This window comes from Aedes albopictus, chromosome 1, assembly GCF_035046485.1.
Source record: "Aedes albopictus strain Foshan chromosome 1, AalbF5, whole genome shotgun sequence".
In the NCBI taxonomy this organism is placed as follows: domain Eukaryota; kingdom Metazoa; phylum Arthropoda; class Insecta; order Diptera; family Culicidae; genus Aedes; species Aedes albopictus.
The window spans coordinates 98,379,302-98,501,847 of NC_085136.1; the positions used below are offsets into that span (position 1 = coordinate 98,379,302).

The 122,546-nt window shown below is 42.5% G+C and overlaps 3 protein-coding genes across 5 annotated transcripts; 1 reads left to right on the forward strand and 2 right to left on the reverse strand.

The window, feature by feature from the left end:
• Positions 1-1,571: 1,571 nt before the first annotated feature.
• LOC109404901 (non-homologous end-joining factor 1-like) lies at positions 1,572-3,108 on the reverse strand. The gene is made up of 5 exons (XM_019677855.3): positions 2,833-3,108; positions 2,487-2,681; positions 2,262-2,400; positions 1,908-2,184; positions 1,572-1,840 (listed from the first exon to the last, which is right to left on the reverse strand). Exons 1-5 carry the CDS (start codon positions 3,010-3,012, stop codon positions 1,660-1,662), a joined length of 972 nt encoding a protein of 323 aa, XP_019533400.3. The 5' UTR covers positions 3,013-3,108; the 3' UTR covers positions 1,572-1,659.
• A 7,095-nt stretch (positions 3,109-10,203) lies between these two features.
• Positions 10,204-32,646, forward strand: LOC109398409 (BTB/POZ domain-containing protein 17). The gene is made up of 5 exons (XM_019670762.3): positions 10,204-10,573; positions 10,636-11,219; positions 31,201-31,619; positions 31,690-31,865; positions 31,948-32,646. The coding sequence occupies exons 1-5, from the start codon at positions 10,535-10,537 to the stop codon at positions 32,209-32,211; spliced, it is 1,482 nt and encodes a 493-aa protein (XP_019526307.3). The 5' UTR covers positions 10,204-10,534; the 3' UTR covers positions 32,212-32,646.
• A 9,720-nt stretch (positions 32,647-42,366) lies between these two features.
• Positions 42,367-112,688, reverse strand: LOC109398406 (synaptic vesicle glycoprotein 2A). Of its 3 annotated transcripts, none has more exons than XM_029855391.2 (8): positions 112,102-112,688; positions 91,420-91,879; positions 90,998-91,361; positions 90,633-90,931; positions 90,249-90,391; positions 72,269-72,425; positions 52,254-52,381; positions 42,367-43,468 (listed from the first exon to the last, which is right to left on the reverse strand). In XM_029855391.2, exons 1-8 carry the CDS (start codon positions 112,187-112,189, stop codon positions 43,431-43,433), a joined length of 1,677 nt encoding a protein of 558 aa, XP_029711251.1. In that variant the 5' UTR covers positions 112,190-112,688; the 3' UTR covers positions 42,367-43,430. The 3 variants fall into 3 exon arrangements, with proteins under 3 accessions (XP_029711251.1, XP_029711252.1, XP_062701050.1); XM_029855392.2 differs by having other exon boundaries at positions 112,178-112,685; XM_062845066.1 differs by having other exon boundaries at positions 112,116-112,137.
• Between the last annotated feature and the right edge of the window lie 9,858 nt (positions 112,689-122,546).

Consider the following 122,546-nt stretch of genomic DNA (forward strand, 5'->3'; position numbering starts at 1 on the left):
CTTCTGGCGGGACACCCGGAGCCGGTTCCGGAATGCTACCGGTTCAGTGAGGCTATTTTTCTGTTTACCGTTCATCAGGTCATAGGAAAAGCGGCGATTTGATGTGTCGCATGCATGAGTTTGGTTCACTTTTATATTTGGCCACTTCCGGCGGGACACCCGGAACCGGTTCCGGAACACTACCGGTTCAGATATAGTCTGCGACTATTTTCCTGCTTACCGATCATCAGATAATCGAAACTGCCGTGGTTTGATGGGTCGCATGCATTGGTTTGTTGCATTTTCATATCTAACCCCTTCCTGGGGAACACCTAAATGGCCATAACTCCGGAACGGCTGGACCGATCTGAACCATTTTCAATAGGAAACAATGGGACAATATGCCGCGTCGAATGAACCATCGGTCGTTGAAATCGGATCATATTTACTATCTAAAAATGAGGTGACCTTTTTGTACACATACACACACACATACATACACACAGACATCATCTCAACTAGTCGAGCTGAGTCAATTGGTATATAAGACTTGACCTCTCCGGGGGCTCTATCCAATTTTGGTTTTTGGAGTGAACATATAGCCTTTCGGTACACCTTGGTGCACGAGGAAGGCAAAAAGACATGAAACAAAGGGGATGAGTGTTATACTTATGACACACATGTGATACAAGAATCACTGTACAATTGCACTTGAAATGAGTGCCATACTGAAAATTCTCTCAGTTCAAGTCAGTCTTGTTAGAATTTTCTTGACACTGCGTACCGTTGTACAGGAATCACACTCGTATCACATGTCTGTCTGGGGTATTAAATAGCCATATTCTAATGAAAGGCGCCTAAGCTTAGGGTGGCCATCTTGCCCCACAAACCCCTACATCGTCAGCGGATGACCGAAGGAAGAAGAATCAGTGATTGAATGTGTGAAGCTTTTTTTTTGCGTTCTGGTCTGAGTTGGTCGTCCAAAAAGGCGTGATTTTAAGGGGAAGTCGCACAGTAGTACCACGTGAAAACCGTGCAGGGATCCTGAAGCTTCTTCGTTATAGCCAAATTGACTTGAAGCACATCGAAATCATTATCAATTAATCCAAAACTTTGACCAGAAGTTCATTTTAGCATGAGAATTATGAAACTGACTTGACAAGTGGGATTCGAGACTATTCTAAAATATGAACATGTCTACTGCCCAAGTGTCTCACAGCCTCGAGCCGAACATATGGCATAGGCGATATGCCCCCTCCAAATGTTCTGTATGACAATAGGCGTTATGTCAAACGATCTAAATCACTGAGTATGACTTTATGCCAAATGACACATACCCTACTGGGCTGTGGATGGGATCTGTTGTCCATTGTATTACGTCCGACAATAGGTTCGACGAATGAATTTGGAGAAAAATCGATTATGAGCGTCAGAAAATTACCCGGGTACCAACAGCGCTCAAAATACCTATTTTCTCCTTTGCCCAATCACATCTTTTTCTTGTACATATCCCTAATGTTATTCCTAATATATGTTCTGAGTATTGATTGTGAAATTATCATGAAAAACAATTTTAGACAATTTAATAAGCGTAAAATTTACAACGGCTATTGCCAATATATTAATTGGATACAAAATGCTAAATCAAACATACAAACTGTAAAATACATAAACAGTCTTCTATAATTTTGTAATTTTCCTTATTTTTACCAATCCTGAAGTATTGTTCAAATCATTTCTGTTTATGGTGGATTGACTAGTGCTCAGTACCTCTGCCTTATCGTCATCATCTTCCTCATCGTATTGACTAGCCTGAAGCCTTTTCAGAGACATCGATGACGCCGAAATTGATTTCGGCAATCTAAAAAAGTTAAGTTTAAACTACCTATAATGACCAAGATTGAGATAAACGGCAGCACGCAACCAACCTTTGTTTAGCGAATATCGCTTCCAACCCTTTGGCACGGCCTCCGGGACTTTTCCGGGTCGGTGTCAGTATGGTCTTGCTCAGCTTGGGCGAGTTTTTGATAGGACTGCCTCCGGGTTCGGTAGGATCTTTGGATTTTATTTTCAAATGCTTCATCAGATTGAGCCGACGTTCTCTGGTTTTTATTAGATCTCGCATTTTTAGGCCCTCCGACGAAGTCGACAGTGGAAATGTTTCGGAGAACTTGCGTTCGTCGAATTTGTCTGTCGCTACTAGATCTGAAAAGAAGATAATGGTTAACATCCATGATTCCATCAATCCTGCATTGTCAAGATATTATTTAAAAAAAACCTACTTCTTTTGAGGACTGCTCCCTCGACCTTGTATTGTTCGATTTCGATATCCTTTTTGAGAATTATGTCCTTCAAGGCACAGTTTTCCTCATACAGCATAAGAATCGTTCGCCATGTGGGCAAAATTATGTTTTCTGCAAGCTGCAAGGAATTTGAAATCAGTATATGTGATATACATTTTGCTAATTGATCCTGGACCGCATCGATCAGTAATCGTCAATACAAACCTCATCGCTGGTGGCCACTTTAAGCCGCAATGTAAACGTCACCGGAATGCCTTGCACGTAGTACTTCAACCGGAGCGATAGGTCCCCGCCGATGGAGTCTTCGCATCCTTGACTAATGCTAAAATCGTCAGCTTTGCGGGCGAGAAGCGTTTCGGTAACGACCGCCGCAGTGTACTGTATGATGCAATCATTGGTCTGGAACAAGATTGGAACGGTTAAGCTTAAATCTCCACTGATCCGCACATCACCGCTTGGGAGCCACTGCAGCACCAAAACAGTTGAGTGCCCGAGCAGAGCCCTTTAAATTTGAGTGCCGTCCCTTTTATTGCCCTTTAACAGCACCTACCTTTTCACGTTCGATCAGGTCTTCCACGGTAATCGTTTCGCACCAGAGCTGATTCAAATCGAACAGATTGCACTGCAGAACAAGCTTCCTTTCGTGTTCTTCCACTGTGGTTTGCTCTCCCGCAACTTTCCGCACTTCCACCACATAATGCTTATCGTTTATTTTTAGGAATTCTAACATTTTAGGCCGACACAGTACGAGAACAAATTATTGCACAAAAATTAAAAACACGATAACGGCGCACTTTGTTTTGAGAGATGAGTGACTTGTCACGAATGGAAGAGCAAAGCAAAATTCAAAAAGTTGGACAAAGCTGTCAGGGGAGCTTTCACCACATCGAAGCGAAAAAGCTGCTAGCAGTGGTGAATAAAAAGGGGAATACTGCCAGTGATGCCATATTCGCGGAAAATATTTTATTCTGCCTCTCGAGAAAAACTCGAAGGAAAAACCAGAATATGGCGATTACCTGCACTCAGAAATAAAAGTATACATGGAATTACTATTATTTATGCATTTTGTATCCGCATCTCTCTCACTCTCTTTCTGTTTTCATACTATCTGGTGCTTCACCTGGGTTGACGAAACACTTCTCTTCAACCCAGGCTAAACGGCAGATAGCATGAAAACAGAAGGAGAGTGAGAGAGATGCGGATACAAAATGCATAAATAATAGTAATTCCGTGTATACTTTCATTTCTGAGTGTGCCTCTCACTTCCGAAATATGCGAGGCATGCACTTCAATCGGAATCGCTCAAGTAATTTTCGTTCAGTGCATTATTTTTCCGTGACCGAAATCAAAGAATAAGAATATCAAGAATGCTCACTCCGCTGATGCTCGGGGGGACACTACCGCAGCGCTTTCTGCGGATGAAAGTTCAACCTTCATGCAGTAGTGTGTGTTACTGATTGTATGCTGATACCAAAACACACGCACACCACCTTCTCTTATGACAAATCACGAACACTTTTTTAAAGAGTTTCCACCTTCATACGCTTAGAGAGCGCCACTTGTCTTGTCGCTTGACGTTTATATAGAAAAAGCCAAGAGATCCCTCATAAACCAAAACCGTAATAGAACCACATGCACAATAGTTTATATTCCACCAAAAACAGTAACGGATATGGTTTGATAAACCATAGATGGACTGTACTGGGATAAAGTTTCGACCTCAATGGCTACTGTTTTTAGAGACTCGACCATATGAGAAACGGGTCGTTAAGAATGTTTACCGTTCCAAAATCGCAATTTTCCCATAGAAATTTTGTTCGTCAACTGTACTGAGAACATAGCCAGTTTGGTTCCCCTAATAGAAAAATATGATACAACGTGCTTAACAACCCTTTCGGGCTATCATCTTGATGATACAGGGAATGTTTCAATCATTCCCCCTATCAGTAGTGTATAATACATTTTTATTAGGGTCATGTCCCAACTAACAATCGCAAGCCACAAACAAGCATGCATGCTGAATTGTTGCTTTATAATAGTAATGATAGCTGAACTAAAATAATGCTGTGCAAATTACTGTACAAATGTTTTTTCAATTGAAAAAGTAACCAATGTTCAACCTTTCGTATCGGTGTCAACAATTATAAATTTAAACACTTTTCAAGCGTTTAATAATATTTTTATTCGATTTGCAGTTATTTCTTTACAAAATAGTTTAACAAGACCTTTTTCTGCCACTTGTCAAGTACATGCAAAAATTAGAACATGTATCTGTATAACAAGGGGGAGTCGCTGAGCACATCTTTACTTGTGCCAATTATTTTCAGTGTGCCAACGGGTATTGAATTGTGCCTCAGTGTGCCCCGAAGTGCCACTGCTTGATGATTCAGATTTTGCTTGGCAACTACCAAGACAACCAACTGTTTGTTTTCATTTTGCAGGTCAAATGCGCATGGTTGCCTAGTTTTTTCACCCAATCTCAAGTGTCAAAATTGTGCCTCAGAGTGCCTCGGTGTGCCACACAGCGTATAAGACGGTGTGCTTGGCACCTCTTGGCACAATGTTCCAAGCGACTAGCCCCTTGCTGTATAATGTGTTTTTCACAAGTCAAATAAGCGCTTTCGTTTTATCATACTTCGACTCAGTGTACAGGATGAAAAACACGTGTTTTTTTACTGAACAGCAGCTGAATTAACGTGTTCTTCAGTTGTTAACCATAAACAGAACATTATTCACCACTGCTGAATAGGAGTCAAAGTGTAATCATTATACAACCACGGGAAGTTTATGTTTTGATTTGAGCGCTTCAATTCATCATCTCTAGGATGGCGCAGATAGGAAGGCAAGCGGCTGGCAATCGATGGGTCTCGAGTTCGAATCTAGATTTAGGTAAATTTATGTGTAGTTATTATTTCACAATATTTGTTCACAGCATTGAGTTCCAATCATAAACTCTCGTGGAAATAGAAAAAAAAATGCATTTTGTTTATTTTTAATCGTTTTTGCTAAAGCTGAATAACAGCTTTAATATATAGTTGTAAAACGATTTAACAACAAACAGTTCAGTTGGTGCACAACACTAAGCTTTTTAGTTTCTCCAAATTTGTGTGAACCTTGGGGCAAGACACTGTGCTGGAGAGTACATTTTCCGTCAAAGAGTTGCTCAGAATTTCTCCGGATTGCTCCCGTTTTTACATGGGTGTTGCCTGATTTATCGCAAAATCAAAACAATATTGCCCGATATCACGCTTTTCTTGCAGTTTTAGGGGTGTTTTTCGACAAATTTCGTCGATCATTGGTGAAAAGAGTTACTCAGAATTTCTCAGAGTTACTCTCGTTTGCACAGTGTCTTGCCCCTAGGTGTGAACAAAACCCGAACAAAGGTTGTGCCTGAAAATTATCCAAATGTTATTCAGCATCATGCTGAATCAATTCGTCATAAAGGTGCTTGTTAAATGAGTGATTGTTAGTTGGGGTATTGATTACAAAATAGTTGGAGCTATGGTTTCAATATGTTTTAACCGTTATGAATAAAGCGTGCGTTCGGGGGTACCGATAATTTAAAATTTATTAAACTTTAAAAATTAAATAAAAACACACAATTAACTGAATAATGATCAATTATATAGTATTTATTTTTTAATACCAGTTAGTTAAGAGATCATCTTTAATCAACTTTTTTTATGGAAGTTCAGCATGAAAGACACTGCATTGGCTCTAAACAAGGTTCGGAACAAGTTCGGAATCACTTTCGAGGTGTCGATTGAGTACGATGATTTTGATGTTGAAGTCCGGAACAATCGTAACTGTGGCTTTTATATTGAATCCTGCCGCGTGGGTGAGTACTGAGCATCCCTGTATGATCGGAATTCTCTTGATTCGGATCGTCCTTCAGATCACCTTTGGAAGAAATTTTATCGGTAAGTTTTCCGCTTTTACTGAAGCACTAGGAATACGATGAAACACTTACCTTCACATATGATTATTAGAACGCACATCTTCGTTTAATTTGATTCGTCTTTTTGATCCTTGAACTGGCAAATAACTTTAAATAGGCTCCAAAAGGCCTATCTCAATTTCTGCATAATTCGATCAAGCATTGATTAAAACGACATGTTTACTCATTTTTTAAGTATTCCTATTAGGTAAAACACATAAAATATATTTTCAAAAATTTTAAGATTTTTTGCAACACTCCTTGTTTAGCACTCAATTTTGGATAAATTTTGTTTACCGTGTATGTCAAACAGGAACATTTGTTGTCAAAAGTGAGCCAATGTGATGTCTTTTGCAACACGCCGTTTCACTTTCGTTACGTCAAGGTTGACCTCGAATGTCAAACAAGACCTGCTCATAAATATTTTATTTTCGATTTCTGGTGTTCGATTTGAATAGGTCGTATGTTTGCTGTGATTCATATGCAGATTCGACCTATTCAAATCGAACACCAGATTTATTAACTATTCTGTCACTGTTTAAGATCGGAAAAAATACCATTGAGATCAGAAAAGCATGCTCTTTCGTATTATGCAGCAAAACCGGGAAAATATTTTTCATATTAGGACCCTATTAAAAGAAAACAGCAAATCAGAACAATCCAGAGGAGCTAATGAAAACAAACATGGCTACCGATCACCTCGGATAATGCTGTGCTGCCAGACGGACCAGACGAAGTGGATGGACATCAGCATCTATGGTATTGCGCGCAAACCCCAAAATTTTATTCCCACCTTTGGGTTTCCGCGCCGAAGACCCAGCGCCAGATTCGGCGACAAAGAAAACTGACAGCAGTCGCCGGACAGTTGGCAATCCTGATATTTGACGGCGGCCGCCCGGTAGTCATGGGAGTGGATTGTTGTCACGCAAATAGATCTTTTCGCTGAAAATGCATGTGTATTGAGTTATTGTTGACAGATTTTCTGCAGTGTTAGTGTGAAATTCAGCGATCTTCTGTATCGCGTAAGCCTTCGCTGGAAGAAAACGTCATGTTGTTCAGCGAGGCAAGGAAAATTTTCAGTGAAAAAAGCAATACTTCTTATGTTCGGAAAAGTCTCTTCACAGTGGGATGATTCCCAACAGTAAATGGACAATAGTTGATGATGTAACAATATTACTCAATCCCTGCTATGTCGTTCTACCATAATAAACAGACCATACGCGGAATGTATGATAAATAGGTGACAACAAAAATAATGGTAATGTTAATTTTCGAACCGTTTTAGGTATGGTAAATTTCTATGCGGGATGGCATTCTTTCTATTTTATTCTTTGCCGAAATTGTCAAGAAATTTAACACAGCAAGCCCCATTTGATTTGACGTTTCAGCTCCGTATTGTGCATCCCAGCCTCGATCCCAGCTTAATCACTCAGATGCTAACGATCGCAACCAGCCGTCGTTTATCGCGAAAATATTGTGCCCCGTTTGATTTGTATACGGTGGCTAATTATCCATGACAGCTCCCACCCGGTGGCTGCAGAAACAGTTTTAGCCAAGGTGCACACCGTGTGTAAATAATACGGGCGCGGTCTGGCGCGATCTGATGCTGCGCGTTTGGAACGCAGCTTGTTGAGAATCTAAGATAAGCACGACAATACTAGGATCCGGAATAAAGCGACATGGGGTTTGACAGCAAGCACAATCATTTTACTGAGCCACTCTTGTCGTTCATCACAAATACATCCGAAAACATATGTCACTTCACGAAACCTACGTGCTTTTGTTTTGAGCGGGAACATGTTTTCTTTTGTTTTGCCTTGCGATTATCACTGCGGCTGTGGGCCTCGTGGGCGTACGACCGCCGCAGGACTAATAAATGATAAGTGCGACAATAGGCCATATGAATAAAGCTGAGTAAATACTCTTTACTCAGATCTCTGTGAAGATTCACAGAGATTTGTTCCACGGCTTCACAGAGATTTAGTAAAGAGTATTTACTCAACTTTATTGATATGGCCTAATAAACCCAATGATTAAGTCACAGACAAACAGACGTCTCACTCTACTCACTTCTCATCGTTACCCTTTTTAACGATTAGTTCAAATATTTTGTAGTTTGCAAATCGCTCGGTCACGGCGCTCGCATCATTTTTGCTCCTGTTTGACGTTTGCTCACTACTGCCACCTACTGAGTGATTTGCGTAACACAGATTGGTTATTGCAGACTACATCTCAAATTGGACTATCACACTTTTTTTTGGTACGTCTAAAAAGTGTGATAAAAGTGCACATTTGACTCGGATCGTCTCGACGTCTTCGGTGCACTTCTTCCTGCATTTACAAGGAATAAGTGCACCGAAGACCTCAATTCGATCCGACGTATCCCTGCGCTGTAATCACACTTTAAAGGTGTGTGCACACTATTGTGTCAGTCCAATTTGGGTTGCAGTCAGCAATAGCATTGGGCGATTATGTTTTCGTGACGATGATTTTTATCGCAATTTGTTCCAAGTGATACGTCTGTTTGTCTGTGATTAAGTTTTAAGAACTCAAATTTGGCCTAAAGCCTAGTACGCACCTGGTAAGAAAAGCACTCAAGAAAAAATCCCTCTCAAAGGAATTTTGACAACTGATTAGTATGGGAGGAAATGTCAGTTTTCCTTGGGGAATAATTGAACGGAACATTTTTCCGCAAGGAAAAGTGACAGCTCCATTTGATTTGCCCGGCAGGCGTTACGAGCGTTACACAATTTTCATTTCTTTTCAGCTGCGGACCGCTCAAGAAATTTTGACAACGAAATCATTTCTTGACCGTTTCTTGTCCTATCCTTTTCCACAGTACTTTTGAGGTGCGTACTACACTTAACAGCTTTTAGTTTTTAACAAGGTTTACCAAATCGAAGTCGTCGCTAGAAGCACATGCTAAGTTGCAGCTGCGAAGTAAATTTGAATCTATTTTTTCTGTTGCGCATCATTAAGCTAATTAACGGCAACAATATGCACTAATCCAAATTGAGTTGCGACATTTCTAAGTAGGTTAAAAACTAGGTTAAAAATCAATTTTCGCACGTTCGGTCACTTCGTATTTTGACCAAAAGCATAATATCCAGCACTGCACGCAGAAAAATCTACGGTAAAAATAACCATAATTGACGTAAAATCAAAAGGGATTTGACATTGTTTTGGCCGCAATGGGAATGTAAGATAGTTTTTACAATCCTGTATGATTGTTTTTACAATCCTGTATTATTTTTCCTCAATTGGAAATCTTTTGACGTGGGTTGTCAAGCTTGACATCTACAATATTATGGTAGTTTCAAAAATAGTTTTCTTTTACTTTCAATAATATTTCCATTGGAAAACAACATGCGAAACTTTTCCCATAGTCTATTTTACGAAACAAAAACATTGTTGATATTGATATTAACACTCACGGGCTTGGGTGCAATCTCCTGTCAAATTTTAATTCATGAAATGAGCGATCAGCTGATCCGAAACGTCTCGTAAAATGGCTCATTGTCCCATCATCCGCAACAGGTTGAATCCAAGGTTGAATCTTATTTTTTCTATTAGGGATATTTTCAAATGTTGAGCTTGATTCAATGGTCTCCTGATGGCAGCACTGCGAAAAAGCTCCATCAAATTTTTCGATAGTTACTGTCGTAGTGGTGAAAAATAATGAGTATTGTAATCTAGCGGTGCATTTGAACTTTGCTGGAGTGTTCTAATTGATTCTTCTTATATTATGATAGTTTCTAATTAACTATTTTGTACATACTGAAAAAAAAAACAACATTCTGCAATGGTGGTATCGAATGACCGAAATTTGTTCCAGAAATTTGCTATGCTACCAATGGTAACACACTTGAACTCGCCCTGATAGGGGTCTTGCTCCACCCCACCTCACCTTTTATGCTGCCAGGGTGAGGTGAGGGCGTGATGTTTTGCGTCGTCACTTTTTCACCCTCTCTTCTTTGTTTACAACTGCGCGTTTCATGTTTTTGTTGCAAGCTTCGTACATCGGATTTCAATCTGTCAAAATCTTCCATCGCAGAATCGAAAGAAAAAATCGGAAATCCTGTTGATTTTTACATTTCGTGTTTTAAATTTTTGAGATTTCATGTAAAATTCATGTGCATTCGTGAAGGACGGGCTTCGGAAGTGATTAAGAAGTGAATTTAGGTGAAAAACGCATTTCTCTGGATTGAAGCTTCCGGAGGAAGATGTAGGGCGCGATTGGGACGTTGTGTGTACGTGCGTTCGAGCATAAACTCTGTTTATAAACGTTTCTGTGTGGAAATCCGGCCGAATCACGATGGAGGATCAAATAAGTCAAGATTCCAGCGACGTTGAGGTATGTTACATGTCTTCTTTCAGTGTCCTACAGGATCCGGAACTCGTTTCTCTATTTTGCAGATGAACAACTCCAAGGGGGTCTTGCTGAAAATTGCAAACCTCTATGCGGAGCAGTTGATGTCCGACGTTTGCCTGGTGGTGGGTGCCAATCGCTATCCGGCCCACCGGGTTATTCTATGTGCCAGCAGCGATGTGTTCCAGGTGATGCTCATGAATCCGGAGTGGAACGAGTGCCGCGAGAGTGTGATCGAGCTGAAGGAGGATCCCATGTGTTCGATGGTGTTCCCCCAGTTTCTCAAGTACCTGTACGTGGGCCAGATCAAGGTTTCCATCCAGACGGTGATGCCGATGCTGGAGCTGGCCGACAAGTACAACATCAAGGATTTGGTGGAGCTTTGTGTGGACTATATGATGAAGCACATTGCCAAGGCGGCCACCCAAGGCTACATGGTTTCATGGTTCCAGTACACCATCTCGCTGGGGAGTGGTCACGTGGAGCTGACGCAGGCGCTGAAGAGATTCCTGAAGTGGAACTTGGACATTGTGTCGGAGTCGAACGATTTCAACGAGCTGTGCGGGATGATTTTGGTGACGCTGCTGCAACAGAACGATTTGGTTGTGCAGAGCGAATATACGCTGTTCGGGTAAGTGGAAGTGTGGAACAGAAACATTGGATAAATTCTCGCGTTTAGTATCATACGGGCGTATCTACAATGATCGATTTCTCGTCATCACATGTTTCTTCAGATTATCCCGGGAAATACGAACAATATTTGGATGATCTCTCGGTGTGTTTCGATGAAGGACGACTAGGACTAGCATCTATAATAACAAAAACAACCGAAAATGATTTGTCGGCCAAATTATTGACTAAAGAGAACATCGATGGAGAGAAACCGATCATTGTAGATACGCCCGTATGATACTGAGCGCGAAAACTATTCATTGTGATCTCGAGTAGTATTCTTTGAAATATTTAAAGAGCATCGTTGAATGAGAGTGGGCATGTAAGAACTCTTATGCAATTTTTGGCAGTTTTCTTCCAGTTCATTCACCCAATTATTCTCGTTTTATCATGTTGGATTAAACTTTGATTGAGCTTTTTTTTGGCCACCAGGCAAATTAATGATACGTCACTCTTGGGCAGATTATTGCAGTATAAATCCACATTATTTGGTTTCAAGCCCCACTACCTTCCCCTAATGAAAGGGACAATTCCTACTTTTGACGGGTTGATTCCGAGGACCTCCTTAATACACCATGAATGTGTAATGTTAAAGGCCCTTTGCATTCTTTCCGAAACAATGTCGTCATACTTTCCCCTCAATATTATGACTATTAGACTGGGTCACCAAAGTCGATTTTTGGAACAAAACTTTTTCGATTCCTTTTAGCGTCCAAAACAACTGTGCAAAATTTGGGAGCGATTGATTGCTTCCCCGTATTCCGCATTGCGATTGAAATTTGTATGGAATATAGTATGGGAAAACGTACTTTTTTGCATTTTCCTCATAAGTTGAATTCTTTTTTCTAATACCCCTGCCCTTCGGTTCAGAAAGGGGTATGGGCGCGTTCTGCCAACTTGGTCAAGGCAGATTTCTTGTGAGAACAAGTTGCATACGGACATTCAAAAGTGCCTGAACGAAAGATGTTGCTTGTGAAGATCACTTGAAGATCGGATGGAAGATCATCCTTTTTTTTCTAGAATATTCGCGTTCGTCTATTTGTTGCTCTTCGTGTTCGTATATTTTAAGTTTCATCTTCAACTGAGTTTGATGAACGCTGCTAGCCAGCAGGGATGATCTTCTCATCTGTATCCGTTGAACCATTCTGAATGGCCGTCGTGAAAGTATCACCAAAAGCGCTACTAACATTTCTTTTATATTTTCATGTATCTGAGTACCATGAGTGATAGCAGTAAGCAGTGATAGCAGTGAAAAATGGAAGTAATACAGTACGACGGTGCACAGTGGCGGGACTCCATACATAGGTCGGACAAAACCTCAAATGTTAACTGAAATGACTAAAATCCACAGGTTATGATGCCCTTGTGCCATGATTAGTGCCCTTAATCTGTTTCTGATGTGGAACCTAAAAAAAAATAATTTTACTATACTAGGGTGCAGTGGCGATTCCCTAACCTCAATTCAACCTGTTCAACGAAGGTGAATTCTTGAATTTTCTCAACAAATTGGCTTGTAATTTGTGTAAAATGACGAGAATAGCCGTTTCCGTTCAATTCCACTTTGGTTCTGATCCTGAATCCTCCGTAATTGCAAGTTTTAGGATCGTTGAACAGGTAAAAAGTGAGGTTACGAGACGCCACTGCTAGGGTGGTTTAAAAATCACAATGTGTTTTTTGAGCGTAGATTTTGATTAATCTTTGAATTTGGGGGTTCCTAAATCATGTATTGGTATTGCAATTAACTATAATTGTGTATTTTCTGCTGTTAGTGTGGTCCAAAATTTTTAAAACTATATAAATCATTGGAAAAAATCGATTACCTACGTTTTCTGCCAATGGATCAATTCTGATACACAGCAATGTTGACTGACAAGACGTGGTCAATTCTCATTTACCGTCCATAGACCACGTGACGTTTTATGGTGCGTACACGGACTTAAAATGAGGTCAGAGAGCCCATATACAGTCAGGTCTTTTTTTACTCTATACAAAAAAAAAATCATCGTCTTATTTTTGCATGATTCGTCGAGAAATGGTGAGACTTTTTTTACGCGGTACGTATCCCTCGCGTAAAAAAAACCTGACTGTATTGATCTGCATAAAATTTTAACATATTTATATCAATCTCGTTTCAACGACTTCATATATGAGTTAGGGTTGTAGTGTACATTAATCTCTGTATCACTTGTCGAAGCAAACAAAACAACCCTATCTATTTATTGATTTATTGATAAACGATCATCAGAGATCGGTTATCATATTGAAAACAGTATGAACTCTAGTAAATATTTTCAAAATCTTTATCACTTTGAGTGTCGTTAAGTAGAAATGTGCTCTACGAAAATTCATGAATAAAATACAATAAAACTTAAGTTTTAACAAAAATATAAGGGATTTCACTAAAGATCGTAAAATGTTCGTTTCATAAAATTGCGATTAAAATGATCAAAGATTGCCTTGGTGATCTTTAACGTAGTGTTTTACGCCGTTTAGTGAATTCCTTTTATATTTTATAAGTAGATGACTGTTGTTTTGAACTGTAGCGATGTGCGTGTAGAGAAGAAAGCGTAGATGTCGATGAATTTGTGGTACTATATATTGAAACTACGATAAAAGTTCGTAAATAGATTGCTTCCAAGCTTTTTGAGCAATTCTAACGATTAGGGGCTGTCCATAAACCACGTGGTCATTTTTTTTTGGGACTTTTCTAACCCCCCCCCCCCCCCGCGGGGAGCGTGGTCATTAGTCCATACAAAAAAATTTATTTGTCCATACAAAATGGTCATTGGCTAACCACACCCCCACCCCACCCCCACCCCTCATGACCACGTGGTTTATGGACAGCCCCGTAGGATGAATCGAATAAACGGCAAGTTTAAGAAAACCAATAAGCAATAGTTTGCAGCTATTGTGACGTGTTTTTCTCAATTGTTTTTTGCCTTTATTTTGATGGTGAAAAGAGTTAGTTGTATTTGGTGTAGCAACATCATCTTTAACCCTAAAAGGGATACCTTCATGGCCTCAGTTTCGTCACCTCGCTGAGTGTGTTCCATCAAAGACGAGCTCTGAAAGGCGCCTGGGGTCCAAATGGACCCTAGGTATCCCTTTTAGGGTTAACATTGCGGGATGTTGGGTCTAAGTAAATAAAGGTTCAATCATTCTTAGTCATCACTTCCTTCCTCTCCAGCTCACTGGAACACCCACCTTGTTGTAGTCTTCTGTAAAAAAATGTTTGAGGTGTGGCCATTACGTTATCATCCAACCCCCACCCCCTTCCTTTCTGCTCCCCATCCCTCTGTCACCACGTGGCTTAGTGAAGGACTTTTTCTGAAGATAACATTAAATTCTTAGTATTCTGAAGTCAATTTGAATTATGTTGAGATAAAATATAAACTGAGAGTCAACTGATTTCACTTCCTCCACAACCATGCGGCTCCATTGTGACCTGATAGAAAAAAAAATTTCGCGCTTAGCGCAAAAATGCGCAAACAGTGACCTATATAGCCAAAAACTGGACAAAATTGCCCGTCATTTCCGGGATACGGTGTCGTTTTCTGATGTTTCCTAAACAAGTACTAAATCTCTTCAATACAAAGTTTTTCTCCAAAATTTCATAAAAGTCAAAATTTTTGCATGTTGTAAAAACATAATAATTTTGTGATTGGATTCCAAACAAACCCTGAAATGTAATGGTCATTCATGCCCAGAAATACCAATAATATTGTCACATTAAGAGCCGGATTTAAGGGGGGGCCAGGGGGGCCATGGCCCCGGGCCCCCACATTTTAGGGGCCCCCACAAAATCTAACTTCAAATGGGAACCGAAAAAAAGTAGTGCTAGAAACATTGTTTTTATCACAAGTACTTCTACTCTCAACACTCAGAAAAAATAACATTTTAAATTTAAAAGTTCTGCACTTAAACTATGACCAGTTGCTTTACACTTGAAAACTATGTGCAGTGCTATTGAATCTTTTTCGATTCAATCATGATAGAACTTATGTGCGGGGCTTTTGGTTATTAATAGTTCAGAGTATAGATTATATTTAAACGAATAATAAAACCATTTCCTCGTGGGATCGGCTTCAAAATGTAAATAAATGCAAAATTTGAAAATTTTTCGAGCTAATTGTATTTCGTGAAGAGATTTCATCAGATACCATTACAGATTTCACCAGATACTAAAGATATTGTAAGTAGATGAAAAGGCTGAAGTGATCCCGTCATGGATCCCGTCGTGGACTCCACTGTTGATTCAGCACTTGGGAGATTCACAGATGCTGATGTGAGCATGAGGACTATTTCGGCTGTGAAAGTTCATCAATATCATCGCTAGTGAAGCGATCCATTCCGATGCTGCAATAGGATTTAACAGAGTGTTAGCAGCACTAAACCTGTTTTGAAGAAATAATTATGTACTTACTCTGGAAAATATCCATTATTCCGGCCGGTCAATTGAATTCAACAGCACGCTTTCGTGCAAAACATTCGCCTCTCGTGCGCGCCATTGTTGTTTCTTGTCCATTGGCTTGCTTTTAAATTTTATGTGCGCAAGGTTACTTATTATGCTTTTACACTTAGGATATGTTTCAGTAATAATAAAAATCGTATGTCTTATTTATAGATTTTATTACTTGCACATAAACGGGTGATTCTCTCTCTCGCCAGCAATCTATGTGGTTAGCGCACATAGAATCTATCAGTCGATTTATTTGAGTGAAGATGTGTGTGAAATATTGAGGTTCAAATTAGAAAGAAGCAGATATCTGCCTTTTTATAAAATTTCAAACTTCCTCTGAAAGTTGTTAAGATTTTTATGGTTCGGAATGATCATCTTCACCTGAATTCAGGATGAAATCTTAAACTCTAAGGAGAAGGCAGTCAAAAAGTTTCTGCTGAAAATTCGTGTAATTTTCTGTCGAAAATTATTGGTATTGCTTTTAAACTGTTACTACAATATTTGCAAGTGTTTCTATCAGAATAAAGACAATTTTTTAGAGTTGTAGATTTTGATTCCGCTTACTAAGCTTATAAATTATTCAAATCGAATTCCAGAATTGTTGAAACATTTCTTTGAAGGTACTAGCAAAAATTTTAGGCGGATGTTTTTGCAAAGATCTGGTCCGATTTTCTTTAATGTGATTAAATTCATGACGAATTTTTCTTCCTGACTTGAATGTGTAATGTAAGGCGAACTCTTAACAAATCCATTCCTAATAAAAATGTAGTAGATATTTGTGGAGAAATTCTTGAAAGATCCTGCAATATTTAAAGTTTTGCAAACAATTTTTGATTAAATTGGCCTAAAATTCATTCGCCAATGATTATTACGAAATTTAACTTATAATTTTATTCAAAATAAAACAGAAATTTCATCAGGAACTCATTATGGATTTCCGATGAAATTTCTTCAGCAGCTTTTAATAGAATTTCCACTTAAAATACCACTATGGATTTTTGCCTCTTGAAGTTTCATAAAGAGTTCTTAGCAATTATTTTGCTCGTTCACCAGAAACTTCTCTCGAAGTCGCGTTAGAAATGCTTATGCTTAAGTTCCACAAAAAAGAAACCTGGTAATCGGTTAGCAACTCTATTGATTTCATCAATGATTCCGTAAAACATTCTATTCAGAGCTTTTGCAATAACGGCCTCAAAGATAGCGCTATAAATTTTATTTGAAATTTATCGAAAATGTCTCCTATAAAATCTATTTTAAAATTTTTTAAATGACATTCTCATGAATTGACTTGATCAATAGAATCTAATACTATGAACACTCTCGGATAAAGCGTTATTTAATTGATAAAATTTCTTTTACTATCGTCTTCAGACTAAATTTTCATATCTATGTAGATCTCCGTTTTGCTTAGATTTCCTTTTTTCTAGTTACGTTAATTAAGCTAGATTAATTTCTCCAATAACAACCCTAATTTTTGGAAGAATTTTTCATATTTTCTGGATTTTTCTACAATGAAAATAAATATGTTGGGGGCCCCCGCAACACTGTGGCCCCGGGCCCCCACATTTGTAAATGCGGCACTGCACATTATCCAAATCTTCCTAAGTTGTACAACGAGCTCATGAAGAAATCTTATGAAATAAAGACAATTAACACTAGTAAAGTAGCACACAAAACCTCAACTTTGAAAAAATCTACAAGACTCAAATTTTGATCAATAACTTGAAAATTTGGGGTTTTTTTAGTTGAAGTATCTATAATGGAAGACAAATATTAGAAAAAAAAACTTGAAGTCGATTTTTAAGGTTTTGTCCGGCTTTCGGTCACTGTGCAAAGTGCCAGGAACGGATGCATGCATGAAGCACTTATCTACAAAATCCCGGGAAAAAATTTGAAGGCCTTAGTTCACATGGAAATCCAGCTGTAGACAAGATGTGGCTATGAGAGGATGTTGGTTGGAATATTGAAAGGACATTGTCAATGACAGAGCCAATGCAGCAGGAGATGGTGAAGTTTGACTACGAAGACGGTTTGCTAGAAACCACAGACAGCAAAATGATAGGCTTATCGTATTTCGATGGGAATGACGATGAGGAAGAAGCAGCATTCCAAGAACATAACCAAAATTTAATCACATTTGCTTATCACAAAAAAAAAACAACACGATCGAACGTCAACAGGAAAGAGCAACTCAACTTAGAAACTAAACCAGTATTACTGGTTTTGTTTTAAAGTTGAGTTGCAATGTTCAAAACGCTTACCCCAAACAAGCGACTCAAAGGTAAATTACGTTGACCATTTAACTAACAACACATTCTCTTACAGCTCAATACACCACATCGATTTCCCACCTTTCCCAATCCTTAAGGCCACGCAAAACTTAAAAGCCGCATGGCTAAAGAGGTTGCCATGCCTACTCCCAAAATCAAAGGTGTATTATGAACGATGCGAGTTCTCGGACTTGCATTGGAGACTTGGCCCTATGACCCCCTTGTGCATCAATAAAATAAAATAAAGTTGAATTCTTTTTTCTAATACCATGTAACTAATGACGTTAAAGTATACCCTAGGATATGCCGAAAAACTTCACCGAAGACCGCAAAGTGATCCGACGCTTGTGAAAAAAGTTATAACGTACAGATTGCCCGGTGGTGCTTAACATTTAACATGTAAAGGAATAACATCAATAATAAAATCTAAATTTTAAGCCCAAGTTACCAAGCGAATAACTGTTTTCACAAGCGTCGGATCACTTTGCGGTCTTCGGTAAAGTTTTTCGGTATATCCAAGGCTATACTTTAACTAGGCTATACCATTTGTTTAATAATGGTATCAGACAAAAGAATTCAACTTATGAGTAAAATACAAAAAAGTACGTTTTCCCATACTAACTTCCACACAAATTTCAATCACAATGCGGAATACGGGGACGCAAACAATCACTCCCAAATTTTGCACAGTTGTTTTGGGCGCTAATTTAGATTAAAAATCCATTGTTCCGAGTTGTCACGATAAAGTTTCTCCATACAACGTTGACCCACTCTAATATGTACACTACACGCCATAAATATGGAATCGCATATTGCAACATTATTTTCGAAAGATTTCTTACTCATAATTACGTTACCGGACTAAGTAGATCCAGATCAACATGCAAAAAACACCGAAATTGTATGTCTTTGTTGGGGTGAGATATCAAATCAAGTCAATTATACTACAGCACCATACGGCATTGCCGGCTTTTCAGGCCCGTATGAAGTTGATCACAAATATTAACTTCTTTTCCCGTTTAGCCTATATAGCTGTGTAGTGTCGATAGCGGTTAGTTCAACTGGCTAGGAATAGCACTACGGACCGCCTGTTTAGTGGTAGGAGTCCACTAATCAGGTGACCCCTAATTCAAGGTGTTATGTGGCTTTACGCTTACCGTGCCTAGGAATGAATGGTTAGGGGCGGTCTTATAAAAACCTAATCGCAAACGGAGCCTGTGGAGTACCAGGGCACCCTCCACAGTATGTAGCCCTTACTGCGCTAACCAGAGCAATGGTGCAGTGGACCTTGTGTTTCTCCGAGACAATCAGCTCCCTTTCTTCAATCTCATACTTAAGGCTGAATAAGGGCGGGAAAATGAAAATGTTATTAATTAGTTTAAATTTTCACCTATATGGTTTCGCATTATGCGTTTTACACAGTGTATTCTGTGCATCCTCGCCTTTGACGCACTCAAATCGATACCGTTTTGGCTTTATTGTTGCTGTTCTTTTTTGTGCTGTGATTGTTAAGAGTTTGATCTTTCCTAGTTTGGGTAGTGGCTACGGTTAGGATAGCTCAGATTAATCTTCAGCACAAAAGAACAGCGACGATCAATCTTTGTAGACTTATGCAAAATGGTACAGCCCAAGTGGCGTTAGTCCAAGAACCTTACTTTCGTAAGGGGAATTTCTATCTAGGAAACCTTGTAAATCCGGTGTTTGCTACTTTCAGTAAAAATGAATAATCGTTGCTACACTCATCTCTGAACTAACCACCAGAGATGTATGTGCTATCACAATTGATGTATCTCTTGGAAACCTCAACAGGAAATACGTTTGTTGTTCGGTTTGTTTACCGCATGATGAACCATCCCCTACGGATGCTTTCAAGCAAGTCATTGCAAACTGCACTTCTAAAGGCCTTCCGCTAATTGTTGATAGTGATGCTAATGCTCACCATATAATCTGGGGCAGCTCAGACATCAATCTGAGAGGCTCCAGTTTGATGGAATACTTAAGTAGTACAGATCTTGGATTACTTAACATAGACAACCGCCCTACCTTCATGGTATCTGCTAGAGAGGAAGTGTTAGATATAACGCTTTGCTCTAGCAGAATTAGTCACGAGCTGACCAATTGGCATGTGTCAGATGAAGAATCTTTATCTGACCATCGCTACTTCATTACTTCGAAAACATTGCGTTTCGGGAACCCCCGGTCAACCGACTGGGATCTCTTTACCGATTTGGTTGCAGCCAAATTTCATGGATACTCACCATCAATTGACACTCCAAGTGATTTAGATGATGCCGTTGATACTACAACGGCCTTCATCATGGAAGCTTTTGAAGAAGCATGCCCTCTTCGGTCTGTGAAGATCACAAGAGGAACCCCTTGGTAGAACTCTGATCTGGCGAAACTCAGGAAACAATGTAGAAAGAGTTGGAACAGACGACGTTCGGCTGGTTCGGAAGCTTTCAGGTCGGCTCGCAAGGCCTACATGAAAGCTCTCCGGTCTGCTGAACGATCCGGCTGGAAAAACCTTTGTACAAATGTTTCCAGTCTGAGTGAAGTCAGTCGGTTAAACAAAATCCTTGCGAAATCTAAGGATTTCCGGGTGAACGATATTCGTTTGCCAAATGGCGATCTGACTTCCTCTGATGAGGAAGTTCTGGAATGCTTATTCAGCACACACTTCCCTGGATGTGTGGATATTACATGTTCGGATGATCCTGATGTCTTTTCTTGTAGTTATGATTCTTTAGCTTCGGCTCGGAGTATTGTAACTATAGAATCGATTGAGTGGGCTCTTATTAGCTTTGCTCCTTTCAAATCTCCTGGGGCAGATGGGATTTATCCTATTTTGCTTCAGAAGGGATTTGATTATTTCAACCATGAATGAGTGTAATCAGTTTCGTACCTTTTAATTCCGCCCTATGTTGCTTATCCTTTGACAGATACGCGTATTTCGACTACCACTTGTAATCTTCCTCAGTGTCAGTTATCCACTCTCAGATTACAAGTGGTAGTCGAAATACGCGTATCTGTCAAAGGATAAGCAACATAGGGCGGAATTAAAAGGTACGAAACTGATTACACTCATTCATAGAGGGTATTCTGCTTAGAGGGTTCGAAAAGTCGGTACAAGATCATATTTCAAACATGTTTTGAAAAAACTACTTGTTTGCAGTTTTGCTACAGGGTATATTTCCAAATCCTGGCGGGATATTACTGTGAAGTTTATTCCAAAAGTGGGTCGTGCGTCGTATGAAGAAGCAAAGAGTTTCAGACCTATCAGTTTGACCTCTTTTCTTCTGAAATGCTTAGAACGCATTGTGGATCATCACATCCGTGATGTTCATCTGGCCAACGTGCCTCTTCATGTGAACCAACATGCTTACACACCAAAATTTGATTTTCTCATCCAGCAAAACGAATTGCTGGATAAGCATCAGCAAATTACATTTTGCTGAAAGATCGGTACTGCTAGCTGAACAGTCAGCAAACATTGATATAGCTGGCTAACCAGCAAAACACTTGTCAAAAACTTACGATTTTCTAAAGAAAGTGTTCCTCGCCTCCTCATTCCGACTTTCAAACTGACTTTAGAACTAGCAAAAATCATGAAAACTCCGACAAAAAAGTCTTCGGCAGCATAGATAATTAAGCGCAATGTTTTTATGTTTGTTTCCTGCATTTGTACACTGCTGGCTTAATAAATTTCAGCTAATTAGAAAACATTTAAATTATTGTTTTTGAAAAAAAAAACAAACAAAAAATGCAGCCGGAATCGAGCGCGGACAAAATTGCTGGTTGACCAGCAAAATATGCTGTCAGAACGCATTGCTGAACATCCAGCAAAAATATATTGCTGGATAGATTGCTGTATCTACAGCATGTCAAAAACCAGCAAAATTTTGCTGGTTTCCAGCGAATTAAAAATAGTGTGTACCAATCTGAAAAGTCCACTGTGACTCTTTTACACAAGGTTGTTTACGATATCGAGAAGGCATTCGCTCAAAAGCAATCCTGCTTGGGTGTTTTCTTAGATATCGAGGGTGCCTTTGACAACGTGCCTTTTGATGCCGTATTGGAAGCCGCACGGGGTCATGGTATATCTCCAATGACTTCCAATTGGATTCACCAAATGCTCAAAAACCGACATCTCTTCTCGACATTGCGTCAAGCGGCGATTAGGAAATTGAGTGTTTGGGGATGTCCTCAAGGGGGAGTCTTATCACCACTTTTGTGGAATCTCGTAGCAGATACGCTATTTAGATAACTCAATAATAGCGGTTTTCCTACTTATGGTCGACTACCTAACATTTTAGTTGGTATGTGCATCAGCACCCTTTTCGACCTGATGCAAAACGCTCTTCAGGTAGTTGAGGGTTGGTGTCGCCAATATGGCCTTTCGGTAAATCCGAATAAAACATCTATTGTTCTTTTCACGGAAAAGCGAAACCGTAATGGTGTTCGACCTTTACGCCTCTTTGATTCTGAAATTAATGTGACTGAACAGGTAAAGTACGTTGGAGTCATTCTTGATTCCAAGCTTTCCTGGACACCTCATGTTGAGTTCAGAATCACGAAAGCTTGTATCGGACAATGCCGGCAAACCTTTGGTACAACTTGGGTTTAACCCAAGTATATCAAATTGATTTACACAACTGCTGTTCATCCGAAGAACGTGGGGTGAGGTGGGCGTTGGATTCAGGTTAGCTTTCTACTTCACAGAGTTGTTACTTGTTCTGTGGCGAAGTTGGTTAACGCGCCCTGTCTAGCGAACTTGGGGAGACGTGGGTTCAAATCCCGCCAGAACTACGTGGATTTTTTCGCAATTTTTCTACTCAATTTGTCCATTTTTCAACACATAATAAGCACTTCAGGCATTACGTATGTCTAGCTTATTTAGTGAAACTGACTTCAGAAACCCGAATCTTCAGGACGTTCTGTTGTTCTTGACCCACTGTGGTAAAGAGCTATATGCTCTCTTTACGCTTATGCGTTATAACAATGTCCTTCTCAGGACGCTATGTGAACCCATTGTGGTACGCTTTTGCGTGTATGACGACCCTATTCCCTTACCTGTCATTTCCCCTCTCCTATCCTTTTTCCTTCCCTTCTCTGTCAGGTAAATGATGAATAGGCTCGTGTTCATGGCGATGGCACAAATTACCCAAATGGAAAAGAACGTGCCTCTGGAGCCGACCTACTGATACTTGATTTTTTTTTTTTTTTTTTATCTTTATTAAAGAGACTTTCAGCCCTCGGCTGGTTCGTCTCTAGTGGTAGATGGATCTTAAGGGTCCATCTCTAAAAGTGAGAAAAAAAATACAGAGTTTAAGTACAATATAGAAAAGGATAGAAGCCAGAAGGGCTGATCCCAATGGTTGTTTTAACAAATTATCGGTTCGTTGCTGTCGTCTTTGGTTGTCCTTTTGAGTTGATCCTTGTCGTCAGAATTATTAGCGTTATACGAGATTGAAGGTCCTGTGTCGTAGCTTATTTTTATGTCCTTTTCCCAGTCGATTCTTGATTTAAATTGAAGAGAACAGCTTGGTGTCCTTCAGGAAACATATCAAGGCTGCCTCCATCGCTGAGTCGTTACTTAGGGTTGTTTGGATGTCTCCTAATCCGTGTAGTGTCCGAGGTAGTTCCAATACCGGACAGACGCACAGCATGTGTTCCACGGTGTTAGGAGTTCCACATGAATCACATACTTTCCGAAAATTGGCACCTCCTTCCATATTATGTGAGGCCTTCGTGTGTCCGGTCCTGAGACGAGACAGTACAAGTTGCTCTTTTCGATCGATTCTGTCTTCCCAAGGGAATATGTTGCCCTTGACTTTCCGAATAAATAAGGTTCGATCTGTCCACCAGTCCTTGGACCATGCATCTCTTACCACAGTTTTCAACCAGGATTTCACGTCAGCTGCAGGTACCTCCATAGTGAGGCAATGGCCGGTGCGGCCAAGGTTTGCCAGCCGATCCGCTGATTCGTTGCCTAGGATGTTGCTGTGTCCTGGGACCCACATGAAGCTTATGCTGGGAGTACGTCTTGTTTCCAATAGAGTTTGTGTGGCCTGAATCCATGGATGTCGTGTTTTGGGGGACGTGATGGCTAGAATACAGCTGGCGGAGTCGGTAACGATCAACATTGGTTTCGTGGTTGAGTGAGATGCGGCTTTGTGTATAGCTGCTGCCTCTGCTGAAAAAACTGAAGCGGAGTTCGGTAGGCTGTAATATTCATCAAAGTCTTTACCATAAATACCAATTCCAACTGTATTGGATAGCTTCGAGCCATCTGTGTATATTATTTCTGTCTCAGCATAATTCGTCGTTATGCGCTTGTTGAATAAGGCTTTGGCTACAGTCGGATTAGATCCCCTTTTAACCCTATGCTTAATATAGTTGTCTACTTGAGGATCTCTGGCCAGCCAGCTCCTAGGACCAAGCCGGTGTAGCCCAGCCACCGGGGGGAGCGTGACTCCGGCCACTGAGTTCAGGATCCGGTCGGCTTCTGTGGCAAGGAAGGCCGGTGATCCGTCACCCTCAGTACGTTCAAGAAAGCTAACGGCTTTACTTCCAATTGCGATCGCAACCTTGTAGATGAACGGCATAACCCCAGCTTCCACGCAAGTGGCTTTTGCGGGTGTTGATGGCAATAGGCCAGATATAGCTCTTATCGCGTTGTTGTACGTAGGACTCAAGATGTCAATGAGTTCATTCGAAGCTCTGCATGTAATTTCAACACCGTAGAGGAGGCGGCTACAAATAATTGCATCTGCAACTCTCAATCGTGATCTTCTATCGCTCCTCGTTCGCTTGTTGGAAAGGATTTTCAGTAAGTTAATTCGATTCCGGCAGCTTTTTTTTATGTCGTCGAAGTGGGCTCGAAAGGATAGATGACGGTCAAAAGTGATGCCAAGTATTTTCGTTGTTCGTCTGGTGGGGATTGGCTTTCCTTTAATGGAGATCGATTGCCGCGGTGGGAGATGTTTTTTGGTACATATGTGCATTCTGACACACTTCTCTGGAGAGATGTCGAAGCCAGTCATATCGGTCCATTTCACCACTGCATTTACTGCAGCTTGTAGTTTCTTCAGAACAACCTTTGGATACTTTCCGGTGGATACCGTCAGCATAAACAAAAATGAAAATGCCTTTGGGTAGCACGCTAAATACTCCATCCATGGCTACTAGAAATAAAGTGACCGCGATCACTGATCCCTGTGGGACGCCCGTCTCTTCTGAAACGATTTTTGAACGATGGTTTCCTATAATCACCTGGAAGGTTCGATTCGTCAAAAAATTTTTTATGAACGCTAGCATATTCCCGGCAACTCCCCACCGCGCTAGTTTTTCTAGTACGCCGGGAGTCCATGCTCTATTATATGCTTTAGCCAAGTCTAATGAAGCTACTTCGATGTGCTCGCCACGAGACATCGCGTCGTCGAGGGTCTGGCCAAGAGTAGCAAAGTACGTTCCTGTGCCCAGGCCAGGGCGGAATGCGTGCTGCCGATAATCTAGTTTTCCATTTTCATCTAGGAATTCCATCAACCTTCGATTGACTAATCTCTCCATTATTTTTGATATACAGCTTGTTAGGGCTATTGGTCGATAGTTTTGTGGGTCACTAGCTGGTCCAGTACTCTTTGGGATGGGTATGATTAGGCTGTGGCGCCAACTATCTGGCATTGTTCTAGATGTCCATTCCTTGTTGATCCCCTCGAGTAGGATGTTTTTACAATGTGTTGGAAGGTTTTTGATCATCTGGTAGCTGATTTCGTCCGGCCCTGAAGATTCACCGCTACATTTTTGGAGTACGAAGTCTAACTCTTTTGTTGAAAAAGGATGATTGTAAGTTTCGCTGGCATCGAGGGCAACTGTGAAACTAGTAATCGCAGTCGCTGCGTCGGGATGGCGCTTTGAAAAAGGTTTCGGGTACTTTTGAAGTGAAGAAAGGTTGAAGAAGTGATCGGCTAGTAAGTCGGCAATTTGCCCTGGATCTCTGATGGTTTGATTTCCTAGTTTCAGTGTTATACCATTCTTCTTTCTTCTACCTTGAATGGCATTCACCTTACTCCAGAGTTCGGCAGAAGACTGAGAATCGTTAATACTATCCAGGAAGCTTGCCCAAGATTGCTCTTTCGCCTCTCGGATGGTTTGTCGACATACGTTTCTGGCATTACGGAGTTTCTGTAGCACTTCTTCTTTTTGGGGATGGTTTTCTGGAAGCCGCTTGGCAGCTCTGAGAGCCTTCCGCCTTGCTTTCACAGTCTTTTTAATTTCTTCGGACCACCAAGGGAGGGCACGGCGTCCAGGATTTGCACTGCTCTTTGGAATGTTGGCTTTAGCAGCTTCATGGATTGCTTCAGTAATTTCCACTATAGATTCGGGAGGAGAGCTCTCGAGGAGGCTGTTTATTGATGACCGAAAACCATCCCAATCGGCTTTTTTGTACACCCATCGAGGTCGACGCGTTGTGTTCGGGGCAGGGGCGTACAATTTCGTTTCAATGATACACTTTCATGCAACCTTTTGAATGAGTCACTTCAAGTGTTTCATACATTTTTCTAATGACTCGGTCGTTAAAAAAACTTTTCCACTCATCGTAGCACTCGGTAGTCTCCCACCCGGTCGCATTGCTTGTGCTTCACCCGTCAGTGCATTAGTGTCTCACTGGTGCGCGCTAGTCTCTCAATGGCTATGGGCGCCGGTTATTTGGATTTAAGTGGTCGAATTTGTTATCCTCTTTCATAAAACATAATTATCATTCTATTGGCGTGCACCACTATTTAAAAATGTGGTTTAAATAGTGTTTTTAGCATGTTGAAGTATTTCAATGACTCATAAATGAAACGAAAATCCAAGTGTATCATCCCATGTTTCATACACACTTGTTTCTGTAGCAGCAACGAACGAGTGTGTTGCTGGGTGAGAGATGAAGCATCACAGCAGTCCATTCGCATGGGAAACGATTTGCTACAGTCGTCGTACGTCATGTTTTCCTTTCGAAATTGCACGACCCTGGTTCGGGGGAGTGTCGTTCAGAAGAATGGTGATTGGGACGTGGTCACTTCCCATCGGGTCCGTTTCTGCTGTCCAGTTGATCCGGCTAACGATGGACGTGGAGGCTAGGGAGATATCTATTGCTGATTCTTGCCGGCCTCTCATAAAGGTTGGTGACCCGTCGTTCAGAATGGAGAGCCCAATTTGACCAGCTATTTCAAGTATGGCAGAGCCACGAGCGTCAGTTTGGCGGCTTCCCCACGCTTGATGATGTGCGTTGCTATCTCCAAGGAAAATCATTGGTTCTGGCAGCTTTTCTACTATTTGTGCTATCTGGTTTTCAAGATCAGGAATATTTTGGTTCGGGATATAAACTGATACTATCGTAACTGGAAACGGCCAGGACATCCGTACAGCGACAACTGGAAGGTTGGTATTAAGATCTATAACAGAGAACGGTAGTTCGGCTGCAACGCCGATGCCTACGGAATGATAAAAGTTTCGGTTCGTTTTAGTAATCCATTTGTACTTTTTTTCCAGCGTGTTGTCCATGGTTCCTGGCACTGCTTTGTGGACTTCTTGCAGGGCAATTACTGAAGGTTGTTTGTCGAGAACAATCTTTTCTAGATCGGGTAGATTATTAAAGAATCCGTTCATGTTCCACTGTAGGATCCAGGCATATCGTCTGCAGCGGCCAGGATGACAGTTTTTCCTTGGATTGATGAAGTCTGATGAGGTTTGCTCGGGAACATGTCTTGGCAAAGTGCCCTTAGTCGAGAGAAGGGAACAGTCCGGCTCTACGGATGAGTACGATCTACTATTGTTGCTGGAGCATGAAGTCCCGCTGGAAACAGGTCCAGGGCCAGGACTCTGAATACCTTGGTTGATAATATAATTACTTACTTGACAAGGGGAAAATACTTTACCCGGGCCGTCGGAATTGAGTGTTATCCTCGGAAGAGTGTTGGGCGCTATCGAGAAGTTGGGACTAATTGTTCTTGTCCCCGCACTGCGAATTCCCGAGGGTCCTGGTTTTATAGACGCTAAGGATCCATACCGGGCTTGATGAAGTTGGTCGTACAGATCGGCGTTGCTAACTTCCTCACCAAGGGGTGGCAGTGTAGAAGTTTTAACTTGTCTGGTTGGGGCTGGAGCATATCGCAATGGTCTGCTACGGGTTCGGATCGGATATCTTCTTGAATTATTCTTGATTCCCTCGCTGTCCGAAGGAAGATGGAAGTCCCTTTTCGTCTCATTTTCGCTTGACAGATGTTGTTCGGCATTTTCACGTTCTCCATCGCTGGTCTTGGCTCCCACGTCGTCCTCAGGGGAACAAGTATTTCTACTTTTGTGCGTCCCTCTTCCAGAAACCTTGGATAAACGAAAATTGTCCGTTGTCTCCGGCATGACTTCCGATTCAACGGGGCCAATTCTATCCGGATAGGTATCTGGGGAAGATGGGGAACGGGTTTGTGTGCCCTTGTGCGTCCCATATGCAGCGAGAACTCTTGGACGCCGGAGGTTGTCCGCCAGTTCCGGTTGGGGTGTAACTTCCGCACTGGCGGGGCCCCGGCTGTCCAGAGTCTCAGCTGTAGTTGCTCTAGTTGTCGTGTTGTTCGGTGGTAGGGTAGATGATGGTTCAGTCAACTCTCGGTTTGTTTTCTTGTCTGATTCAGTGATTGCGTTGAAGATGGTGATATGATGAAAAAGGCATCTTGGTTTTAAGCTTTATCTGAGAGGACTGAACGGATTGAGTGGCGATTATTCGAGATCATTGGTACACTTTCCTGCGGCACCGCCTCGCTTGGATTTGGAGGTACGGCTGTTCGTGTCGCTGTTGGAATCGGTTGCTGGATGAGTTCTTTTTGTTGGAATAGAGGCGTTGGTACCAATTGAGGTCGTAGTTTTCACAGAATGTTCGGACTGGAAGCTCTTCATGCTTTCTTCAGAGGAGTGTTCTCTATCAATGGCTTCGTACTCGCTGCGGTGTTTCTGCTTTTTGCGGCTCTTTTTGGATTTTCCCGACGGACTGTTTTCGCTGCTGTTGTTTTCTGCCACCCACTTAGAACAAAGTGATCTTGTCCTGGGTTCTCTGCTGGTCTTGGCGAGATGACTGTTCGATGAGGATTTCTTCAGAGCTGATGTGGTTTCGGTGTTGGGTGTGATGGGCTGACTGGAAGGGATTACGAACTGACTGGATTCAATGTAGCTGCAGTCAATTTCACTTTGTCGCAAACGGGAGATTTCATAATCCTTCTCCTGAATAGTCTTCTGAAGTTGAGCTACTGTTTCGGTTAGCTGGTTGACCCGGCGAATAAGATCTTCTATCGTACCGTTCTGTTGGACCTGTTCCATCCTTTTTCCAACACTGCGGTTTTGGAGTGCAATTTCCATTTCCGCAATCTTCTCGTCCTTCCGTTTCGAATCCTCCTGAAGCTGCTTCACCATGACAGACAAGTTAGTAATCTCTCTATCCTTGCTTAGACTGGCCACTCCAGCGTATGACCCAGTGTTCCCAGATGCGCTATGTTGAGCCTCGTATTCTCTTCTGGCCTGGGGGTAAGAGTAGCCCATGTCGACACGGATGTGCTGGATGGCAGTCTCCTTAGCATAGATGGGACACTTTCGGCTGGAAACGGCGTGTTCGCTAGTCCGACAGTTTTTGCAATGTGGTTGATTGGTACATGCCGGTCTTCTGATAGGAATCCCTTCATTCAACGCGTCCTCACTGCCCGTTCCGTTGGTGGAAGTCGTTTCAGGATGCACTTGAGAGCATGTCCCGCAGATTTGATGTGGCTCTTTGCACCGCTTTCGAGTGTGCCCATACTCCCAACAGTGGTAGCAGAGCATGGGTGCGGGGTAGAAGTTCCTGGTTTTGCATCGTGTCCAACCAAAGTCGATGTGGTCGGGGATGACCGTTCCGACAATTGACAAGATCATAGTGGGTGTATTTTCCAACAAACCGACAGAGTTCTTCTTCTGGATTCGGCGAATATCTCGTACACCTTGACTAGCTAATTGTTCCTTCAGGTACGCGTCAGTTAATCCTACTGTATCACCATTGCTGACAACACACTTGGTAGTGTTGAGCTGTGGGTGTTCAGTAATCATCACCTTGGTTCCATCGATGAGCCGGTCCATTTTCAGCAGTCTCTGGAACTGCGCGTTGCTGCGTACTTTCAAAGCGTACGATATTCCTCGGTTTTCCTTAAAGGCCCCATCAATAGGCCCGCCGATACATTTTTCCACCGAGAGCCGCAGTAAGAATGGGTCGTTGGGAAGTGTGGCATTTTCCCCTACAGCCTGCATCTTTAACACCTGGAGTGGTCCTGAGGTACCATCTTTGTCCATGTAGGTAGGTAGTCGTTGTCCAGCATAGCTTCCTTGAAACATATTTCGCGGGCTCCATCCTTCACCACCAGGGCCCCCTGGGTCCCCTCTGTGGGGAGAGAACCCGCTCGCCGGTATCATACCGGCTGTACGGGATAGGCTAATCGCTGTAAAACTTTTGCTAATTTACTCGCGGGCGGCCTTTTGTCCAAAATCGAAAAGAGTAATGATTTTCAGTGTGATACTTGATACTAATTATACTACAGCGCCATCTAGTGAGAGAATGTCTAACTATAGATCATTTGAATAGAAGATACATATCCGTAAGAACAACTCCGCAGAAGATACCTACTAAACCATGTTTAAAATATCAAGAAAACATTACCTCACATTTGAAATTTGGACTCGTAAACCGCAGCCATATGTAATCTTTGCAGCAACGTTTGCGCCATCTAGTTAGCCAATTCTGAAGTTAATCGCCATTTACGAAGTATGGATCTGCCGAAAAACTTCTAAGGAGACAGTATGCTGAAACATAGTGGAATTCGCGGAATATCCATCTCAATAGTACTGTCTTAAGACGCTTGGCAGATGTGGGCTAAAGTTATACAAATTCAGGTTATTGGAATTATGTGGAACCTCCAAAATTTTCGTTTTTATTAAAAGTTATTTTTAATGAAGTGAATTTCGAAATTCCACCAAAAAATAAATAAATTTCAGCAAATTCGCCAACGGTTGCTCCATTTAAGGTAGATGGAGAAATAAATAAATACAACTACATAAAATACCAATACAAATTACGGTAGCTCGAGGTTCGCAATTACTATGATCCTGTTACAATGAGTCAGGAAATGCTCAAATGTACAATTTTCTCTCTTCAACAGCTATCTCGAAAAGTGGCTCCTGTACAAAAAGGACCAACTGGACAAGGACCCGGAAATGTCGGAGGAGGAGCGCCAGTCCGAACTAGTCAGCACGATCGAGGCCGTGTTTGCGCACGTGCGCTTCGCCATGATGTCCCCGGCCGAGCTGGCCAACGTTTTGACGTGTCCGATATTCCGATTCCATAAAGAGTTTTTCGTGGAACGGGTTGCCATCGGGATGTGCTACCACTCGGGCCGGGACGATCGCATCAGGGAGATTCGGGCACAGGAGAACGGCACCCTGCAGTTCACGCCCCGACTGTACACGAACGATCGGTGGAGCCTCAGCATGATGATCGACGAGTTCGAGAAGATCGAAAACTATCAGAACTTCGTGTGGTGCTTCTTCTCGCAGAAGCATCTGTCCGAGTGTTATGAAGGTGAGGTTGTTGGTAATGGATGAGAGAGAAATCGATTCTAACTAAGGGGTAATTTATGTTTTTTTTTTAGACCAAAGTGTCGCATGGGAAATTGAGCTTTTCCCACGGGGAGTGAAGTACAACCGGGCCATGCTGATAGGAGTATTCAACATGCCAGTCAATACGGAAATTCCGGAATCGATAATCCGGACGGTACGGTTGAAGGTTCTGTGTCAGGAACGCTTGCAGGAGGATCAACGGTTTAGGGTAAGTTGATGAGCGATCTCTCTTCGGTATAAGTATTAGGTATAGTGATACAACAGTTTATTAACACATCGCTCCACCACAGATCGGCGTCCTAATCAGCGGCGTCCAGAACCGCATCACCCACATTCGAACGTGCCACGTGCGGACGGCGTACTTCTCGAACGACTTCCGGGTCCTGAACATCGACAACCTGATACCGTACGACGAGCTGCAGCTGAGCGCCGTCAATCTGAGTCCGCACCTAATTGGCGAAAAGCGCGACACCATCCGGCTGCAGGTCATCATCGCCCCGCTCGGTGAGTACGCCTGCACCGACATGCCAACGTTCGAGTTCAAAGACTTATAACGATAAGAAGCAGCGGCGCGGCGGGACCGAACAGCACACCTACTATGTCCGTAAGGGTAAAGTAGGAATAAGGAAGCGCGCAGTCGTTTTTCGCTTGCTGCGATGAGGTCCGATCCCGAACACAGGGAACGTATCAATCACGTGGCGGCAGACGACGGCGGCGGCGGCGACAGCAGGTTGGTCGTTTTACTTGAACCAGTAGCAAAAGGTATCATTTTCGTTGATCGGGTTTGTTTTAGTTTATCTAGCGTTTAGGAACGGGCGGGAGTTGTCGATTTCCAGAGAATCCAGAAAATCTACTGAGCTGGAAATCAATTATACAAAAAGCTGCTTACAATAGATTACCAAAATAATATATGACGCAAGTTTACAAACCATCATTGATTCATGTGCTAATATCTTTCACACCAGTAAATATAAAACTATTCGAATGAATGCATCGGTGTCGCCGGACAGTGTTCCATTCCATTGCATCCGAAAAACCTTAATTGCTGGGAATTGATCGAGGCGGTGTGCATTCGATAGGAGCCGGTCGGTATAGTATCCTCATTAACCATAATGGGTAATTTCCCGATCTATATCGAATGCAGGCCGGGTGGTGGACGATCGTGCCTCTCGAACCAGTCCGACCAGCAGATGCGCATCAGCCAGAAGAAGTGCATTCTTCTTCGGAGCAGCAGTTTTCAGCGTGCGCGTGCGTCTGTGTATGAGTGGCTCACGTACCAGTTTTTAATTAATTTTATTAGGAAAAGTGTAACTGTTTCCAATCGATTATTGTGTCGGGGCCCTGCTCGGACTGTGTTGCGTATACATATGTGATGATGATGTTTTCGCATATGCGACTATACTGTGCGGACCTAACTGCGGCGAAGTTTTCATTTCTTTCAATCCATTTCGCGCATTACTTTCTTCCGCGTGTGCTACGGATGCGAATGTTGCAATCATAAGTGGTACGATACCATCATAAAGGAGAGTAAGTTTGTGCATGCGGATCAGTATAGAGCCCGTTAATTGCGTGTGTGTGCTTCTTAAATAGTAGATTGCAAGAGGTCTAATTTGCAAATATCCGATCGATGATGTCCAAACGATGATGGAAATTTGCTAAAATGAAATTTATCGGCTTCGATCTATACATTTTATTTCGGCCCATTTGAAAACTGCTTTCATGAGGAATTATAAATAAAAGTTGAGATGAATATGGTCCTGCTGGAAAAAAACTATTACTTAAGCAAATGCATCAAAGAGTTGAGATGAGATTTGTCTCACATCACAGACCTTTTTAAAATTCTATGCACCTTCTTGGTGTTCATTGTATCATCCAGGCATCTTTTAAGCCACAATTGAATTTTATATACAATTTTTGTAATTCGCGCATCAACAAATCATTTAGTGGATCATTTTGAGAATCAATCTACCACTTCGAAGAATTCCTGGAGGAATCCGTGGAGGCATTCCAGGAGAAATCCCTGGAAGAATTTCAGAAGGAATCCCTGAACACGCAAAAACGGCTACGCTCAAAAATGTGTTCGGCCTGCACATTTTTAGTGTGTTGGAAACACACATTTTTTTTTAAATTGCTCGTACGCTCACATGAGCATGTATTTTGCAATAATTTCGACATGGTAACCTCACTGGGTTTATAAACCACCTTCAAATACCGAAAAATATTGATATTTTGCCAAAATGTGATCGTACGAGCAATTTAAAAAAATGTTTGTTTCCAACACAGTCCCTGTGCGGCATGGGCGCTACTCAAAAATGAGAGTTTTTATTTTAGAGAGAAGGACCTTCTGGCAGAGATGGAAACACTCGCATCGTGAATCAACTCGCGAGTGTAAAACTTTGTCTGTGGTAAAACCAACAAACGGTTTACTCACGGTGCCGAGAGTAAGCCGTGTGTGAAAACAAAAACAAAAACACTCATGAATTTTTATTCGCGAAGAACATCTCCATGCGGGAATTGCATTTTAGTGCGACTTTAATAGAAAAACAAGTAATTATCCATCAGATAGTAGTGTTTTGTGCTTTATTGTTCCTGAAAAGTAAATCTGTCGGCCGAGTAAATTTATTTTTTCACAAAATTGGAAAATGTTCAGAGCTGCTTCGCGAATCAATCACGAGTGCGATCAGCTTCGTTAGCTCGCGAGTGAAGGAAGTGCGAATATATTCTGGCTTCTGTTGTTCACGAGTAGAATAGCTTTGCGTTTGTGTCTGCTCAGCTGCATTCCTCACTGTTTTCCATCACTGCCTTCTGGAGGAATTCCTGGAGGCATTGCTAAAGGAGTGTTGAAAAAAATCTTGAAGGAAGCTCTCAAAAACTGTTGGAAGAGTCTCTGGAGGAATTTCAGAAGAAATCCCTGCAGGAATCCCTTTAGGCATTCTTAAAGGAATCCTTGAAGAATTTTCTGGAGGAATTCGTAGACTAATTCTTGGAGGAATCCGTAGAGGAATTACTGGAAGAATTCTTGGAGGAATTTCAGGAGAAATATTTCGAGAAATTCTTGGAGAAATTTCTAGACGAATTCCAGGAGGAGTTCATTGACGAACCCCTGGAGGAATTCCTGGAGTAAACTCTGAAAGAAACCCTGGAGAAATCCATGGATGAATCCCTGGAAGAATTTCTGGAGGAATCCCCGAATGCAGTCCTGAAGGAATCCTTGGAAGAATGCCAGGTGGTTTCCGTGTAGGAATTCCTGGAGCAACTTCTGGAGGAATGCCTGGAGAAATTCCTGAAAAAGTTTCTATAAAAATTCCTGAAGAAATCCATGGAAGAATCCCTGGAGGAATTTCTCGAAATATTTCGAAAAAAAATCCCGGAGATATTTCTGGAGGAACTCCAGGAGGAGTTCATTGACGAACCCCTGGAGGAATTTCTGGAGTAAACTCTGGAGTAATCCCTGAAGGAATTTCTCGAGGGATTTCTGGATTAATGCCTGGAAGAGTTCCGAGCAGAAATTCCTGGAGAAATCTCTGGAAGAATCCCGGGAGGAATCCCTAGCGCAATCCCTGGGAAAACTTCAGGAGGAAACCCTGAAGAAATTTCTGGAGGAATCAGTGGAGACATTCCTGAAGGAATCCCGGATTCCTGGAGGAATTTGTGGAGAAATTCCTGGATGAATATCTGGAGAAATGTCTGCAGGACTTCTTGGGAGAATTTCTGTAGCATTCCGTGGAGGCATTCCAGAAGAAATTCCTGAGGGATTTTCAGGAGAAATACTTGGAGGAATCCTTGGAGGCATTCCTAAATGAATCTTTGAAAATCCTGGAGAAAGCTGTGGAAAATTTCTGGAGAAATTCCTGCTGTAATCCTAGGAGGAATTCTTGAAGGAATCCGTGAAGGAGTTCCAGGATGAATCCCTGGAGAAATTTCAGGAGAAATCCTTGAAGAATTTCTAGAGAAATTTCTTGAAGATTCCCTGGAGGAATCGCTGGAGGGACGAATATCTAAAGAAATTCATTGATGAAACCCAGGAGGAATTGCTGAATAATTTCCTGGAAAAATCCATGGAAAAATCCCTGATGTAATATCTCGACGAATTCCTGGAGGAATTCCTGGAAGAGTTCCGGGAGTTTTTTTTTTCTAATTTTCTGGAGAAATCGTGGAAGAATTCCTGTAGAAATTCTTAGAGGATTATCTGGAGGAATATCTAAAGGATTTCCTAAAGGAATCCCTTAAGAAATTTCTGGAGAAATTCCTGAAAAAAAATAACAAAAACAAAAACTGAAGAAATCCATGAAGCAAACCCTGAAGGAATTTCACGAGGAATTCCTAGTGTAATTTCTGGAAGACGGAGAAATTTCTTAAGGACTTCTGAAGGAATTTTTGGAGGAATTCCCGAAGGAATTCTTAGAGGTATTTTTGGGGAAATATTTTAGGCTTCCTGGAGGGATTCCTGGAAGAAATTCCTTGAGAAATTCCTGGAGAAATTCTTTAAAGAATTTTTGGACACATATTTAAGGCTTCCGGGAGGAGTTCTTGGAGGAATTCCTGGATGATTTTTTTTTGGAGGAATTTATGAAGAAACTCATGGATGAATCCCTGGAGGAATTCCCGAAGAAATTCATGGATAAGTTCCTGGAGGAATTCTTATAGGAATTTCAGGAGGTATTCCCGGAAAAAATCCGGGACAAATTCCTCTAGGATTTTCTGGAGGAATCCATGGAGGAATTCCTGGAAGAATCCCTGGAGAAAACAATGCAGGAATTCTGGCGGAAATTCCTAGAGAAATTTTTAGAGAAATTTCTGGAGAACTTCTGGACGAATTTCTGAAGGAATTTCTGGAGAAATTCCTGGAGGAATCCATGGAAGTACCCTAGAAGAATTCTTGGAAGAGTTTCAGGAGAAATTCCTTTAGGATTTTCTAAAGGAATTCTGGTAGAAATTTCTAGAGAATTTTCTAGAGGAATTCTTTGTGGGATTTTTGGAGAAATGTTTGAGGCTTCCTGGATGAATTGCTTAAGGAATTCCTCGGGAAATTTCTGTAAGAATTCCTAGAGGAAATTTTGGTGGAATTTTTGAAGAATTTTTGAAGAAATTCATTAATGTATCCCTGGAGAAATTTCTGAAGAAATTCCTTGAAATGGAATATTTTTTTCGAGGATTTCCTGGGAGGGTTTCGTGAGAAATTTCTTTAGGATTTTCTGGAGGAATTCGTGGAGTAATTCCTGGCGGAAACCCTGAAGGAAATATTGGAGGAATTCTGGCAGACATTCCTAGGGGATTTTCCTCGAAGAAATTTTAGGAGAAATCTTTGGAGAATTCCGAAAGATGATTCTGGAGGATTTCCTGGAGTATTTACTTGAGGAAGTCCTGGAGCAATTATTTGAGGAGTTTTTGGAAAATATACGAGGCTTTCTGGAGAATTTCTGGAGGAATGTCTAAACGAACGTTTCGAGAAATTTCTGAAGGAATTCCTGGAGGAACTTTTTGAGGAATTCCTGAAGAAATTGATGGAAAAAAAATAAATTCTGGGACGAATTCGTGAAGGATTCCCTGGAGGAATTCCGCGAGGAATTCCTGAAAGAATTCCTGGAAGAGTTCTGAGAGTTTCTGAAGGAATTTATGGATGAATTCCTGGAAGAAATCCCTGGATGCATCTTGGAGGAATCCTGGAGGAATCTCTGTAGATTGCAACGAGGATTCCGATCGAAATTGTTAATCTAGGAATTCTGACTCAATCTATGGAGTCTTCTCAACCGATAGCATTACTAATTGTCCAAGATTGAAATTCTGTCACAACTTTATTTTTTTTTTTGTTTAGTTGATAATTTTCTCGATTTTTTCCATTGTATATGATACGTTTATACAATTTTGTAAGAGTCAAGCTAATGACGACATATTGAAGTTTCGCATTGCCTTGAAATCATCACCATCCGAAGCCTTCTCCAGAATCCAAATATAAAGTACTTAGCGATGTTAGCACCACAGCATGTTGAAACCCCTTCTTGGGAATTTATTCTTCGTATAACTCCATGATTCTATCTTGTACCATGATCATATATGGTCCACTGCACAAATTTATACTGGCCTGCTTACTTTCACACGAAATTTGACGTTTGAGAGGTGTCGGCACCGCTCAAACGTCAAATTTTCTGTGAGAGTAAGCAGGCCAGTATAAATTCGGGCAGTGGATCATTGCACCATCGTTGTAGTGCCCCTCTGAAGCCATAACCCTGCGCACGCTAATGGATTCAATCAGAAATTCTTACAATACCTCTTCCAGAAATTTTTCAGACATTTCTCAGGAAGTCCTTCAGGAATCCACCTAGGAAGCTCTTTCGGAATTCTCCCAGGGATTCCTATCAGAATTTATTTTGGGAATTCTCCCAGGGATTCCTCTCAGAATTTATTTTGGGAATGTACCACGAACTCCTCCAAGAATTTCTTCTTAAATTAATCTAAACATATCATCTTGAATGTATTCTAGCAAATTCTTCAGGCGATTTCATCGATTCTTTGCAAGGATTCCAGTATTTGAAGTTCTCCAGAAATACCTCCACGATATTCTACAAGGTATTCCCCTTAAGAATTCTTAGAGGGATACCTCGAGGGTTTTCTTCAGTGATAGTTTCCATGCTTTTACGAGAATACTTTCAAAAATTCTTCCAATGATGCTTCCGGAGGACTGCTGGATTACAATGAAAGCAGCCATCAACGACGCAGTCGAGAGCACCATCGGGTACGTGGAACGGAATCGACGGAACGAATGGTTCGACGAAGAGTGTATAACGGTTTTGGAGGAGAAGAACACAGCGAGGGCGGTAATGCTGCAGCAAGGGACTCGACAGAACGTGGAACGTTATAAACAGAAGCGGAAACAGCAGACCCGCCTCTTTCGGGAGAAAAAGCGCCGCCTGGAAGAAGCGGAGTGTGAAGAAATGGAACTGCTGTGCCGTTCCCAAGAAACACGGAAGTTCTATCAGAAGCTCAACGCATCCCGCAACGGCTTCGTGCCGCGAGCCGATATATGCAGGGATAAAGACGGAGGCCTCTTGACGGACGGACGTGAGGTGATCGAAAGGTGGAAGCAGCACTTCGATCAGCATCAGAACGGTGTAGAGAACGTAGGCACGGGAGCCCACGGTAACGGAGGAAACGACGACGTTAGTGCAGCGGAGGACGGAAATGAACCAACTCCCACGCTGAGGGAAGTTAAGGATGCCATTCACCAGCTCAAAACCAACAAAGCAGCTGGTAAGGATGGTATCGCAGCTGAACTCATCAAGATTGGCCCAGAAAAGTTGGCCACCTGTCTGCATCGGCTGATAGTCAGGATCTGGGATACCGAACAGCTACCGGAGGAGTGGAAGGAAGGGGTAATCTGCCCCATTCACAAGAAAGGCGACCATTTAGAATGTGAGAACTTCAGAGCGATCACTATTTTGAATACTGCCTACAAAGTGCTATCCCAGATCATCTTCCGTCGTCTGTCACCTAAAACAAATGAGTTCGTGGGAAGTTATCAAGCCGGCTTCATCGACGGCCGGTCGACAACGGACCAGATCTTTACCGTACGGCAAATCCTCCAGAAATGCCGTGAATACCAGGTCCCAACGCACCACCTGTTCATCGACTTCAAAGCGGCATACGATAGTGTCGACCGCGCAGAGCTATGGAGAATCATGGACGAAAACGGCTTTCCTGGGAAGCTGACTAGACTGATTAAAGCAACGATGGACGGTGTGCAAAACTGCGTAAGGGTTTCAGGTGAACTATCCAGTTCATTCGTATCTCGCCGGGGACTGCGACAAGGTGACGGACTCTCATGTCTATTCTTCAACATCGCGCTGGAAGGTGTGATGCGACGAGCCGGGCTTAACAGCCGGGGAACGATTTTCACAAAATCCGGTCAATTTGTGTGCTTTGCGGACGACATGGACATTATCGCTAGAACATTTCGAATGGTGGCAGAACTGTACACCCGCCTGAAACGCGAAGCAGCAAAGGTCGGACTGGTGGTGAATGCCTCAAAAACAAAGTACATGCTGGTAGGCGGAACCGAAAACGACCGGATCCGTCTGGGTAGTAATGTTACGATAGACGGGGATACTTTCGAGGTGTTGGAGGAATTCGTCTACCTCGGATACTTACTGACGGCTGACAACAACGTGAGCCGAGAAATTCGGAGGCGCATCATCAGCGGAAGTCGGGCCTACTACGGGCTCCAGAAGAAACTGCGGTCGAAAAAGATTCACCCACGCACCAAATGCACCATGTACAAAACGCTAATAAGACCGGTGATCCTCTACGGGCACGAGACATGGACCATGCTCGAGGAGGACCTGCAAGCACTCGGAGTTTTCGAGCGACGCGTGCTAAGAACGATCTTCGGTGGTGTGCAGTAGAACGGTGTGTGGCGGAGAAGGATGAACCACGACCTCGCTGCACTTTGCGGCGAACCCAGCATCCAGAAGGTAGCCAAAGCCGGAAGGATACGTTGGGCAGGGCATGTTGTAAGAATGCCGGACAACAACCCTGCAAAGCTGGTGTTTGCAACGGATCCGGTTGGCACAAGAAGGCGTGGAGCGCAGAGAGCACGATGGGCGGACCAGGTGGAGCGTGACTTGGCGAGCATTGGGCGCGACCGAGGATGGAGAGCGGCAGCCACAAACCGAGTATTGTGGCGTACTATTGTTGATTATGTCTTGTCTTAAGGCGAAACTGGATCCATTTCCTCACTTTTTGGTTTTTGATTTTTTATTAAATAACGGAGCGATATTTTCAAAATCGGTTTTCGTAGACATGTAGAGTATGGATCAGGGTATCTTCTGATTTTTTACGCGAGAGAAAATGTTTTTCGTTTTTGCAGAAACCATTTTTGAACAAAATATCACTAAAAAATGGTTCCTGCAAAAACGAAAAACATTTTCTACAGCGTAAAAAATTCAGAAGATACCCTGATCCATACTCTACATGTGCACGAAAACCGATTTTAAAAATATTGCTTCGTTATTTGATAAAAAATCAAAAACCAAAAAAAATGAGGAAATGCTTCCAGTTTCGCCTTAATGATGTTGAACAAATAAATGTATATATGTATGGTATCGTCAACGGGCAGTACTAATAATTCGAACTACATAAACCCTCAGTCAATCAATACAGGAGTCTTGTTTTTGTCTGCGGGCTGAAATCTACAAAGGACACGGGCTTGAGGACCCAACTTCTATCAAAACTCGAGTCTGATACATCCGATATCAACATCGAAGGATTAGTGACTGAATGCCAAGATCTATCCAACTTGAAGCATAATACGGCGTTGGTGGAGAAGAAGCATTCATCTTCAGCGGTTCAAACGGTTCGTCAGTTCAAATAGCAAGATCAGAAGCAGTCAAAGGCGACAATACAAAACGGTATACTTCCTCCATCCCCGTGCTGGCCGTGTGGGGCCATGAACTACATATGTGAAAGATTGCCAGTTCTCAAAACATGTGTGCAAACAGTATGGAAGAATGGGCCATAAAGAAGGATACTGTAACTGTTCGACGAAATCTTCAGCATCAACGTCCACTTTCGACAAGAAGATCAGCAAGAAGAACTGTGGCTCGGATATCACGTTGATCTCTCAGGAAACTCATGAGAAGATTAGCAAGCCTGCTATCCCATGTCTGCTGTTCAATATCGCCTTGGAGGTGTTATGCAACGAACCGGGCTTAACAGCCAAAGCACGATATTCACGAAATGTGATCATTTTGTCTGTTTTGTGAATGACATGAGTATTTTTGCTAGAACATTTAGCAGAACTGTACACTCGCCTTAAACGTGAAGGAGCAAAGGTGGACTGACGGTGAACACGTCGAAAACGAAGTACATGCCGACAGACGGAACCACGATCGTGGTTTCGAGGTGGTGGAGGACTTCGTCTACCTCGGGTCCTTATCAACAGCAGGAAACAATGTTAGCCGCGAAACACGAAGGCGCATCATCAGTGAAAGTTGGGCCTACTTTGGGGTCCACAAGGATCTGAGTATTCCCAAAACTGACCTGAACTATGCTCAAGGAGGACATGCATGCACTCGATGTTGGAGCATCGGGGGCTTAAGACGACCTTTGACGGTGTGCATGAAAACTGTATATGCCGACGAAGGATGAACCACGAGCTTGCTGCACTTTATGGCGAAAATAGTACCGTCTACCCCCGTTGGTTTGACCTCATCTAATCTGAACACTTTTTAATTTGACCCCTCTAATCTGCACATCCTTCAAACTAAAAAAGGTTCAAACGTCATTCTGCTCATGGAACGGGGTGAAACGGAACGCAGAGTCAAAACAAAACAGCAAAAAGGGTTACCATCAATGTGTTTTTCGATGCCAACAGAGTTACTAGAAGTTCAAATTAAAAAATGAACCCCGTTGATTTGCATGAGGTATCGTTCAAACCAACGGGGCTAGACGGTATCTGGAAGGTGGCTAAAGCTGGAAGGATACGTAGGACAAAGCATGTTGTGAGAATGCCAGAGAACAACCCAGCAAAACTGGTATTCGAAAGGGATCCGGACGTTACAAGAACACATGGAGGACAGCGTACAAGGTGGCCGAACTAGGCGCAGAACAATCTGGTAAATATAGGAAGCGGTCGAAGATGGAGGACTGCAGCCATAGAGTAATCAGCAAGGAAACCAACGAAATGGATTTGGAGTTATTAACGACAACATTCCTTGAACGTTAAAAACAAACTTTATTCGACTTCAAAGTTTTTTTTAACTATCTAATACATAATCTACTGATGCAACACATAACTTTGGTATAGTTATAATAATAGTTCTACTCTTATGACTACTAAAATTTTCTTACCGTAATACAATCTCATATCGAACGGTTTCACCTCCCCACTAAACCTCGTAAAATTGATTTATGACTTATCGATCAACCCGCGTTTGTAGTTGGCGGTACTATACCTCGATCGTCCTAATAGCTAATGGATGATAACCGCCGGCCGCACCACCACGTGTGCTCGTAAAATGAAGTCTCCATAATAGAGATACATAGATGCTGCTATGTATAGGTATTATACCTAGTTGATGCGAGATCGTTTGATGATTGCACTTTCCGGTTCATGCTCATGATGATGGCCGCTCTTTCCTCGATCGACTAATCGACAGCTCCATACCTTTCACGGAGCTAATTATTTATGCAATTTTATTGGTTGATAACCGATAGCAGCCAGCCGGTGCGGTGGTGATGGACGCTGACGGAGGCTTTCTAGCTCAATAGCTAGCATCGCAGCGGTACCCTGAACTGCCATATAAAGGAACGACTAAGGTACCGTAATTGTGGGTAAAGTTGTTCCCATTCAGCTGATTCTTGGAGTTTTCTAATTTCTCACATTTCAACTTCAACGTCTCGTATTCAGGATTTACAAATGTTTTGTTAGTATTCTATGTTTAAATTGTTGTATGTTTAATTTGATTTGTGTCACCGAAAACTACGGTACTTCTATTGGCGATCTTCCTGTTTCGTTTCGTATCACTATTACAGCTACAAGTTTACGCAGGTTCATGCGTTGCGTACGTTTCAAGCATGTTCCGTTGTAAATTGATTGAACATATATTGGCCGATGGCTATGGCGGCGGTGACCACTGTACTGGCTAGTATACATTCAATTGATGTTGATTTGATGACGAGATGGCGGTGGCTGCGTGACAAGTTAGATTGGTCTGGTCGACGAGAAGTGGTGTGTGGGGGTGGCAGGATTCAGCGGCATTTTTCGAATAGTGCTCCATCACTTTCCCGGTAAGGTCGTTCCAATTGCAGCGCAAACTGGATTGGGAGAAAGGAGAAAAAGAAGATACACGTCAGGAAAGGCAAATTACGTTTATGTGGGGGGTTTTTGTGATCGATACAACATATGCATTTAATGTGTAGTTACAATAATGTTTCGATTTGATTGGCTCTTGATGCACTAAAATCAAAGGTATAATCGACATATAAGCTGAATTGACAAAGAAAATGTGAAGTAAAAAAATACATTGGGTGCACTATCCTCATTAATCGTTTTACTACTTTTATCTGTTTGAACCATAAGTGATGGTGGGGTAGGTTCAGCTATCATGGGATTTCTCCCAGAGATTTTCGCAGGACTTTCTCCAGATTTTTCTCCTGAGATTGCATGCATAGGCTCTTTCGAGATTTCTCCTGGACACTTCTCTAGAGATTTCTCTTAAATGTTCACATGGAATTTCTCTCGGAGTTACAGTTCCTTGTGGGATTTATTCCGTACGCCTGAAGTACACAGGGTCAAATATTTGACAAGGAAAGAACTCAAGACACAACATGTTTGAGCATTGGTTTCTTTTGGTACAAAAATGTGATCCTGTGTGCTAACAGCTATATTGTGGGGAAGGAGTGAAAAGTTGGTTTAACTCGCAGGCTCAGCTCATCATCATCATCATTATGGCTCTACGTCCCCACTGTGACTTGGCCTGCCTAGCTTCAACTTAGTGTTCTTTGAGCACTTCCACAGTAATTAATTGAAGGGCTTTCTTTGCCTGCCATTGCATGAATTTGTATATTGTGAGGCAAGTACAATGATACACTATGCCCAGAGAGTCGAAAAAATTTTCCCGACTGGAACGGGAATCGAACCCGCCGTCTCCGGATTGGCGATCCATAGCCTTAACCACTAGGCTAACTGGAGACCCCCAGGCTCAGCTCGGAGGTGACTAATAAGCAGAGCGTTAATGATTAATCATAAATTTAATCATGATTAATGATTAATGATTAAGATTAATCAAAATCATTAATCATAATCACAACAAAATCTCATTTAATCATTAATCATTAATCTTAATCACACTGTTTTTGCAATCTAATCATTAATCAGTAATCATAATCATGGGAAAAAATATTAATCAATCATTAATCATTCATCACCAAAAATGATCCATCATATAAAATATATGATCCAATTTAAATTGGTTCAAATGCTGTTCTGAATAATATAATTTGTGATTATTTTTTTTTCAAAAATCCCCCGGACAGATTTACCTTTTACTTTTTAAACTTCAAAAACATGTTAAACAATATATATATTTTAATCATTTCCAGTTTTTTGTGATTGATTAATCATGATTAATCATGATTTTTAATCAATGAGCCATTTTCAATCATTAATCATAATCAATGATCACAGACAAAACCAATTTTAATCATTAATCATAATCTTTAGTCATCCTTAAAATCAAATTAATCATTAATCATAATCAATAATCACCAAAATTGGAATTTTAATCATCAATGATTAATCATGATTAACATTTTTGTTAATCATGAACGCTCTGCAATAAGAACAACGACGATGACAATCTATGTGCTACTTCTCGCCCTATGATTGCTCCTGAAGATGCCGTTGAGAATTACATATCTACATGTTATAGAATATAGATAGTAAGAGTAATCCAATAAGCTAAATTAGTGTATGATGAGATCATAAATTCTCTGTTTTTGCATTGAAATGGTGCGAAACGCGTGTGCGTATTATAATTTTGTGCCTTATTTGATGATTTTTGAATAAAACTTTGGGTAACTAAGCTGTTGTTTTTTTCTTTTTCTTGCCTCTTTGACTACACAGTTTCCCAAAGTTTTGCCTAAACAATAATCAATTGGGCAAGAACTCATAATGCCCTGCCCACGCGTTTTGTACCATTATAGGTATTGCAGAAACAAAGAAAACGAAAATTTATCTATTACTACAACATTTAGTACTCCACCGATCGTGTCTGCCGCAATCAAGAAACGATCGCTTGGAAACACTGATCAATTTTGGCCTTTCCTTACAAAATCTAGTGGACCACCTTAAAGCTGCCAACCAGTTAAGCCACATGTCGAACCCCGTATTTCTGCAGGATCTGGTAGAGAAACTGCCAGAATCAATGCGATTAGACTGGGAAATTTTCAAGAACAAAAGGCAGGCAGCAAATCTTAAAACCTTCGGAGTATTTATTCAAGCTTGGTCTGGTAACCGCGGCAAGAGAAGTCTCTTGAATTTCCTGGGCTGAGATTCACAACGAAAAGTGACAAGCAAAAATTTGGTGAATCCGGTGTCCAGCCAGCCCGATCCCCTGAACACCTGGGCGTTTCGACACACCACGTAGCCTTTGAAGGTCTCAAGTCACTTACACTACAATGGACCGGGAACATGAAGCGGCTCGAACCAAATAACCAGTACAAATTAGTTGACGCTCGTACAGTGAGCTGGCTAGCACGTATATGGATGCCTCGCACAACGCTTCCTTCTTCTACGAGATCTTCCGCTGCAAGACTAGTAGCTCGTGTAACTCAAATTACACCGTTCAACACTAAATTTTGTTATGGGATGAGAAAAAAAAAATAACAGGGGTTTGGCACCCTAGAAGTGCCATAGTGAAAGAATTTTTGAAAAATATTGAACCGGGCCTTCACAGTTCAAAACCGAAGTTTGTATGGAGAACTTGGGGTGTTCAATTGATATGTGCATTAGAACACGCTGTGCATATATTTAGGCGTTATACAATAACGATACTAATGCCGTTTTTCTTTATTATCCAGTTCCAACCTGGGTTGGAACTGGATCAGATCACAGTTTCAACCCCAACCCGACTTCGGTTTCGCTTGTACTAAAGTTTGTTTGACGTTGTTTGTTTACACATGTTCCGCCAATCCAGTTCCAACCCAGGTCAAAAAAGAAAAACGGCATAACCCAAATACCGAAAACGCCTAAAAATATGCACGGCACGTTTCAATGCACATATCAATTGAACACCCCAGGTTCTCAATACAAACTTTGGTTTTGAGCTGTGAAGGCCCGGTCCAATATTTTTCAAAAAACCTTTCACTATGGCACTTCTAGGGTGCCAAACCTCTGTTATTTTTTTCTCATCCCATAACACCAAATTTTGTAAAATTTTGTCGAGCAGTGTTATTAATAGGACTCGAGAACCTGAGACTATGCGTTCCCCTGAAGCTACGAGAAGGAAGACCGATTGGTGCCAAATGTCGGCTAGGGTGGAGCATCTACGGATGCATCCCTGAGCAATGTACCCTGAAGGCAGACGTCAATTTCCACGTCCCTGCAGTAGCCGATCCTGATCGTGAGCTGAACGAGCAGTTTCGAGATTTCGTCACTCTAGAAAACACTGGTGTTTTATAATATATGGATATTCCAGCATCCAGGGACAGTAAGCGTACAAGAGAGCTGATGCTGTTGGTTGACACAAATCGTCGCATATCTGGTTAACCCTGCTATGAAACTGGAATTCTTTGGAGGACAAACAACCCCAATTTTCCCGAAAGCTACACTGAATGGCTGAGTGCAGCAGACTGAAGAGACTGGAACGGAAGCTTCAAAAGGATCCGAATTTGAGGAAACTAGTTTACGAAGATTCTGGATTACGAGCGAAGAGGCTATCCAAGTAACCAGAAGTTCGGATAAGAGGGTACTTTAAAAACTAAGCAGCTTGTTGGAGAATGCTCTTTAGCCTTCTAAGCAGCTTCATTTTAAAGTAATTTCGGAACTTGAAATTTCATACAAGGAAGCTTATTAGCCTTCTAAGGGGTCATGCACAAATTACGTCATGCTTTTAGGGGGGGTGGGGGGACCCATACAAAAATGTTTGAGGTCTCATACAAAAGGTGTGACATAGGGGGGGGGGGGGAGGGGGGTTGAAAAAGGTCGATTTTTGCGTGACATAATTTGTGTATCACCCCTAAGCAGCTTCTGATGAAGCTTTCCCAAAATGATTGTAAAAACAAAAATGTACTTTCCAAATTCTCCAAAGTCTGTATATGATATACTCCTGGAGAAGATTCGAACCGGATCCTTCTGCGTAATAACCTGCTGCCGCACCGCTGCGCTGTTGTAAATACTTTTTATAATCAAGTTAACTGCGCTACTGCACAAGCTTACAAATCTAGGTGTCGACAAAGTAGGGTCTTGTACCATTTGGGCAGGTGTACCTATTTTGGGCACTTGCCGCTATAACTAAGTCAATTTCAAACCGATTGACTTGAAATTTTGTATAGAGTTAGGCACGTGCAGTATCTAACTCTGTACAAAAACTCAAATCAATCGGTTTGAAATTGACTTAGTTATAGCGGCAAGTGCCCAAAATAGGTACACCTGCCCAAATGGTACAAGACCCTATTGGTTCAAGTTATATTTCACAATAAATATATGAGAAATTAGATAGCTAATGACGCTGTTGGCAGTAACTTTATTTATTTTTTTTCGTACCTGTGGTTTAATTATTCAATGTTATTGAGTGTACACTAGTATGGGACAAATATCAAATCCTCGCTCCAGACGACTTTTTAGATCCCATTTAGGTCCCATATGAACTGTGCAAAATTTCAGCTTAGTCGGTGAAACTATAATTTAGCGCAAGCGGTTCAAAGTTTTTATAGGATTTACTATGGAAAAAGTTACACTTTCAGACAAAAAATCCCAGAGGTCGTCCCTTGTCTCCTTAATTCAAATCGATCAATGTTTCTTGTAGAAAAATCAGTTATGAAACTTTCCTTCGAAGACCGCAAAACAATTGGATGCTTATGGAAAAAGTTATTGATTTATTACCGATTAGTGATCCAATGAACGGCTTTTTGTTTTGTTTTATTAGCAGCACTGTAGCTGCTGCCTTGGCTGCTGCTGTTTCTGGGGGTGGTGATGCCTCCCGCCACCCCAAGCAACAACGGCAGCAGCAGTGCTGCTGATAAAACAAAATAAAAAGCCGTTCATCGGATCACTAATCGGTAATAAATCAATAACTTTTTCCACAAGCATCCAATTGTTTTGCGGTCTTCGAAGGAAAGTTTCATAATTGATTTTTCTACAAGAAACATTGATCGATTTGAATTAAGGAGACAAGGGACGACCTCTGGGATTTTTTATCTGAAAGTGTAACTTTTTCCATAGTAAATCCTATGAAAACTTTGAACCGCTTGCGCTAAATTATAGTTTCGCCGACTGCGCTGAAATTTTGCACAGTTCATATGGGACCTAAATGGGATCTAAAAAGTCGACTGGAGCGAGGATTTATTTTTCCCATACAAGCGTGTACCATACTAGTGTACACTGTGAAGCGGTTGTTTTGTTTTGGTCGATAAAATCGATTTGACACTTCTAGTACCAGTATTGACGCTGTAGGGACGTGGCATTCTAGATGTTGGTCACACGAACACTCGCGACATTGACATTCTGTGGCTAGTTATTCTACTTATTTCACCCGGCTTGTACTTCATCATAATTGTGGGGTTCGAATTCGGTGGGCGTCACATTTTTTTAAATTTTATTCTCATTTCAATAATTAATTTGGTAAATTCAATTTTCATGTCCACGAAAATTTTCGGATGAAGTGTTTTTTGCTATAATGAAAAAAAAAAAGATAAAAACTTAGCCCAACCAGTTACTGAAATAAACTTCTATGAACTTAAAAGTTCCGACAAAGTTCCGAATAGCATCTTAAGCAGCTTTCAAGCTGCTTAAGAAGCTAACAATGAGCCTTGCCCGAATTTGTGTGCGAAGTTCCACCAAGGCTCATAGTTAGCCTCTTAAGCAGCCAGAAAGTTCCATTCGGAACTTTATTTGAACTTCGCGGAACTTGCAAGTGCATTTCGTCATGGGGAGCGCAACTTTTGGTTACTTGGGCGTTTTTAGTGTAAGTATCAGCGCATTTGAAAGGACAAAGCTAGGCTCCATCATCCCACAAACAACAGTCAGCACGCTACACATCGTAGTTTAGAAACCCACCACCTGAGGGATTGGTTACCACCCACTTGGCGGACATGAGGGGTGGCGTAATGGGACCATTGAGAAATTAGACCAAGGACCGAGGAACGGGGCCATGAACCTCAAGGCGATTGGTTACTCGGTGATCGTTTACTTGCTCAGAGTTCGTCGACCAAGATAGAAGGAAGCTAAAGTTTGAAGTAGCCGGAAGAGTTTGTGAAAAGAAGTTAAAGCTTTGAGAAGTTTGTAGAAGTAGACAGACGAGTGTAAAGTGGGCCACAGGTAATTCTACCATCACTTCTTTTATGCAAACCTGTTAGTAGTGACCGATCGATTTCCCTACGTCGTCTCCGTGACCATCTGGGAGAATTTCGGTACAGAACTTGCCGAAGGCCGATCCGTCACCATGTCGGCAGGACCGGGATGCGTAGAAGGTTAAGGAACCCGAGCGGTGCAATCCCAAGCCACCCAAAGACCGTAGAACGTCGCTATCGCTGATAGCGGTGTTAAGTACCGTGCGCCGCCATCGTGTACGCCAGCACCAGGAAGCTACACGAGGGCTTGTGCACCGCCATCGTGCGTAATACCCAGGACACAGGTGCTGCAGGAGCGGGTCCCCCAACTAGACAAGGTCAGGGAGATAGAGGGTGAGCAGAAGTGGCAGGAATTGGAAATATAACGTGTAATCCCTGAATAAAATGTAGTTGTCCATGAAGTGCTGTTGTGATTCTTTATTTTAAGTGCGATCCCTGCCCGCGAGTTCCGTGACTTGAGCGTGCCGACCCTGAGGCTATTGAGTTGGGGAGTCTCAGTATTGATACTGCTCCCGACCGACTTACCCGATACAGCATCCGCTCGATAACTGGCTGCTGTGTAACTGGACTGCTTTTTAACTGGGCACTCGATAACTGGGCCAAAGTCCCGTTAAAAAATAGTTGCCTGTCAAAAATATACGAAATTTAACCTCACATTTTGCAAATCAGTAAACAAAACAAAATATAGCATCCGGCTCCGGGAGCTCAGTCCAGTTATCGAGCGGCGCTCGCTAACTGAACTGTCGTTAAAGCCCAGTTATCGAGCGAAAGCTGTAATGACATTTTACTCACCGAGATGCGCCTGAGAGCCTTCATTCAGCAATTTACTTTCACTGGCTTAGACTATTTCGAGGTTGATATCGGGTCAGTATTAGTCAAGGATGACAGGAGCAACGCTGAAAGATGGGTCGCTTTTTCGGAGAGAAGGGTAAACCTGGCTCTAGTGATCCAGATCTTCACCAAGGTTTACGGGTTGGGGTATGTCCTGACGGGACCCCTCGTCGCAGCAACGCTGTCAAACGTGACGCTTCATCTGACAACAACGCTTGCTGATCGTGCTGATCAGCTCCTGCAGTAAAGGCGTCTACCTGAAAAGCGAGTCACGAAGTACGTAACTGAATACTAGGCAGCTAACATCGAGAATGTGTATTACTGTATTAGCCGGTCTCTAAAGCTGTACAGGTCAGACTCGATTGTCCGGAGTCGGGTTCTCAAGCTTCCCAAACAAATATCTGAGGAAAAAAAATGTTGTATGGAACTGAAATTTTGTAAATTTTGTCAAATTAACTTTGATTAGCCAAAATTTCAGATTTGTAAAGCATTCCGTTTGCTAGAGTTTTGTTTGAAAAGCTTTGGAACCCGACTCCGGATAATCGAGTCCGACCTGCACATCGAATCGTGGACTACTTTTGGCAGCCCATCACTATAAAGCATCTGAACGACTTCAAGTTGGCCGATGATGTTGCCCTACCAGCCCAATGGGCTAAATCAGAAGACGTTTAAATTCAACAGATTTTGGGGGCCTTTGACAGTTCTCCTATGAAAATGACAGTTTAACGTTTGCGCCTTTGTTCGGCAGTTGTAAACAGTGGCATACACGAATCTGTCTACTGAAAAGGCCTATGGTACTCTGACATGCAGAGCTAGCTCAAGGACCTAGTCGAACGCTTCTTTGCAATGGGTCTAACCATCAACGTCAGCAAAAGCAAACCGTTGTTGGATGTCAACATGGACAACTCCTCTAACTTGCTGAGCAGGCAATAGAGAAGGTCGAAAACTTTAAATATATTGGCAGTTAGATGTTAGATAGCATCAGATGGCGGTACCAAGATCGACATGAGAGCACGGATCAAGAAGTCTGGTGCGACGCTGCTTTTGCGAAATATATGGAGATTCAATCGGGTTAGTCAACGCACCAAAATACGAATTTTTAATTCCAACGTGAAATCTGTTCAGTTGTAAATCAGGGAAACGTGATTCGAGTCAGCCGAGTTCAAACGCAGAAGCTGCAGGTTTTCATCAATCGATGTCTGTGGTTCATAATTCGGGCCTGGTGTCCTTACAATTGGATCTCGAATTCTGAGCTCCATCGACGATGCCATGTTCGAAATTCGAGAACGTAAATGAAAGTGGATCGGCCAGTCAGAGGGAAAACGAAATTTGCAAGCAAAAGCTGGATTGGAATCCGGCATAAAATCGCAGCCATGGCAGACCCAGGGGCTCGTGGCGACGAAGCCTCGGCAAAGATAGGAATCCGACTTGGGCCCAGGTCAAGGCTAAAGCAAGCAGAGTTTTCCCCAGGGGTTCACAGGATACATCAGTGAGTGAATGTAGCACCAGTCTTTCTGTTCACGTGACAATCAGTATTCCATGGATTGGAGCATACAATATGCTAGTTACCTTCCAAAAATCAGCTTAAGACACCTGATAAATTTTGGTGGCCATACAGTGGGGGGGTACAGTGTTATATTAATTCCTACTGAACTTATTCTAGTCTTTAAAATACTCTAAACTTTGATTCATTACTCACCGATTAGCAGTCCCCCCAGCAGAATGAAGATCATCTCGCAATTCAGGGTGAGCAGGAAACCGACCACGTTGCTGCCGACCATCGCTCCAAGCCGGCCGGTCATCAGTATCAGACAGAGCGCCATTGCCCTAAATAATTTCATCGCGGCAACATCCATCAGGGTAGTGTAGTGCAGTAAACCACACGCGGCAGCGGCGCACGGCGGGCGCAATGGTCCGATGCATTTCATAGATTTCACAGGTTCGAAACGGAGCAGAGGCAGGAAAAACCGTTGGATTTCGGCGTTCCGACATCGATGATTGAGGTGCGTTTCCACCACCACGTGGCGCACACGCAATCGTTACAAGTGCATTAATTCGGATGTTTGCATTTTTCGATGTATGATGGAGAAGATCATGTCCGGTCCAGGGTCCGATCCGGTCCGGTGTGTAATCGCATGCCCAGCAGCCAGCCAGCCAGCCAGCAGCGATGGGGTTATTATGTGGGGAGAGGAAAATCGCATAAATGATTAATTTCATAATTGTTATGGCTAATGGTTGGATGGGTTGCGATGCTGAAAGGGAAGAGCGATAGTTTTTTTTTTATCGTTACAGGTGCGCGGAGAAAAGCGCGAGAAAGCGTTACGCTTTGGTCGGCTTTTGGCTTTTGTACATATTGGGAGGCGTTTACTTTATACCTAAGGTTGGCAACGTGCGGGGAAAATCCGTTTTCATGCGGAAGTAATGGATACGATGCATTTGTTGATTGGGATCGTAAAAGTAAATGTTCGATGAGGTCCATTTTGGGTTTCCACCAAATAATGATCTTTCAACACGACTTTTTTACTAACTTTTTCGTAACAACTAACACACATGGGCATGTTAATAAGTATAGCTGCAAATGCGCTTGCAAAAGCATTTAAGTTTGGTGAGATTCTCGATCAACACTTAATGTGTCAAAACATCAAGATTTGTGACAAGTTAGATTGCGGGAGCTACCGCGCGATAACACTACTGAGCGCTGCCTATAAGACACTCTTCCAAATTTTATCAAACTGATTGCAAGAGAGTTCGTGGGACAATATCAGGCTGAATTCATGGGTGAACGCGCTACAACGCATCATATGGCAGGTGTTGCAGAAATGCCGCGAATACAACGTGCCCATACATCACTTGTTCATCGATTTCAAATTGGCATATGGTACAATCGATCAAGACCAGCTATGGCAGATTATGCACGACTACGGATTCCCGGATAAACTGAAACGATTGATCAAGGTGACGATGGATCAAGTGATGTGCGTAGTTCGAGTATCAGGGACACTCTTGCGTCCCTTCGAATCTCGCAGAGGGTTACGGCAAGGTGATGGTCTTTCGTGCTTGCTGTTTAACATTGCTTTAGAGCCACGGTTCCCAACTTTGACTCTCGCGACCCCCCATGCTGTCGTCACTGCGCTTTTCGTAAAACAATCGAAGCGTGTCTGCAAGCGGTTGGGGGGTCGCGAAACGAAGGTTGGGAAGCTATGCTTTAGAGGGTGTAATAAGGAGAGCAGGGATAAACACGAGTAGAACGATTTTCACGAAGTCCGTTCAGCTGCTTGGTTTCGCTGATGATATTGATATTATAGCTCGGAAATTTGACGTACATCCGAATAAAGAATCGGAATCAGCCATTAACGTGTTGAAGACAAAGTACATGATAGCAATGGACTCTAGCGAAGAATCACCGCGCCCGCCACCCTGAATTTCTTTCGACGGTGATGAAATCGAGGCGGTTGAAGAACTCGTGTACTTGGGCTCACTGGTGACCGCCGACAACGACACCAGCAGAAAAATTCAGAGAAGCATTGTGGCACGAAATCGAGCTTACTTTGGAATCCGCAGAACTCTACGATCGAACACTGTTCACCGTCACACGAAGTTAACAATCTACATAACGCTGATTAGACCTTTATGGGTACGAAGCATGAACTCTACGTGCAGAGGACGAACGCGCCCTTGGAGTTTTTGAACGGAAGGTGCTGCGTGCCATCTACGGCAGAGAGCAGATGGAAGACGGAACTTGGAGAAGGCGAATGCATCACGAGCCGCAACAGCTACTGAGAAAACCAACCATCGTCCACACTGCGAAAATCGGGAGGCTACGGTGGGCGGGTCACGCCATCAGGATGTCGGATAGCAATCCGATTGAAACGGTTCTCGAGAGTTATCCCACTGGTACAAGAAGTCAACTCAAGTGGAGGACGATTTGCGAACCCATCACAAAGTGCGGAACTGGAGACGCACAGTCATGGACCGAGCAGAATGGAGACGACTTCTACGTACAGCAGAGAACACTCAGGCCTAAGTCTGACCGGTAAGGTAAGTGATATCGTAGAGAAGACGAACGAAACCGTTTCCTTGTAGGTGTCGGCTTAGAAGAATACTACGGATCACCTGTTCCGGTGGTAATTTTCTTAGCTTTCTCGAAGTCAAACATCAGTAATGACTTCAAGCAGGCCTTGACCAGACTTCGTCAGTCAACGATACGATGGTGGCATGGTGGCCAAGCAGGACCATGATGAACTGATGGCAACTGCGGCATATGCAGAGCCCTTGAAGCTGAAAGTACCGAAGTCTACTAAGACGGAGGCCTTCGTATTCGCGGGTAGTTCGAAGGGTATGCTGGATGCGATCGTTTATGACAAGCAATCGCAGAAGCGCGCGAGGTAGCCGTTAGGACAGGCAGTTGTTAACCCCGAAAGTCGGAAATAATGCCAATAAGTCGGGCCCCAACTAGGCGTCCGGGAAAGCTGAGATGGGAGGGCCGGAAAAGGCTGGCCCGTCCCGGATGGAAGGGAACAAGGGGTTGCAACCGTTGTTAGGCCCTCAGCAACCACAAAGTAGGGTACACCCTGGCCGTACACTGGAGCCTCTTTTTATGCACATGGCTGGGACTGCATAAATTAAAAATGTGCATTAATTAAAAAAAAACATAAAAAGAGAGAAATTTATGCATAAATTAAGTTTGGGATTTAATTGGAGAATCTAGTTCGCGAGAACAGGTCTTGCTCCTGGCCAGTTGAGGTGAGGCTAAGGAGGTTTCCAGATCGTTCTCAGTGTGCTCCAAAAGGGTATTCCAAGGAGCTTCAGGGGCGTTTTAAGGGGTTGTTTCGGGGGATTTGAGGAGCCTTTAAATGGTGATCTGTCAAGATTTTTTTGGTGTTTTATTGGGATTATGGGGAATTCTGGCCTCACACGGGTCGACTCGGAAGTCAAAATGGCTTCCGAGTCTAACAGCCAAAGACGACCTTACGTCCGATTCCGGACGAATCCCTCGGGCCCCAGGCCCTAATCATCAAGGAGGGTCCTCTCTCGGCACGGTCACTCCGGTATCGTCCTGGGCCGTGCCGATATCGACAATGAGAGAAGACGCCTGTTAGCACCAAAGACTCCAGCAAAGCCGCTGGAAAGATTCCGATGCTTTTCCGGATGAATGTGCATCCCCAAGCAGCCCCGCTGCGAGAATCCGGTCCCACGTCGGGGCTATCGCATTCGTGCGTAACCGTGGGGGCCAACGCCGAAGGAGCAGAGCAGTGAGTACCCAGTGACGATCGATCCCCTCTTATACACGCCACACAAAATGTGAAAACCACACCCACACGCCACAGAATAGGGCAAAAAAATGTTTAAAGAACATGAAAATTCGGTGTTTCCATACTTTGTCACGCGTCCCCTTGATCACCCAGTAGTAAGCCGACTCTGAGACCCAGCTCGAGGAGTTTCTTGCTGCTGCTAGCTTGTATGTACGGGTTAGTGTTGGCAGGCAGCTAGTTACAAAGTAAGACCATCAGTAGGTCGGCTCCAGAGGCACGTTTTCCTCCATATGGGGCTATCCATAAACCACGTGGTCATTTTTTTGGGACTTTTCAACCCCCCACCAACCCTCCACCCCCCCCCCCCGCGTGGTCATTTGTCCATACAAAATTTTTTATTTGTCCATACAAATTGGTCATTGTCCGAAACACCCCCCCCCCCTCATGACCACGTGGTTTATGGACAGCCCCTATTACGTAGATGCTATCGACTGTTTCGAAATTCACAGGTTTTTTTTTCGGTTTTCGGTCTGTTAAGCGATTGAAGCGAAAATTTCTTTCTTACGCCCGACGTTTCAATGGACTATGCTCTTGAAAAAGATGGCATAGCCCATTGAAACGTCAGGCGTAAGAAAGAAATTTTCGTTTTAATCGCTTAACAGTCTGAAAGCCGAAAAAATCCCCTGTGTTCTCCTTCATTTGGGAAATTTGTGCCACCAGAAGACCATATAAGACCATGGGAAACTCAAGGACACTGCAGCAGCGGTAGAACCGGCGAAGACAAAGGTTACGATGTCTACCCAGACGGAGGCCATCGCTTTCACGAGTAGCCCAAAAAGTGCGGTGAATGCGACTGCTTTTGACAAGCACTCGCAGAATCGTGTTAGGCATCCGTCAGGTGAAGAGCTACCAAGCGGTGCCCGCAAGGCTAGGCGGTTATTATCAACGAAAGTCGGACTTCAGCCAGGTGTCCCGGAAAGCTGGTAAGGGTGGGTCTGAAAAGGTCGGCCTTTTCCGGATAGAAGGAAACAGGAGTTTGCGATCATTGTTAGGCCTACAAAAGTCTGGCGGAAGAGGTCCTTGGCGAAGGGGTCTTGGTTAAGGTATCTAGATGAAATCACTGACACGAGTGCACGTGCGGCCACCGCAGCCGTTCGGTTACGAATGGGCTTGGCAGGGACACATGTTGCCATGGTACAACTACCTGTGGTAGACGCAATTTAATCCGTTAAGCTAGGGATGCTCAAAATGGGTTGGTCAGTATGCCAACTGACTTTGCACGAGGCACCGGAGGTGTCAGGTGTCTTGAACCAGTCATGGGGCTATAAAGACCATGACAAGAGCAAGCTGTGCATGCACGCGAAAAAAACCGTTCTGATAAACGTGAACAAACAAACGCAAATGAGAGAACAGGCAAATATACACCGTGAACTGGAACTAGTTCCAGCTGCCAATAGGGAACTGCATACGGCGGTTGCTATGATAATTTTTCTAAGTCTTTGACGTTTCGTGGCCTTGTTGTTTACAGTTTGGACTTAGAGAATTTTAGTCGATTTTTTTGGTTCGTCCGGTAAAAGGTGCGCGCGTAATGGAATTCAAATGAGTAACTTTCGCGATGATTGCTTCATTATGGTCGTATCCAGAATGTTTCAACTTTGTGCCAATTGGGAAGTCCTGGCAGAAAGAGTTCCACCGAACCAGGAGTTTATCATGACCGAAACCCGTGAGCAAAGCAGCTGATCATCTACCAGCCTCTATCGTACCACTAGTACGGCGCAGACGACATGGGTACTCCAGCAAATGATCAAGTTCTGAATAGAATGTGACACCAGATATGCCGAACTGCCGAACCTTTGCTAGATTGCCATTCTCAAGATGCTTCTTCAATCCAGACTTCGGTACCAGTCGAGGCCAAGCTTTCCATCACTCGCCGCTGAAGAGGAGGAAGTTGGAGCATAGTTATTAAGAGTGGTTTTAAGTAACTAGATTTTAAATTTAATTGAATAAAAGCTACACTGCAGAACATTGACATGGAAAAAAGATTTCTCATGTAATTGTGGGATAAATTTGGGAGTTCTGACATAAATCCGGTTGGGCTTAATATGAAATTTATGATAAACTTGACAGGGACTTTCAAAAGAAATGCATAAAACGAATTTCTACGATTTCTCAGAGTGTCCCTTATGATTTAGGATACCTTCAAAAGTTTCCTTTGAGTTTCTTTGGAGATTACTAGAAAGATTTTATCAGGGTTTCCCTAAGTGTTATTTCCGGGATTTCTACAGCAACTGCTTCCGCGATTCCGCGATTGGAGTTTTGGGATTCCTCCATGATTTCCTTCTAGGATTTCTCCAAGAATATCTTCTGAGATTCCCCCAAGAATTCTTCCCGGGATTCCTCAATAAAAAAAAATCATTCCGTGTTTTCTTCACAATTTGATTCCACAATGCCTTCATTAGTTCCCGCTGGGATTCTTCCAGGAATTTCTGATGGGATTCCTAAGGAAATTCAATTCAGGATTTCTTTAGAAATTTGTGGGAGTGCCGCAGGAATTCATTCCAAGATTCCTTCAGGTATTCCTTCCGAGAATACAACAAGCGTTCCTTCTGAGATTACTCCAGGGATTTCAGCGGTATTTCGTCCGGGATTCTTTCTGGATTTGCTTCAGAAATTCCTTCAAAGCTTCCTTCTGTATTTTTTTCCTTCAGGGGTCATCCAGGCATTCCATCCGAAATTCGGGAGTCCCTTCTTTGATTTTTCCAGGAACTTCTCTCGGGAATCCTCCATGAACTCTTTTCGGGAATCTTTAATGTACTTGTTCCAGGATTTCACTGGAAATTCCTCCTGGAATTTCTGCAGATTATTTGAAATTCTTTCGGATGTTAATTACGCAATTCCTCCAGAAGTTTTTATCGAATTCCTTATGGAATTCTTACATAAGTTCGTTATAAAATCCCTACAGGACTTCCTTGACGAACTATTTAAGCAGTTTTGAATATGAAGCAGTGGAATATTCAGAAACACCTTCTGGGTTTCCTCCAATTGTTTTTTCTAGGCTGAAATTTCTATAGGAATTTCTTCTGGGAATCACAGAGAAAAATAAAAAGACATTACAAAAAGAAATTAAGAAGTTAGAAGAAAGCCCTATTGGAAACCCTGAAAGAACATCTGAAAGAATCTCTAAAAACTCCTGGAGGAATCTAGGAAGTTATTTCTGAAAGAATCTCAGAACGAACTTCAGGAGGAATCTCATGAAAAAAAAAACAAGAAAAAAACCTGCAAGAAATCCCTAGAGAAATCCCGAAAGGAATTTCAAAATGTATCCCGTCAGAAATTCGTCAAGGAATCCCAGATTGAATTTCTTTACTAAGAAGAAACCCCTGGAAGAATCGCAGAAGGAACTTCTGAACAAACCCCTGGAAGAATCTCAGAAAAGGTTCCTTGAGGAATCCCAGAAGGAACTTCTGGAGGAACCCTGGAAACAAATTGTGGACTATTGTGGAGAAAACACGGTTTGAATTTGTTGGCAAAATTTCAAGAAGAATTCCTGAGGAAATCTCAGAAGATATTCCTAGATTAATCCCAGAGGAAATTCCTAGAAGAATCTCAAAACTCCTGATGTACCCCAGAAGAAATTCATGAAGAAATCCTAGAAAGAATATCTGGGGTAATCACGACAGGAGTTACTGAAAACATCCTGCAAAGAACTTCTGGAGGAATAACTCGCACAAAATATCTCAAAAGTAACTGGAAGAATCCCAAAAGTAGCTCTTGAAGGTATCCTAAATAAACCCCTCGAAGCATCTCATGGGGCTTCCTGAGAATCCCTGAAGATTTCTTGTATTCATTTTGAAGGTCTCTTTTATATTCATCATCAATCCCACCATAAGCCTATCCCAATTTATGCCAGAATTCCCACGGAGTTCAACCAAAATTTGTCTCACAATTTCATCAGAAATCATTTTCTCATTCAAATATTCTGTTGTGTAGCGTTTAAAAACATTTAACAATTTGGTTTTCATCTAGTCGCTTAAAACCACAATGCTCCAACTTTATCTTCTTCAGTGAATAATCTTGAGAGTTGCAATCTAGCAAAGCTTCGGCAGTTCGGCATATCTGGTGTCACATTCTATTCAGAACTTGATCATTTGCTGGAGTACCCCCATGTCGTCATCGCCGTACTAGTGGTACGATAGAGGCTGGTTGATGATCAGCTGCTTTGCCTTCACGGGTTTCGGTCAAGATAACCTCCTGGTTCGGTGGAACTCTTTCTGCCAGGACTTCCCAAGTTACTCATTTGAATTCAATTACGCGCGCACTTTTTACCGGACGAACCAAAAAAAAATCGACTAAAATTCTCTAAGTCCAAACTGTAAACAACAAGGCCACGAAACGTCAAAGACTTAGAAAAAATTATCATAGCAACCGCCGTATGCAGTGCCCTATATGGGCGTTCCAGAAAACGTGAAATCTAGTTCACATTGTTGTTATCGTTGCTACGCATAGTTTTCGTTTGTTCTGGTTGCCGTGACTGGGAGTGCACGTATTTTGGAACGGATTCATTTTGCGTGTGTGGTGTGGCATTGAAGGCCACTAGGCACAAGGCTGCACGAGTCCACCCAAGTGTTTGATATGTTCCGGAAATCCGCGAACAGTAAGCTCCTAACGGGAGGTCCAAGGCGCCCGGCCTTCAGAGGAGGCGTAGCTGATAAATCACAGTGAAGGTAACGCAACCTGAACCTGAACCCTGAACCACTGCACTGTGACGCAGCTCAGCTACTGATTTGTCGGGTGGTTTCTGAGTGGGGGACGAATATCGCCATCATAATGGACCCATACCGAATACCCGCCGGCAACGGCAATTGTGTCACGGATGGGTTTGGAAAAATGGCGGCGATATAGAAGACGGGTAAATACCCTGTCCAGCAGTTGGTGTCTACTACCTATAAAAGCTTCGTGGTCGCCAAAGTAAACGCTTCGAGGAGTTGCGTAGATGCTGGAATGTGTGGCGACCGTGCTGGCTGGGCGAAGGCCGGTGGTAATAGCGGGTGAATTCAATGCTTGGGCCGTGGAATGGAGATGCCGTTTCACGAACCTACGGAGTCAGATCATGCTAGAGATACTGACCATATTAGATGTCGGCTTGGCTAATGTTGGTACCAAGAGTACGTTAAGTTCGAACGGTGCGGAGTCGGTTATTGACGTGACTTTGTGTAGTCCTGGCCCAACAAGTAGTTTGAACTGGAGAGTATACGATAGCTACACTAACAGCTGGCAACGATCAGAGGAAGTTGCGGCTAAGCTAAGACCAAGCCCTCTTAGGTGGAAGACATAATACTTCAACGACAAGGGAAATAAGAAGGCACTCCACCGTGAGCGAAATCTTCTCGCTTTAAGCGGTGACGAGCTGGTAGCGGTGCTCTCACCGACGTGTGATGCGACCATACCTAGGCAAGTCCACCCTAGAAATGGGAGACCAGCAGCTTACTGGTGGACTCAACCGATTGCGGGCCTGCGCTGCGCCTGCCTATGGGCTAGGCGGTGGATCCAGTGAGCACGATCTGAGTAAGAGTGAAACGAAGGTAAGGTGAGGTCCCAGGATCAACTTCGGTGTATATCTATTCCTTGCATTTTTAACGAAAAGTACCAAAATGTCAATTCCTGTAAGAGATTTTTCACTGATGGGTCTCGCATAAATGGATCCACTGGTTTCGGTGTTTTCAATGAAAACTCCATCGCCTTCCGCAAACTTCAGGAACCTTGTTCGGTTTATGTTGCTGAGCTGGCAGCAATCGACTTCGCCTTGGGGATGATCTCAAACATGCCCGCAGACCATTTCTTCATCTTCTCGGATAGTCTTAGTTCTATTGAGGCACTCCGGTCGATGAAGCCTGTAAAGCATTCATCTTACTTTCTTACAAAAATAAGGGACCAGATGGATGCACTGGTAGAAAAATCATACAAGATTACCTTTGTATGGGTCCCCTCACATTGCTCAATTTATGGCAATGAGAAGGCGGACTCTCTCGCAAAGGTGTGCACACAGGAAGGTGAGATCTATGATAGAAGAATTTCACACGAAGAATTTTTCCATTTTGTTCGCCAGAGTTCTCTTCAAAGTTGGCAAAATGATTGGCGAGATGGCCAGCTGGGACGGTGGTTACATTATATTATTCCTAATGTTTCTTTGCGAGCGTGGCATTACGGTTTGAACTTCATACGCGTGATGTCAAGACTCATGTCCAACCATTACTCGCTAGGCGCGCATTAGCATAGAATAAACCTCGCGCTCGACAAGCTTTTTACTAAATGCGGTTCCGGTTATGATGACATCGACCACGTAGTTTGGCAATGCCCGGATAATGACGCCTCCAGAGCGCTACTATTGGATACCCTTGAGGCCCGAGGTAGACAACCCATTGTTCCAGTAAGAGGTGTGTTGGGAGCCCGTGATCTAATCTATATGCGGTCCATTTATAAGTTTCTTCGCATCGCATGTGTTGTATAAAGGTATATGGTAAGTGGGGGAGGATGGGTCACCTAAGAAATGGATCCCTATAACTTTCTGAATATAAATCGCATTTCTCTGTATTGTACCACGACTCTCAGATACACTAGTCAGCTATGATATAAGAGTATAAAAAGGTTATAAAGTTTGAAACCTGCGTCTTGACACACAATTTTCAAAACATGACCCATCTTGCCCCACCTCATTTTAACGGGGGCAAGATGGGTCAGCTATAAGAAAACTCGATTTTCCTCCAACAAAAAATACTATATCTTCTAGTTTTTCTCTATACATCTAAGCTTCATAGACGTACAGATTACATGAAGAAAGTGTTGAAACATATCGGTAGATTATTCTCAGAACTAGAAGATTTTTGTTCGGGTAGCCATAAACGGACTTTGAAAACCTATATATTTTTTGAAGGAAAATTTAAAAAATATGTTCTCAAATTTTCAGTGCTTCGATAATGTAGGTCACAGAATAGCCTTTCCATGAAAAATAAAACATTTTCAAAAACTATGCAAACATACCGAAAAAATAGGGTGACCCATCTTGCCCCGTCTACACAATACACGTAGTTATATGGAATGTATAGCATAAGGAGTATAACGAAAAAATATTTTATTTTTTTCTGTGCGAGGAACGTATAAAATTTTCAAAACAATATACCACTCTTTTGTGTATCGCCGTCGTTCATCTGGGAAAATTATTGAAAGATTCAAAACTTATAGTGTGCGATTGAAAACGGTACTGACCCATCTTGCCCCCTGACCCATCTTGCCACCACATACCATAATCTTCTGTTTTTTTTTTTCGCTTCAGTTTTTTTTTTCATTGTGTTTGTCTTTTTTGTGTTATATGTTCCTGACCATCCAGCAGACGAGAACCCGTGACATGCCCATGCCAACACCAGAGGCGACGCCAAAGGCCAAGATACCTCCCGGATGTGCTACAGAGAACCCTGGAACCTTATCCTCACCATGCCTTTCCTTGAAATTTTATGACCCGTTAACCTCGAGCAGCCACGAGTACCCTGGCCTCCTCCCAGTACTAACCTTGAGTACCTAAGAAAGTCAGACAATTGTATGTAACTGAATACAAAGAAAGAATTTCGGCTCCGTAAAGAGTTACACGCGATTGAGCCATAAAAAAATAAACTGGACAAAAAAAAGGTGAGGCCCCAGGTCCGGACGGAGTTCCGAACCTGGCCTTAAAAGTAGCTATTGCAGAGACTCCCGAGATTTTCAGGTCTGCTATGCAGAAATGCCTAGACGAGGTAGTTTTCCCAGAGGTTTGGAATCAACATTTGGTTCTATTGCCAAAGGCGGGGAAAACACCCGAAGACCCAATATGCTTGATCGACACGGCGGGGAAGGTGCTCGAAAATATCATCCTCAACAGAATGTTGAAGCACATCGAGGGTGGAAATGGTCTCTCGAGCAACCAGTTCGGCTTGCGGAAGTGGAGGTCGACCGTAGACACTATCCTGTCGGTTACGAAGACCGCCGAGATAGCGCTCCAGCGTAAGAAGAGGGGGATACGCAACTATACAGTAGTGACTCTGGGTGTAAGGAACGCGTTCAATAGTGACAGTTGGGCGACTATTACCGATGCGTTCCTACGTCTGGCCACCGGGATACCCGGGTACCTGTACAAGATTCTCGGAAGCTACTTCCAGGATTGGCCCACAGAGGTGAATCAGAAGTGCTTTCACATAACCTCAGGAGCCCGCAAGGTTCAATCCTGGGTCCTGTGTTATGGAATGTCATGTACGACGAGGTGTTGAGGTTAGAGTTCCTTCTGGTGGGCGTAGTCATTGTTGCATGGTTTTGTTCAGTAGCTAAGCATCTACTGCTGCGACCACACGGGGCCCTGAACATGCAATCGATTTTTACATCTAACCACAAGAGCCAATGTGCTCTGTTCAGCTCTGTGCGAATAAATTTTGGCAAAAACTTTTCAATAAGGGATCACTTACATCTCACGCGCTGCCCATAGTAATTGAAAGCGCTTACCCGGGGAGTTTCCCTCCGTAGAAAATTTCTCAATCAATCTGCTCATGATTTCTAATTTTTCGGCTCCCAATTCACTTATCTGCCCCCGGCTCGCCCCACGGGGCACTAATTTTTCGCATCTGCTTACAGGTGCACTGGCCCGGCGCGCGGCGCGGCCATACGTCCCGTACCCCTCTGTTTCGATTGATTGCGGGGTCTTTCGCGGTCTGTTGTACGTACCCTCTCTATACCACCACCAACCGTTTGCGTGGTTTGCAGCCGTCCGTCCGTCCGTCCGCCCGTCCGTGATTGGTAAATGGATGGTAAAAGGTAAGCGATACACATACAAAACACTGCACTGGACGGGTGCAGGTGAGAAGGCGCCTCGCTTTCTCCCGTTGAAAATCCGATATCGACCGTTTTCGAAGTGTGTTTTCCCGCTGACGACTTCAAATGAGTAAAAATCAATTCGATTCTTTTAGTGTCCGTCGGGGCAGTGGTGCCATTTTGGTTGGCCATCTAACCTGACCTTAATCTGAACTAATGGGTCATACCTCATACGTATGAATATAATAATGAGAGACAACCTTCGAGACCACACCGGAATGAATCTTCTTATAATGATCTACGAGAGAAATCTTAGATGAAACTTCAAAAGAAATATCACGAGAAAGTTCATTAAATATCCCGGGAGAAATTCTAGAAAAAGCTCCCAAAAATTTCCTAATGAAACTACAAGATAAGTTCTAGGAGAAATACTGGGTATAACTTTGGAAGAAATCCCGAGAAGATCTCCTGCAGGAAACCAATGAAAAACTTCTGGATAGGAATAACTCTAACCTAGCCATCACCGCCTTTCTCGTGGCATCGAAAACCTATTTCAACAAAACTTACAGTCACATGTTGGCGAATATCGCACTTTCATACGTTTAATAAAAATCAATTTTATGGCACCAGAAATCATATCGTTTATCTTTTTTTTTAGTTTTTATCTGGATTTTGATGTTTGAGCCTCAAACCCTTAAGAAAAAGCCGCTATATTGAAATTTGAGCACCTACTTTGGATTTAAGTCCACAATCCAGACTTCTTCCCCATACCAGATATACCCATTTTGCATGGTTTTAGAGTCGAAAACTCCATTAAACAGCCGTTATCTTGAATTTTGAGACGCAATCTTGGATTTTGGACCGCCATCTTGGATATTCTGGACACTATTTTTGGACTCCAGACATCATCCTTATACAAAATATACTCATATTGCGTGGTTTTAGAGCTTAAAACTCCATTAAACATCTTCCCCATACTAATATCCCCTTCTTCATCTTCTTCATTTTATGGCTTTACGCTCCCACTGGAGTTTGGCCTTTTCTTTGAGCATTTCCACAGTTTTTAATTGAAGGGCTTTCTTTGCCTGTCATTGCATGAATTTGTATATTGTGAGGCAAGGACAATGAAACACTATGCCCAGGGGGTCGAGAAAATTTTCCCGACCGGAACGGAAATCGAACACGCCGTCTCCGGATTGGCAAACCATAGCCTCAACCACTAGGCTAACTGGTGATCCTAAATATACCCATATTGCAACTCCATTAGCTGCCATCTTGAATTTGGAGTCGCCATATTGGATTTTATGCCACCATCTTGGATATTCCGATAGCCATTTTTGGACTCCGGGCCTCTTTTGCATACCAAATATACCCATATTACATGGTTTAGGGACCCAAAACTCTATTAAACAGCTGTCATCTTGAAGTTTGAAACCACCATCTTTGATTTTAGGCCATTTTTGGACTCCGGACATCTTCCCCACATCAAATATACCCATATTGCATGATTTTAGAGCCTAAACTCCATTTATTATTTGACCGCCGGATATTTGACCGCCATCTCTGATATTCTGGTCGCCATTGTTGGATTCCGGACATCTTTCCCATATAAAATATACCCACATTGCATGATTTTAGGGTCTAAAACTCCATTAAACAGCCGCCATCTTGAATTTGAAGCCGCCATCTTGGATATACTGATTGCTATTTTTAGACTCCAGACATCTTCCCCATTCCAAATATACCCATATTGCATGGTTTTAGAGCCCAAAACTCTATTAAACAGTCGCCATCTTGAATTTTGAACCGCCATCTTGAATATTAGGCTGCCATCTTGAATTTTGGGTCGACATCGTGGAATTTCCGGTCTCCAGTATTGATTTCCGAACAGAATTCGTCAACCAGGCTAAAGATTACACAAATCGCCCGCAGTTTGATGTGTCACGTGATGAGACTTGGTTCAGTTTTAAATACGGCCAATTCTACCGGTGCTGGTCCGGATCTCTTAATTGGCCATAACTCCGGAACGTCTTAACCGATCTGGATCAATTTTAATAGCAAACAATACGGTAAAATTCCGGTTGGATGCGAGCTATAATCCGAAAAATCGGCCAATGGGAAGTGCCTCAAAAGTGAGTGAACTTTTTTGTACACACACACACATACATACTCACAGACATCATCTCAATTCGTCGAACTGAGATGATTGGTATATGTGACTTAACCCTCCAAGGCTTCTATTGAAAATTCGTTTATTGAGTGAACATATAGCCTTTCAGTTCACTTAGGTGAACGAGAAAGGCAAAATCCTGGAAGAACTTTCTCAAAAATATCTGGAAAACAAAAATATCTGGAAAACTGGAATAAGTCTTTGGATAAATATTTAAAAATATTGGTAGAAACCTAGGAAAGAACCTCTGTGGAAAGTCTGGGAGTAATCTTGGGACTGAATCACAGAGAGAACCCCTACGGAAATCCCGGGAGGAACACCAGAAGGATTATGGGAAAACCATTCAAGATGAATCTCAGGAGAAACTCGAACAGAAATTCCACGGCAACCTCTGAGAAATATCCTTGGAGAAACTCCTGTAGAAATTTGGAAATAAACCCTGGGATGTCTCCACGAAATTTTTTTTGGAGAAAGCGTAGGAGAAGCTGTGATAGAAATTCCACGAGGGGTCCCAAGAGTAGGAAAACCTCTGGGAAAAAATCTGTAAAGAAGTTCTGCGGGACTCCAGAAATTTTGGCCAATATTCTTCCTCGAAATGTAGGGCCGGATCTGGCAGGTAGGGCCCTGGAGCCTCCAAAAACAGTTTTTGGTTGATACACATTAACTCTTTTGTTCATATTGTTCAAGTACTGTTCGAAAACAAAGACAAACTTTTTTGATCATCGCGTTTGTACCTCCGAGGGGCCCCCACATCCACTCCGGCCCCGCCCTCCTTCCTTGATCCGTACCTGTTGGAATGCTTTCTGGCTTTTACCTCCGCGGTGTGTACTTACAATTCTTTTGTGATTTGTTACAGAGCTCTCTCTAGGATTCTTCCCGGAATTCTCTCCGGGATCCTTCTGGAACTTCTTCCACAATTTCATCAAAATTTCCTCCCTGGATTAATTCTGTATTCCACCATGGAATTCCTTAAAGATATTTTCCTGGAAGGATCACAGACATTTCTTCCGTGATTAATCCTTAACATTATACCATAATTTTCCTGAAATTTCGCCCAAGATTCCATCTGGGAATTCTTCCGGAATTAATAACGGGATTTTTCCAAGAATGTAGCCAAAATTCCGTTTGAAAATCCTCTTCAAAGTATTATTGGCATCCTTCCAATTCCATCCGAGATTTTTCTCATTTTTTCTGACATTCTTCCGAAGGCTTTTTCAAGAATTTCCCTCTTCCCTTTACTAATGTTTTCTCGGAATTTCTCCCAGAATTTCTTCCAGGTTCTCTTCCATGATTTGTGGCAGCATTCCGCTGGCAAATTTTTGAAAGGAATTCTGATAGGAATTCTCCATTTTTTCCCAAACAATTCCGAAGGCAAAAAAGAAGTTCCGGAAAAAATACAAGAGGAATTCGGGGTGGAGTTCTGAGAGAAATTATTGACAAAATGCCAGGACGAACTGCGTCAATTCTCGAAACACTTTCATTAAAACCCGGGAAGGGATTCCGAGAGAGAAATCTCTGGAAGAAAACGCGGCTCGGAAAGAAGAAATCCTTGGATAAAATACAGGAAGGAATTTGTTAGGAATCCCAAGAATAATCAAAGAACTCCCGGTGGAATTCTGCAATAAGCTGTTGGAGAAATGTCAAAAAACTTCACGGCAAATTTTCGAGAGAAACTTTTGAAAAAATCAAATCAAAGGTGAAAACCCAGAAGAAATCTCCAAGAAAATCTTTGCTAAAACTCCTGGAGAAACTTCGAGAAATCCTCTTGAAAAACTTCTGAAAAAAGAGGAAAATTTCTCTCCAAAATAGTTGGAAGATATGATAAGCGGAACTAATGGAGAAATCCTAAAGACTTCTGGAGAAACACCAAGTGAAGCTTTGATGGAAATCAAGAAAGACCGGAAGAAATTCGGGAAAAATCCCAAGAAATCGAAAAGAGAAGAATTTTTACGAGAAACTCCTAAAGCAGTCCTAAAAAAACCTTCGGAAAAATCCTACAAAAATCTCGAGAGATCATTTGGGAAAAATCTGGGGTGAAACTCCGGAAGAAGTCACGCTTGAATTTCTAAGAACCGTTACCACAAAAACTTCGAGAAAAATCGAAAATTAGCTCCTCCAGAAATCCATGGAAGAATTTTGAGTGGCTTCCCGGAAAACCTTGGGAAATTTCCCAAAGTGCTACGGGGAAAAATTCTCAAGAAACTCCAGAGGAAAGTATCGGAAAGCCATTGACAGAATCCTGGAAGAATTGCCATTCCGGGAGGAATTCCGAAAGATTTTCAAAAAATAATTTCGGAGAGAAACTCAGGAGGAAGAATTTTTGAAAAAATCTTGGAATGAATGAATGAGCAGCAGAAGTCATCCGCATCGTAGGGATCCGTGCGCTATGGTCGATTCCTCGAGACTCGAAACGGAGCGGATCGAGATGAACGCGCTATGAATTGTCGGAAGCGAACCGGGATTACCACGCTATGAATTGTCGAAAGCGAATCGGGATGACCACGCTATGAATAGTCGGAAGCGGATCGGGATGACCATGCTATGAATTGTCGGAAGCGGATCGGGATGACCGCACTATGAATGGTCGGAAGCGGATCGGGATGATCGCGCTATGAGTTGTTGGAAGCAGATCGGGATGACCGCGCTATGAATTGTCGGAAGCGGATCGGGATGACCGCGCTATGAAATGTCGGAAGCGGATCGGGATAACCGCGCTATGAGTTGTTGGAAGCGGATCGGGATGACCGCGCTTTATTGGAAGCGGAGCAGGATAACCGTGCTATGGGTTATTGGAAGCGGATCGGGATGACCGCGCTATGAGTTATTGGAAGCGAATCGGGATAGCCGTGCTTTGAGTTGTCAGAAGCGGATCAGGAAGACCGCGCTATGAATTGTCGGAAACGGATCGGGATAACCGCACCGCGAATCGGGATAACCGTACTATGAATTGTCGGAAGCGGATCGGGATGACCGCGCTATGAGTTATTGGATCGGGATGACCGCGCTATGAATTGTCGGAATCGAATCGGGATGACCGCGCTATAAATTGTCGGAAGCGGATCGGGATGACCGCGCTATGAGTTGTTGGAAGCAGATCGGGATAACCACGCTATGAGTTATTAGAAGCGGATCGGGATGACCGTGCTATGAGTTGTCGGAAGCGGATCTGGATGACCACGCTATGAATTGTCGGATGCGGATCAGGATGACTGCGCTATGCATTGTTGGAAGCGGATAGGGATGACCGCGCTATGAGTTGTTGGAAGCAGATCGGGATAACCACGCTATGAGTTATTAGAAGCGGATCACCGAGCAGAAGAAAATAACAAGTGAATAACATATCAAGGTATTAACCTTAAATACTACCACATGTACCTTGCATACCTTGATATGCCCTTCATGAGGTGGACATAAGAGGCAAAATAACAAAAATGAATACCAAAATATTGTATAAATAACAGTTAGAAAATAACAAATCTTGTTATTTCAATAATGAATGCATACCTAAAATTTCAAGAGCTGTATTTGTTATTCCAAAGTTATTGAATAACAAACTAATAACATTTCTTGTTATTAAATGTTTCATTTGTTTGATGACTTCATGATGTAATAGCAAATCTTGTTCTTCGGTTATTTTCACTGCTATACCAACAAATACTACATCAATACCAAACTCTGCTCTAATACCTCCTACTGTTATTGTGATGCTCTCATAACATTTCGTAGAATAACGCAGCAATATCAATTTGAAGTATTAGACCACATGTTGCTCTTTGCATGGTATTTGTAAGGTATGCCCTTCTGCTCGGGTCGGGATGACCGTGCTATGAGTTGTCGGAAGTGGATCTGGACGATCGCGCTATGAGTTGTTGGAAGCGAATCGGGATGACCACGCTATGCGTTATTAGAAGCAGATCGGGATGACCGCGCTATGAATTGTCGGAAGCGGATCGAGAAGACCACGCTATGAACTGTTGGATGCGGATCAGGATGACTGCGCTATGAATTGTCGGAAGCGAATCGGGATGACTGCGCTATGAATTGTCGGAAGCGGATCGGGATGACCGCGCCATGAGTTGTTGGAAGCAGATCGGGATAACCACGCTATGAGTTATTAGAAGCGGATCGGGATGACCGTGCTATGAGTTGTCGGAAGCGGATCTGGATGACCACGCTATGAATTGTCGGATGCGGATCAGGATGACTGCGCTATGAATTGTTGGAAGCGAATCGGGATGACCGCGCTATGAATTGTCGGAAGCGGGTCGGGATGACCGCGCTATGAGTTATTAGAAGCGAATCGGGATGACCGCGCTATGAAATGTCGGAAGCGGATCGGCATGACCGCGCTACGGATTGTCGGAAGCGGATCGGGATGACCGTGCTATGAGTTGTCGGAAGCAGATCGGGATGACCGCGCTATGAATGGTTGGAAGCGGATCGGGATGATCGCGCTATGAGTTGTTGGAAGCGAATCGGGATGACCGCGCTATGCGTTATTAGAAGCAGATCGGGATGACCGCGCTATGAATTGTCGGAAGCGGATCGGGATGACCGCGCTATGAGCTATTGGAAGCGAATCGGGATGACCGCGCAATGAATCATAGGGATCCGATCAGGATGATAACGGAAATATTTTTTTTTGAAATGTGGCAAGCTGGCCTTCTTGAAATTCGGAATTCCATTTTGAGATATGACCGAAAATCTTTTCGGAATTACTCCTGTAGTTTCTCCTATCAGTTTTTCCTGACAATTTCTAGTGCTCCACTGCGATTTTTATCAGAGTGACTCCCGAGATATCTTCCAGCAGTTCTTATCAGAATTCCCTCCAGAAAATTCCTCAAAATTTATTCCAGACTCGCTCCTGGAGACCCTTTGGAGTTCTTCTCGGGATTTTACAGTAGTGTCTCTTGTGAGATCTTCATGGATTGCTCTATTAGTGTTCTCCCTGGGACCTTTTCAAAAGTTTCTCCAGCAGAAAGCCCTGGGGTTTCTTTAGTATTTGTTCCCGGAATTTTTTGTAGAGGTTTCTCTCAGGATATTTCCATGTATTTACCAGGCATTTCTCCCGGAGTTCCTCCAGAGAATTTTCTGTTTTTTTTTCAGATTTTTTTTGACGTTTCTCCCTTGATTCCTTGCGGAAATCCGCCAGTGATTTCTCACAGAGTTTCTAAGATGTTTTATCAGATTTTTTTTTCAGAGTTGCTCCTTAAACTTTTGCAACAGTTCCTCAGAACTTCTCGGACTAACATCTTCACAGTCTTCATAATGAAGATCTGACTTCACATATGGCATCCCTGCCGCCATCGCCTGAATGAATCGCGCCGGGTGATCACCGGTAAACGAACACGGCGATGACGATGATGATGATCTTGTTTGAAGATTGAATGACGTGCACCCAAACCCCAAACTCCAAACCGCCAACTCCGTGGTCGTCGTCGTCGTCGTCGTCAATACACTTACCGATAATTAGTTGGAAATAGATCAACCGATATGGCGCTGAGCACCGATCCGCAGCAGCCAACGGCGAGGAAAATCACGATCACCAGCAGCGTCAGGTAGAAATCGGAAGTCCACAGCGCGGCGACGCCGCACACGCCACACACCACGTACCAAATGTCTGAAGAAGAAAGAAAAAGAAAAAAAAAGATGAGCTGAGAGAAAAACGTTATTATAGGAAATTGAATGAAGTTGAAACTCTGAAGATTTTCACGGCGAGCGGGGAAATTTTCAACCATATAAACGCAGGCCAGCCAGACACAAACGAGTGCGCGCGCCGCGCGCACGTGAGAAGATGTTCGTTCACCGATAAATGGAATTAACGTGGAAATGATCGGTGCTCCAGTTGCGTTATTGTATGGTTTGGCCTACGCGGCCTTGTTAAGGTTGGGGATCGAGACCAAACGAAAGTGCAAACGCCGATAATGACCTACAGGTCTCAACAGGTATGTATAAATCTCAAGTGCCGGTGGAGTTGGGAAAAACTTTTTCACATTATCAGAGGTGATTGTGACGTTGCATTGATCATGCTTTTTGTTCACTCTAATTTTCCAATTTGGACCACTTTCACTGAATGGACAATCTGAATCGGATGCACATCATAGAGTACACCTGGCTCCACAACGGTCTCCTTTACACCACCGCCGAAACTCCTCCTTGGCATGCGTCGCTCAAAGTCTTCGAGTGCTTGCAGGTCGTACTTGAGGATGATCCATGTCTCGTGTATGCAGAGGTCCATCTTTTTAGACCGGTGAATCTTTTTAGACCGCAGTTTCTTCCTATGGTAGCTACGACTTGCTCTGATGATTTGTTCTGACGATGATGTCCATGTCGTCTGCGAAGCACATTTCATGAAAATCGTACTCGGCTGTTGAGCTCGGCGCGTTTCATTACACCTTCCAGAGTGACGCCGAACCATCCATGGTGGTTTTTTTTTCAGTCTGGTCAGCTTCCCAGGAAAGCTGTTCTCGTTCATTATTCTCCGTAGCTGTGTGCGATCGATTATGTCGTATGCCGCCTTGAAGCCGACGAACAGGTAATGCGTTGGGATTCACGGCATTTATAGAACTATTGTCGACCGGCCGTTGATAAAGCCGGCTTGATGACTTTCCACGAACTCATTCGTTTTAGGTAACAGACGACGAAAGATGATCTGAGAGAGCACTTTGTACAAGGCAGCATTCAAAATGGTGATCGCTCTGAAGTTCTCACATCAAACTTCATTGTGAACCGTCTCATAATTGGTATACAGGTTAATCAGTTAATCAGTAGCAAAGTCAGTGCATGACGTTGAGGTAAGATGATTGGAAACATGAAGTCGTAGGTTAAGTACGGAACAGGGATGGGATCATTCATGTGCAAAGATTTACATTCACTTGATACTGTCTCAGTTCAGAAGCTTTCTATCAAAAAACTATGTATGGATGAATTGAACCTTGTAGTTTAATCTGGAAGTTCGCCGAATAGCATTAGGGTCGCACACGCATACCAAATTCGTGAACGAGCTGTGAAGGCAACTCTCCACGCAGTGAATGTAAATTACATTCACGCCGTGGAGAGTTGCGTTTGCTGCCTTCTGTTGACTTTATTATTGACGCTACGCTAATACATTGTTCTACAAAGTTTCAGGTAAAACAAAAATGAAAAAATGCTTCATACATTAGTTTTTGCTACGATGTTTCTGAAGCGAGTTATTCGCAAGTGAATGTAAATGATTGCAAATGAATGATCCCATCTGTTGGAAACACCCTAGAGTTAAGTCCAATTTGTTCTCTTCAACTACTCTCATGTACTAAAAATTAACGATACCAATAGCCATCCCATTTGTTCCAATGTCAAGGTCATAATAGCCAGATATCAGTCTTCCTTATCACTAGCCTTCGGCTAGTGAGAGAAATCCGATTTTGATCTACGTTCGGATAGGCCTTTTAGATTCTCTTTCTACTGAATTTTCATATAATGCTATATGCAAACCAGAATCGAATCAGTTGTAATAAACCACAGAACAGAACACACGTCTGTATCCATTTCGTCCGTCGCAATAAATCTTCGCAGTAGTCCGTCCCCAGTAAAACGTGTCGTGTCGGTTAGTGAAGTGAAAGAACGATCCCAAACACTCCGTCGGTATCCCAAACTCCGCCGCGGTTACATTTTTGGTCCTGGTCGAGCCGGATCAACCGTTTAGTGCCTCTCGAAAACACGGTAATCGATTCGGACAATTCGATTCGCGGTTCGGTGTACTATCGAGGAGTGAACATATACCGCACGTCACGTGACGTCGTACAGTGACGAACAGTAACTTTTTCTGCAAGTGAAATTGCGAAGATTGCCTGCCCTAGAGCAGCATAATTACAGTGTGCGTAAGATCGATCGTTAATTAACATCGATCTCGTTAGTGTCGCTCGAGGATAAGCTGCGATTCCCGAGGTGCTGCAATCCAACGTGCTTCCAGCGTGGTCCCCATTGTGCGAGCAAATCACGCCGGCTTGGCTTGGGTCTGCATTGTACTGCACTGGACAATAGGACGTCGGTCAACGGCGTCAGATCGCCACGCTACTGTGAGTAGAAGGGTTCTTTGGTTGACGAATTGGTATTTTATTTGCGAGAAAACTGAGAGTGGCTATTGCTTCGTTGCTTTCATCCCGGGTGAGCGTTTTGGTTGGTAGCTAGGTGCTCTGGCTTTCAAATTGGTCGGTGGTTTCGTTTTGAGCATAGGTGAGGAGTTGAGCGATTGATTTCGATCGTCCAGGTGTGGAAAATGTCGCCGAGCTTGAGGACACTTTCACGCCAAGAGCGGTTCTACTTGAACACCATGACCAATTTGAAGCATTTTGTGGATAATTTTACGGCTGAGCGCGATAGAGGACAGCTCGAAGGATGGAAGCAACGAGCGGAGGCTTTGTACAGTGACTTTCAGGCCAATCGATTAAAAATTGAGCTGTACGGCGATGAAAGCGATAGGCTCGAAACGGATGAAGAAGGCATGAGAGTTACGAAAGAAGCCAATCGCGTCATTCGACAGGGGTTCGAAAACGATTTTGTATGGGTCCACAGTTTTCTCACTAGAGAACTTCGCAAATTTTCCGCAGGAACGCAAGCAATTGTCCCTTCTACCTCTAGAGGCAGTGTAAATGTTCCCGATAACGCCTTCTCTCGTATCAAGCTCCCAGAAGTTAAACTCCCAACATTCTCTGGGTGCGTTTCGGAATGGATTACGTTCCGAGATACTTTCAAATCTCTCATAGACTCGAACCCCCAGCTATCGCCAATCGATAAGTTATCGTATCTTGTTGCTTCCCTTTCCAAAGACGCCAAAAGGGTTATCGAATCCGTCGAGCACACTGCTGCCAATTATTCTGTCGCTTGGACCTTGTTGGAAAGGCGATTCGACAACAAGAAGTTAGTCGTGAAAACCTACATTGATTCCCTATTCGCGATCGAGCCTATGAAGAGAGAGTGCTACGAGTCTCTTATGCACCTGGGTGATGATTTCGAGCGAAACCTGTGCATGATTGACAAGATGGGCATTCCAACGAAAGGATGGAGTGTGTTGTTGGCACACATGGTCTGTAGCCGACTGGATCCGTCCACACTTAAGCAGTGGGAAGCTCACCACCGATCAACAGAGGTTCCCAAATACGAAGATCTAATCCAGTTTCTTCGTACTCATCTTACGGTGCTGCAATCGCTGCCGCCGTCGAAGTCTCGCTCGTTTGAACCCGCTAAACCGGAATCGTTCCGGTCACACAAATCCAAAATAAATACAGTCCACACCGTTACTACAGTTAGTCCGTCAGCTGGTGCGTGCCCGTTCTGTTCGAAACCGTCCCACTCTCCCTTCAAGTGCGAGGTGTTCCAGAAGTTGACAGTCGCCCAACGTTTCGAGCAGGTCAAGAAGAAAAACCTCTGCATCAACTGTTTCTCCTCCTCCCACCTACTTAGAAATTGCTCTTCCAGTGCATGCAGAGTATGTAGCCAGAAGCACCACACCATGCTCCACCAACAATCGCAAGCACGCTAAAACTGCTCAGCACTAAAATGTGTAAGACCTACTCATAAGTGCATAATTTCCAGACCACACAAAAATGGGTGACAGTTACACATTCTCAAAAAACAGCTCGTACACTCGTCTAGATGTGAAATGTTGATTTTTTTTTGTTTTCCAAGGTCACTAGTAATCCTAGCTAGATTGTTGTACAAAAATTTTTGCGAATTTAACGATTTTGCGGACATTGGAGCTGATTTTGTAAATGTGCAAGGGTTACACATTTTTGGTGTAGTCTGGAAATTATGCACTTTAGTGCTGAGCGGCGTTAGCGTGAGATCGTTCGTCCACCCCGACAAAACCACCCACTTCCGCTGTCAGTTCGCAATCGTCGTCGTCACCCTTGGGCAACCAAACATGCCCATCGAACCAACCCTCACACTCTCGAACTCCGCAGTCAGCGGAAGCACAATCGCCGTCAGCCAACGCCTCTACTCTCGTCTCCACCACTCTCGTCGGAAGTTCCCGTACTGTTCCTGCCACTGTGTTGCTGCAGACTGCTGTCATCAAGATCTTCGACAATCACGGACACCATCATTGGGCCCGAGCGCTCTTGGACTCCGCTTCTCAACTCAGCCTGGTTACTGAAAATCTCGTCCAGAAACTCCAGTTACCTCGCCACTCCGATCGCCAAGAAATCGGAGGTGTGGGTAATTCTATCGTCGTTTCATACCACGCTGTCCTCGTTCGGATGGGTTCTCGCTGCTCGGATTTCGTCGCTGATGCTCGGTGTCACGTCTTGAAGAAGATAACCAGAGAGCTGCCGGTCAGATGCATCGACACTTCGCCATGGAACATCCCCTCGAATCTCACCTTAGCTGACCCTCAGTTCCATGAACCCGGACCCATCGATCTCCTGATAGGAATGGAGATGTACTACGACCTGCTGCTTGAAGGTTTCATCAAACTGGGACCTGAAAGGCCGATCCTGCAGAACACCGTCTTTGGTTGGGTAGCATCCGGGAAGGTCGGTTCCAATCAAGCACCCGAAGGTACCCCGAAGCTCGCTCATGTCACCAGTGTAGAATCTCTCAACGAACAGCTTTCTCGGTTTTGGGAAATCGAATCCTGCTGGACCAATAGCACTCAATCGGTGGAGGAATCCAAGTGTGAAGAGCACTTCGCCGCCACTGTCTTTCGCGACCAATCGGGTCGCTTTGTAGTCACCCTTCCTAAGCGCCCACTGGTTCTCAACCAGATAGGAAACTCGAAAGAGATTGCTGCTCGAAGATTCCTCGCTCTCGAACGTCGGCTGCTAGCCAATCCCAAGTGTATGACCTCGTACTCAGCCTTCATCGATGAATACCACCAGCTTAACCACATGCGGGAAGTGTGCGACGATGCAGCTTTGGCGAACTGTACGTCGTACTATCTACCGCACCACGGCGTTGAAAAGACTGACAGTACCACCACGAAATTGCGGGTAGTATTCGATGCTTCCTGCCCCACAGATAGCGGAATCTCCCTGAACCAAGCGCTGATGGTTGGCCCAGTCATCCAAGACGACCTGCTGGCAATCATTTTGCGCTTTCGGATGCACCGATTTGTCATTATTGCGGGCATCGAAAAAATGTTCCGCCAGATCCGCATAAACCCTGCGAAATACCCTTTGCAGCGAATCCTGTGGCGTGATTCACCCTCGCAACCTCTACGCACCTTCGAACTCACAACAGTGACGTATGGCACCGCATCCGCCCCCTATTTGGCAACGAAGTGCCTTAAGCAATTGTCCAAGGATGGTTCCGACGAATTTCCTCTCGCCTCGTTGATCCTAGCCAAGGATTTCTACATGGACGACATGCTGACCGGTGTTGACGACGAGGACGAAGGTGAAGAAACCTGTCAGCAGCTTCTGCAGTTGCTGAATTCTGCCGGTATGAGCTTGCGGAAATGGACGTCGAATTCGCCAGCGATTCTCTCAAAAATACCGTCAGAACTTCGCGATGAACGAACCACACTTTCGCTGGAATCTCCTTCTGCTCCGATCAAGACGCTAGGGTTGCAATGGCAGCCAATGGATGACAAATTCCGTTGTTCCGTTCCCAAGTGGTCTCAGGATGGACCAATATCTCGACGAATCGTTCTATCGGACACGGCGCGACTCTACGACCCTCTTGGATTGATCGGGCCGGTCGTAGTGCTCGCCAAACTCTTCGTTCAAACACTCTGGCGCTCCTCCAAGAACTGGGACGATCCGTTAGGCGAGTCCGAGCAACAACATTGGTTGGAGTTTCGCAACAGTCTCGAAGGATTAGCTACAATCAGCATTCCAAGATGGGCGGCGCCTGCCTCCGTTCTCGTATCAATTGAAGTGCACGGGTTCTGCGACGCCTCTGAGAAGGCATACTGAGCCTGCATCTATTTGAGAATTGTTTCGACTGACGGATCGATCGCCGTTCGCCTGCTAGCTGCCAAATCCAAGGTGGCACCCCTCGGCGACTCGAAGAAGCGGAAGCGCATCTGTATGCCTGGGTTGGAACTCTCGTCGGCACTTCTGCTAAGTCACCTCTATCACAAGGTCCAAAGCAGTACAGCGCTGAACGCAAAATCGATCTTTTGGACAGACTCGATGATCACCCTGCACTGGCTGCGTTCGCAACCTTCGCGATGGAAAACTTTCATTGCAAATCGAGTGTCTGAAGTGCAGCATCTCACCACCAGCGGTATTTGGGCGCATGTTCCTGGCATCGAAAATCCTGCGGATATAATTTCCCGCGGCATGTATCCTGCGCAACTGCAAGAAACCGTATCGTGGTGGAATGGTCCGCCATGGTTAAGCCAACCGTCAAGGTTCTGGCCGCCCCTAACTCCGCAACCCTCCGTCGACCTACCGCCTGAACTCCTAGAAGAAAGAGCAGTATCGCTTCCGGTGCAGGTGCACCCTCCAAACGAAATCTTCTCCATCCGATCGTCATTTCCAGCGCTCGTTCGTATCGTCGTTCTTCTTCGTCGCTTCTACCATAACAGCAAGCCTTGCAATCGCTCTAACCGGCGGACCGGATTCCTCCAGACGTCGGAGCTCGCGGAAGCCACCGACAACCTAGTTCGACTAGCGCAACACGAAACCTTTGCCAAGGACCTCGCAGCTGTAGCCAAACACGGTCAGGTTGATACGAACTCTGATCTATTCTCGTCGACGGCATCCTCCGACTTCGTGGCCGGCTCAGGAATGCGGCCATCTCCGAATGCCGAAAGCATCCCATCATTCTGCCCGCTCGACATCCTCTAACAACGTCTATCGTATCGTACTACCACCTCAAGAATCTACACGCCGGACCTCAGCTACTTGCGTCATGCGTCCGGGAGAAGTTTTGGCCACTTCGTCTGCGAGATCTAGCCAGAAGTGTAGTCCACTCCTGCGTAAATTGCTTTCGATGCCGCCCTCGCAATCTTGAGCAGCTCATGGGAGATCTGCCGCCAGAGAGAGTTACTCCGACATTGCCCTTCATCAATACCGGAGTAGACCTCTGTGGACCGTTCCAGTACCGTAAAACCAGGAAGGCACCTCCCATAAAGTGTTTCGTAGCCATCTTCGTGTGCCTTGTAACCAAGGCAGTTCATGTAGAGCTAGTCTACGACCTCTCCACTGCGGCGTTCATAGCTGCGTTGCATCGGTTTATTGCTCGAAGAGGAAAGCCGAGCCTCATAGAGTGCGACAATGCCACAAACTTCAGAGGAGCAGCGCGGGAATTGAAGGAACTGGCCAAGCAGTTTCGCTCTCAGCAACACCAAGGTGAAGTAGTCGACCGCTGCGCAGATGAAGGTATCATCTTCAAGTTTATTCCACCACGCAGCCCAAACTTTGGCGGGTTGTGGGAGGCGGCTGTGAAGTCCTTCAAACAGCACTTTCGTCGGACCGTCGGGAACTCCGTCCTCTCTCAGGACGAATTCGTCACTCTGCTGACCCGCATCGAAGCGTGTCTAAATTCGCGGCCTTTGACGCCGCTATCGACCGATCCGAACGACTTGGAAGTGCTAACACCAGGCTACTTCCTCGTTCACCGTCCGCTTACTTGCTTCCCCGAACCCGACCTCTCTGAGGTACCCCGAACTCGACTTGATCGCTACCAAGAGAACCAAGAGCTCCTCCGGCGAATCTGGAAGAGGTGGTCAACCGATTACCTCTCTGGCCTCCATCCGCGCACTAGGTGGACTCGCGTGCGAGACAACGTCGCTGAAGGAACGATGGTTCTCCTGAAAGAAGATGACCTTCCGCCCCTGAAGTGGAAGTACGGAACAGAGATGCCATATATACAGATTTATCTGTATTATACAGATTTTTGACCCTCTGTACAGATTGAGTTTATATGAAATACAGATTTTCCATTTGCATAGGATACAGATTTTTCACCCATATTTTGTATGGGATACAGATTTTTTAACGAGTGATACAGAAAATCATCTGGCATCACTGGTACGGAAGGATCTCCAACATTCTTCGTGGGGACGATGGCAACATCCGGGTCGTAGACGTCCGGACAGCTGATGGAGAATATCGACGTGGAATCGCCAAGATCTGCGTGCTTCCCATTCGTCAACCCACAACCGAACCAGCTGGCACAGCTGGGACCGACCCTGAAGAATCACCGATCGCAGTACACTAGTGCTGCGCAACGATCAGAGGCCTTAGGGCCTCCGTACCCTGTAAGTATTGTATTATAACGAATTTTCAAAAAATTAATGGAATGTTTGTACTCCGGCATGTGCTGCGGCTTCGATGGCTGCTCCGATGGGTAACCATTGAGTACGCCCAACCCGATGACTGCGAGATGAACCACGAAACAACCCAATCGACCCTCGAATGCGCCGCAACGAAAGAACTCCCGATGACGTCACACCAACCAACAAGATATCGTCCGAAGCAAACAATACCACCACCACCGATGGTCGTTGACCCAGACGACGTGCGAGGTGTTTACCAACATCGAGGTCGCTGACCCGCGGTGTTTAGAAGCAGCGGAACCAAAACAGACCGGCGAGTCTCCCGAGTTGCGACGAGAAACCCCGAAGACGAGCAGCCCTCTCTCAGCATCCGCATCAGGAAAGTCGGTTGAAAGGTCCGACCTTTCAACAGGGGCCGGCATATGTTGGAACCACCCTAGAGTTAAGTCCAATTTGTTCTCTTCAACTACTCTCATGTACTAAAAATTAACGATACCAATAGCCATCCCATTTGTTCCAATGTCAAGGTCATAATAGCCAGATATCAGTCTTCCTTATCACTAGCCTTCGGCTAGTGAGAGAAATCCGATTTTGATCTACGTTCGGATAGGCCTTTTAGATTCTCTTTCTACTGAATTTTCATATAATGCTATATGCAAACCAGAATCGAATCAGTTGTAATAAACCACAGAACAGAACACACGTCTGTATCCATTTCGTCCGTCGCAATAAATCTTCGCAGTAGTCCGTCCCCAGTAAAACGTGTCGTGTCGGTTAGTGAAGTGAAAGAACGATCCCAAACACTCCGTCGGTCTCCCAAACTCCGCCGCGGTTACACCATCCTTGGTACGGAACCGATCCTATATCGCTGCTCATGCGCATTACTCCCATGTCGGCGATGATGTAACGGTCAGAACATCCGTGACACCGAAATCACATCGTAGATGCAACCCTGTATAACGATTCCCTGTACTGCGAGATAATCTCTCTGAACCCGACAGTGTGGATTCATCTGAGTACCACGATAGGAGAGATAACCCATGTTGGAGTAGTTGGAAATCAGTTTCATGTTGTGAGGATAACGGATAGTTGATTGATGTTTGTTATAATTAATGTTCAAATAAAGTTTACTTGTTCGTAATTACGTAGTGTTACAGTAAAGTAGCTCTTCTGGATTAGTTTCTTAGATTTTCTGTTAATAGAAACTTGGTGTTTTTTCGGCTTTCAGTCACAGAAAAAGCGTTGATTGTTTCAAATCATTGCCTACGTTTCAGTAACTCCAATCCGGTAAACAAGAACAGAAGTGTTCCCAAAGTGCCTAGTGTTGCGACTCGAACGGTTAAGCGTACCACCCACCCACCATCTCAACCAGGGTGCTGGTTGATCCAATGCTACAAGTGCGGTGCTCAACCCTCATGAAAACAACCATCCTCCGTGTGATCAACACGATCTTTACAAGTTGATTCATATCGAGCCCTGATGAAGATCCCAACCGCAGGATCGAAACGTAGGCAATGATTTGAAACAATCAACGCTTTTTCTGTGACTGGAAGCCGAAAAAACACCAAGTTTTCGTAAAACCCAGTCAGTCACTCTCTGTTAATAGAATCACCAGTCACCGGGGTCTCCAGTTAGCCTAGTGGTTAAGGCTGTGGATCGCAAATCCGGAGATGGCGGGTTCCATTCCCGTTCCGGTCGAGACAATTTTCACGACTCCCTGGGCATAGTGTATCATTGTACTTGCCTCACAATATACAAATTCATGCAGTGGCAGGCAAAGAAAGCCCTTCAATTAAACTGTGGAAGTGCTCAAAAGAACACTAAGTTGAAGCGAGGCTAGCCAAGTCCCAGTGGGGACGAGATCCATAAAGAAGAAGAAGAAGAATCACCATTTTATCGGGGGTAAGGTATTGTACAGGTTGCAGTACAATACGCCAGAAAACGTGAATATATAACGAAGCCACACTTCGAATTTTCAAGAGCACAAATCTGAGGAACCAAAACATGGATTGCGCTAAAAAGTTGATTGATTGGTGACCTGCTAGTGGTAACCAATCGATCAACTTTTTAGCGCAAACCAACCCTCGGTTCTTCAGATTTGTGCTTTTGAAAATTCGAGGTGTGGCTTTGTTATGAAGCGGTGTACGTTGGCAATCACCCTCAGTAGGCGTTATCACTTCGAGAAGTTTTCCCATTGCTTCTCCAATTGCTTCCTCTTTGGAGCCACCAACCCTTTCTTGGAGAACCAAACACGGCTCTCATTCGTTACGATGACGATTTTTAGAGCCATTTAGCTTCCGGCAGATATAGGTACCTCGGACCTCGAAAGAATCGTAATTCGAAACCAGTTGGAAATAGGTGGCTGCAGCGAACGCTTTTTCACTTGCATCCGTGAAGATGTCCAATTTTAGTGGAGAAGAGGCCACCCATGTAACACACTTGTCATAGAAGGGTTACGGCGGCGCAGGTTTTTGTTGCGCAGAAGTTGCTGTGACTTACTTCTAACAAATAAATACTTACTTGCTAGAAGTGGGTCACAGTGCCTTCTGCGCAACAAAAACCAGCGCCGCCATGACCTTTCTGTGACAAGTGTGTTACTTGGGCAGGAAAGTTTGGCCGGCAGAGTTATATCGAGCTTTTTTTTCCTCCCCTGGGAAATTAAGCCACTGCGTCCAATAAGCTGAACTTTGGTGGCAAGTCTCGTTTTGATATTCGCGTCTAGCCAGCTAATTACCATGTGCCACGACGCGTCATCTCCCAGTCAGGTAAAATGGAATTCAAAAACTCTAAGACCTTCTCAGGTTCTGCAGACCAGATCTCACTGGGTTGCAAACAACCACTATTTAGACATCTTTGTCTGCGTGTCCTTAAAGCACCACAACTGCAAAGCAGATGTTCCGAGTTTTCACGTTCCGTATTACAGAAACGACAGATGTCATTCTGAATCTGGCCAATATTATTCAATTGATACCTGCTCGGGCAGTGTCCAGTTACTAGGACAGTGTATGTACATAGAGCTCTCTAGTTGACCATTACATGCTGCTGAAGTGCTGAGATAACACTCCGCACATAAGAGCAAAGATTTCAGCCTGAAAAACGGTGCAGTGTCTACCAAGTGAATAAGACTGATGCAGCTGTAGCTCACGAGAGTAAACACCAGCACTTGCTAGACCTTTGAGAAGGGAGCCATTAGTATAACATACGATGCCATCTGAAATACTTCTTTCCAGATATCTAGATGTCCACTCTTCCCGGGAAGGGAGTTTCGTGTAAAATGTCTTTATGGAAAATTACAAACAATTGTAAGATCACTTGGAGCAAGGATGACTTTGTCCCAATTAACAAAAAGTGGAAACAACGAGGTATGTGTTGAATTGCGGTTCACAAGAGTTGCCTCTAGTAAACCGAGTACCCATAGGCGGAAGCAGCTCCTGCAGAAATCCTCAATGGAGTTCCTGGAGAAATCCCTGAAGGAATTTGAGAAAAGAAAAATTCCTGAAGGAGTTCCTGAAGAAATCTACCTAACAATTTCAAGAAACATTTTTCAAGGAATCCTTGAAGAAATTTCTAGAGGAATTCCTACAAAATTCCTGAAAGAATTCTGACAGAAAACACTGAATTAGTTCCTGGAGTAATTCCTAAAGGAGTTTACGAAGACATCTAGGGTTTTTAGGGAATCCCACAAAGAATTCTCGGAGAAATCCCTGAAGGAGTTCCTCGAGAATTCCAGAAGAAATATATCAAATGACTTCAAGAGGAATTCCTCAAACAATTCAAAGAGAAAACTCTGAAGGAAATCCTGGATTTCCTAGTACTGCTGAAGGAATCCTTGATGAAATTCTAAGAGGAATCGCTGATGGAATTCTTGAAAAAAAAAACCCTTAGGAACTCCTGGAAATCTATGAAGAAACTCATAAAGGAATCATTCAAAAATTCTCAGAGCAATTCCTGCCAAAACCCGAAAGAATCCAAAATCCAATATGAACTTCCTGGATGAATACCTAGAAATTTCTAGAAGAATTCGAGAAAAAAAAAACTGGGAGAATCTCTTTAGGATCTTCTACTGGAATCCTTGAATGAGCTACTGGAGAAATTCCTGATGAATCTTTTGGTGGAATATCTGAATGAATTCCTAATTTCTCCAAAATTTCTCAAAGTATCCCTGAAAACCTTCCTGAATGATTCCCTGATGGAATTCCTAAAGAGTTGTTTTGGAGGCATTTCTAAATGAACTCCAGAAGAAACCTTTTACGGAGCTATGAAAAGAATTCCTGAAGGAACTCATGAATGAATTCCTGAAGAAACCCCGGAAGAACTAGCTTAATAAAACCCTGAAAAATAATCTTTTTTTAATTCCTGAAAAAATCTTGAAGAATCTTTAAAGAAACTCCTGGAGGAATCCCTGAAGGAGTGCGTAGAGAAACCCTGAAGGAATTTCTTGAGAAATCCCTGAAGGAGTTCTAGAAGAAATCCCTGAAGAAACTCTAGGAAAAATCTCTGAAAGAGTTCTTGGAGAAATCATTGAAAGAATTTCTACAGAAATCTCTTAGGAAATTTCTGGAGAAATCACTGATGAATCTCTGAAAGTTCCTAGAGTTCCTGAAAAAATCTTTTCAGCAATTTCAGAAACAATCTCTTAAAAAAATCTCTGAAGGATTTCAAAAACAAATTCCTGTAGAACTTTCTAGATAAATCCTTGAATAAACTCTGAAGTTCCTAGAAGAATCCCTCAAGAAATTAAAAAAAAATTCCTCAAGGAAGCCGCGAAATACCTCTAACAAATCTCAGTAAAAATGTTCAAGAATTTCCTGGAGGGATCCCTGAAGGAGTTCTAGAAGGAGTCCTTCAAGGAGTTTCTGAAGAAATCTCTGGATAAGTCCCTGGAGCAATATCTGTTTCTGGAAAAATCTCTCAAAGAATTCCAGAAGAAATCCACCAAGGAATTTCAAGAAAAATTTCTCAAAGAATGCTAGGGAAAATGTCGTAAGAAACTTCTACAAAAATCAGGGACGGATCCCTAAAGGAACTCCTGGAGGAATACCTGGTGAAAATTATTGAATTGTTCCAAAATTTCTCGTAGAATCCCTGAAAAACTTCCTGAATGAATCCCTGTAGGAATTCATAAAGAGTTGTTTTGGAGGAATTTCTATATGAACTCCCGACGAAACCTTTGACTGACGGAGCCATGTTGAGAAACATAGTTCAACCAACTCAAACAGGTCACAACAGGGTTTCAAAGCAGATCGAAAGACGTTTTTTGATGATCAGCTTGAACTGAAAAAATATTTATTCTAGAACATATCTCTTTGAAAACTTCAATCCTAGGGGCCATCCATTAAGTACGGCCTTAGGGGGGAGGGGGGGTTTGTGAAAGTGTGACGAGTAATGTATTAGATATAGGAAAAACCCGTACGAAGGGGGGAGGGGGGTCGACGATTCCCAATTTTAGCATGACGTACCTAATGGATGCTCATCCTACTCACATTTATCAGTGCCGTTATATACTTTGAACTTGGTTTAAAAACGTTAAATGTCAACGATTGCATTTAGATATTTAGGGTGACCAATATTCACTGGCGCGTCAACATGAGCTATGAAAGGAATCCCTGAAGGAACTCATGAATGAACTCCTGAAGAAACCCCGAAAGAACTAGCTAAATAAAACCCTGAAAAATAATCTGTTATTTAATTCCTGAAAAATCCTGTAGGCATCTTCAAAAAAACTCCTGGAATAATTCCTGAAGGAGTTCCTAGAGAAATCCCTGAAGGAGTTCTTGAAAAAATCCCTCAAGAAATTCTAGGAAAAATCTCTAAAGGAGTTCTCGGAAGAATCATTCAAAGAATTCCTACAGAAAGCTCTAATGAAATTTCTGGAGAAATCACCGAAGAATCTCTGAAAGAGTTCCTAGAAAGTACTTGAAGGAGTTCCAGTAGAAGTCTCTGAAGAAGTTTGTGAAGGAATCCCTGAAGGAGTTCATGAAAAAACTTTCCAGCAATTTCAGGAGCAATCTTGTAAAAAAAACCCAGGAAAAATCTCTGAAGGATTTCAAGAAGAAATTCCTGTAGCAATTTCTAGATATATCATTGAATAAACTCTGAAGGAGTTCCTAGAAGAATCCCTCAAGAAATTAAAAAAAATCCCTCAAGGAAGTCGCGAAATACTTCTAACAATTCCCAGAAAAAATCTTCAAGAAATTCCTGGAGGAATCCCTGAAGAAATTCTAGGAGGAGTCCTTCGAGGAGTACCTGAAGAAATCTCTGGATGAATCCTTGGAGCAATATCTGCAGGAGTTTCTGGAAAAATCTCTCAAAGAATTCCAGAAGAAATCCACCAAGGAATTTCAAGAGAAATTTCTCAAAGAATGTCAGGAAAAATATCTTTAAAAAACTTCTACAAAAATCAGGGACGAATCGCTGAAGGAACTCCTGGAGGAATCTCTGGTGAAAATCCTGGAAAAGGCTAAAGAATTTATGAATAATCTCTAGGAGGAACCCCTGGCAAAGCTTTTAAAAGAACCCCTGAAGGAAAATCAAAGTTGGATTATAGAAGGAACTACTAGAGAAACCTTTGGTAACTTCAGTAAAATCTCCTGGCAGAGCTTCTGGAAGAATACCCGGATAAGTTTTTGAAGGAATTTTTGCAAGATTGGCAGAATTCTTCTGGAACAACACTACAAACGAGCATTGCAGCCAGCAAATTTGTTGACGCTTTTATTGATTGAATACCCTCTAAAATTGCGAGTGCCGACAAGTGGGTTGGTTAGGTTCGCGCGCAAACAGCATTTCGGCTGGTGGTACTATAGCAAAGCAAATAACCTTCGATAACCTTTTATACAAAACGGGAGAAGTCCCGCGAAAATCGGCAAGAAAAATCCCAGGAAATTTTCAGGAAAAAAAAATCGTGGAAAAATTTTTGCAAATGTGTCGCAAATATCCTGTTTAAAAGATATCTCGGGAAACCATAAAGAGTAATTCCTGAAAAAACAAAATCTTTGAAAGATCTCCGAAAGGAATCCTGCGAGGAACTTTGATAGAAATCTCAGAAAAATTTCTCAGAAATCCCGACATGAACACCGGACAAAGCCTAGAAGTAACTCTGGGAGTTTTTTTTTGTTCCTCCCCTGTTGGGGAAATTAAGCCACTGCGTCCAATAGGCTGAACTTTTGTGGTATGTCCCGTTTTGACATTCGCATCTAGCCAGCTAATTACCATGTGTCAAGTAATCAGCTACTGCCACGACGCGTCGTCTCCCAGTCAGGTGCAATGGAATTGATAAACTCCAAGACCTTCCCAGGTTTTGCAGCCCAGATCTCACTGGGTTGCAAGCAACCACTATTTAGAAATCTTTGCCTGCGCGTGTATAAAGCACCACAACTGCAATGCAGATGTTCCGAGGTTTCACGTTCCGTATTACAGAAAAGACAGATATCACTCTGAATATGGCCAATATTTTTCAAGTGATACCTGCTCGGGCAGTGTCCAGTTACTAGGCCAGTGTATGTACGTAGAGCTCTCTTGTTGAGCTCTAAGGGGCTGTCCATAAACCACGTGATCATTTTTTTGGGACTTTTCAACCCCCCCCCCCCCCCCCCCCCGCGTGGTCATTTGTCCATACAAAATTTTTAATTTGTCCATACAAAATTGTCATTGGCCGAACCCTCCCCTCCCCTATGACCACGTGGTTTATGGACAGCCCCTAAGAGCTTTTTGGTTTTATAAGCATTTTGGTGTTATAAATCGTTTTGACTGATTGCAATTTTTGACATCCATTCAATAGGAGGCAATCAGTGAAGTACTAGATTGAAAGTAGTGAGCTGGATTTTTGTATGGTGAGATGGTCAATTCTCCATTTCTGCAATGAAATGGTGCAAACAGCGTGGGTTATATGATTTCTTGCCTAATTTAATGCTGTTTGAACAAAAGTTTGGGTTACTGTGTTGTTAAAGTTGCTAGAAATAAATAATACAATAACATAGTTATCCAAACTTTTGCTCAACCAGCATCAAATTAGGCAAGAAATCATATAACCCACGCTGTTTGCACCATTTCATTGCAGAAATGGAGGATTGATCATCTCACCATACAAAAATTCAGCTCACTACTTTCAATCTAGTACTTCACTGATTGCCTCCTATTGGAAATCACCCTCTGCTCAGCCCAGCGTTTCAGGTCCATTTTAATTGTACAGTTTGATATACCACAGAATGGTTCTGGGCCAGCTGACTGTAAATTGGAACCACTTTTAGCAAGCTCGTCTGCCATTTCATTCCCTTCAATGCCACAGTGACCTGGAACCCAGTATAAGTTTACTGAAGTTTGCTGGGAGTTAATCCAGCAAAACTCTTGTAAGGAATCTTAGGAGAAACTCCCGGAAGAACCTAGAAAGGAAGTTTAGCAAACAAACAATTAATCACTATATAAATTCAAGAAAAACACTTTGAGTGAAATCGTGGGAAGAATTCTGTGAATCGCGAAGGAATTCGAAGACTTGCATTAGAAATCTAACGAGCAATCCCGGGAGATGTTAAAGAAATAATCCTGGATACAATTTCGGGGAAAATCCTGAAGGTAATCCTGGTACGAATTTTGAATAGATACCCCAAATAAATCTATATCGATAGTATATCGATAGTGCCCTGTTCGTTGATATCCCATCGTAATTTTCAGATATCCGTTAAGTTTTAGGATTTTCAACAGAATTCATCCTCTACTTGTTGCTAGAATTAGTTATAATACAGAGCATTTGCACTTATTGTTAAAAGAACCATTAAAATACACAGTGCTTTTCACCTTGCCCAATGCAGAAGTCACTGACACCGAATTGCATTTCTATCTTATTTCATTTTGCTGCAATTCCATAACAATCAGTTAATGCTGCTTCTGAATTTCGAATAAGCCAATGACTTTTATATTGACGTTCAAATTACATTATTCTGATAACTCTCGTGGCTCTAGCCCGTGTGTTATCTTCACTGCCTGATGAAAAATGAGTAATGGCTCAGAATCCAGTGCTAATAATTTACGATGGCCTCTCATAATAATAAAAGGTACCCCATCATCAGGCAGTGAACAAATATTTTGCTCTTTGCTGGTAAGGTATGCAGGGTATTATGAGGATTACGCTAAGAGTGTGCTCTTATCTTGATTAATTGTCCGCAGCTCGGAGTTGGAATATCCCAATGTTTTTTTTTTGTTGGCAAAAGTCTTTTAATATGTATTAGAAAAAGTGGCACTTACTCAGCAGTAGTTTCTTCCCGACCAGGTTAATGACGGCACCGTTCAAAATGTAACACGCCAAGAACAAGATTCCCATTATTGTTGTGATCATGAAAATTGATGCGTCGATGCTAACGGGACAGCTGGTAACAATATTCTGTGCGCTGAAATTCGTCAGAATTAAATTTTAAGAAACGTACATTTTGACGTTAAAAACCGCAACCTAGGGAACGTCCATAAATTACGTCACGCTTTGAGGGGGGAGGGGGGGGGGGGGGCTTTAAGCAAAGTGTGACGACCCTTACAAAAATTTCAGAGGTCTCATACAAAAAGTGTGACATAGGGGGGAGGAGGGGTTGAAAAAGGTCAATTTTTGCGTGACGTAATTTATGGACGCTCCCCTACCTCATCTGTGTCCTATTGTTGTGAATGATCTCCACCACGTCGCAGATGGTCAGCTTGGCATCCTTAAAGTTCACGTACGTGTTCAGGATGTCCGGCATCCACATGAACACACCCGATGAGGCCATAAAAAGCCCAAACATGAGAAACGACGCCCGAACAGTGTTACCAACCAGAGGAGGCCGGAAGAGAGGCACCGTTTGCTCCCAGACGTAGCGCAGCCCCTGGTTGATCTCGCGTTTCCGTTGCTCCACGAAGGCACTGTCGATCGCGTCCAGCGTGATCGATTTGATCGGGAACATCTGAGGGAAGTGGAAGATTAGATGATTACTTTAAACATAAATAGAGTAGTGCACAACGGAACTCACGTAATCGGGAACACCTTTGTTCCATCGATACATCTGACTCAGAACTTCTAGCACCTTGTCGTGTTCACCGGATGTTAGGAGAAACTTTCCACTTTCCGGTAGGCCGAGGATTCCACCGATGATGAGGACGCTGGTCAACGAACTCAGCAACAAATAGAACCTCCACAGTCCGTAACGCATTCCCAGAGATGAACTGTACAGTTCGAAGTGGTTATCTAGTGGAATGATGAAGTAGGCTACGAAAGGGAGGTAGATCATCCCGAAGGCCATGAACATGGCAGCCCAGGAAATGACCTTGGCGCGAGTTTTGTCCGTGTGGAACTCCGCCAAGTAGGCATAGGTTGTGGCAGCGTTGCCAGAAATGCTGGAATTGATCGGATTTTTGTATAATTCCATTGACTGTACGATTTTATAGTACTTACAACACCCCCACCAGGAACCTCGTGATGATGAGCATCCACACGTGCACAGCGAAGCTGGATAAAACCGAAAACGCCAAGCTGACGCTGGTTGCCAGCAGTATCACCTTCCGTCGTCCCCAGGTGTCGGACAGAAAGCCCCAAAAATGCGAGCTGATTACCACTCCGCAGAATGCCGCCCCGTTGAGCATGCCCTTATCGGAGAAGGTCAGATGCAGGTCGCATTCGGCGGCCGAGATGATGAAGCCCATGTTTAGGGTTTCGTTTATGACGCTCATCAAACAGAAACCGCATACGAAGAGTAGAAATGTCTGGAATTTGCCGTTGCCGATCAGCTCCAGTGCTTCGTTGTAGCTGTAGGAATGGGGTTTGCCATTGTTGCATCCACCGGTGTCGTTGCTGGCGTAGTGTCGCAACTGGATGTGGTGGATTTCGATGGTTTGACTCTCCGCGTTTGGGGGTTCTGGGGGTGAAATCATGAAGATTTTCGTTACTTAAAAGTCCAGAGAATACAATCAGTGGGCATACATATTACACCTAGAATACTGAATAAAAACTATCAAGATCGATATCAGCGATGTAAGGCCCCAAAATCTATAAGTATAACCTGTGGCAAGAGTGTACCAAACATGGTAACCCCAATCAAGTACGTTAAGTGACCCGTGCCGAGGAATGAGTGATCGAGGGGTGAAAAAGATGTTCGATCGTAACTGGAGCTTGTGGGAAACATTAATTCGCCGCTTGCTGCGTTAATTCAGGGCTCTGAAGTGGTGGATTTTTTGCCATTGATTAAAAAATGAGCCTAAATACACATACAAAATCAGATAGTAGTAGTGAAGTCAACTCCTTCGCGAGGTTATTTAGGTCTCTTTGAGGGAGGGCACAAACAGGAGGAAGTAGCAGTGCACGAAGTGCCAGCGTAGGAAACTCCATTTTCTCCCCAGCTTGACTTTGCGTCCTCGAAGTAAACATCAGCTAGGACCTCGTAAAACTTGCAAGGGCACCACCTCCAAATGTTTGAAGAAAGAGATCCTTAGTGCGGATGTCTAGGTGAGAGCTCTCTCCGAGGAAGCGATTCTTAAGGCGAAACTGGAAGCATTTTCTATTTTTTTCGGTTTTTGATTTTATATTAAATAATGAAGCAATATTTTCAAAATCGGTTTTCGTACACATGTAGAGTATGAATCAAGGCATATTCTGATTTTTTTTTTGAGGTGGAAAATGTTTTCCATTTTTGCAGAAACCATTTTTATGTGGAATTTTGTTCAAAAATTAAGGGTATGCGGAATGAGATTTTTTCAAAGCGAAACGAAACGAAACGATATGTGAAATTTCTGACGCAATGCGGTACGAAACGAAACGAAATTCAAAAATGTTTCGTAAGATCGATGCGAAATCCGAATTCACTCGGTATTTTTCGAAACGAAACGAAACTTTCGAAAAAAAATCCGCGGAATTTTTCAGTTATATAAAATTGATCAGGAAATGAATGCTGCGTGTTTGATTTTTTTTTTCTAGCGTTGGCATGGCGGTGTTTCAGTTTAGTCTCATCTTCAAGACTTGATGGGGCTGCCGTTTTTCTACCGTTTCTCACATCAAACCCGACATTGGATTTGTCTTCGGTAAGCTAAAATGCTAAAATAATACTTTTATTAGAACAAACATACACATGAAAAATAGAACTACTCACAAATTGGGTGATCTAATAAGGAAACACCTCCTCACAAAACAAACAATTGAATTCCTATTCGCGTGCATTTTATGCAGAATGAATGACTAGGGGTGTTCAAATATAATTTGATATGTCTAAACATTTCAGATAAGCACCCAACTTTGCCTAACAAGGGTGGAGGACCATTTGGGCCCTGGACCGATTCTGACCACTTTGAGCTGTATGTCAGCCAATATTGTAGCAATTTACTTGGAGTTTTGCACATCTCACTGCTTAAAAAATCAAGTCATTTGTACAGATGTTTCTTTTTCAATGAGTATTAGAGTGGGTCATCGTTTATATGGAAAAATGGAAAATTCAATGATATCCCATCAGATCAATTTCGATCCCATTTCAGGACCCAAATAAGTGTGCAAAAATTGGGCAGGATCGGTTATGTCTACGTTTTGCGCATCGCGTTTGAAGTTTGTATGGAGTTTTACATGGAAAAACACACTTTTCTGCATTTCTCTCATAACAAGCTCGAACTTTTCTAAAACCATGTAACCGATAAAAGAAAACCATAGCCTAGGGTGTCCTGAAAAACTTTGTCGAAGACCGCAAAGTGATCTGATGTTTATTAATAAAGTTATAGCGTTGGAATTGCTTGACGAAACAGCATGATTTTGTTGCTATTGTTATTCCTTTACATGTTAAAACATAAACACTTGCATGCGGTTCGTTGGTTATAACTATTTTTACAAGCATCGGATCGCTTTGCGGTCTTCAACAAAGTTTTTCAGAACATCCTGGGCTATCATTTTACAGTATCGGTTAAAAAGTTTCAGACAATTTTTTTCAACTTATGACAAAAATCCAAAAAAGTATGTTTTCCCATACAAAATCCCATACAAAATTCAATTGCAATGCGCAAAGTGTAGACGCAACCGATCGTGCTCAAATTTTGCACAGATACTCAGGACCCGAAACGGAACCAAAAAAGCTTTGATCTGAGAAAACGGTTCCGATGACCCACGCTAATGAGTATTCAAGATTTGGAGCAACTTGCTAGTGGAATCTAAGTAGAATATAGTGGGAATTTGAAGTTAAAGTTCTAATGGAGTTTGGAGATAAATACTTGGAAAAATATCTTGGGTATCTAAACTCTATCAACATCTTATATACAAAAAAAAACAAAAAAAAAAACTTTTGGATTCATTTCTCGTGCAGCTTGTTGATGATTATTACCCCTCTACTTCCCACGATTGCTCTAGAGCACCATCGATTTTCGACGAACTCCAGACAAGCGGAATTAGATAAATATGATGCAATACTTTTTAGAATTTGATTGTAATCTTATTAGGTAAAGCCAAATCCTAACTACTTGTTTCAAAAGTGTAACTGCTGATAAACAATCAAAATACTATTGATTTACAACTATTTTTCGTAGATTAATAAAAATTTGGCCAATTCGCAATAACTTTTGTTCAAACATTTTTTTCGGAAACGCTTTCTTGGCATAGGAAGAGTGTTCAAAGTTCCAAGTTCAAAGTCGTGGGAAGGAAGAGGTTATGATAAGTTTAAAAGGACAGAAGAAAATCTAAATAAATTTAAACATTAATTTTAAAAATTTCGTTGAATCTTCAACGATTGAGGTAAGTTAATAAAAAAATAAAAAAAAAACCCAAATTAATCCACCTAGTGGTGATAGTGCCTTTCTCGTTAAATATGTTCTCATTCACGATCTTTCTGTAGACGTAAGCCAAAGTGTTCTGAATCCTGATACTTTATAAGAAAAGCAAGCATTTTATCAAAGCCATCATTGAATTGACTCAAAAATTATTGATGGGACATAGTCCGACGTTATGTTCAACGTATGAGCAGAGCTGAAATATATCAGACTTCTCAGATGACTGCTTGAGCACCTTCACTAACACTGGAGGCCAATCAATATCAAGACGAAACTTACAAGCTAAGATATAACTGTTTACACAATCACAGATCGCTTTGCGGTTTTTTTCTGCACACTTAAAGCTATATTTTATTATCATATCATAGGATACAACATTCATGTAAAATTTGACAAAAAAATGCAAGCATGTAAAATTTCCCAAACATACTTCAACCACATTACAGAGTGCGAGGGCGCAACCAGTTGCATCAAAATTTTATCCAGTAATTTTAGACGCAAGAGGGAATTGGAAAACTTTTGTTCTGGGTTGACGCGATTAATTTTAAATTTTACCATACAACGTTGACTCATCCTACTGTATATTTAGACATCATGAATCTGAAATTGTGTGATTTGGTAAGATCTCTTCACGGCTAGCTAGACGGTGGTAGTGGGTAAACGTTAAACAGGAGCAAAAAACGCGGCGTGCGCCGTGAGCGTTCAATTTGCGTACTGATGAATACTTTAATCAACCGTTGAAAACAAGAACGATAGGTAGTGAGTATAGTGTGACATCTGTTTGTATTTGGGTTTAATTTGTCAAGATTTTATTCTCTTAGGGAATCGCGCCACTTGGGCGGTGGCTTCTATTTTCGTCTGTTTTCCACTATAACTCAGTCAAATTTGAACCAATTGGCACAATTTTTGGAATGCAGTGAGATAGGTATAGTATCTACCCGTGTACAACATTTCAAGTCAATTGGTTCAAAATTGACTGAGTTATAGTGGAAAACAGACGAATATAGAAGCCACCGCCCAAGTAGCGCGATACCCTACATATATTTATCGCTTGCATTGATTTTATACACTTTCGTAGTTCCGGCGAAGCACCAAACGCTGGTCCTGCAACCCTACCGATAGCTTTTATGTGGTATGAGCCTATTTTCTAGCTAACCGCTCCTAAGGTTATTAAAAAAAGCCGTGGTTTGATGTGTTACATGGTACATTTGGTCACTTTCGGTGGGGTACCACGAACTGGTTCCGGAGCACTACCGCGTCTTCCAAATATAGTCTAAGACTATTTCTTTGCTAATGTACATTGGGTTACCTAAACAACACGATTTGATGTATCGCCTGCATGGGTATAGATCACTTTTGCATTTTACCACTTCCAGTGGCACACCCAGAACCAGTTTCGGAGTTGTACCGATTGTTCCTGATGTGGTCTTAGACTAGCTCCATGCAAAGTGTTAATAAGTTTTCCTAAAAAGTCGTGAATTGATGTACCGCATGCGTGAGTGTGGTTAATTTTTGCATTTCGCTAGTTCCGGCGAGATACTCGAAACTAGTTCCGGAACACTACCGGTAGTCTTGAATATGGCCTGAGACTATTTTCTTGCTGACCGTTGTTCGCGTATCAAAGAAGACGTTATTTAATATGCTGCGTGCATACGTTTGGTTCCATTCTATATTTGACCACTTCCGGTGGGTCACCTGGAACCGGTTTCGGCACACTATTGATTTTCCAAAGGATGGTCTATGATTTTTTCTTGTTAACCGTTCATCAGGTACCATAAAAGTCATTTAATGTGTCGCATTCATGGGTTGGTTTTCCTTTACGTTTGACTATTTTCTATGGAACATCCAAGCCGTGATTTGATGTATCGCATGCATGGGTCTGGTTCACTTTTATATTTTCTTACTTTCGGCGGGGCACCCGGAGTGGAATCCGGAACAGTACTGGTAGTTTCTGATGTTGTCTGATTTTCTCGCTAACCGTTCATCAGGTTATCGAAAAAAAAAACAGATTTGATGTATCGCATGCACGGGTTTGGTTCCCTTTCATATTTGGTCATTTCCGGCGGGACACCCGGAATCGGTTCCGAATCACTACCGATTCAGATATGTTCGGAGAATATTTTCCTGCTTACTGTTCACAAGGTTATCGAAAAAGCCGCGGATTGATATGTCGCATGCATGGGTTTAGTTCACTTTTATGTTTGGCCACTTCCGGCGGAATACCTGGAACCGATTCCAGATCACTACCGGTTCAAATATGTTCTGAGAATATTTTCCTGCTTACTGTTCATAAGGTTATCAAAAAAGCCATCATTTGATATGTCGCATGTATGGGTTTGGTTAACTTTTATACTTGGCCACCTCCAGCGGATCATCTGGAACCGGTTCCGGAACACAACTGGTTCCGATATGATCTGAGAATGTTTTCCTGCTAACTGTTGATCAGGTTATCGAAATAGCCGCGGTTTGATATGTCGCATGCATGGGCTTAGTTCACTTTTATGTTTGGCCACTTCCGGCAGGACATCCGGAACCGGTTCCGGAACACAACCGGTTCAGATATGGTCTGAGACCATTTTTATGGTTACCATTCATCAAGTTTTCGAAAATGCCGTAGTTTGATGTGTCGCATGGATGGGTTTGTAGCGTTTTCATTTGTGGCCCCTGCCTAGGGTACCGGTCCGGAACACCTAAATGGCCATAACTCCGGAACGGCTGGACCGATCCGAACCAATTTCAATAGGAAACAATGAGACCAGATTCCGCGTCGAATGAACCGTTGGTCATTGAAATCGGTCGAGATTAACTGCCAAAAAGTGATGTGAGTTTATTTGTACACACACATACACACACACAGACATCACTTCAATTCGACGAGCTGAGTTGATTGGTATATGTTACTCGACCCTCCGGGCCTTCTATCAAAAAGTCATTTTTGGAGTGAACATATGGCCTTTCCAGTACACTTAGTGTACGAGAAAGGCAAAAATGATCAAATGTCACAGTGTAATACACTGTAAATACGAATGATACGATATTGTGTTGTTACTCACCCGCAGCGGCTCCTCGTGCAGCTGCTTCTTTCCGAAAGTTTTAATTTGGTGCTTTCCGACACCGGATCCGTTTGGTGATCTACCGCAGTGAACCTCGGGAGCCAATAATCGGACAAATGAACAAGCTATCAATTCGTACCACCACAATATCTGTGAGATTTGTGTTCAAAAACAAATCATAGGGTATTGGTTCCCTTATTAAGCATGTGGCTCCCATTTTCATCCCACGAAAAACAAAGGATTGAAGCGCTGTTTGTTTTGTTTCTTATTTTTGTATTTTTTGTTAGAAGTGAGCACCCATGAAAACAAAAAGAACGGAGTCAATCGGTGCCGTAATCGCTTGTTTTCGAATAGGATGAAAATAGGAGCATGAGATTACTGATGGCACACATACCCTACAATCTAAACAAAACTAAAATAATGTTAGTTTATCGAATTAAAAGTTTACCCAGATAATTTGACAACAATCATTGTCGAATTAGCGTGGTTTTATGGTACGACACGCATGGGTTTGGTCCAATTTCACATTTACAACTTTCGGTTCACATATTATAACTTACCGATTGTCCCTTATGTGGTCTTAGACTAGTTTCATGCAAATTATTAATCAGTTTTCCTAAAAAGTCGCAAATTGATGTAACCCAGGCAACCAGTATTCGTATAAGATGTTGCATAAGATGGTAAAGTGGAGGCCATGTGCGTGCATGCCTCCATTTAGGCGCATGTAAAGTGTACGCATACCCGAGCAGAAGGTAATACCTAACAAATACCATATCAATACCAATTTTTGCTCTAATACCTGAAATTGTTATCGCTATGTTATCATTTGAAATCTCATGAGAACATAACAATAACAGTTTGAGGTATTTGAGCAAAAGTTGGTATCGATATGGTATTGGATGATTTTTATCAGTCATAATAAGTATTGAAGAAGTTCTGCTATCAAAACACGATATGTTTATAACCGGAATTAACGACTTATTTTTTCATCAAAATATGGTGTAGGAATGGCATTGTTTGTTTTCTATTTCTTTAGTAAGGAATTAGTACGGATGATAATAAAATAACAATGGAATTGCCCGTTACTGTAATCGTTTTTATTACACTTAACATAAAAAGGTACTTTCCGAGAGATACCTTCATAAACTTCCTTAAAAAGGTTAGGTACTCATTGATTTACTAGCAGTTTTAATTTCTCTAAGCTCTCCGAGGTCATCCTTTCGAGAAGTTTCAGATTTTTTCAAAATATTTTCCAGACAACTGCTAAATGAACTCTTTTTAAATTTACTTGCGGAATTAATCGGAAACGCGATCCTTCAGCCACCTCTTATGAAACTTAGCAAATTATTTTCCCTACAAAAAAAAAACTCTTGTATGAATGTATACAATTTCTTCCTGGGGAAATCCCCAGAAAAAACTTCTGGAAGAATCCTGAGCCTGAACTCCTGAATACATTTACAGAAGAAAACTAATACAGGAATCCCCAAAAAGAACTCCTGAAAAATAGCCAGAAAAAGAAGCTTCTGGAGAAATCCCCAAAGAGAACTCCAGAGCGAATCTCTCAGAAAATGCTTACTACAAATGTTCTTGACGGAACTATCGAAGCAATTCTTTTTGGGATTTCCGACGGAGTTAGCGGAGCGATTCAAGAAGGAAATCCCGGATTCCTCAAGGCACTTTTGGACAATTCCCGAGAGAACTTCCTGAGGAATTCCAGAAGTTATTCTCGGAGGAACTCCTTGAGCTACATATTCCTAAAATATCTCCGGCAGAGATTGCTCCGGGATTGAGAAGTTCCATCCGAGAATCTTCTTTCGATTTCTTCCGAGAAATCAATTTCCGATCGTGTAATAATGTCTTTCACAGTTCCATACGTCCCGCCACTAATTTCTTCAGGAAAACTCTCCTATGATTTCTTCACAAGTTCTTACTTAGGTGGAACCTCCGGTATGAATCCTTCAGCAATTCCATCTGTGAAACCATCTTGCAATTCTTCCAACGAAATCTCACAAAAATGTTGGAAAGTGCATGCAGCAGAAAACTCACAATTTGTAATTCCGGCACGATCCGATGGCATCCAAGCGCTGGCATTGCCACCTTCTTTATTCAAAAGTGACACGAATCTGGATCTGGAAATCCGGGAAATCCTGCGGGCCGACGGCAGTTACTAATTTCCTTGGGGCACTGTTTTGTTTTGATAATTTTGATTGATTGAGATCAAAGTAGTGCACAGATGCACGAGTTCATTAATTTTTGACGTTTGAGCGTATCCGTATTTATCACGTATCCGTACTTTCCACGGCTACCTAGATAACACGGCACCGATCAAACGTCAATAAGTAAAAATATACATTGGTATTTGGAGTTGCAAAGGATGTAAGTTCCCGCAGCGCGGTGTCACGAACACTAATGCAAATCTACTGGTTGAAAATACACCCGTTTGATTTGCCGGGAACAGCTGATTTTTGTTTACTATTTTCCACCAGTAAATCAAGTAGGGTTTGTGTAATGCATCGTGTATGTACACGCAGCACGCAAGCAGCAGAAACCACGAACACCACTAACGAGAAGTCCGAGAAGTCCGTAGATTTGACAGGAGTTTGTTGTTATCGCACGCGAGCGAAAGTGAAAAACGGTGAAAATAGCTAGTGACGATCGATTTTTACGTTTATTTCGGTATCGTATCGGTTAGTTCACGTGTGCTGGTGATAAGCAACATCCGGAATACTCATTGCGGAGAAATTATAGTGGCGTATTGCTGAAAAAAAGTTGCAATTCCAGAACGATGATGCTGAATGCAAGGTTGCATCGGTTGCATCACACCCAGCAACGATCCGATAGCCAAAACCCTCCACGAATCAAGTGCGAGAACAACAACAAACAACGCCGCGAGTTTCAATTCTTTCAAGGGTGGTTAGTCGGGACGTTTATGCTGTTTGAGTTCCGGAGGATCGCATCCGAACAGACCAGCTTGGAGTGACCGGAGTGACAAGCCGGAAAACAGGCCGAAAAAAAAATATGAAGTTTTGATCGTGATCTTTGCAGTGCAGGTGCATGACGAGAAAGTGCAACTTTGTGGTGTTCTTCCGGGCACCACTTGACCGGTAAATCAACTCAGTGAGGCTCTACTAAAAATATTTCTTGTCGACAGTGCCAGTGGAAAGAATGCTGAAAAAGAGCTATACATACCTGGCTTTGGTTTTATCGATGACATGATTGATCTTTTGGTAAGTGGTGAGTTAAATTACTTCTTCTTTTTTTTTTCTTGGTGTAACGTCCCAACTGGGACCAAAGCCTGATTATCAGCTTAGTTTTCTCTGAGCATGTCCACAGTTATTACCGGAGTGCTTTCTTTGGGGATGAACCAGCCTCGGGCCACCTTTTCTGCAACTGACGGAGTAATGGAACTCGCAGTAAGAAATTTTAGCTTAAAATATCGGGTACTGGTTAGCTCAAGCACCACAAGATTCGAAAGTCGTTACCGCGTCGAATGTGGTTCTTGATCTACGTGTGGATCCTGCCAGCTTTTGGTTCCTTGCCAATGAATCTTGGACAACTGGCAGAGGTTGACGCTGATACAGGGTTCGGTCGCCCCTTCGGGGACGAAAGGTCCTCTCAGCGCTGGAGATTTTGTGTCGTGTCGATGTTTCCGCGGTAGCGAACGGTCTACATGATGATAGTTGCTTTGTCGTGAGCGTTAAGTTCAATCGCAGAGGAAAGATTCTTCAACAAAACTTAAAAAAAGCTCCATGATGCCTTTTCATGCAAATAGAAAAAGACAAAAATAGTTTATATTTGTTTGTTATAACAAACAAATTGGATCCAAAGTGTCGAAACGTCGGGTTAGATAACAACTCGTTTTGATTTAACAAGACTGCGTAGCCGTCAAAATCCGAGTTACAACATTTTATACGATCGCTGGTTGACTGGGAATGCATGTATGGGTTTGGTTCATTTGTGCATTTTGCCAGTTCCGGCGAGGCACTCGAATCTGGTTCCGGAACACTACTGGCCTGAGGCTATTTTCTTGCTGACCGTTCTTTGCGTTATCGAAGAAGCCGTTATTTAATGTGCTGCGTGTATGCGTTTGGTTCTTTTCTACATTTGACCACTTCCGTCGGGGCACCTGGAACCATTTTCGGCACACTATTGGTTTTCCAAAGTATGGTCTATGATTTTTTTTTTCTTGTTAACCGTTCATCAGCTTACCTAAAAAGTCATATAATGTGTCGAATTTATGGGTTTGGTTCTCCTTTACATTAGACGACTTCCGATGGGGCAACCGTAATCGATTGCGGAACACTACCGGTTGTCCCCAATATGGCTGGAAACTTTGTCAAATCGAGATGCCTAAAAATCCGCGATTTGATGTGTCGCTTGTATGGGTTTGGTTCCCTTTTATATTTGACCATTTCCGGATCACAACCGATTCAGATATGTTCTGAAAATATTTTCCTGTTTACTGTTCATCAGGATATCAAAAAAGGCACTATTGGATATGTCGCTTGCATGGGTTTAATTAACTTTTATACTTTGCCACCTCCGGTGGAACGTCTGGAACCGGTTCTGATATGGTCTGAGAATGCTTTTCTGCTTACTGTTCATCAGGTTATCGAAAAAGCTGCGGTTTGATATGTCGCATGCATGGGTTTGGTTAACTTTTATACTTGGCCACTTCCGGCGGGGCATTTGCAACCGGTTCCGGAACACTACCGGTTCCGGTATGGTCTGAGAATGTTTTCATGCTTACTGTTCATCACGTTAGCGAAAAAGCCGCGGTTTGATGTGTCGCATGCATGGGTTTAGTTCACTTTTATGTTTGGTCACTTCCGGCGGGACACCCGGAACCGATTCCGGGACACTACCGGTTCAGATATGGTCTGAGACTATTTTTCTGCATACCATTCATCAAGTTATCGAAAATGCCGTAGTTTGATGTGCCGCATGGATGGGTTTGTAGCGTTTTCATATCTGGCCTCTTCCTGGGGTACCGGTCCGGAACACCTAAATGGCCATAACTCCGGAACGGCTGGACCGATCTGAACCATTTTCAATAGGAAACAATGGGACCAGATTCCGCGTCGAATGAACCGTCGGTCATTAAAATCGATTGAGGTTTACTGCCAAAAAGTGATGTGAGTTTTTTTGTACACACACATACACACACACACACATACACACACACACACACATACACACACACAGACATCACCTCAATTCGTCGAGCTGAGTCGATTGGTATATAAGACTTGACCCCTCCGGAGGCTCTATCAAATTTTCGTTTTTGGAGTGAACATATAGCCTTTCGGTACACCTTGGTGTACGAGAAAGGCAAAAACAAGTATTGATTTGCGAAGATCAAATTGATAAAGAAGTCAAAATTATGGCCACGCCGATTACGCCGCCGCCGAATTAAAAAGCGCCAAACGCCGCCGCCGACAGATTTCAAATCGGCGCACACCTCTACTGTAACATGCTATAATATCGATTGTTTATCAGAAACATGAAGCATATGATGTGGAAACATCAACTACTAGATTTTTACCAATCAAGCTAAAGAAAGCTTGAAATCTACAACCTAAAAATATAAATACAATCATCTCTAGATATTAGGCCAATAATTCTACCAGATGAAACTGGACTCAAGATTCAACATGTTAAGCGGACCTGATGTTATGGTTGATGTGCATGCCCTTCTCACTGAGGACCTGGGATCAAAAAACCACTCCCAAAACAATTTAAAAAGTGTTTTCTACCTTCAGGTCATTTGATTCGGGACTAGCCTAGGGTTATAGCTTTATGAATCGTATATATGTATGTAATTATGTATAATTTGGCCAGAAAATTCTACGGGATTTCTTATTAACGAAAGGAATAAGAGCTTAACCGTGAATAGCGTTCCGTCATACACAGGCCCGGATCAAGGATTGCCCGAGGCCCAAGCGGATGCGAAGGTCCCTTGGTGATGAGTATACGAAAAATTATTTGTTTTCAAACAGTATTTGAGCAATATAAAACATACAATTGATGTGAAATAACCAAAAAAGGTCTTTGTGGGGAGGCCTAAAATGTGGGGGCCCGGAGCCCGAATAATCACCCCCGGCCGCCCCCATCCTACCCGTACATCCAGCCCTGGTCATACAGATGTAATGGTAAGTCCCTTTCAAGAGTTCCACTAAAAAAATAAACTCTTTCAAAAAGAGCATTTACACAATGAACTTGTTTTCGAAATTTATTAGTCATTCCGCGGAATTCCGTTTAATTTCGTCAAAATATTTTTTTTGAAGGCGAAATTTTTAGAATTTGACGAAACGAAACGAAATTCAAAATCATAAATTTCGCCTGGTTGAATTCCGTGGAATTCCGCGGAATTTCGTTTCGAGGTGCATTTGGCGAAACTTTTCGGTATACCGCATACCCTTATCAAAAATGGTTTCTGCAAAAACGAAAAACATTTTCCATTACAAAACAAATCAGAAGATACCTTGATCCATACTCTACATGTGCACGAAAACCGATTTTGAAAATATTGCTTCGTTATTTAATAAAAAATCAAAAACTAAAAAGTGAGGGAATGCTTCCAGTTCCGCCTTAAGGCCAGAAAGCTGGATGACATCACGGACGCGGAAAAGCTCGTCACAGCATTGAAGCAATAGTGTGAGGTGCAGGTGGCTACCGCAGCCATTCGACTACGAATTGGCCACCTACCAGCCAGTTCCTGTGATGGACGCTAACAAGTCCATTAAGATAGGGAAGCTCAAGGTGGGGTGGTCGGTATTCCAACATACACGAGCCACCACAGGCTTGATTCAGGTGTCTGGAACCAGGACACAAGTCATGGAACTGTAAAGACACTGACAGAAGCAAGCTTTGCAGGCAATGTGGAAGTAAGTACCATGAGGCACAAAGCTGAACAAACCCTACCAAGTGCTTGATTTGTTCCGGAAATCCATGGATAGTAAGCATCTGACGGGACGCCCAAGGTACCTGGCCTTTAAAAGAGCCACAATTTACAAGTAACAGTGAAGGTAATGCAGCTGAACCAGAATTACTGGGACATGGATGTTGATTGCTCACCAGAGTTTGGAAGATTAATTCAAAATTGAACAAATGACTAGTTTTCTCGTTGCTGTGAAACACATTTTTCGTTCGCTTTCCGGGTCTGCGCACTATCGCACATCGCTTGCAACACGATGCACGAGAAAAGCAACTGAACATCACTCATATACACCGGTGGGTGCGAATGCCTTATGCTAAAGTATATTCATGATCAACCAGAGCGGTGAATATTTATCACTCGTCAGGGCTGGCTGAAGCGAGGAATGCCAGTTCCTTTCTCCTTTGCTTGTTACGAAATTAACGAACTAAATGCACACACCACCAGCAAGAGAGACATATGTATTTTGTTTCTAGTTCAATACCGAGTTAGCGTCATTTTTTTCTTTTACTTCCGCTGCTTTTCCCTTGCGTTAAACACCGATATGGTAATGTTCACTAGATCCAAGAAAATGCTAGTGATTTAAAAAAAATATGTGTTTGTAGGGTACATCTCCAGAAGAGATGCAAATTTCCCAAGCAGCACTTCTGGGGATTCTTCCAGCAGTTTCGCCATGAATTTTGCCAGGAGTTCCTCCGGGAAGTCCTCCGACAATTCCTTTAAGAGCACTTCCGGGAATTACTCCACGAGTTCTTCTACGAGTTCCTACAAGAATTCCTTAACCATTTTCTTCAGGAATTCCTCTAGGAGCTCCACTGAGAATTCCTCTAAAAGTTCTTCCGGTAATTCCTTAAAGTGTTCATCCGGAAATCCCTATAGATACCTCTACGAGTTCCTCCTGGAATTCCTTCACGAATCTCTAGACATTCCTAGAAACTGTACTGGAGATACCAGAAGCTTCCTTCGAGAATTCCTCTAAAAATCCCTCCAGAAACTCTTCAGGAGATTTTTCGGAATTCTTCTTGTAGTTCCTTCGACGATTTCTGTTCCTCCTGGAGTTTCTTTAGGAGCTCTTCCAGTGATTCTTCCAGGAGTTTCCCAGAACATTCCTCTAAAAGTTTCACCAGGAATTTCTCTAGGAATTCCAATGGGTATTTCTCTAGGATTTCCGCCGGGAATTTCTCTAGAAGTTTTTTTTTCGGGAATTCTTCTTGGAGTTTATTCGGAAATTACTCTAGGAGTAGCTCCGAGAATTCCTCTACGAGTTTCTCCGAGAATTCCTTTAGGAATTCCACTGGGAATTTCTCTAGAAGTACTTCCGGATATTCCTCTAGAAGTATCCATGGAATTCCTATACGAATATCTTCAGGAACACCTGTAGGAGTTTTACCGGGATCTCCTCAAGAAGTTCCCCGAAAAATTCCTCTACTGGTTGCTCTTGAAGTTTTTTTTTTCTAGAAACTATAATAGGCATGCCAGGCATCTTCCGGAAATACTCCAGGAGTTCCTCCGAAAATTATTCTAAAGTTTTTCCGGGAATTCCTTTATGAGCTCATCTGGTAACTCATCTAGGAGGGCCGGCCACGTCGAGACCGCTTTTTTCATTCGGACCGGCCGCGTTGTCGTCGTCATCAACTTTGAATGTGCACATCGTCGTACCCGTGTGTAGTTGTAGCGGTTCAGTGTGATTTCGGAGAAGAGGTCAGTTTGTAGAAGATGCTGCAGCACATACGCACTGGACACTTCGAAGGATATTTATTGGTGAGCTCGTTCCATTTTAGCATAATAATTAATGCTAAAGGATGTATAAAATTCTGCTCTGGATTTTGTGTATTTATCTAACAAATATTGAAAAGTTCGTTACGTCATGTGTCGGCGCTAGTTCCAAATGCACATTTAGTTGAAAATAAATATTTATTTTTATTTTTTTGCATTTACACAAAAATTTGAATGGTTCGTCATCTTCGGTGTCGACATTTGTAATATTTGAGTTGAAATGTTTTGACTCAAGTAAAGGTTGCATGCATCACATCACTTACCAAAGTGAATCCAAATCATGTGACTCTCCCCCTCCCCACTAACAAAAACTCCTTCCCGTGACAGTCGTGGAGAAGATGAGGTGATCTCGGTCTCTAGTAGCAACGTACGTCACACTAGCATTCCTTTACTTCCTCGATGACCGTAAAGACGTGGCCGGCGCCGTTATTGACTAATAAAGTTTGGAATTCTCGAACTGTGCACATTGAGAGCGGTAGTTACTCCCAAGCTATCGTTTGTAGGTTCCTTGTGCAATTTCGATTGTTCTGGTCAATCACGGAGTAGCAACTACGAATTGTACGGTCATCTATGCTCACGCTCATGCTCATCTGGTAACTCATCTAGGAGTACCTCCGGGAGTTCCTCCGGGAATTCCTTTACTTATTTCTGGAAATTCTTTTAGGAGTTCTATTGAGCATTCCTCAAGGAGTTCTTTCTGGAATTTCTGTAGGATTTCATTAGGGGATTTCTCTAGGAGTACCTTCAAAAATTCCTCTACGACCTCCTCTACGAGTTTCTTCGAGAATTACTTTACGTATTTCTTTAAAGTCTCTGAAATAAAGACAAAACAATCAATCAACGTATTTCTTCGTGAACCATTCTAGAAGCCCCACCGGAAATTCTTATTGGAGCTCTTCCGCGAATATTTTTAGGAGTTCATCCAGGAATTCCTCTAGAAGTTGCTCCGACAATTCCTCTACGGGTTGCTCTAGAAGAATTCCGAGAAATTACATTGGGTATACCAGGAGTTCCCACCGAGAATTCTTCTTGGAGTTTCTCCAGCTCTTCCTCAAAGAATTCTTACGAAAATTCTTCAAGGAGTTCGTCCGTGAATTCCTCTGCGAGTTCATCCGGCAATTTTTCTCAGAGATCATCCGAGAATTCCTCTAAGAGTCCTTCACAGATTTTGTTTCGGAGCTCTTCTGGGAGTTTTTCCAATCATTTATTTAGGAGTACCTCCGGGAATTTCTCAACGAGTTCCTCCGGGAATTTTTTTCCATTATTTTTTTCGGGATTTCCTCTAGAAGTTTCTCCGGCAATTCCTCTACGAGTTGCTCAAGAATTTCTTTTTGTTGCGTAGAAACGGCTATCTCAGTCTTAATTTACGACGATTTATTTTATTCTACCCGACGTTTCGGCCATGGGTTTTGGCCTTTTTCAAGGGAAAACTGTATTTGTACAAAGTGTTCATTAGTTATAAATAAGTTAGTCTAGTCTAGTTTGTCTTACATTGTCTATCGTCCTTGTCCTTGTTACAATTTGCATTTGAGTTTGTCAATTAAACCGGGTCATTGCTTCTGTAGGAAATATTGAAATTGACTTTGAGTACAATACAACACAAAACACATATCACGAATTTCTTACTTTTGTACAATTTTAGGGTAATTTAAATGATAATTTTGGTCAGAGTTTTGCTTACACATATAACGACTGTTTTAAAATGGTGAATTTCTGTCTAGAGCTTTATGGCTAATTGTGCTTTTATATTATGGTTCGTGTGTGTTTGTCGATTCTACAGTTCGTTAATTTTTTCTGCTTTGTCGATTTTTGAGAGAGTGCAATATAACTGCGTACGTTGTATTTAGGTTATCTACATCTGTTCTATGGTTGACTGTGTTAGGGTTGTTGGCTATGTGACACATTTCTAATATTGGGAGAGCCGATACTCTCTGAGCTCGGTCTAGTATGGTTGTTTTAGTCAAATCAAAGTTGTGTTCTTCTTGTATGGCATGGTTCATGAGTGCGGTTGTCTCTCGTAATTTGTTTATCTCTTGTTGTTGAAAAAGGCCAAAACCCATGGCCGAAACGTCGGGTAGAATAAAATAAATCGTCGTAAATTAAGACTGAGATAGCCGTTTCTACGCAATAACATCCAGTTCCAGTCGAAAAATCCCAAATCGTTGCTCAAGAAGTTTTCCTAGTAGTTGCACAGGAGTTCCTCCGAGAATTCCTTTAAAAGTTTCTCTAAGAGTTCTTCCGGATATTCTTCCAGTAGTTTCCCTGAACATTCCTCTAGGAGTTAAACCAGAAATTTCTCTACACAGAAAAAAATATGTAATTAAAATTCAGCGAGAAATCATGCACATAAAGGGAATGCTAGAGTTAGTGCACTTTTACATGAGATATAATGTAAAATTACATTACTATCGTGTAAATTTCCGCCAACCATCGTGTAAACCATCATGGACGCCATCCGGTTACGTGACTATTAGCGGAAATTTACACGATTGTAACGTAATTTTACATGATATCTCATGTAAATATGCACTAACTCTGGCATTCCCTTTATGTGCATGATTTCTCGCTGAATTTTACATGAATATTTTTTTCTGTGTAGGCGTGCCCCTGTAATTACTCCAGGATTTCTCCATGGAATTTATCTACGAGTTCCTCCGAGAATGGCTATAGAATTTCTATAGGAGTTCCTCCGGGTATATCTCTTGAAGTTCTTCCGGGTATTCTTTTAGGAGTATCTCCGGGAGTCCATATAAGAGTATCTCCAGGAATTTTTCTAAGAATTCCTCTAGGAGTTCGACCGGAATGCCTCTAGAAGTACTTTCGGGAATTCCTCTACAAACTCCTCTAAAAATTCTTTTAGAAGTTGCTTTGGGAATAGCTAAAGTTTCATCTGAGAATTCCTCTAGTAGTTCTTTCGGAAATTCCTCAAAGAATACCTCTAAAAGTTTCTTCAAGATTTTCTTTAGCAGTTTCACCGGAAAATCCTCTAGAAATTCCTTCAGGATTTTTTTTTAAGTAATTCAACGGATTTTTTTCTACAAGTCCAAAGGGTATTACTCTTGGAGTTCCACTGGGATTTTTCTATGTGCTCCTGCGGGAACTGTTCCAAGATTTCCAGCGACAATTACACCAGGCGTTCCACTTGGAATTTCTCGCGAAGTTCCTTCAGTGGCTTTTTCTCGGAAAAATCCTCTGAAAGTTTGTTAATATTTTTTCTGAGAATTCTTCTAATAGTTCCCCCGGTATTCTTCCGAAAATTTTCCAGAATAACTTTCAGAAGTTCTTTCGGGTATCGTTCGCTAAGCAAATAAGAGAATTTCGAGAGTCCTGTTTGAAAATCCTCTAGGACTTTCTTCGAGAGTCTCTAAGATCTCTAGCAGAAATTTCAGATGTTTGACTAAAATTTCTCCCAAAAGCTAGACTTTACAGTTATTGGCGTGAGTGAGAAATGGACAAATTGGAGTGGAATTTGCGAAAACAGTAACTTGTCCTCTCGGTGGGACTCGAACTCACGACTCCTACTCACTAGACAAGCGCGTTGTCAACTACACAACGAAAAGACCCGATGCCGCCTCTATTGTATATGTAAAGCCTAGGCGAGAGCGCATTGTTTTTGATGCAAAATGATGTATTAATCGGTTACCCAGGTATTGAAAATAACTCACTTTGGTATTTTCTAGGTATTGATAAAATAACTCAAAGAGTTATTGGTTTGGTGTTGAGGATTGTTGAGGTATTATTCAATTATGGAAAGATCACTATTTGTATGGATAAATTGCTGATTATTATTTATGTATTTCCACACCCGATGTCATTATTTACGTGTTCTGCTCGGGTAAGATAGTGGTTAGACTAAACCACTGGATGTGGGATGGATACCCGAGCAGGAACGAATAACTGACACATAACTGCAGCATACCAAAGTCAGGTATCATACCAAGACGAGGTATTGGTCGGTTACCCAGGCATTGAAAATAACTTATTTTGGTATTTTCTAGGTATTGATAAAATACCTCAACGAGTTATTGGTTTGGTGTTGAGGACTGCTTGAGGTATTATTCAATTATGGAAAAGTCACTATTTGTATGAATAAATAACCGATTATTATTTAGGTATTGCCATACCTGATGTCATTATTCTCACGTGTTATGCACAGAATATACACCAGTTATTATTTTAAGTATTTTACCTCTTATGCAGGGCTCCTATATACCTCATTAGGGTTGTATGTATTTGGTTTTCCATACATGAGTTTGGTATTCTTCAGGCTTTTTCTCCTGCTCGGGTAATGTTGAAAGCTTCTGTTATCTTAGTATTCAAATTTTCCACTAAAATTCTTATAGGCACCCGGATTAAAAAGGCTAGGTCTTTTCTTGCAAGTACAGTCCGGATTCGCTGGTTGGGTCACGATTGCGCCCCGATTAGCGAATCGTGTTCGTTCGTTGGGGCAACTGACAACTGATCAAAAGGCTCTAGACACACGCAAGTGACGAGAAATACGTCACAGAACACTCACATACTTGCGCAAACGTTCTGTATACAGGAGCTGTGATGCGAGGGCGGTCAGACGTCAAACTCGTTTTGACATCTATTTTGACATTGACAGTGCTTTTTAGTTGGGTTTTGCCAACCAGTGAACATTCAACCATCGAGACAGCACATTTAACGAGCTCTCAACGAACGAATCGTCACTGTATTACTAATATTTTCCCCAGTGAAACCCGGTATGTATCAGTGTAGAATATGCAACGGTTGCAGATCCTTATCAACAGATGACATGCCTGGTGGTTCTTCTCCTCTTAGCTACGTAACGTCCTCACTGGGAAAAAGTCTGCTTTCACAGTTTAATTAAACGCTTCCTTTGTCAATAGTAATATTTTGCATGTGTAAATCGTGTGGCTGGTACAAAAATACACAATGCACAAGAAAGTGGTTAGAAAATTTACATTACGAATAATTTCCAGACCGACTGACCCGTTGCCCTCAGTAATGAGGTAATCAAGGTCCCTCATGGTGGTCTCACAATTGGATCTCCAACGCAGATCTCTATAGTCGATATTACCAAAGACCGATAGTGACAGAAATTCTGTGAGCCGGCCTTACTCTATACGTGAACGGAAACGAAATCTGCAAATAAGCGTTAAACTGGACAGCAGGACACCGCAGCAAAGGTAAGCCCAGCTGCTCATGGCGGGTCAATATCAATAAAGAAATACAAAGAACTCAAAGGAAAATTTCGCATGGCCAGGCCATAAGTCAAGGTGAGGGTGAGAAACAACCCAGGTTCGAGATCTTTCTCGTCGCCCCCCTGCACCACCATGGATGTACGGGACTGAAACACTATAGACAAACTATAAATCACTATATTCACTATCACTTCACTTAACCCTAGTCGTGCATTGGAGACATTATGATTCAAATAGACATGCTGAACATGATTTAGGTCAGCTAGCGCACGAAGAAGGTTAAATAATGATTTCCATATTAACAGCGATGATTTGTCAACTATAGATGTACTCTAGAGGATAAGTATTCATCATTAACTACAAAAAAGAAACAAAAAACAGTTCAACCAAACCGTTGTCATCGTACGCCGCATATCCTCCACGACCACCACCACACCAACGCCACGTCCGGTATATCCCGATATTTACTTGCCACGACATCCGTATGTTCACTACTAGGGCGTTGATCTTCCATCCCGTTGCTTTATACGAGGATCGTACCCTCTCTCCACCGTAGAATACGATCAATCAATCGATTGGTCGACGATCGATCAGCTCTTTGTCTGTTCTGCTCGCGATTCGGACAGGCTGCCTGATTGGCTGCAATCTCCCGAAAAACACAATATTATGATTCACCTCGTAACCGAGTTCACCGCGCAAGCAAAAGTCGAACACGCGCGAGAATAGCTTACAACGCTGCGCGCACCGGGTCAACGATGTAACGCAAGCGTCACAGATCGTCCTCGTCGTCGTCTTTGCTCTCAGTAGCGTGCGGAGTCAGCAGTCGTGTAAACGTCGACGACGTCCTAGCTGCGAATCTTCCGTAGAACTGCGGTTCTACCGTGTATCGCACTAGGTAAACCGTTGTCGTCGTCGCAGAAATGGGGACGTCCACTTGCTCTTGATTCTTCTCTACATAATTACTCTCACGGTGCGATGTGGAATACTGTGTACTCGCGGCTCGTTTCGATTAAACAACGTGCCACCCCCCATCTCGAGTGTCTTCAAAGGTTCTCCCAAAGTGGATTTGGGAAACGACGATGATGTTGACGACGGTTCACGATGGTAGCCGCGTCTTTGTGGTGCGAAGATGATATGGCTCTTGAAGTGAGTGCTAGAATACGGGTGGGCTACCCGAGCAAAAAGTTTCATGTGGCACATGATTTCACAGTTGAATCAAATTTCATAACATGTGTTACAATTGGAGCAATTTCTAGAGTTAAAGTTCCGCTGATTATACGATCATCATACATTTACGAATCTTCTGTACGAACTTTTAATCGGGTCTCGCTCGCACAAACCCTTTCATCAACAGCTGTCTACTAATCCGGCTAAACTGTGAATGAACCGGAGTGGTCGTCTTATCAGTAGAAGCAACAAGGTAACAAGGAACTGATCGCACTCGATGGGCTAATCCTCAAACAGTGGCGAACAGATCAGCTCGTAATGACCTAGAAAATCCCACGCTAATCCACCATGCCGTGATGGTGCCTTTCTTGCGCTTGCATGAGCCAATGTCAGTTAAGCTTTTCAGAATTATTACAACGTTTGAAGTTCAATAATAATTGAAACATTTATTATAGGACTTGCACAGTACAGTAGAAGATTTTCAGAACATCTGGGGATTCTAAGGAAGGTTATCATTTACAACTAGCAGACTCACATTTGAGTGTCAAACGTTGAAGCCAAGTGTGGAAATTCGCGAAGAGATTCACTAGATGACGAGATGTGCGCTATTGAGGGAATAACATCCATTTGTAACGGCGAGAGAGAATGACTGAGCGTAAATACGTTCACCAACAGAACGAAGATGCTAAAATTAAGTTACCAAGCGCCGTCGGTGCGGTGATGCTAAGCGGTTGGTTGGATCAGCTTATCTCTTTGCAAATGCTTGACGGGGGTGCTGTTTAATTAATAAATATGTGTAGTTGTTTGTTTGCTTATGACATGGCCGGATTAATTTTTAAAGAATGATCTAAAAATGTATGCAATTGACTAGGGATATGGGTAATGATACCAGCGGATGGTAATATATAAATTGATGTTGTTGGGAGGAATGATGGAACGCAGAGCTGATTTGGAATGCAACTATCAGAGAGAATAGACTCCGCCGATTGACAGTGACTTTTAAAGAAGCATTTTGGAAGTGATTGATTCGCTCGGCGTAGCAGAAGATCAACGCATCCCACAAAAGTTTCGCGTAGAAAGCCGAATGAGCAGGGATAATGACGGAAGCTTCTGGTTGGGCTATTAACCCGTAGGCTACGGGGCTTACAACAAAATTTCAAACCGCTGCCAAAGACGCAAACATCAACATTTTTCAATGAAATTTTGAGGTTTACTTCACTATTAGTTGTAGTTTCAGTTATGCTGAGAGCCACAAAAATTGAAGCCACGAGGACAGTTTTATTCCGGTGGACGTCTGGATCAGGAGGGGTAAAAATTGCATAACCTTCCTTTTAGCAAGGTCCCATTAGTTGGATTTCAAATGAATTCATCTGAAAAGTTGTTAGTTCTATGCATTATTGTATATTACGTCAGGCCTGGGGGTTAAGAGGTATATAGGTGGTGTAGAACTTTTTCCAGGCCTCCAAAATATTTTCAACTTTGAGTCTAATTTCTATGCGCTTGTAAAAGATTTTGAGGCACGCAAGAAGTAGATTTTTCTGTCCTAAGGCAGGTCTTAAGCATATTGAATTTAACTATAAGTTAAACTTTATAGTAGCATACTGTTTTTGTTAGAAAAATCATGTTTTCCACGAAAGTAAGACGATTTCACAAGAAATTGCATACTTTTAGGCGATAAATGCGATACCTTTTGTGAAACACTAAACGCCTAAAAATAGGCAATTTCTTGTAAAACCGTCTTACTTTCGTGAAAAACATGATTTTTCTAACGAAAACAGTATGTTACCATCAAGTTTTACTTATAGTTTAATTCAATAAGCTTAACACCTAGCTTCGGACAGAAAAATCTACTTCTTGCGTGCCTCAAAATCTTTTACAAGCGCATAGAAATTAGACTCTAAATTGAAAATATTTTGGTGGCCTGGAAAAAGTTCTACACCACCAATATACTTCTTAACCCCCAGGCCTGACGTAATTTACAATAATACATAGAACTAACAACTTTTCAGATGATTTCATTTGAATTCCAACTAATGGGACCTTGCTGAAAGGAAGGTTATGCAATTTTTACCCCTCCTGACCCAGACGTCCACCGGAATAAAACTGTCCTCGTGGCTTCAATTTTTGTGGCTCCCAGCATAACTGAAACTACAAGTAATAGTGAAGTGAACCTCAAAATCTCATTGAAAAATGTTGATGTTTGCGTCTTTGGCAGCGGTTTGAAATTTTGTTGTAAGCCCCGTAGCCTACGGGTTAAAAGATGAAGGTAGCACTTCGATGAACACCTGAATGGTGCGAAGAACGCAGGCACGGAGGGAACGCCAATTCCAGTACAGCAGCGAACCTTACCGTACCGACTAGGCTAAGGCCGGGGCCAGGGTGGCCTCTGCTGTATATAGTAGCCGTCTCCATTCCACTCGGTCCATAGCTGTTTGGTAGATGGTACGCAACACCCTCCGTTCGAATACTGCAAGGGCGCGTTAGTCCTCTGCACGTAGGGTCCATGTTTTGTGCCCATAGAGGACGACCGGTCTAATCAGCGTTTTGTAGATAGTTAACTTCGTGTTACGGCTAACTTTATTCGATCGTAGAATTCTGCGGAGTCCAAAGTAAGCACGATTTCCTGCCACAATGCGCCTCTGAATTTTTCTGCTGGTGTCCTTGTCGGCGGTCACCAATGAGCCCAAGTACACGAATTCTTCAACCGCCTTCGGCGTACACGAATTCCTCAAATACGGGCTAACGGGCACGGTGAATTCTCCCTGGAGCTCTTTGCCATCATGTACTTTTCTTCGACACATTAATGACTAATCCGATTCGCCTGGCTTCACTCTGTTACCACGCCACCTTCGGTACTTGCAACGTCGCCATTGAGGTGGCTATCGTAATGCTGCCGCCACCTGTCGACCACTTCACGCTCACTCGTGAGAATATTCCCGTGATTATCTCGGCACATGTCGGCTTGTGGTACGAAGCCTTTGCGCGAGCGGTTCAGCTTCTCGTAGAACTTTCGTGTGTCCTTAGCGCGCTACAGCTCTTCCATCTCTTCGCGATCTCGTTCTTTCTGCTGGCGCTTCTTCATCCGGCAGACTGAGTTCTGCCTGTTCCGCGCCTGTCTGTAACGTGCCTCATTCGCTCTCATACGGTGTTGCAGAATTCTCGCCCACGCAGCATTCTTCTCGTTTTTTTAACTGTTCACATTCGCCGTCGTACCAGTCGTTTTTTTTATCTGTATTAACGAGATTTTTAGCCCTTGGCTAGTTCATCTCGGGACCCACGCTTTACTTCCCTTCCGAAGGAAGAACTCACATTTTGTGAGTTTGTCGGGAGTGGGATTTGATCCCAAGGGGTCTCGGAGCATTTAGGCAGGCGGAGCTATTTTGGCACTTGCTGCTTTAACTCAGTAAATTTCAAACAAATTGACATGAATTTTTGTTCACAGATAGATACTGTGCGTTTCTCTATTGGAAATAGCCAGAGTAAACGTAGATACGTGTTGATTGGATAACGATTTATTAACGAATAACGAAAATGAAAAAATCTATCTGACACTTCCGTTGCTAGGACTACTTGATCAGATGTCTGTAGATCGGCCTACTCCAACACTCCTCCTCGATCTGCTGCTTCCATTCGACTAGTGGCAGCTAGTTTAGCTAATCGAACTCCAGATAGTGGCTTCGTCAAAAGATCAGCTATCATATCCTCGGTTGGGCAATATACATATTTCACTTCGTTCTTCTCGCTGATAAATATCTCGAATAAAGTTATACTTGATGGAAATATGCTTCGTTCGGTTCCTAAATTTTTCTCTTTCTAACATTTTGACAGCTTTGATTGTCTTTCAGAATGTTCAAATTAACGGGTTCATCCAGGTTAATCAGCCATAGCGCTTCCTGTGTAGCTTCAGCTAACGAAACGAATTCTGCTTCGGCAGTTGAAAGGGAAACACATGTTTGTTTGCAACAGCTCCAGCTAACAGTTCCGCGTTAAACTTGAAGAGTTGTCCGCTGTTTGATTTTCTATCGCCTGTACATACCGCCCAATCCACATCTGTATAGCCAATCAGTCCTTCTTGATTCCTGCATCGATTCAAACGTAGACGGTAATTGATGGTTCCTTTAAGATATCTTACTACACACTCCAGCTCGTTCTAGTCGGTCTGCGTTAGTGAACTCGTTACAGCAGTTGTCCTACCAACTTTTGATAGTTGTAATTGTCTGAGAGTGGTTCTCCGGTGTTTTCTAGCTTCTGATAATTAGTATCTAACGGAAATTTTGAGATTTTCCGAGTGCTGCTAATAACGTGGTTGATGTATTTCCGCCGGCTGATAAAATAATCTACGTCCGGGTCACGTTCTACTTCAATGCCCAAATAGTATCGGATGTCACCCAGTTCGTTGATTTCGAGCGTTTGTGGATCATCCGTGGTTTGTTTCATGTCCGAGTGCCTGTTTCGCTTCATCGCTACTAGACTCTGTTCTGTTGCTGCCGTATCGGTTTCAGGTTCGATTGTTGGTCCAGAATCAGGCGATTCCGAGAAATTCGGGGAAAATATACCTTAGCCTCGCAAAATAAAATCGTTCAGCTTGCTCGGTAGCGTGCGTTCTCGGCCGCTGCGCCTCAGCATCGGTGGGTCCGACGGATTTGAGGATGTATACGGTTGAACCTCGGGGGCTGCTTTCTCGTCGTCATTAGCGTCTTCGAAATTCTCGTAAGAATTTGCTGGATTCGGTTGAATTTCTCCTTGATCACGTGTTACCTCAACCAAGTCCAGTTTCACGTACGCGATCCTTCGTCAATCAGGGCTTGACCGATATCAACCAGGAGATTCTTGTCGATTCTTCCTTCATAAAAAGAACATCTTGGCTTTTGACAACACTTTTTCTTCTCATGTTGAACAATCTGTAGCCTTTAGAATCTTCCTCGTATCCAACCAGAATGCATTCCTCCGCTTTGACGTCCCATTTCTGTCGCTTTCTGTCGAGGAACGTGTGCCATGACCGTCGTACCAAATATCCTTAAATGTGCCAGGTCAGGTTTCCTAGTCGACTACATCTCTTCCGGAGTCATGTTATGTCCTTTTGTCGGAGAACGGTTAAACAAGTAATCAGATGTCGCAACTGCTTCTGCCCAGAACTGTTTTGGAAGATTTGCTTCGAACAGCATGCACTTCGCTTGTTCAACGATGGATCTATTGGACCGCTCCACCAGACCGTTTTGTTCCGGGGTATAATCAACGGTTGTCTGATGTTTGATGCCAAGTTTCTTTAGAAACTCTTGAAATCTTCCGTTCGTATATTCTTTTCCATTATCTGAGCGAATCGTCAGCAGCTTACGGCCAGTTTGGCGCTCTGCCAGGCTATGATACTCTTGAAATGCTTGCAATGCCTCCTCGGCTGACTTCGTTTTCAAAAAATAGACGTACATTCTCCTCGATTCATCATCGGTAAACGTGATGAAGTATCGGTTTCCACCGATCGACGACACCTCTATAGGTCCGCAAATGTCGGTGTGAACTGTTTCTAACATCTCCTTTGCACGGTTTCCTTGCTTTTTGAATGGTAGTCTTGTCTGTTTTCCAAGAGCACAAACCTTACATGCTTCGAACATCTTCTCATCGAACGATATTCCTGTTACAAGATCCTGGTTCAGCTGCTTAAGACCATTTAAGTGTAAATGACCCATCCTTTTGTGCCAAAGTTCCAGATTTGTCAGATCAGAGCATATCGGGACTGATGATGTATCGGCTTTGTCAAACTTGAATAATCCGTTCTTACGAGATCCTGTAGTGAAAACATTCCCAGCGGTGTTCACAACTGTGCATCCATCCTTATCGAATATCACCTTGTTACCGTTTTCTACTATTTGACTTCTTCTTCTTCTTCTTTATGGCTCTACGTCCCCACTGGGACTTGGCCTGCCTCGCTTCAACTTAGTGTTCTTTTGAGCACTTCCACAGTTATTAATTGAAGGGCTTTCTTTGCCTGCCATTATTGCATGAATTTGTATATTGTGAGGCAAGTACAATGATACGCTATGCCCAGGGAATCGAGAAAATTTTCCCGACCGGAACGGGAATCGAACCCGCCGTCTCCGGATTGGTGATCCATAGCCTTAACCACTAGGCTAACTGGAGACCCCAAACAATTATTAGTGTCCCCCCTCAAAATGTCCAATTCTGACAAAAAAAAAAATACCGGGGGGGGGGGGGGGGTTGTGGTTTGTGGATTTGCTATAAGAGAATATCGAAATTTGTGTCAGCCTAAGTGGTTTATACCAAAGATGGTTAGAAGGAAAAAGATGAACGACTCCCGCTCCTAACAGGCGACACGAATAGCGCCGCTCTGGTGAGCAAGCGTTCAACTAATACACTCTTAATGAATTTTCGGAAAAATCTCAAAACAAACGCAGAGGCAAATTCACGCTAAACTTTTTTCACACATTTCACACAGTCACGCGCAAGGTTATTATTGTAATCACTATTAGATTTTTAATTCAACCAATCGATTCAGTGATGGGTGAACCAATGTTTAGCTTGTGTTCGACAACCAAGCTTGATAATCCTCCTCGAAATCAAAAGAGTTTTGCAACATGCTCTAGAGCGGTGTTTTGCTTTTGCCTCGTCGCGAGGGAGCGAACGAACCCCAAACAGAGAGGCAATAAAAACTGAGCGAGGAAGAGGGGAACGAAAAAAGAGCCGATGATTATTTCGGGTTTTTGAGTGCGATTTTCGTCTCGAGAGTCTTTCTTTGTATGGGAGTGGAACTCGCGAGAGCTTTTTGAGTGTGAGCGGACGTGAGAAACACAACAAGCAATTATGAGTGTTGGACGAACTCCTCGTTGCGCGGCAAGCTCGCGCTCGGTGCTGTTGAGGATTTGCGTTGTAATTTCTGAGTTTTATTCGCACTCCTCAGAAAATCGCCGAAATCGCTTCCTCATTTTCTCGCGAGGGAGTTTCTGTCAAGCCTGTCGACAACACGAATATGTTTGCACAAATAATTTAATTTCAATTCATAAGTAATGTGATCACTTTTTGTGTAAATCAAGATGCTACATTAAGAATTGCATACATACGCGCCAACTTGTGACGTAGTTGGAGGAGGTGCAAGGCCTCTCAAAATAAATGAAATTCGGAAATTATCAATGCAGTTCATTTAGTTTAGGTATATTCACGTAAAAATTAGTGCATTTAGCTAAAAAAAAATAATTTGATTCAATTTTGGAGAGCTTTTCCTCCCAACTGCGTCTCAAGTTAGCGCTTATGATTGCAGATGTCGAAGCTTTCAGATGCCTGGCGCTGTAGTTTATCTTCGTGACTGGATTCTCTTAAAAATATATTGGAATAAAAAACAGATGTGATGATTCCAATGTAGATTCGAAAATCATGGGAAATTACATATTATTCAAATTACTGAATCATGCCATATAATTTCGGTACATTTAAACAATATTTTATAAGCAAAATATTTACAAAAAAAAAGTTGAATCAGATTTACTTGACGCAATTTTGTGCTACGTGGATTTAGCGTGTTATAATTGCGTCAAAATGGTACACTCTAACTTGAATCTAGTCATAAAGGATGATTTTTGCGCTTCTCACTCAACAGATGGCGGTAGTGTAGCATGCATAGTGTGTCTCCGGAGGAATGTATGGGAAAAATAAGAGTCGGTCATCTTTTTCCTTCTAATCATCTTTGTTTATACTGGGTAATTCTCGCTGAGGCCGGCCCACAATTTACTGTCTTCAAAAATGTTTAAGGTGCCGATTTTCTGAAAGCCCTCGCCTAAAAAGTAAGAAAAATGCATTTGGTTACTCAAATTGATGGGGAGGTCCAGTTAGAGCCACAACAATTTTTGCAGACCCATCGATTTTGGTCAAATGGTGGCTCACTCAAACCGTTATAACTCGAAAGTTTCTCCAACAACCACCTCAAAACGAATTGTTGTTGAAAAGGGGAAAGATAGAGCTACTATTTACAATAATAAAAAGTTGGGTCGGCCATATTGATTTTGACCGCCATCTTGGATTTTTTTACCAAAACATTTTTTTCACCATGAGAGCAACCACCGATTTTCAAAATTTTTGCATCAATTGAAAGCTGGGACATTTATACATAACATATAAAAAAATAGAGATGTATTTTTCTTCTTTCAAAAGTTATCAGCCGTTTTATAAATCATGCCACTTTTGCGCACTGGGCCCGGTGCAGGCCGTTTACATAAATGCAGAGTTATTTCGCAGTGTTTACGAACACGAATTTAAATTCTCAACCCACTAATAAAAAGCTGAAGGTTTAAGCTTTTCAGAACACTAAAAAAGTTATTTAAAAAAAAGCCCGCATCATTGAGAAACAGTCAAAAACGGAAACGAACCTCCGATTTGGCCAAATTTTGAGGAACGCACCTTTGTGTATACATGCAGGCGTAAACTCGGATGCTGTTGCATGTCGTTGCCGGTGCGCATGGAAATGTATGGAGAAAATGTAATTGAATGTAATTTACAAAACTGCAGATATTTTAATAATGTATTTTAATCTAATCGTAATAATTTTCTTTCGTGTAAAGAATTTTAAGTTTAGTCAAAAGTTTTTAATAGCTCGTTATATAAGTCCAGAACCGTAGCGTGCGGTTGGCCAGGTTGGCCCCCGCCAAGGGCGCCAGCCTCAGAGGGGCGCCGAAAAGGCCTAAGGCTAGAAGAAAACAGGATGATGCTATTGTTTTCTTAAATGTTATCAAGTTTTCACTATTTTCAGTATTTCAAATTGGTAATATGTTACCTGAGAATTTATCTACCATAAAGTTGATATTGCGAAACAATTTTAGTTTTTTTTTAATGAGCAAAGCTTTCAAAGTTCTGCTGAAAATTCTGGAACATTTTCACTGGGAAATGTCTTGAAATTACTTCCGAGGATTTTCACCGAATTCATTGAAATATTACTATTATTTCTTTAAACATTCAGGAAGACATCAAGCAATTTATTCAGAGAGGATTCCTCCTGATATTTTTCTACGGATCTAATTAGATAATCATCAAGGAACTTCGGCAGATTTTCTTTCAAAAAAAGCTTTCAGTGATAAATTTTTTAATTTTCTACAATGATATACCTTCCTAAAATCTTTCACAGATTCCTTCAAAAATTCCTTAATCTTCTATTTCTTAAAATCTCTTTTTTGCTGCGTCTCTTCTTGAAAAATTTTAATGAATCTTTTTTAAAAATTTTCAAGAGTTTCCTTTAGAAATTCTTATAGAGATTCCTAAAAAAAATATCTTTAAACATTACTTTGAAACCCTTCAATTGACTTCCTCAGTAATTCCTCCATGGATTCCTACAGAAAATCCTGCAAAGAATCCTTAAGAAATTCCTCTAGGGATTCCTTCAGAAATTCTTCCAGATATTGTTATAGAAAACCATCTATAAATTTCTTTAAATTTAGTAATTTGAACAAAGTTCTTCAGAAAGTCTTCTATAGATTTCTTAAGAAAGAAGAAAGCTCTAATATTGCTTAGAAAACCTTCATTTGATTCCTTCCAAAATTGTTCCATGATCAGTAGAGATTGCTCCATAAATTACTGCTAGAAGTCTCCTAGAAAACCTTTGATGAATTTCCTCATAAATTCCTCCAGTAAATCATACATTTGGAATTCCTTCAAACATTTCTCTAGATAATCC

Coding starts and splice junctions, on each gene's coding strand:
- LOC109404901 (XM_019677855.3), bottom strand. CDS start 3,012: ATGTTAGAATTCCTAAAAATAAACGATAAGCATTATGTGGTGGAAGTG. Junction 2,401..2,486: donor AAGTGGCCACCAGCGATGAG/GTTTGTATTGAC, acceptor AATTCCTTGCAG/CTTGCAGAAAACATAATTTT. Junction 1,841..1,907: donor GCGATATTCGCTAAACAAAG/GTTGGTTGCGTG, acceptor TAACTTTTTTAG/ATTGCCGAAATCAATTTCGG.
- LOC109398409 (XM_019670762.3), top strand. CDS start 10,535: ATGGAGGATCAAATAAGTCAAGATTCCAGCGACGTTGAG. Junction 31,620..31,689: donor TCTGTCCGAGTGTTATGAAG/GTGAGGTTGTTG, acceptor TTTTTTTTTTAG/ACCAAAGTGTCGCATGGGAA. Junction 31,866..31,947: donor AGGAGGATCAACGGTTTAGG/GTAAGTTGATGA, acceptor GCTCCACCACAG/ATCGGCGTCCTAATCAGCGG.
- LOC109398406 (XM_029855391.2), bottom strand. CDS start 112,189: ATGTCGTGGCAAGTAAATATCGGGATATACCGGACGTGGCGTTGGTGT. Junction 91,362..91,419: donor AGGTTCCTGGTGGGGGTGTT/GTAAGTACTATA, acceptor GATCAATTCCAG/CATTTCTGGCAACGCTGCCA. Junction 52,382..72,268: donor CTATTTCCAACTAATTATCG/GTAAGTGTATTG, acceptor GAAATTATTTAG/GGCAATGGCGCTCTGTCTGA.